Source organism: Lycorma delicatula, chromosome 7 (assembly GCF_047948215.1).
Source record: "Lycorma delicatula isolate Av1 chromosome 7, ASM4794821v1, whole genome shotgun sequence".
NCBI lineage: Eukaryota > Metazoa > Arthropoda > Insecta > Hemiptera > Fulgoridae > Lycorma > Lycorma delicatula.
This window is the reverse complement of record NC_134461.1, coordinates 78,388,063-78,509,958: the sequence shown is the minus strand read 5'-3', so window position 1 is coordinate 78,509,958 and position 121,896 is coordinate 78,388,063. Positions and strand designations below refer to the sequence as shown.

Sequence of the window (121,896 nt, the reverse complement as noted above, 5' to 3'; positions counted from 1 at the left end):
ATTGTGAATTCAAGAATTATGATAGATATATTACAAATAAAATTTTTATTTATTTAGAGATTTAATTATTATATTGGAAATATACCTTTTTGCTTTATTAGCATGAAACAAATTTCAATTAACATTACTACACTAGTCATAACTTTGAAATTCTGAAAATACAATGTCATCTCTCCCTATGTTCTCTGATAATTTATTCACCACTTAAATTTTCATTTCTTTTTGTAATAAACTAAAAATTGATGTTCCATTATAATTTTAATATTATATTTAAACAAAAACCTGTAATGCTTCATCTTCGTGCCATATCATAATTCAAGAATAACATATTTTAAACAAAGGAAAATAACAATGATTTAAAAAGTTTTACTAACTATAAAAATTGTGAAATTATATGTAAAAGATAAGAAACATTTATCTACAGTTATATCTCAACCTATAAGAAGTAAAACCTTTTATACTAGACTTCTAAATTGAAAATAATAAAAAAAGTATGTTAACTGAATTACCTATGTTTCAATTGTGAATTTACTCATAAAAAAAAATAAAAAAATAACATTAACATAAACAAAGTTATTTGAGATTCTTGTGTTACAATATAGTTTGATTAGTTATTATTTTGTACTTATTGCAAAATAATATAATATTTACTGTAACAAATTATGCATTAAATGCTTAATACAATTCAGATTGTTTAGAAAAAAAGATCCACAGTAAATAAGAATAATCAATTGTTTATATAACATAATAACTATTAGAAACATGAAAGAAGTACATGTCACTTTCAAGTCTAACATTACAAACATGCTTACCTCATCATGAATGGACTCAACATTTTCATATTAGCTTTACACTTCACATAAATTTAAATATTAAGACTTACAAAACAATGAGTTTGTAGTGAATTTTTTAAGAACTAAAATAAACATTTATGTTTGTTTAATAATGTCAAAATTGGCAATTAAAAATTATTAGATTAGAAATATTACAATATAAAAAAAAATATACAATATTACAATATAAAAATTATATTACAATATAAAAATAGTCATTCAAATTATATTCAACAAGTGCAGTGGTTGTAAAAACATAGACCTGAAAGTGATATATAAAATAATAATAAAATATATAATTTAAATTATTATATATAGAAATTGTGTTTCAGAAAGAAATAATCATGGTACCATAATAATATACCAACATAATATTTCTTCAAATTGCTTATTCTAAGACTAGGAGAATTTTTAATTTTAATATTTAAAAAATAAATGCAATTATGGAAGATTCTGTTTCTAATAAATAAAAATAAGACATAAATTTGACAATATAAATTATAAACATATTATTTCAATAAATTAAGATATTACATCTATACTTGATGGTTACAGTCAAAAGTACTCGACTATTATTGGGAGTATAGTAATTTATTAAAGAATACTTCATACCAGCCACCTTATTCATATTAAAAAATACTTCATACCAGCCACCTTATTCATATTAAAAAATTTAGAAAACTTTCCTAAGGTCCACTATTTTGGGTGACCAGAAAAAATTATAATTTTATAATAAAGAAATTAAAGGTTAAATATCCATACAAAAACTTGAAATTTATTGTAAATTTCACCTCTAGACACATGTAAATTAGTCTTTGCAAAATCTTTTAATAAAATCTCTCAAATTCAGAAGAATTATGGACATATATAAAATTTAAAAATACAGTCAACTAACAAAATATTCTGGAGAAGCTATGAAACTTGGAAGTTACAATATTTATTTATATTAAGTACAGTAAAGTAGTTGTATAAAAGATTCAATACTGATTCTAATTTTACTTCTTCATTAAAAAAAAATAAAAAGTAAAGTGGCAGTGATAATCTTCTTAAAAACCTTAAAACAGTAATAATTGCTGTTTCAATAAATTTAAATACATCAAAATAACTTCCTTAAAAAAATATGTTATGAGAATCACACTCCACTTATTAAATATAAAACATTACTTATAACATATTTATAAATAATAAAATATATATATTAACTCCTTGACAAAAATAACTTTTTACAAAATACCAATACCTCAAGTAGTAGCTGTTTCGTAAAACTTTACATAATTTATGAAACTCACGTTTCTTACCTCATTAAAAATATCTGATTGTAAATGAAAATATCAATTTTATTTCTTAATGTTATCAAAAACTTAACAAACACAGGGCACTTTCTAATTAACTCAGGCAAAAGAAGAAAAAATTTCTCTTAGCATTGTAATTTTTCCTAAATATAACACATCACAATAAAGAATGATAAATATTGAATTAAAATAATATTTTACAACCATTTATTACATATGATAAAACTTTAATACCCACCAGTACACAAGCGTAGACCAGAAAAGTGTTGTTACAGCATGAATAAATACACAAAAAAACATGTCAATTTTACACATAAGTATAAGTGGTCTAGATAATACATAAACTCGCCATTAGCTGCAGATAGTCAAAAAAGGTACTACTAAAATGTAAGAAAAATACTGATGTCATAACACGAGTTCTGTGATTTTTTTCTATCACAGCGAGCATCAATATGATGTAATGTACTTGTCTGCAATGGTAAAGGGGTTAATGATATTTTTAACAAGAGTAATTCAAATAAAAAATTATTACCATTTATAAATATTAAAAAAAGTATCATCCAACAGACTGTGAAAATGCTTTTACAATGCAGCAAGAAAAATAATACTCAGTTTAAAATGTAAGAATTAATAAAAATTTCATTATAAAATTTCCCAGGTTCAAATCCCAAACAGGGATAGCATTTTTCATACGCTACAAAAATTACATTTCATATTCCTACACACAAGCTTCAAGTTTCTGTAATGAATTTCATCAAGCCAATATATATATATATATATATATATATATATATATATATACATTTTCATTTATAACTTATAAAAATATATATATGTGTCAACTTTTTTTCTAAATTTTTAGAAATTTTTTTTTTTAAATCAGTGAATCAATCTGAGGACGATCTGAACAATTTAAAAATTGTACTATTAAAACATTATAAAAATTACCTAACTATCATTGGTTTTAAATGAATTCACATAAAACACATATGTGTGTGACGTATAACATTCATAAGTTAATCAAAAGTTACAGTAATAATAATAACATCAACTTTTGTCTGTACATAAAACACTAAAGATATTCTATGATTATAAAATATATATTATGCATATTGACAATGATTTGAAAGATAATGTAAGTTCCTTTGAAAGTACTGTTTATTACTGCGTTAAGCTTTGTAACGATCTTGTTGCTGGAATCCACAACATAATATAAGAGAGAAGATTAATCCCAGTATCTGACAAATAGAAATAAACACTCCAACACCAATAAAAACACCAGATGAATTTTTAAGCTGAACCAATAATTTTTCACTGCATCCCTAAAAATAAGCAAAAAAATTTTTATTTTTTAATATAAAGCTAATTAGCTAAAAAAAAAAAAATTAATTACACTAGCAACAAATTCATGAAAAATAAATTAAGCCCACTCACTAACTATATATTGACAATCATTTTTAAAGCTGTTAACTCTCTGCAACAGAATGAGTAATGGACTAATCAACTATGGAATATAATTACAATTGGCACATTAATTATCAAAACACAGACCAATAATAAATACAAACCATTTATTATTCTCCTTTTTTAGACACTATTGAAACATTCCCTTTTAAATAACCGATTAAAGGAGAACCAACTCCAAGTTAGGTTAAAAAGAATTAAAAAAGGGAACTTTTCTGTAGTTTTTTCAGATTCTTAAAGAAAAATGTCAGTAATGAAATTAAATAACTAAATAGAAAAGTAATTGCAGCTTCAATTAAGACCACCCTTGGCATTTTACAGTTATTATTCAAACTTACTGATCAAATCACGGTGAGCTAAATTAAGAACAAGAGTAATAACCAATTTCTTTTGAAATAATCAGTTTTCTAATACAAAAACTATCAGAAATATGAATAAATAATAGTTTCTTATAATTATTTACAAAAATTGTCTCAAAAGTAATGGACTATGCATTTGCGCAACTAAACAGACACGCAATGTCTTGTGGCAACCAGCAGTGTGTAGCATCAAGTGTCATGAAGCAGACCATACAAGTTGTTTGGGATTTATTACGTGTGTAACGACTTAGTACAGTCTGCAGATGAAGCAGAAATGAATCTGGGTCAAATAATAAAATTTGAGCAATGCACATTCTCAAAAACAACTCTGGCTAACCATCTACTGCTAAAGACAACAAAACACAAGCATTGCTATTGTTGCCACGGTGACTTCATCAGTCACCATGGCATGACAGCGAGAAATTAAAAATAAAACCAAAAACTACAGTACACTGCATTTTAATGGAACATTTGAACAAAAAAAAAAAACAGGTTGCAGTGCAATAGCAAAAAGTGACGCTTCTTGCAATTGCAAAAGAACTGCTTACATGTTATAAAAGGGTAGGGTGAGCAGTTTTTGAATTGAATAATTTCTGTTGATATAAAATGACTGCGATTCTAAACCTAAACTGAAGTCACAAAGCAGTGTTTGCAAGAGTGTTTATTGTTAGAGACCAAAGAAATGTCATTGTATGCAGTCAAAAGAGAAGCAAGTGATGATTTTCGCTTATGATAAAGGTGTTATTGGTATCGATAGTGTGCCAAATGATGTTAGTGTGACTGTTACTTACTATAAAAACTTCATTCAGAAGGTTTTGCGACCGAAAGAGTTATCAACTTATGTGATCCAGAAAATTCAACACCTCAACAAAAGTAGTCTCCTGACAGGAACCCAGAAACTGCCAGACTGTTGGGAAGCATGCATTACAAATAGGGGGATTATACTGAAAGGCTCTAAATTTAATTAATGTACAAATAAATTTTCTTTGTCTCCTGAAGAACTGTGCATTATTTTTGGGATGACCTTCGTATAATGATAGGTCAGCAAAGCCAAAAGTCAATAACAATGACGAGGTGAAAAAAGTGGCCTAATAAAGTAAACTGAAGAGAGTATTAGGGTGTGCAAAACTGTAGTATAGGTTCATAAGTATATAGATATATCATGAAAATTTTATTATATACATATATATATATATATATAAAATAATAATAGTTTTTCAGCTTCCACATACTTTTTCATTATGACAACAAATATTTGTTCTGAAATTTTTAAAATCTTAAATTTTTGTTAAATTTTATTAACAAACAATTTTTACAAAATAAAATGTAAAAGCTAAAATTATTGTGTAAATGTAAACAAAGAAGAATTTATTCAAATAAAAAATATCACTAAAGATGGGTGTGGGCTCAAAAATGTTTTGATGAACATAAAAAATAAAGGTAAGAGTGTTCTCTAGTTCTGTACTTTGTGGAGGCTGAAAAAATATTTATTATATTATATATAGTTACTTAATGTACAGAGGGGAAAAAATGGACTATAAAAAATTTAATCTAAATATATATATATAATAAACACACAAAAAACTACTCCAGCATATTTGAGAATGAACTTGCATATATAAAAAACGCATAATACTGGATATGACTTTGTATAACTCTAAAAATATATTGGTGTATCCATACACATTTAAGTAATTTGATAATACAGAATGGAATAAAATATTTAAAACTTCATGAAAATTTGGACTTTAATACAGAGAAAAAGTTTACTTATAACTGCATAATAACCAAGGGACAGTAGAACAGTATTAGAAGTTGGTAAGCACCGATTCTCAAAATGAAGTAACATATAGCAGTCTATCCATCTTGATTTGAACTTGTTGAAAAATAGGAATTGAAGATAAATTTTGAGAGCGGGGTATCTATCCAAGGAAAGAGATAAGATATGCTGATGACAATATCTTTTGATGGAAACAAATTAATGAAGGGGTTTTCAGGTGTAAACAGAGGAGAGATTTTTTGGCAGAATATTATGGAGACTGTTCATTGAAGAAATCCAGGTTTAGTTAATTTGGTAAGAGAAGAGCGAGAAGGTTAAATCTATAGAGAACGGAAAAGACTGGAATAAAACCAAATAATTGAGGAAGTAGGATATGTAAATAAAGTAATGAGACTGGTTCAGAAAAACTTTTTATATACAATCCAATTATACATGGACATCTTCAAAATAGTTCCCTTGGGAAGCCATGCAATGCTTCAAACAGTTTTCCACTCTTCATAGCAGTTATGGAACTCAGAAACTGGAACATCCTTCAGATCATTGGTTACATTTGTTTTTGTTTTCTACTGTTACAAAATGGTGTCCTTTGAGGTGTTTTTTTAAAAGTAGGGAACAGGAAAAAGTCACAGGGATTCAAGACATGTGAATAGATAGTTGAGAAACTACAGGAATGTTTTTCTTTGTCAAAAACTCATTAATTGAGAGTGCAGTGTGACAAGGTACATTATCATGATACAGCATCCAGTTGTCTTTGATGGCTGCTCTCACACAGGCAATTCTTTTCCAGTCTTCCAAAAATCTCTCGGTAAACATATTGATTTATAGTCTGTCCTGTAGGCAAGAATTCATTATGGACAATGCCCTTACTATCGAAGAAACAAATTAGCATGTTTTGATTTGTTCATTTTTGCTTTTTTGGGACATGTTAAGTTCAAAGTGTGCCACTCCTTGCTCCGTTGTTTTGTTTCTGGATTGTACTCAAATATCCAAGATTCATCACCAGTAATTACATTTTTTTAGAAAATCAGGATCAGTTTCAATTCGCCCTGGAAGGCACACTTCCACCCTGCTGTCTTTCTGCTCAACAGTGAGGTTTTTTGGGACCAATTTTGCACACTTTTTTATGTCCAATTTGATGGATTGGGGTATGGTTCAAATTCAATTGTTCTGCAATTATTCTGACAGTTAATTGCCGGTCACATTGTACAAAGTCTATGATTCACTCAACACTGTCGTAAATTTTTGATGTTAACGGTCTTCCAGAGTGTGAATCTCTGCAAATTATTTCCGACCATCTGAAAATGCTTTAAACCACCTAAAAACTTGGGCTCATGACAGAGTATTATCTCTATACATCCTTTTAAATTTTGATAGTTTCAGTAGCATTCTCACAAGTTTAACACAAAACTTGATTGCACAACGCTGCTCTTAATTACTATCACTCATTTTTGTTACACGCAACAAAAATTTGTTTCACGAAAAGTTTGTTTATGTCTCACATGGCAACAACAGACAAAAATATTAATTTTTGATATAAACCAGCTATTCATATAACCATATATTTACTAGTAACTTTACAGTGTTGCCACTTTAGCTGCCAAAAAACTAGTCTCATTATTTTATTTACAAACCACGTATGTATACAACTTTATGATCATAAAAAAATATGATTGATAGATCTAGAAAGTCTATAGGATCTAGAAATCTTGATTGTCTTGAAATCTTAAAATTTGAATCATAATCTGTCAACACAAATTTTAACCTTAGCTACTGGATGAAGTTCAAATTATGCATGCACAAATAACCTAAAAACTGATACTTCTATCTGGAAACCTTCCCACGCTGATCTAAAATATCACAATACAGAAAATGGAATTTTCATACACACTTCTATAAAAAAAACCCTTGTCTTTGTCAAGTATTTGAAAGAACTTTTTATAATTTTACATATGAAATTAACTGATTGCTAAATCAGCCTATTTAATGCTTTAATCCTAGAACTAATGTACCTGTCTATTATTTATTAATAAAATTATAGACCTGTAAATGATAACCTATCACTTTATTATTTATATCACCTACTGTTTATAAGGTAATTCTAAAGCTGATAATACTGGTAATAATATTACAATCCTTCTCACATGTCATAATTTTTATTTGGTAATAGTTTTTGTAGTTATATCTTGTCAAAATATATTTTCTGAGGAGGTGTAAACAATTAAGTTTACACTTATAGCATGTGAGTAAAACTTAGCAGTTATATTCAAAGCATTACTGGTTTGAACTTTGTTATTGAAACAATATTGACAAAAAAATATTTGAATGAAAAACAACATTATACAATTAAAGTTATCATTTTTTTTCAATGTAACATGTATTAAATAATATCTATGATAGTGTTCTTATATTTTTTTAATGGCTTAAAATGGAAAGCGCATTATCTTTATTCATATCTCTGAAAAAAAAAAAAACTTTGAATTACAAAATTATAACTGGACTATATATAAAACTGCAAAGATGTAAGGATTAACAAAGCAGTGAGTTAAAATGCTGTAAGTAAATTACGACTTTGGTTTTACACAGAAGTTATTATGTTAAACAATTTATAAAGACGTAGCTGAATGATTGTTTTCATGAACAAAAGCTATTTACCAATCTTCTGAACATAACATTTCAGTCCACTTAATAAGATAAGATTCTATTGTATGATGTAGAAGGAAATGAATAAAATATGACATACATTCATTAACATCACAGACTGTACACTTCTATCCTTATAAAGAAAACAGTATAATATGTTAAAAATGTATCCATTTTTTCAGCTTTTGTAATGGAAGTGCTGATTGTTCAATGCATATAAACTGTTTAAGTCTGTATCCAGAATATTGTAACAAAAAAATTTGTTTGAAATAGTGCTTTAGTAGCGATGGAATATGTTATCAGCTGTCATTTCTATAACTACACTGAGACTATACTACAAAACTACTAACACTCCTCAATGTAGCATTCATTTATCAATTACTTATAATGTTATATAATAATATTCAATTTTAACATGAAATGTACAATGAGACTTTGTAATATCTTCTAGAAATAAAAGCACTAATCTTGTTTTTCAAGAAATATCCATTACAAATGCCAAATTTATATGAACAATAGCACAAGCTAAATGAGCCTTCAGTAAGAAATATAAGTTGTTTACATCAAAAATGAATTTAAATGTCAGGAAAAGATTTTTGAAAGTGTATGTTTGGAGTGTCGCTTTATATGGAAGTGAAACTTGGACAATCGGAGTATCTGAGAAGAAAAGGTTAGAAGCTTTTGTAATGTGGTGCTATAGGAGAATGTTAAAAATCAGATGGGTGGATAAAGTGACAAATGAGGAGGTATTGCGGCAAATAGATGAAGAAAGAAGCATTTGGAAAAATATAGTTAAAAGAAGAGACAGACTTATAGGCCACATACTAAGGCATCCTGGAATAGTCGCTTTAATTTTGGAAGGACAGGTAGAAGGGAAATATTGTGTAGGCAGGCCACGTTTGGAATATGTAAAACAAATTGTTAGGGATGTAGGATGTAGAGGGTATACTGAAATGAAACGACTAGCACTAGATAGGGAATCTTGGAGAGCTGCATCAAACCAGTCAAATGACTGAAGACAAAAAAAAAAAAAAAAAAATATGAACAATCTGAAGTTTATTAGGCAAAATAAAAAATAACAATAAAACAGCACTATGTTGTATTACTTCAAGAATCAAGTTACATAGTTATAAAATATTAATAAATAAACTTACTTCGGTATAAATTTTATCAGAAAAATGTCCAACAATATCGTAAACTTGAGTCTTTGTACATTTATCTGGTTTACAACAAGAAGCAGGAATTTTGTAAGTCTGATGAGATGCAGAGATTGCCAAATCAACACGTTGTTTTTCTACCTTGTTAAAACTGCTACTCAACCAATCTGTAGGTCCTTTAGCCCCACAACAATTCAACTGAAAAAATTAAATACAGTTGTCACAAACATATACATAAAGCATTAACTGAGCATCCTTTATTTAATTCTATATATTAATTATCAATATTTTATTTAATAAAGTTAAAGGTAACATTTATTATTAATTTCCTTCCTTGTTTCTGATAACAGAATGTTATTTTAATACAAATTCTTTTTATATCAGTTATTTACAACATAAAAAAACGAGTATTATTTAAATACAGACATTACCTATTCATTATAATGTAAAAGCATATGGAATTTTGTCACACTAAAAAATATTTAAGATTCAAAAGTCATCAATTAAGAATCAAAAATTACTCTAGGGAAAAATGTGATAGTTTTTCCAGTTATACAACTAACACTGTAAAGAAATGAACATGTTAAATGATTTTTAAAATCATATGTGGATAATAAAAAACATCTGTATATAACCATGTGCTGCCAAGTCGTATAATTAAGTTTGATACCCAATGTAATGTAACAACATGTAATTACTACACAACTTTTACATTTAAATCAAATTTAAAACAAAACAAAAGTTTTATTACAAATTCAATTCCCACAGCATCATATCTAGTTATGAATATATTAAATCATTTATAACTATTAAATTGTGACTGTTTAACTATTACATATATTTCAAATGGCTTGCTATAAATAAATAAGTCACTTTTGACATTTCCTGCCACATCAAGTCTTTTCAGATTTGTTTGGTTAACAGTAATATTTATCCTTAATATGATAAATTATTTATTATATTTAAAATGAATCCAATTCAAATAAAATTTTAATCAATGTAGTTCAAATAATGAAGCATTATTTCAATGGATCGGTTAATGGCCAAAACAAGAAAGAATTTTTCTTACATTCTTGTTTCACAAATATAATTATGGATATTAATATCGGAAAGAAAAAAAAATTGTTTATATGAAGGTAATTATTTTAATTTTCAGATTCTATGTACCAAAATGAAAAAAAATTAGCATCTCCACTAGTTAGCTTTTTAAAGAAAAATTCATATCTCAAGATTGGTTTGAAGAATCATTATATTTATTATATGTTTGCATGTGTGCACGCACACACACTTTCTCTAATAAATAAAAAATTCTTTAGCAAACACATCAGTTTTATAAATCTTTTATCTCAGTAATTATTTGTTTAATCAAAATGCATTTTATTAGCTAAAATGTTAGGCCTTTTATTGTAAAAAAAATGACACTATATACTGAAAACTGATCGACAAACAAATGAGTAATTAATTAATGACAATTTTCAGCTGGACTTCATCTCCATCACCATTACGTTAAATAATTTGAACTTTAGTTTCTTTCACTTTCAACACAAAATAATGGCTAATTAAACTTACTTCAAACTTTGAGCGTGACTTATTATTTTGACTTTTCCTTTTGGGGAGAGGATTTTGTAGATGGTGATGGTATAATAGTATGCCTTTTTCATATTTTACATTTACTTAATATTGTTTTTTTAATTAAATAGCCTAAATTAATTAAATTTATTTCTGGCAAGTAAAAAAATACTATTTTAAGCACATTAAGGGTATTAGTATTATCTTGACAGATAACTTCAACCATTTAAATCCTATTTCCAAAAGTTACATCAACATGTACATAAGTATCTCAACTGTTAAAATCCTACATGGAAATAATCAGTGCTAAAATTCACTCATGCTGTTTATATAATAAATAAAAATTACTTCTCTCTGGATGACATCAAATGTTTCAGTACGAGATGTAATATTTCCATATTCTTTTAGAACAGTTTCCTCAACATTTTGTTTAACAAGCTTTTCAAGATCATCACTGTTGGAATATGCCCATGCAGCAGCTGAAATTTCAGCAACCAATATTACCAAAAGGAAGCAGAAAAACTGTAAAATAAGAATTTACATAGAGATTATATACAATTAAAATAAAATGCATATAATACTTAATTGTATTTAAATTATTACAGTTCTAACATACACAAGATGAAACTGTAAAGCCACATTACATACAGTGCTTATACTTTTATAAAATAATAAAAATTATGACACACTTACTAAATAATTAGTAAAATGATCAAAAAATGTTTCCAAGACTATGATAAGTATTTTTCCTATGTAGTAATGATGATGAGGCTCAACTTGAAGTTGTCAGCAAAGTCACTTAATCCTAGATTCATAAGCCTATTACTTACACACACACACTATTCATAAGTATTTGTCTCTCAGACTACTACAGGTGGAAAAATGAACACTTAATACACAGAGAAACTAAAAAATACATAAGTGAACAGTTGACCATGTGTGTTTTTTCTTGAACAAGACACTAATTACAGTTCACACAGACTTTCCCCTGATCCTGAAGACACATGAATTGTTAACATTTGAAGCATTTGTACTGTGTCATTCTTCACTGCTCCGAGGGGCAGTATGCCCATACTTTCCTCTATAGTGCTTCTTGAGGTTCTTCTTCAACAGTTGGAACTTTTTCATCAATTTTGTGTTCCATTTTTATCTTAAGATATCTCTGTAAAATTGGGAGTTGAAGTCTTGTAATCATGGAAGCATGTCCTTCGCTTATTATTTTTGCAAACTCTCGTCATGAAACTGGTTTCCTTTTCTGTGACACCATGTTATGTACATAAATAACATATGAGTTCACCAGAGTACTATTAACCATACCATAAAAGAAGCAGAGGTGCCATCTTTGTGTTTTTCTACTGCAGCTCATGTTACTGGTCATTTCATCAAACGCATCAACTGTGCCTTTGGTTGTGTTACAAACACCACAATGTCTGGCTTTCCAGATTCTTCTTCAATGGTACCTCTTTCATGTGTGTTGGAAAGTAGGTAAAACTAGTTTGTTTGGCTCGGCCTTGTAGGAAACCAACAAGGCCTTGGTTGTAACAAAACAAGGATGAGTTCAACTTCCTTGATTTTTTTATCTGAGCATCATGTCTGATAATTGTTAATTTATGATTCTTCAAAATGTCATTAGCTAAAGAGGCTGATCTGAACCAATTACCCTGTTTACATTCCTATTAGTACCATGGGTACTTTTGGTTACATTTTTCACAAAGCATGCACCTAGAGGAAGTACCGATGTATTAGTATTTTTTCCCAGGTAAGACATTGTGTTGATGATATTTTTATTCTTACATCACATAACAGAACTATTTTTAATCCCATATTTATTGAGCTTTGAGGATAAATAAATCCTAAAAGGACAGCATCCTCGAAAACCGAGCAGTTGTTTGTCAATTGTGACGTAGGAGCCAGGTATGTAGTTACTGCTGCACGATTCTACAAATTTTTCCCAAATATCAGTGATACGTACTAATTTGTATATGAGCAAGCTGTGTAGCTTTGTTATCAAATCTCAATGAATTCAGCAAGAAGTCAAAATGGTCTCTACTTATTACAGATACATACCTTGTACTACTAAACAAAGGATCAAATAACTCTTTAGATGTCAAATGGTTGTCTTTCATGGTAGCAGACATAACCAAAAGACCTAACAATGCATTTCAAAGTAGTAGGTTTTACTGTTGCAAAAGTTGGATCTGAATAGTTTAAACTTTTATGTGAGATCTCCACATTTATATGAGTTACAATTTGGTTTGCTATTGAGGATTTAATGAATAAGCCAAAAGCTTCTAAGGGAGTTTCAAAATTCTTGGCATTATTGTTAAACTTTTGTCTGTAATGAATAATATTTTGCAATGTAATCCAAAATTTAGAATGTAATCCTTATCATTACTACTATCACCTACATCAACTGTCATAATTGTTTCTAATAGAAGGTTACTATCACTGACCTGAGGTTGAAAGCTAGAATCCTCCTGACTGGAATTTGCAATATCAGTTATTATTATAGGCCTATTATTAATGTTCTCTCGACTGGTAAAAGGTAAAGATACATCATCACCTCTAATTCTGCCAGAAGTAGACTCGTTTAGATGTACTGGAAAAACCTCTTCAGAATCAGTTTCAATATCTTTTTCAACTCTTGCTTCATCAAATTTGTAATCCAAAGGGTAATAGTCAGGATTTGAATCTGTGTCATTGACAATGACATCAGTTCCGTAGTAAGATTCTACTTCCACTTTGCTATCTCGCCTACAGCACTGTCTACAGTTTCAGGATCAAATTTTTTTTTTTTTTTTTTTTTTTTTTTAGGGCGAAAAACGAGCGGTCGTTATCATCGCCCGGAAAATAAATAAATAAATAAAAATAAAAGTGAAAGTAAAAGTAATTAAAACTTAAAACTACTATCACAGTAAGCAAAATCCGGAATGGGTGTAAAAGGCCCATTCTCGGATAACAAAAACACTAACATGTAACTTAAAACTACGTTAAAAACTATCATATTAAAACTAAATAAAACTTAAAACTAAAAAAAGAGGTAAAACTTAAAACTAATATCACAGTCAGTCTTTAAAATATTAAAAAAAATAACTTATAAAATTTAACAAATTCCGATAAGGAGTGTAAAAGGCTCCTAATCGGATAAAAAAAACAAACATTCTGGAAAAAAAAAAAATAAATAAACTTATTTAAAAAAACTAAAAGTATTAAAAAATATAAGCAACAATATTAAATTTTTTGTATTAACCCTATACTACGCAAAAACAGAATCATCCGGTTTAAAACCTCTTTATCATTACACAAGATACCACGGATGTTTCTGGGTAGTTTAAATTTACGACGCAATGCCGCATAACATATGTAGTCCACGAGTATGTGGCGCACAGTCACGCGGCAGTTGCATCGTGCGCATAGAGGTGGTTGTCCTCTTGTAAACAAGTACTCGTGTGTCCTATCTGCAATCGACAGAGAACTACTTCCTCACGCCGGGGTTTTCTGTATGATGAGTCCCATGGTAACACAGAATCTTTAATCTGACGGAGTTTATTATCAATGGTAGCCGTCCAATCACCTTGCCCTTAATAATTGTTTTACATAATTAATGAAATCAGAAGTAGCAACTCGGGTGGTGAAAGGAGGCTGGTTACATGCTTCTTTGGCAGCGGAATCTGCATGTTCATTACCTGGAATCCCTACGTGGCTAGGGACCCAGCAAAAACTTAATTCTGTGTTGCGATTATTCAACTCAGCGATTTGTAAATCGCCGAGTTGAAAATTTTATCGCGTCATTGTAAATTTCAATGACGATAGGATGTTTAGAATAAAAGTTTTTTAAGGCTTGGAGAGCATTACACGAGTCACTGCAAATAAGAATTTTTCTATATTTAGGGTTAATGATGTTTAGAGCCTTATTTATAGCGTATAGTTCAGCGGTAAACACACTCGTAATACCGGGGAGACCAAACATATAAGTTCTCTCATTAACAACAAATGCACACCCAACTGTATCGTTTTGTTCCGTGTTTGGTTTCATCTTGGAGAGAACACACTGAAACATTTGCTGAAAGATAATAGATGGTGTTGATTGTTTATTGTATGTAGTCAGGTCAAAATTAAAATTTATGAGGTTTATTCTCCATGGAGGATATGAGCAAGGATACATAGGAAAAAATGACGGTGTGTCAACATTTATATGCTGCAGCAGACGCCAGGTACGGACACCTACAGGTGCAGTACGACGTGGATGGTCCTCATACTTTCCTAGATTAGGATTTCTAAATACCGTGTCAAGAACCGGGTGATTTGACTGTCCTCTGAGACGAGCAAAATAAGATAATAAGAGCTGGCCTCGTCTATCCCAAAGTGATGGTTCACCACAGTCTACAAGTAAGCTTGCGACAGGACTTGATCTAAACGCGCCTGTGGCAAGCCGAAGGAAAGCATGATGTACACTATCCAGCATTTTAAGCACGGTTTGACGAGCTGAAGAGTAGGCGACACAACCATAATCTAAACGGGAGCGAACAAAGGAATAGTAAAAACGTATCATACATGATCTATCGGCTCCCCAGTTGGTGTTAGTAAGGACTCGCATCATATCTAGAAGTTTGGAACATTTTGTTTTCAATTCTTTTAAATGTTTGACCCAAGTAAGACGGTTATCAAAAAATAAACCTAAAAACTTGACGTAAGTAGAGATAGCAATAGTCTCTCCGTTCAGAAATATTTGCGGAATAGAAGGGTTTCGTAGCCGAGAAAAAACTACACATTTTGTTTTTTCGGATGAAAATGTGAAACCAGTAATCCTGGACCAAGCTTCAAGGTGAGATATAGTGTTCTGCAGTAGTCTCTCTGCTATAGGTGCCGAACGGCTTGCAATGTAGATAGCAAAGTCGTCAGCAAATAGAGAGCATGAGACAGGAGCCTGAACACATTTGGTAATATCGTTTATGGCTACAGAAAATAAGGTGGCACTTAATACACTACCTTGGGGCACTCCACTCTCCAAGATGACACTATCTGAGAGCGAATCATCCACGCGAACACGAGCCGTTCGGTGATTTAAGAATCCCCGGATAAAAGCAAGCATATTGCCCTTGATTCCCCATGCTTTGAGAGTGTTAAGAATACCACGTCGCCAGGCTGTGTCATTCGCCTATTTTATATCGAAGAAGATAGCGACGAGGTGCTGCCGATTTAGGAAAGGTTTTGTATGGCTGTTTTTAGTGACACTAAATGGTCAATAGAAGATCGTCCTTGTCGAAAACCACACTGTTCTGAAGATAGAAAGCCATGTTTCTCCAAGTACCATGTAAGTCTGCGGTTTACCATTCTCTCCATTATTTTACACAAAACGCTTGTCAACGAAAAAGGGCGGTAGCTTGAGGGGTTCGTTTGGTCTTTACCAGGTTTTAGTACTGGTATAATAAATGCTTCTGACCAGCAGGGTGGGAAGACTTGTTCGGAGAATAAACCGTTGAAAATATTCAAAAGTTGTTGTAGTGCCGAATTAGGAAGGTGTGAAAGCATGGAAAGGCGAATGTTGTCCGGTCCAGGGGAAGTGTCCCGTGAGTTTTTAAGTGCATGTAACAATTCTTTAAATACGAATGGAGTGTTTAATTCACCAACCAAATCACCAATGTTTAACGATAATACTTCTATTTGTATCTTGTACCGTTGAAAATCGTTATTATATGATGAGGTGAGAGACACCGAGCGGACAGATTTTGCTAGACTATTTGCCACTTCCGAGGATGATGAAAGGAGTTCTCCTTCATCAATAAGACCGAGAATAGATTGTTTCGGTGATCCGAAAATTGCACGAATTTTCTTCCATACGTAGACGTGGGAGTAGTGCGTGAGATAGTGCTCATGTATTTCGTCCATGAATTCCTCTTAGCGTCCAAGAATACCCGACGGCACACCGCTCTAGCCCTGCGATATAAATTTAGATGTTCTGTTGTAGGCCTACGATTAAATTTACGTAGTGCTTGTCGTCGATTCCTAATAGCATTTTTGCAATCATCATTCCACCATGGAACGAAAGGACGTCTAGGATTACCCGATGTTTGTGGGATATATCTGTTGGCATTCTCAAGTATCATGGACGTAAAAGAAGAATGTTGGTTGAGGATGTTCGCTCCATCGTCATATCGAGATTGGAATGCTTTATGGTATCCGTTCCAATCTGCCTTTTCAATAATCCATCTCCGTGGCCTTCTTTTAATCTCGCAGTCTACACCGAAACCAATAATAATTGGTCTATGATCACTGCCGTGAAAGTCTCACAAACCGACCAATAAAAATGAGGGAGCACAATCGGTGAGCATATGGAAAGATCAAGGTTAGATACAGTACCAGTTGATAAGGACATGAATGTATGTGATCCATTATTCAGTAGGCAATGGTCAAAATCTTGGTTCAATCTGTTTATCATATTTCCTCGAGTGGAGCAGAAGGTTGAGCCTCAGGAAATATGATGGGCATTGAAGTCTCCTACTATTAACGATGGAGATGGTATTTGCGTGAGGAGATTTGAGACATCTAAAGCACTGAACTCAGTGTTCGGTGAGAGATACAGATTGCAGATATGCAATTTGAAGGGAATAGAAACCTTTACTGCAATAGCAGGAATGACAGTAGTTAGTTGAATTCTTGTAGCTGACACCCCGTTCTTCATGAAAATCGCTACTCTACCACTCTCCCTACTGTCTATTATGCAGTCGTATCTCTCACAGAAGTATCCTCTGAGTGTAATTCGGTGGTTGTAAAAGGTGAGTTTCTTGGAAACAAATGATTAGTGGATCATGTGTGTGAGCTAGTACTCTAATATCTTCAATGCGGGACCGAATACCTCTAACATTCCACTGAATAATGTTCATAAGTGTAAAAAAAAAATAAATTTCGGAAATTATATAAAAATTAGTTGTACGTGATTCGGTTTTTCTTTTTTGTATTTTTTATTTTAAAGAACTCCGATGCCCTAGGGTCGGGTGGTTCTTCAACCATATCCTCCAGAATATGAGGTGATGGTGGAGGAGATTTATTTGAATGGGATGCTGTAGTTGACATCCCAGAGGAGATAGTTATGTGTGTTCCCTTTATGGGGAGCTTATTAGGTGGCTTACTGCCAGCTGTGATAGTCGCTATTCGTGGCGGTACGACTTTGGGAATAGGAACTTTAATATGTATCATACTGTTTGATTCACTAACTGCGACGGAGGACTTTTTATTCATTTTTGTCAGCTCTGAGATAGTGGCTGTAGATGAAGCTACTTGATCAGATAGCATCTGAACAAGTTTTTTAAGCTCATTGCAGGATCCGCACTGCTGATTATTAACATTTGTAGGAATTTGTTTAGAAGTAGCGGTGGCAAAAGATACGTCTGGTTTAACCAGGTTCCGTGAATTGTTTATCTTTTTATATTCTCTACGTGCAGCCGGAAAAGATAGTTTTTGCTCCGTACAGATTTTGAGAATTGCCTTTTCTTCTTTAAAAGTTGGGCAATCCCGGGAGCGGGCTGTATGTGGACCACTGCAGTTTGCACATTTTTCACTTTCTTCGCAGTTAGTGTCGTTGTGACCTTCTTTACCACATCGAGCACAGATCTCAGTTTTCGTGCAAGATCTTGTAGTGTGACCAAAACCTTGGCATCTGAAACATCGCCGTGGATTGGGTATGAATGATCGTACCCGAACCGAGAGGTAACCCACTTTAATCTTTTCTGGTGGCACAGGGAGATTGAATGTTAATATAAGAGACGGTGTCGGTTATTCTGTTCCGTTCTGCCGTTTCATTTCAACAACGTCTTGGTGGCAAAGCTCATCATTTCCGAGATATCTATATCTAGAAGATCTCTACAAAAAATTACACCCCGGCTCGTATTTAACGTTTTGTGGCATTCTGCACTTATATTTATACCACCCATATTACGGAGACGTAAGATAGATCGACTCTGTTCATCGTTGAATGTTTCAACCAGAATCGATCCGTCGCGTAACTTCCTGATATTCTTCGGGGAGCCACTTGCACCTGTTATCGTTTTGTTAATTAAGAAAGGTGAAACCTTTTGAAGGGAGCCACCTTCCTGACCATTTCTGAGAACAACGAATCTAATATTTTTATATTTGGATTCTAACAATTGTGGTTCTCTTCAGTAGGACTTTTATCCTCGTCAGACAAAGCTGACCGAGGTCTCTTCACAAGACTGTATTTGGTGGTTTTTTCAGATGGACCACCAACCATCATTGTGTTTGTTGTTGGAACTGAAATTTTGGTCCCACGAGTACCGGCGAAAAATGGACCACTCCAGCAGAGTGCACACGTACTGGAGCTAGAGCTAAATACAACTGGGTTCGCCCTGGTGCCAAGAGGACATCGTTCGAGACTCACTACGTAGAGCCATTCACCCATCGGCACGATTTGTTTCCACCTTGGGTTACGGTTGCGTTTCGTAAGATGTCGCAACACCACCGAGTGTAAATGTAAGAAATATCAGTGTAGGTTGTTGTTGTGTAATTGTGTACGTTGTAATTTATGTAGTGTTCTTGGTGTAGTATATGTGTAAAATGTAAAGTGTTCCGCAGCTCATTGTATAGTGGGAAGGAAAGCTGCGGAGGCTAGGCCCGTGGGGACGCCAACCCCCAAAGTCTTAAAGAATAAGACTCCCCGTCGGGGATCAGGATCAAAATACAGCTATTGTCAGCTTCATAACTGATTTTGTCCAATTCACTAAGAATTTGAGTGATTTCATCATCATTTTTGCACAAATCTGCCATTATGAAAAACATAAAATATGTTCTGACAATAAAAATATTTATATTATAAAATATGTTTTTTTTTGTTTTTTTTAAAATTAATATATGATCAAGTTTTTCAATTATAATAAAATAAATTTAAGCACAAACACAACTCATAAACTTTTGTCTAATAGGCAATGCAATATATTCAAACTCTACCGTTGTTCATAAACTTTCATCAGCTAGACGATGCAATATAACTGGACATTAGCACTATTCATAAGCTTTTGTCTCACAGGCGATGGAACTTACAAAAAGTGGTTAAAATCTGATACTACACGTGACGCCTAACTGAAATCTTTGACAATACTGAAGGGACGACTGAGTACAGGATTGGAGGGATGGCCGGCTGGGTAATTCACAACAAATTCCTGGAAACTCGCATATGCTTTTCTCCCTCAAAAAAGCACATAATTACACATAGGACTTTATGAGTTAGATTTTATGGAACTGAGCAATTTTTTCATTAAAGGTTTCTAAATTATACAGCATCTGATATAGGACATTTTTGCTTTATAATAACATTCTAGATTGAGATTTACATTTTAAAATAATTGTGTTGTAGTAAAATTCAGATTAATCAGAATAAACTAATCACACCCTATTTCTGTAACTTTAAAAATAAATCACCATAACAGATAGGCAATTTACAGTACAAACTGATAACTCCTTAAAAATGATTAAAAAAAAAAAACTTGTGTAAAACTTGTATCTGTAATCTTCTAATTATATAACCCTTACTTATCACGATAGTGTCACTTATTAGAGAAAACTTTGCTGAACAGGTATGTTCATAAGAATCTCTATACCAGTTAACTTGAAAATTAGCATGATACTCCAATACCTGATTCTAATTTCCTTCCACTAATTTACAAAAACCATTTAGTGTTTTCCAAACACTACATTTTAAAATTCAATAGAATGACCATAATATAGAATATTTCAAAAAAGAGAATAATGGAGACTACTCTTCCCAATAATTTGTCCAGATCAATGTGGTGTACTGCCAACACACACACTAATCTTCTTCAATTTAAGAATTAGGGAAATATTTTTTGAAGGTGAACAGGAAATTCCTGTCTGATTATATCAGATCTGCACTCAATAGCTCTATGCTGTGACTGATTCCAACGTGCACTACTATGAATATAATAGCAGATGTGATAATTGGCATTGAGACATGCAAGCTCACTATTATTTATATGATTGCTGTGACATCCTTTTAATAAATTATATGTAACTTTTTTAAATACATTGGTCATTTCTCATAATTCTTTTATTTCTTGTATTGCAATTTTTCTTTTGCATTACTTATTTTACAATGTTAACAAAAAAATAAAAAATATTGTTTATAGACATATGAAACACTTTATTACTGATAAAATAAAAATTACTTTTATTATTTACAATAAATTCCAAATATAATGAAATCTCTAACAAAATCAGCTTCATTATTCATTTACGGATAAAATCTTATTTAAAAAAAAAAAGACGAACCTTAATTCATAGTTATTACTTTGATGTCTGACAAGAAATCTTATTTCAATTATAAAACCCAATTTTGAAATACTCAGACAATTCAGTATATAATGGATTTTACTGTCTGATACTGCGTACAAGACAGTAAGCCAACCATAATAAGGGGAGAAAATAGTACTATTTTTATATGAATATTGGTTAAATATATTGTACAGTCTACTATTGTTCAAAATAAAGCTACGATAAAAATCAGTCAATTAAAAGTCATCTTGTCATCCTTGCAAAAAGAATCCAGAGAAAATGAATGTCTCATCAATTCAATCAATCTGAGCTACAAATTGTATTATTATATAAATAATTTTTTCTACAGTATTTAAAATTAATTTCCTTTCTACTTAAAAACATATTGTTATATTTAAACCCACAATTAATCCACAGGTATTCATGAGTTTTCAGTTTGGGTAACATCTGAAATCTATTTTACACATGACTAAAGAATAAAGTTCATGACACCACACTTACATTACCTAGTAAGCGCAGACATAATTTGTATAGTTCAACAAACTGAAACCCAGGACTCAGGTATGATATTTAGCAAATTTAAACACTGTAACAAGGCAAAATAGACTATTCCATGTTGAATCTTAAATCCCCTACTGAAAATTATTATTTCAACTGATGTGATATTACGAATAAAAAGGATGGATGTAAACCAATATACAGTTTGTAAATTTTATTTTCTTGAACACTGGGACTTATAATTTGAGGTGGACATAAAGGGCAGTTAGTAGAGAAACCGGCAATTTAATGCAATAAAAGCATAATATATAACAAAACTTAAATTAAAATGCAGATTCAATGATTATCCAATAAATCTATAGGTACAATAATAATATAACTGCAGTATTTATAAATAAAAATATTAAAAAAATAAATAGAAATAACACATACCAAAACAAGCAAACACTGTGACTTTTTAATGGTACCAAAACAACCTAGAAGTCCAACAACGAACATTAATATACCAATTGTAAGAAATAGATAAAGACCACTATAATAATTACTTTCATCTTGCGTCATACTGAAATAAGATGTATTTGTCATCATCCATAATGACAGTACTATGATTACCAAACCACATATCTGAAAAATATAAAAGTTGTCACTAATATATATAATATAATTAAAAACATTTATATACAGCAGACACATCTTTAAGTAAGTCAGAATTATATAAATTATGACTCGCCTCTGATTTTGATGAAATTTGTTATATACATTATTTAGAATCTAAGTTACGTTAACAACTGAAATTATTCATTGGACATCCTTTCACCCAAGTTGCATATTACAATCATAAAAAATTTGAGCAAATGTTAGGTTATGTTGTTATGGTACAAAACATTCAAAACAATGACAATTAAAGAAGAAACATAAATAATTGCTGATTTTAAGAGTAAAATTACATTACACAATTAAAAACTCTGAAAACCAATAAAATGGGAAACAAAACAACATTTTTTTTGGATGGCCTTTTAAACAAAGTTAATTAAGCAATGCAAAGATTAATTGTATTTGAATGAGTAATTCATACTGATATTGACTATGGATCATAAAAAAGATACACTGAATGCAATGTATGATTAATATGTTACATTCTCTTGCTTACTTAACTGGATGTACCAACATCACTAAATGAAATCGATGGCAATAATTTTTATTCAAATCATAATTCCTATACAAGAATATCATTTATTAAATTTTTACCAGGCAGAAGTTTCTATAAATTACCTACTTAAATTTTCTGTAAATTATTTATTACTTCAAATAATCTGATGAAAATACAGCACGAAAACATATGTGTAATTTAATTGAAATAATTCACTAATACTAATTGATAACAAACTTCTATCATTCGTGTATATATCAAACTAACCAAAATCTGATAACGAAACGCTAATTCTTTCATGTTTTCAAAGCAATAAATGTACAGCACAGAAACTAAAATTGGAATAACGCTTTCCCGTAACTAATAACACGGCATGAAAGATTATTTTAAAATTTTATTTAAAATACACTTACCCAAAATATCAAATTGACAATAAATATAAGATACTTTAAAATTGCATAACAACCTGCTAAGCCCATTCTTGAAAATTATATTAAAAAACGATCGGTTCTAAAATTATCTTTTATTTATTAAACGTCAATAAAAAACAAAAAAAGTATATAGTAACCGCCCACCAACTTCCTAGCCCTTGAACTGAGTCATTAGTATTACTGTATCGTAATGGGGAATGAAGGATTGTCCATGTATGGATGTCAAATGTTAATAATCTTATTTAAAAATTTTTGCAATCTAAAACATAAAATAATGAAGAGAAACTTAAAATTTGTTTAAAATTACTAGTAATAATAAAAAAAGAAAACGTAAAATTACTTTACAAAATATAAAACTGGCGATTTATTTACTTAAGAATACGTTTTAGGAATTCAACCATTACTAAAACATATCTCTATAAAGATTAATAAAATAAAGTTCAAATTAATAAGAATTTCTGTTAACATAATTTAAATCTTAACTGCATTCAACTTTTTAAAAATTTCCGTTAAAATTTCGATCTTAATTTTGACATAATCGTGCTGTCAACGAATATTATGGTAGCTGTGGCTGTTAAAAATTGAAAATGGTGGCAAAAGGTTTCCAACGGTCAAAATTATGTTTTTTGTTTTTAATGTAGCTACTTGTTCATGATGAAGTATTTTGTGTTGCATTTAAAAACTGTTAGTTGTTTTTACATGTTTTAACGTTTTGTTGTGTTTTAGGTAATATATTTTTATGGATGTATATTGTAATACTAAAATATTAAGTCACCTAATGTTGTTTGGTTAAGGCTGTTAGCATTTGAAATTTAATTTCAGTTAGGATTTTTTTTTATAAAATAATTTTAATTTTAAGTATATCCTTTCTTAAATGAGTGTGTACATATTAATATTGTATAATATGTTTTGAAGATTTTTGAACTGTAACTTCCTTATATATTGTTTTTTAAGAGGTCACAGTAATTAAGTACTGGAATTTTGGGATATGGCGCCATGATTTGTTTGTATGTTATTTTTATTTTATGTAATAAATTAATGTCTAATATGGTATTTACTAATTTTCGTTATCTGAAATCGCTTAATAATTTGTGATGAGTAGCTTGTTTAAGTTATGGTTAGGTTTGCAACAAAATTAGATCTGGTCGTACCGATTTATAAAAATGTATTTGTCCACATATTGCTTTATTTGTCCCCATGTTTAGATATTTTGCAGAAAGTAATTTCTAATTTTTTTTATTTATAGAATTTGTTTCATAGGATACAGATCACTGTTTTCTAGGTATTCACGTTAAAACTTATTTATATTTTACCCTTCAGAGTTTCGAAAAATTAAATATAGATGCTCAGTAGTTCTACTTGGTGTATCTGAAGTAGTGTTGGTGGTGCTAGTAGTACAGTGGAGGGGATTGTGTACAGTGACCAAATGTAGGTAGCAAGAAATCTATTTGCCAGACCACCATACATCCCCATCCTGGATTGCAACAGCTTAACTGCATGACAGCTGAGTAATAATTTTCTTTAATAATAAATGGTGGTAGTAACTCCAGGTAGCACAGTAGCAGTTGATATCTGCACCATAAGAGAAACTATTATATTTATTTTTATGAATGTACAACTAATTCAGCCCATTTTTGATTCCTAAAACTTTTGTTGATTTGATTTTTTTGTTGTCTTTGATCCATAGCTATGTGTACATGTTCATGTCAACCCTTTCCTTGGCAGTCCTCTACATATTCAGTAAATTATTTATTTTTAGAGTTAAGTTTAAAAATTATTATGTGTGCTACCAACTACTTATTCAGTCCAGGAGTTGTAATTTGTAGCAGTCACAAGGCCTACAGTTTGTATACCTCCGGAATTGATTTAAAGCTTTTGCCTTTTTGCTTGATTGTAAAAAATTAATTGAAATGCATAAAAATTAAACTTTATTTGTGTATTAAAAGCATCAACCACAACAAACCCCAGTATTTGTTGATTCATGTGATAGTAAAGCAGTCTGATATCTAGTAATTGTTATTATGATGGATAATAATGAATTTTTATAGTATTTGAAAAATGCAGACCTGACAGATTCAATCCTGGAACATTCAGATCAAAGGCAGACATTGCTTTTTTTGTCATGGAGATTGTTGATTATTATGATAAATCCCTTTAAAATGATATTTTTTAATTTCTGACAAATTTTACAACAAATTAACATTAAATTCTCCGTCACATTGACTATGTAGTATAACAGTAAACAGTCTAACACAAAAATTTAATTTAAGCAGGCTGTAAAAAATTTACCCTTTATTTGAATATATTTCACAAAAAAAATAAATTAATTTTTTGGTGATCTAATTTGTAAAGTGAAATATTTGGTCGTCATAATTGTAGTAGACCTTTATTCATTCCATTGCTTAATTTTCTACTGGATGCTGGATTGTCTGTATTTGAGACTAAATAAATATTATTATGTTGTAGAAATTAAATACAGTCTTGTCCATGACTTTGCCTGCTTTCTTGTCCCCATCCACCTGTATTTGAAAGCAAAAATATGCAAATTGCTTTCTAACTTTGTCAATGAGTTTACCCTTAAAACTTGATCCATAGTAATGGTAAAAATTACAAGTGGTGTTTTTTGGTTTATCTCAGCAATTTCATTTCAATATTGAAATTTTTTTACAAAAAAAAACTAAAATAAATGAGCCTAAAGCAAACTAAAATTAAAGAAACCTTGGTATTTAAAACAACTAATAATACAGATGTAGGAGGCTTTTTAAATTTTTGAATATTTTAAACTTGATCATTAATTTAAAAGTAACTTTTTCAAAAAATCTTTTCATTCGTTTCTCACAAATCACAATACGGGTAAACTCAAACAACGGTGAACAACTGAATTATAAATCTACCTGACTGAAGCTTTGTATATGTTCCTAGTGGAGATATGAGGAACTAAGGATGACCTCCACAGTGAACTATTAGTGCTTCTCTTCATTTTGCATGAACTTATCAAACACCCTTCATAAATAATGAAAAATTGAATTTTATAATTATATGAAGAGTTTTTTATTAAAGGCTTGTAATATTAAAGATTTATTTCAAGTTAAAAACTATTGTCTCATTGGTTAGTATATAATATAATGTACCAAAAGCCAAGTCTTATCTGGTACATGTCATTCAATAAATGAGGTAATGAAAAGAGTTGAACATTATTGTTCAACTTTAAAAATAACAACTTTTATCATCTAGAATAGTATTACTACTTATGTCCACATTCATATTCATCTATGGCCATATTCATACAAAACAATAATTAATGAAAAAGTATACAAAAGACAACGTAAATGTTTTTTCATACAGTGCATTTTTTCTAGGACAAGAGAAGATCCTCTATCTATTTTTCTTCTCCATGACTCTCTTGATCTAATTTTTTAAAAAAAATCTGATGACACCACATGACTTCCTTGTACACCTATTAAAATTACATACACACATTTTTTCTAAAATGAAACGTACATAAAATCTTATTTTATTAATAACTTCTGATATTTTTTCTTTCTTTCTTTTTTTTATTATACTGAATTATTATTTATTGTAATTTTTTTTAACAATCTGAGGTTAATAATTATTAATAAATCAATATATTTAATTTTTAAAAAAATAAGTTACAAAAATATATGAATTCGAACTGATGTGCTTTCCCTTTGTAATTTCCAAATATTTCATTAATTAAAATTACACATGGCTCTAACTCTGGAACCAATGAAAATAAGTACCACTTATCATATATCATTAAAAAGCTCTTAACAAGGGCTTATTACTGCAGTTAAGAAAAAGTCTCTTTTGGACACTTTTGGTCGAGTCGATTGCAATAAAAAGGGGAGGTGCATAACTAGATGTTATAACAGTCCTAAATCCAAAATTTCAACATCCTACTGCTAATCATTTTTGAGTTATGCGAGATACAGACGTCATGCCGAAACTAATCAAAATGGATATTTCCGTTGAAATTTGAAAACCGAAATTTTTCGCCATCACAATACTTCGTACAAGGAAGTAAAAAAATAAAAATTAATCTGTTTTCACATCCATAATCTCTACTTTTAGGGTTGTAGATAATAAAATGAAGGTGGAGTTCTTTTAGGATGTTGGAAACTTATTTTAATGTTTTGTCTTGAATTTTTATAAAAATACAAGCCACTTATAATCATCAAAGTTAACTAAATAAATCCAAATTCAACTCTGACCCTGTTATTGAATTATATGATAATATTAGTTCTTTGGATTTTTCCGAAGCTGGGAGATAATTTTTTGTAATTTGTGTGAGTGAACACTGAATGGAAGAGAACCAAGCTAAATAAATAATAGTGTACAGACATATTTCCAAGTTTAGTAAAAGAAAATATATTCATATAAACCTATCAAGTCATTTACAGTACATGTCTTGTAGTCATAATATAGCATGCACACATAACACCTGGCTTGGGTTCATTATTTATCTTTTGAGTGGACATTTTTTTTATATACTTGTCACTTAAAAGAAATTAAGTTCTTGTTAATCAGTCTTTTTATTTTTCATGTTTGAATTGTTATACCTGTAACCAATGTATGAGTAATACTGAAAAAGGAGTGTTTGAGATTATTAAAAAATTAATTTTTGTAACCAAGCTAGAAAATTTAATGTCTTAATTGAATTATGTATTAAATTTAGCCAATGAAAATTGATTTAAAAATAAGTTGAACCCTACAGATTTTAGCTTAGTGTTCTCCATTTAATCTTCCTTCATTTCTAATTCATTTCAGCTGGTTACCCTATTATTATGTCTATTAATATCAGTGTATCGATTGTTGGTTGTTTTGTAAAAAAATAAAATAATTTTGTGGGAAACTCTTTCAGATGGGTTAATAATTTATTAAAAATGGTAGTGGAATTAAACAATAAGATTTTTATCATTGGCCAAAATGATTTTTTTTTTGTCTTCAGTCATTTGACTGGTTTGATGCAGCTCTCAAAGATTCCCTATCTAGTGCTAGTCGTTTCATTTCAGTATACCCTCTACATCCTACATCCCTAACAAAATGATTATGCAAAAAATAGTCTGGTTTTATATACATGTTATATTTTTGTGTGTGAATATAAATTTTTATAAATAATTTATTTTGTGAAGGTATATATACATAACTGTAAATGCATAGAAATTTTAGAATGTTTAATTAAATACATATTTGTCTGCAGACATAAAAATATTAATTTGGTGTGTTTAAAATGTGATATTTTTCATTTTGCTTTTTCTTAGTTACCTACTTAATGATAAAGATTATTGTCATCATAATTGTTTGTTTTAATTATTGTTATTCGGGTTACTTATTAATTATTATACATCTCTAGTATGAAGAATGTTACCGTCATAAAGAATTTTGATGTTAGTCATTTGTTTTGGCTATCTGTTCTGTTTTGTCAGCCACTGATTATTACTGTTGGAAATGAATAATTATCATTTTCACTTTTAACTGTTTGTTTATTAATTATATATAATAAATTTAAAAAAAATATTAACCTCCTTTTTTCACAATAAGGAAGTGAAATAAGTTTATGTGGGGTTTTGTTATTTATTTAAAAAAAAAAATATGTTTAAAGAAATTCTAATAGATTCTCTTTAATAATAAATATTTGTCGTTACGTCTTCCATTTACCATTAGTTATGTTGGATAAGGACCATCTTTTATTCATTATAATTATTTTAATTTTTAGTAATCAGTGTTGTTACTCCAAATCTGAATGAATTGTAATCAGGAAAATAATTTGTATTTTTTAATACTGTAATTCCTAAATAGCACTTGGTAGGTGAAGGAAGTATATTTTAGCCATTATATTGGAAATTAAGCTGCTTTCTCTTTGCTTATGGGTGATTATTGAACCAATAAGGAATGTGTAATATACTACAAAATAACTCTCTTGTGTGCTTTGGTCTAAGTGGCCTGATTGATTAGGAAAGGAGTAGAGGGTTTGGCCTTACTCAAGAGGGCATCTCAGCTTCGGTTTGGTTTTTTATATACTTCTCTTCCTCCCACATAATAAAATGATTTGTTGGGTAGTTTGATATGTGAAAATGGAGCTGCCACCACTAAACTCCACTAGACTCAGTTCATGTCCAATGAAGAAGGAGTAGAGTACTAAAAAAGGAGAGATAATAGGTATGGGATGTTCAACCCACAGAGTGTTTGGTTGTGGTCTTGCCTATGCTCCATCTGTCTTGCCTAGGATTAAATTGCTAACTTAGTGGAGCATGTCCAGTATGCTCTAGATTTCATAACAGTGTTTTTAGTCTAAGTTTCTAATTGCATCATTATTTGAACTTATTCGAGGCTCAAGTACGTGCGTTTGATTTCATTCAGTTGGAAGTAAACATTATGTCACAGATAGATGCTACAAGAAAAATAACAGGTAAAGATTGCAGTGTGGCAGTTGGTTATGCTAAACTAAATGCATACAATTCCAGTACCATTGGTAGAATAATAAAAATTTGTCTTTTTAATTGCTAATTATGATTGTTCTTCCAGAAATATTGATAATCTAATTATTTTGAGTATTTTACTATAATCAGGTAAATTATTTTTTAACAAAGTTTTATGGTGTGATTGATTTGCAATTATCGTAAAGCCAAAATGATATATGATGTACGCTAAAAACCAAAACCTGTAATAATATATTATTAAAAGTTTGTATTAAAAAACTGGCTTTTACTTCATAAGCATGTACAAGAAAAGTAAAGTATGAATAAAGGGTCCAAAATTATAACTGATCAAAGATTAGAAGTTAGTTTCCACAAGTTGTAGATGTAATGAGTTATATTTAATAATCATGCAAGATTGTGATACGACAAAATAAATCTAGCTATCTTATTGAAATCGTTTCAGAACAGCAAATGTAAAATGAAAAAGTTAAGAAAAATCCTTATTTCAAATCAACGAAGACTTCCAACTACAACAGTAAGGTAAAACTGTTTTAAGACAACTACAATCTTGCATTGTTTATTTGTATTTTCTATCAGCATATAGAATATCCTGTTTTTAAAAGTGAAAGTTGTTCTTAAAACAGTAAGTAAAATTACTTTGAAATGACATATTATTATAATTTAAAAGTTTATAAACATTTTGAGTATAGAAGAAAGCTATTTATATGTGATTGGAATAAAGTGATATAAAAGCTGTTCATAGTCTTTTGAAAAACCTACAATTAATTGTTATTTTTAGATTAAACTTATTCTAAATATAAGTTAATATATTTATGTTCTAATTTTCGTTGAGTGTAATATTTAAGTATGCCATATTTTATTGAATTTTTTTCTAGATGTCATATTTTAAAAGCTGAATTTTATCCGAATGTAAATTGTTATTGTGCACATGAGTTAAAAACAAAAAAACAGAATCATGCCACTTATTAATGAGAGAGAAGGGTTTGAAGCTCTTCTGAAACCTATACAGGATATCACTAGAGTAGATATTGATTTGTGTCAGGTATGTTGAAATTTTTATGTTTCTTTTCACCCTAATTCTAATTTTAAACTATTCTGTTTCTTTTTCATGTAGAAGTTATTTATGTATTAAATATTTCATGATTATAAAATTTTAATTATGTTGCTGTTTCATTATTTATGTAATTCAGTTTTAAAATTAGAGTTCAGTAAATTATGCTATTTAAAATTATTTGCTTATTGTAAATGCAGGTGAATCTAGTGAATCTATTAACATTTATATCTTGTATAGCTCTGAGTCATTCTTTTGAGTGTCATATTATTTTTTCTTCTATATTGTATCAAATTCCTTTGTGTTAAAAATTTACTGATAAGCAGTAATGTTTTATACAAATTGTTGTTTATCATTAAATTACGCGTATACTGTATAATAATTATAATATTTATTTAAATTTTATGTAGTTTATTGCATTCATTTTGATACATACAAAGAACCATTTATGTTTTTATGGATGTGCCAGTTGCTTGGTGCAATGGTATAACGTGGCTTTTAGATTAGCTGGTGTGATTCCCAGCAATTGTCTTGATTGTTTTTACCTCCTCTCATTTCTTGCATCCAGTCTTTGTCATTAAAATGTGTGGAACATGGTATGGTTGTAATAGAAAAAAAAACTAGTAGTTTGTTTAAGAGCCTTTACGTTTAGCTCACGTAAGAGCACAAAAAACCAGATTCAGCATATAAAGAACCTTGGAGATGGTTAATCCATATTTGGTAGGGAACAATTTGATTTAACTTTTGGAATTTATGAACAACTGTACAAAGATATGGATAATACTTATAGAAATAAAACAAACAAAAAAATTAAAACTATATGACATATATTTTCATTTTGGTTATCCAAAATTCATGGTTGGTGATCCAAAATTTATGCTTAGCTGATAAAGAACATGTGAAAATTCAGAAAAGAATTTTTCTTCTCAGATATTTAATTTGAACATTTTTACATTTTTGATATTTTAATGATTAAAAATAAAAAACCCACTTACCCATATTTAGATTTTATCTGATATAATCTTTCCTTCCTCTTACTACAACAACCAAGGATTTTTGTAATAGGGAAAAAATTTAAAGCTTGATACTCCTAGAGCAAATTGTGTAATATTGGTCTTAAAGATGTTTAAGTGATATTAATTTTTTCCCGTTAGTCATTTTTGGTAATAATGGTTGCTGTGGCTTGAATTTTTCTTACCCACTTGAAGTAAGTTGAAGTAATAAATCTTTTCAGTGTAGACCATCATGTTGTTCATGTATCTGTGCGGAAACATCGGGGGTTGTAATTTCTAAATTCTAGTGCCATGTGATTGACCCTCTTCAATCTACCCAATCAGATATTGAATGACAGCATAACCTTGTATATGTGATGTCAAAAACCTTATTACGTTTCACTTTTTGAATAGTATATTCATGAAATCCAACTGTAAACTGCGTCATACTCTTTTTTTTGATTACAAATTTAAGAAGTATACATTTTTTCATTTTTTTTCTAAACACATCAATGAAATGAAATAAATTGACAAAATGAAAATAATTTTCTGAATTTTGATTCAGAAATTCTGTTAGGTTTTTTAAAGATCTATCAGTTACGAAGTTAATTTTCTTTACATCTTTGTATTTAGTTAAGTTTAACTGTCTTAGGAGAAACATTTTTATACTTAAAAATCAAGGTTTGGAAGAAGTATGAGCAGAATTTTTATCTACTTCTTTTAAGGATTAAAAAACCTTTGAAAGTATTAAGTATATGTTGACTTACAGCTTATACAAATTCCAGAACCTTAGTTCTGGAATAGTTTTGAAAAAATATGGATGTAAAGTAAGTCGATTTAATATTATAAAATAATAATATCAACCCTGTAAAATGTACTTTTATTTAAATATTGTCCAATCTCTATAATCCGTACTTTGATTGTTCAAATCTCTGATTAATCTCATGAAAATTTGAAGAAAAAGCTAGTAATAAGAAATTGTTGTACTTGGTTAAGATATTAATATTTAATTTTATTTATTTATGTATGATTAATGTCATCTCATGAACGCACTTGTGTACAGGAATGTGGTGTAGATTTTATATTATAATGAAGATGTCTAGCCTAGCTTATTCAAGTTCAGAACCTTCTGAATGAAAGTTTGAGATGTTACCACTCCATAATAGAAGTTGAAAAAGTTAAAATAGGGACCAAATATGATATTGAATAGCTCTGATAGTGAAGTTATTATAATGTTTGTAAAAAATTTGAAATTAGGAGATGCACTGATAAAAATTTAAAAGTTTTTTGAAATGAAACATTTTAATTGTGATGCAGCCTTGACATCATAGAGTTTCCGCCCAGTACTTTTTTAAATACCTCATTTTTTATTGAGGGGTAGTGGAAGCTTACAATTTTCTTAAAAATTTACTTTGTTTTAACAGTTATTTAATTAAAATGCTTGACCTTTTTCATAAATGCTTTTATTTATATATTTAAGATGATAAGATGCTTTAGTAATTTAAAGTAATTAAGATATTCTAGTAATTATTTCGTTTTCATTTTTAGAGTCTGGAAGAATATCTTTCCCATATATTAAGCATTGAAGTTAGTCCAGTAACTTTTGCACAGGCAGCATTACTTGTTCAAAATTCAGCGGCTATCTATTCTAAAAAAGTGGATTTCCTGTGGACTGTTGTTTTACAACTATTAGAAGCACTTAGCAAAAGCAAGTTAGTATACATAGATAATTTATTGTTATGTCATATTTAAAAAATTTAAGTTATTTAATATTTTTTATATCGATGTCTATTTTTGTACAGTGAAACTTCTTAAAAATAATTATCAATAATTCTTCTGGAAATTTGTTATTTTGAAAGGTGACCATCGTGTGTTATACAGTAATGTATTTAAAAGTACAGTATCATGCTATTTTTAATGATTTATATATAAAATTAGTAAAGCAGATTCATTCTGTGTAGAATAACTAAGGAAATTCTTCTTAAATTAATTTTAGAATGAATAGAATACTACTTGTAAAAGAAACATTCCTTGTTTGTTTATATTTTAAAATTAAAATAATATATTTTTTTAAATTTATTTAAAAATGTTTGAGAATAATTGTTTTGTTTATGTTAATAAGTAGACTGAAAATAAAATAAATATTGATTTGAATTAACAATTGTGTATTAACATGTTCATGATTTAATTTATTTGTATTAAATTGTTGAAAAATATATATAATTTAGTGTGTATACACGTCTACGGTATGATGTGTGAATTTTGACTGAACAGTATGAGTTTTCAAATGATAGATCGAGACTAGACTAGACTGGGCTGACAAGACAAGACTGACTGATTCTAGGGTGAGCCGGCATATATAGTGTAAATGTAGCTGAATCGCCAGGAGCTGTGTGCAATTGGAGCCCAGTGAGAACCTCCAGGAGCTGTGTGTATCGTCAACAGCTGTGTATCAACATACTGCCCGCCATAATTTAACACATCTTACGATAATATAATAAAGTTTAAATCCAACAATTTTGGCGACTAGGCCATATTGCATGGTTGCGTGTTATGCATTAACAATTAATGAATAAAAACACACGTTAATAAAATACAAACAAATTATGTTGAAAAGAAGGGAAAACTAATATTTAATATCACATAGTGCCAGACAGCAGTGCTGCCTGAACAAAATTTTTTTCTGCTGTAACATACTGAAGTTTGCCACATTAAAGTTATTTTATTAATTATTTGAATTGTGGTATATTATATATTTTTTCAAGATTTTTATTCTACCTCAGTTTTATTTATTTTCCAAAAAATATTTGCAGTAACTGTTTAAAAAACAACTTGTGGTTATTTCCAGAATTAAAGCTGATTTTTTTTGACATTTTTATTATTTTTATCTGCAGAGTAACTAGCACTGAATTAACAGAATAGTATCACAACATGCAGTATCTAGTTAAATACAAATTGAACTTGTTGTGTTATCTACTAGGTGAGAATCCAGAGACAACTACTGCAGATAATTAGTGTAACATAACAACAACAATTAAAAGTATATAGAGAGGAAATCATTTTTTTTTTACTTCTTTCTTGGTAGAAAATCTCGTAAATGAACGCAAGAAATTTTATAACATTAAGTTTAATAGATGTCAACATACGTTTCCCAATTTTGGTCTTACAGATCTTTAAATGGTATTAATGTTTGCTTGTTAGTCATTTTTGTGTATAATGATTGCTGTGGCCTGAATTTTTTTTACCCTTTGATAGTTGAAGTAGTAAATCTTTTCAGTGTAGACCACATGTTTATGTAGCCATATAAAAGCATCAGCGGGTTGTAATTTCTGGACTCTGTAGAGCCATGTGATTGACTCTCTTCAATCTACCCAATCAGAAATTGAATGACTGCACAACCTTGTACATGCGATGTTAAAAACCTTTTTACATCTCACTCTTTAATAGTATATTCATGAATTTCAGCCGTAAACTACATCATACTCTTCTTTTTTTTTTTATAACAAATTTAAGAAGTATAGATTCCTCCATTCCCCCCTCCCTTTAATTTAGCCTTCCAAGTGACATCCTAACTGAAGTTTTAGCACAAGACAACAAGTTCCACAAATTACAGCTTATTTTCATATGTTGTGGAATGATATGCAAATGTTGAAAACAAGGAAACGCCTTGTTTTTCGTGTGTTTTCATCAGTTTAACTGGTTAATTTTTTTTCAATTTATAATTTATGCTCATATGAAGAGGAAGAAATCTTTTCAGAATAAGTGTATGTGTGATTTACATAACAATAAAATATGTACTGTAAGTCGTCGTCTAAAATTATTTGTGAAACAGTATAATACATCACGTCTTGGTCCAAGTTAGATTGTTAGTTCTAAAAATGTTAATGTACTGTACAGTACGTAACAATGAAAGCAAAATTTTGTTTGCATGAGGCACACATTTGCTGTGCAGGGAACTATATTACTTTTTTCTTGTAACATTAGTCTTACTCAGAAACCAAGTATTTTGCAGTACAGTGTATTTAACTACTTCTAAGAATAGCAAAAGTTCTCTCCACAATTAAAATTTATTATCATTTTGTTTCAAGATTATAATTTCTTTAAAAATATTTAGCTTATTTATAATATTTCTTACTCTGTACAGTACAAAAATGATTAGTTTATACTAGTATTAAAACATTATTATTACACTCCCTCCATCAAGTGTATTTGTATGCATTTGTAATGGGTATTAGTATTTTTGAGGATGTTTATAGTAATAAACATCATCATTAAATAAGAGGCTTTTTCCTTACAAATTATAGTAATTTATTAATAGCTAAGTCATTTCATAGATATTCATAGAATAGCTAAAAAATAATCTTCTTTCACATTGTTGACTAATATAATATTCATTACTAATGTTTATGTTTCATTTTCAATAAACTGATTAGTTCAATTCTTGGCGTGTCATGATATGAATGATATAGTTATTTTCTTCTGTAATGTATTAGTTAAAGTTTTGTGTGTATTAATGAATTTGATATGTTTTTTGCATTTTTTGTTAGTGAATATTTTTGCAGTGACAGAATTCAAATCATTAATTAAGAATAAAAAGCTCTGTAGTCAAACTTGTGAATATACGATTTTATGAAAAAAGAAACTATAAAGTTAGGAAAATTAGAATACAAGAAACAATTAATATGTATTCAAAAATGTGAGGAAAGAACCATTGCAGCTTGTGGGATTTCAAGATCACAAGTTCAAAAACTCCAAAATGAAAAGCAGGATCTTTTTAAATACAAACCGCAGTCGTGCTCATTTATCACACCAAAAAAGTGTAAACGGCGTTCAAAACCAGTTAATGAAGTAGACAGTTTTGATCAAGGCGTTGTAAGAAGAATTTTAATGAGTTTCATGCAAAACATAATGAATTGCCTACATTAAATATATTACGTGAAGAACTTCAAAAGTGTTAAAGGATCTAAAACTACACTAGCAGCTATTATGAAAGAGTTAGGATTTAAGTGGTGTAAAATTGATAATGTAGGAAATGTTTGATTGAAAAATAAGACATCCAGTGGAAGAGTATAAAATATTTAAGAAAAATGACCGATTACAGAATAGAAAATTCTTCGATTGTATTTGACAACAAAAAATAATCATCGGATGACAGTGGTGCTAGTGTAAAAAGTGCCGATTAATAAAGGTGATTAATCATAATCCATGCTTGAGGAGAAATGGGGTTCATTCCAAACATGATGTTAATTTGGAAAACGAGTTCACAAAGTGGTGACTCTCATGACTGTCAACAACAATTTTATTAAGAGGTCATCTGAAAAATTAATTCCTGGTCTTCTCCCTGAGTCAGTGGTTGTTATCGATAATGTGCCATACCACAGTTCGCTTCTAGAAAAGCTTTCAAATTCAAATGATAGAAAAAGTGGCATGATTAATTGGTTAGAAAAGAACAATATTCCTTATAATAAAGCAATTTTAAAACCGCAGTTGTATGACATAATTAAATAACATAAATATTCAAAAATAAAGTACCATTTTGATGAATTATTAAAAAATCTGGCATCTGGTTCTCTGATTTCCATTTTACCATACTGATTTAAATCCGATTGAGATGGTATGGTCGGCTGCGAAAAGATGTTGGTAGTAATAACAACATTCGTAATCTCAGATATTAAAAATATAGCTGAGGAAAAATGAATAAGGGTGATTGGAAACCATATTGCAAACATGTAAAAAAAGTTGAAATTGAGTATAAGATGGTATTGCTAATTGACGAAATGATAGATAAATTTTTTATACATCACTGTTCCGAAAAAGAAAGATAAGTTGGTGAACTTGCACAGGAACTGGACATATGATGCAAATTTCAAGTAAGTGTTAATAATAATAATAATAGTACAATCAAAAATGAAAACAACTGTACAAAAAAAAGAAAAAGAGCTTGAAATTCTATATAATTTAAAAATATACCTAAATTAAAATTCTTATTTTTGCAATCTTTATTTATTGAATTATTAATACTAATTATGTAATAATGAATTATAACTAATAAAACATGAAAACTGTAATAAATTAAACGTTCATAAATAAAAGTACAATTATTATTGTTGTACTATATTTATGAGTAAATGTTTTCAGATTCAGTAATAATACAGTCAAAACCTTCAACACAAGCTTTTATTTTCGTTGTATGTACTATATGTGCTTGACTAAACAGAGTGCTTGTGAAAGATACAGAGAGTATCTGTGGAAGTTAAATCTGACTATGTATGATGTGGAATTATGTATTTGATTTTTTACATAGTACATGCTTAATTGTTTGAGAATGGTTAATCTTTTTGACATACATACACATACTTGTGCACAAAACTCCACTTACCCCATATATTTCTTGTTTACTTGCTTATACAAAAGTTTTATATAGTTTGAAAAGTTCAGTTTTATTTTTATTGTCTATACAATAAACTCTTTCAAAATTAAACTATACAACTTTTTCATTAGTTGTGATTGTTACTTTATAGAATGTTTTTTGGAGATTGTAGTTGAGCGTGTCTGGTTTTTTTTATAATTGATGTTGACCGTCTTTCTTTAAATAGTAAATTTATGACTAAATTATATAATAATAGGTAGTCTAAAAAGTAATGAGCCTTTTGTGGATGAGATAGTGATCATGAATTAGCATATTCTGGCAAAAATCAAGGAAAACTGGTATGTAAGCAGTTATGACATCACCAATGACCTAAATATTCATCACTAAACAGTGTTAAATCATTTTGAGAAAGTTGGCTACAAAAAGCTCGATGGATGCTGCATGATCTTGACTCAGAAAATTTACTCGAATTGAATTTCTCTCTACGAATTTACTGAAATGTAACAAAATTAAGCCATTTCTGAAGCTTTTGGTCATGAGTGATGAAAAGTGGATAACCTATGACAACAATGTGTGAAAAAAAACCCTGTTTGAAGTGAGGAGAAGCTCCACAATCTGTGGCAAAGCCCACACTATTGCTCAGGAAGGTTATGCTGTGTGTTTGGGTTGGCTTGGAAGGGCATCGTGCATCATGAACTGCTGCTGCCAGGCAGAACGATAGACTCAGACCTGTGCTGTTGACAATTAGCATGATTGAACCTAGCAATTCAAAAGAAACGGGTCTGAACTGGTCTACAGAAAGGGTGTCATACTATGCTGACGTCAGACCCGCATACACCTTTAACGACCCATCAGAGATTGAGAGAACTTGACGGGGAGGTTTTAATGAATCTGTTGTATAGCCCAGACCTGGAACCATCAAATTCATTTTTTTCAGTCTCTGCAGAACTCCCTGAATGGTATTAAGTTGGTTTCAAAATAGGCCTGTGAAAACCATGTGTCAATTTTTTGACCAGAAACCACAGAAGTTCTATAGCGACAGGATTGTGGTATTACTAGAAAAATGGCAGAAGGTCATTGAAAAAATGGTGCATATGTGGTCTCATAATGTTATTTTCTAATAACAATAAATGTATTCTCAATTTTGGCTCCAAAGGCTCAATACCTTTTAGGTAACCCGATATATTGCAGCATTATACTTTTTTCGAATAATATGTTATTAGATAAATATTTAATGTATGTAAATAAGTGATAGGTAAATATTTTAAAATTATGTTATTAAGTTTTTTGTTGGGAAGTAATTGTTCTAGTTATGATGAAAAACTGTACATCAGATGGCTGTTTTTTTTTTTTAATATTTATTGATTTTGTAGTTTTTATAAGGATTTATGGTAGGATTGGCAGGATTAAGCATATTTTATTAAGAAATATATTATTATTTTATTGAAATTAATTTTTTTAACATTTATATTATTCCACTGTACTGTTAAATTATATTAATATTAATTACCTAGAACAGAATATTGTGATGACATATCTATGTTAATTTTATCATGAAAGTACTTTTGCAGGATCCTTAATCATGATTGAATTCATTTAATTAAACTGCATATTAAATAAAAATATTATAAAATGTTATGTTGTAGTATTTTTAATTTTTACATCTTTAATATGCAGTTTAATTAAATGAATTCAATCATGACTGAGGATGCAGGATCTCACGAAAGTACTTTCATGATAAAATTATGTCGTGTCTCAATATTATGTTCTAGGTGGTTTATATTAATAGAATTAAATATATATATATATTATTTTATATGTTGAATTTTGCAATGCTCATTTTGTGTATTGACTGAAATATTGAGCTTACTTTGAACGTCATTGGTGAAAAAAGAGGTGGATTATGACTTAAAAATAGATGGAGTATATCTTAGTGCTTAAAATAATAAATTTTACAAAATGTTATGAACTACTGTTCTTTTTTTTTTACCTGCAAAACACCAAGATTGCTCTCAAGAAAATTAATGCAAAATAAGAATTTATGTTTGCATATGCTACTGGAATGTCTTTTTTATTACATTAATTTCATATTATATTGGCCCAACTACAAGCAGCTGCATACATTAACTGTAGGAAATTTACATTTGTGAGAAAGCTAAGTATACTGTTTTGTAGAAAGTTATTAAGTTAGTTTATAAATTTTTTGGTCTGGATGATTGCTACAGGTGCTGCTGTAATAGTTTTCTCATTCTGCAGATGCTAAGCCTTGCTTACTTAACATTAATTCCTTCTATTTGGTCTGTATATTTTCTTAACTAATCGTATGTAAGACTGAAATAACTGAAAATGTAAGACTGATGCAGTAAAATAAATTGATAGTGTACTTAATTATTGTATAACAATTTAGAAACTTAAGATCATAAAATGACTTCAGGTACCTTTTCGAAAAAAAAAGTCAGAAAAGGGGTTGAAAATAATATCCATAAACATAAAAATAAAATAATTATGTGTTGTACTGTTATTTAAAATATTCCTAAATTTATAACAGAGGATGAAGAGGAGGGTCCATTTCTAGTTTGCCAATTTTAGAAAACTGAAATGTTTTATTTTTTTCCTTTTGTCATTATAAGATTAGAAATCCAAAATGTATTTCATTTTTGAAGAAGAATCTTCTGAAATGGAAATTATTATTGAAAATTTTCATAAAAATAAATTATTTCAAGAAAATTTTGTTGCATTATTAACAAAATAATACAATAAATTCGCAGTTGCAGTCGGAGCAGAAGAGGCTGGGAGATTAAACTTTAAATATAATTTTGAATGCTTTAAGTTACCAACTGTACCGCCACAACTATCACAGTGTGATGTTATCTAGAGGATATTCATTTTATTTATGAAATGTACATTACAAATAATAACAAGCTGTAAGGAAAAATCTATTTATTTAAAAAAAAAAATTGATTGTGCTTTTTGTTACGTTTATTTTAGTGTTTGTGCAGTAATTGTTAAATAGTGTCAGTGTTAACAGTAACAATCTTTGTTGTGTTATTTGTGATTATTAGTTTCTTAAAATTCATTGGTGTTTTTAGTTGTTTTTTTTTTGTTTTTTTTTAAATCTTAAAATTATTTTTAATAATTTTTATCTATAAAGCGAGTGTATCAAGAAATCAGTTAAGTGATAGAAAAAAAATCAAGGCTGGAATTTTTTGTAATATTTTTGAAGTGCAAACGTACATGTTATTATTGTGATTAAATCATTATTTTATTAGTGGGAGAAAATTGAACTAATAAAAGTAACCTTATAGTGAAGTTTTCTCTTACCTGTAAGAATCGGTGCTTTTTTACATTAACCTTTGATTTATATTGGATGCATTTAAATTAAAAAAACATGAAGCATAATTTTTTGTTACTGTAAATTGATTGGGAGTCTGTATAGATTTATATTTTTTTGTTTTGCTTTAATAAGAATGTTTATCGGACTCATGTCGAAAGTTTTATTAGAACAGTTTGTGTGTATCATTTTTATTCACTAAAAGTGACATATGTGAGACATGTTTTTGTAAGTTTTTCTTATGCTGAAACCAAATTAGAACAGGAGGTACTTCTTGTTCTGTTATGATAAAATAATAGTGTAATAGCATTAAGGCTTTCATTTAATTCTTTCTCTACCAGTTTTCTGCTTGTGTTCTTTTTTTCTGAAATATTACATCAAGAAACAGCTTATTTCTACGAATGTGACATGACAGTTTTTAACAATATAATTGTCATAAAACAGTTTTTGCAAATTAAACAAGTGATGTTTGAGATATCTGCAGATTGAAAGAAAATAAAAACAATGAAATGTAGCTGATTTATTTTCATAAATCTGTGTTGTGGATCTGTTATCCACATACAGAAGGAGAAGTGTATCTTTCTATATAAATAATACTTATGAAAGGTCAGAGGAGGAGCAAAGTTGTCAGATTCTTTTTAATCAATAATGTTGAATAAATATCAGGAATGTGTTTACTTTTATACCTGAAAGGAATCTGACAATCTTGTGTTTCCTTCCATATGTAACAGTAAATAAATAAAATTGTAATAAAAAATCTTCTGATTATTGGATAACCTTGACATTTGTATTGCTGAATTCATAATGGTGCCAATTTTATTTTTAAAAGTTGCAGTTATGGCAGAATCATATCTATTTATAAAGCATAAAAATGGAACAGTATAAAAGTGAGTAATTAAGATTTATCATATATATTAATAATACTGATTGATAACAGTTCAAAATATGACAAGATATAAATTTCATGAATATATTGGTCAACATAAATCAAGAGATCTATAATTGGGTTCATGTTTTTTAATTAGCCTTTCGTATTTAAATTCCCACATAATTATTGATTTCTATTAATAATTTATTGTTACCCAATAATACGTTATTGTTATTCTGGGATATATGTGCTTGATGAATTTTTTTTATACATATGACTTAACTTTTGTTTTTTACATTAATAAAACTTATATTTTCATTTTTTACAAATATTTTTATTGGATTTAAACGTGATTCACATGAATATAAAGTTTTGATTTTAAACTTGATAAAGAAGAAAGAAGATGTAATATATATTTTCGTTCTTGCTGTGGAAAATCTACTTGCTCAAAGTTTATTATAACTATTGGTTTCCAAAATTGCTATTTTTATAAGCATTATTGTGTTGTGTTTTTTATTTTGTGTGTCTTAACTTTTAGAACCATTATTTTTGCTTAAGAAAATTAAATGTCTAGTGAAGATGCATAAGTGATTGAGCATTGTGAAATGTCAGTGTATTTGAAGAGTTTAGTGTAATACTAGTAGTATCTGGGTTTTTTTATTTGGTTGTGTTAATTTTTAATTTGGTAATGTTAAGTTCTGTTTACTGTATTGTAGTGATGGAAAAGATTTTATACCAGTGAGAAAGATTTTTTTTATGAATAATAATTTTTGAGTGAAATGTTCAAAGTTTAGTAAATCTTGTTCTTCAATTTTATTTTATTATAATTGATAATAATTTAAAATATTATTATGAAAGGTGTTATCACTGTTATGAAACTTTTTATTAAAAATTTATTGAAGTACTTTAATTTAGTTGTTTCATAAAATTTATTTACTTTAATTTTGTTAGCCGAAATAAGGAAATAATTTTTAATCCTTAAATTTTGATCATTTTAAAAAAATTTTGATTATTGTTCATGTTCAGACCATGCAACTCATGTGGTGGCCTAGATTGCTTGAAACCATGTCAGAAGAGGAAAAGAAGACAATCTCGGTAAATATACCGACTTATAAATGGAAAAATGTTCATTAATTTGTTGCTTTTTGGGCTTGTGTTTGTCACTTTTTTCCAGCACTACTAATTTTGTTTAAATTGACTTGCAAATACTCAATGATGTGTAACCATGTATGTTTTAACAGATGATTAATTAAAATTTTTTACAATTCTTGAAAATGGATTTGATTTTATGAATCTGTTTATTTTTAGTTGGCCTTGATGGTGCATAACTTTTAATGGAAAAATGTTTGTTATTTCTCTTATTTTATCTTTAAAAAGAAAACATTTTAGTTAATCTGTGTATTTATTTTCTGAAAAATGTTACTTATGCTACATCAGTTACAAACCAGATTAGACAATAACCATTTTGGATTATACCATTGTCTTATAATTCTAGTAATGGCACTGGTATATTTTACTTAGTGTTTAGCTGCTACTTAGTTCAAATTGGTTATTTAGTTTAATTTTTTTCAATTTGAAATAAGTTTTGGTTGAGAGATGTTTAGAAAACTTCTCATGTTAACTCATTAATAAAATCATTATTTTTAATCTTTCATGGGGTAATTATGAGGATATATCTCATCTTGTATTCATTTTCACCAATGTATGGGGAATGGAAATGTCATTTTTGACTATTGTAGGTATTTTGCAGCTATTTAGTAGTTATAGCAACTATTTAACAAATATATTTCTTACCATATTATTTCTTGACTAATTTAGCGTAGTTTTAAAATAATTTAATATTACTTTTATTTATTTTGATATTTTCATTCCAATTTTTTTTTTTTGTATTTATAAGTAATTTTGATTTTTGATTTAGCTGTTAATGAAACTGTTTCTTAAAAAAATTATTTATTCTTGTTAATATTTCCTGTAATATTTTTATATTTATAAAATTCATTACCCAGTTTGAACTCTTAAACAATGATTAGTATAACAAAAAGACCACCCACACATGCAGTTTTCATCCATAATTTCTGATTATTTTATAGTACATATTGAAAGTTTGCTAACTGTCTTTAAAATCAGAGCTATTTATTGTTATTATTTTAAGGAGATAAAATGCATGTTATAGGAATTTAAAATGAATGTAACTCACGTGTAATATTATAGAATTAATTTAGTTAGAATAGTGTTTTTAACATTAAATCATAATAACATTTATTCAAATTTATTGAGCTTTCGAGTTGTTCAATACATGTTGTTGATTTTTGTAACATTACACTAAAATAATAAAAATATGTTAAAACTACAGTCATTTCAAGACACATTATTTACTGAAAAAATCTCTTTCTTGAATCTGAATGAAATAAATGCATTTGAAAAAGAATCTTGACTTTCAAGAAAAATAAACATTTAGATGCTAAAAAACAAGTCTTTCGAAAAATATAGCACATTCAAAAAAATTATTACAATAAACATACAGGTACATTAGCAATAAAAGAATGTCACCAGGATCTTTGTCATTCACTTAGAAAGGGTTAATAATAATTAAATATGCTTAAGAAAAGATTTTGACAGCCAGTCTGTATAAAGGTTAATGTGCTGGCTTGTAGATCAACTAATCTTGTGTTTGATTCCTGACAAGACAATTACTTATCATTTCATTCATCTCATCTTTCTTGTTAAAATATGCATTAAGATATGTCCAAGGTTATAACAAAAAAAATGTATGTAGTTGGGTTAAAGTTTTAATTTTATAAAAATAAAATTAAATTGAAATTAAGAAAATCATAATTTTATTATAATACGTTATATATATTTTTAGCTTTTGTTACTGATATGTATGTTTTTAAGCTGTTATTATTTTTTAATTGATGAATATTAGCAATTTTTCTTGTATATTTAAATATTCTCTTATTTAGAATCTTTAAGACGTATGAGAAATATATTTTTAATTTATTATTTCAACTTGGTTATCACTAAGTTTTTGGCAAAACTTAACGTATTGTGTCATTGTGCAGAAAATAGCGTAAGAAAAATGTTGAATGTGGTTATACAAAGTGGAGCAATAACTGATTTTACTGACAGTACTAGGGAAAAATTATTAGTGCACATATTTTTTTTTTAACTGACTGATATTTATGATGGTTTTATACATACTTACAAGAATTAAACTTTTTGTAGGAAATAGTAATATTTTTCAGCTAATTTTTAGATAAATGTGCAGCTGAACAGTTAAGAATAATTAAAACTAGATTAATCTACATACAAAAAATTGGTTTATTTTTATTAACCATTAAATATTGATAGGATGATATAGTTTGTTTTTACATTAATCTTTTTGTATATAAAATTTGTTGTAATGTTTAAATGAGGTTTATAATATAAGAATTTAGATATTAATTATGTGTAGTATGAGATATTACTGTTTTAATTTTTCCTTTTTTTTGTCATGTTAATTTTTATTATTTTATAAATAATAGTGCAATTGTTTATGATACTTGGCTGTTGGATAAGTGGTTAGAATTATTTTTGTCATTATTCAGCTGTAATAAACTTTTGTACATGTTGCTGGACCGTTGTTACAAACTAAAAGTATACATTTATGTGGTTTACATAAATGCTTTGAATATTCTTTTATTTGTGTAGAATCATTATTGGGTTTTTGTAACCTGTTGTCATTCTTATGTTCAAAGTAATTTCAGGCAGAACTTGAGCATTGATTAAAAAAGGTACATTAGTGTGCAGTAAACATAAAAAGTGAATTTAATAATGATTTGGGTGTTCTCTTGAATGTACAGTTCATTTAAAAATATCATGTTATTAGTGCACTTTGGCTGTTGGAAATGTAAGTTTCAATTTGTCAGGAAGTGCTAAAGACAATTCTCATGAAATAAATTGTTAAGACTGATAAAAATTATGATAAGATGTTAAAAATGACATTAATACTTTTCTTGCGTATTAAAACAGAATTAATGAATTAAAAATTAAATAACTAAACATTTTTTTTTATTGCTTAGCAATTTTTAATTATCTCATAAAGAAGACACTTTTTTATTGATGAATGTTTATTGTAATAGATATATGCTGGGATCATTTATTTGATGTGTACTAAAAAAAATTGAATTTGAAGTAGTTCTGACTAATTCAGTGGTACCCTTCCAGTGACAAAAAATCAGAAACACTAAGTACTTGTATACTTAAAATCTGAAAAAGATTTTAAAATACAGTAACATCTAGAATAATTAAAAAAATATTTTAAATTATTTGTGAGTTCTGCTAGAGTCACCAATATTTTAAATATCAGGGTTGATTCTCAACTCATACTTGGAATTTTTCTGTTCAACAATTCATTTTACTACCCATCTCAAGCAAAGCAGGTTTATAAATCATCCAATAAAAAAAAAGTTAAGAATTTGTTATTCAATAATCTAAGTAATTGAAGTGCAATCAATAGTTGATATTATTTATAACACATTAAAAAGTGGTGATGTTTTAATTTATAAATCATTAAATATAAAAACATAAAAAACATTGGAAGTGTAATGAAATATGCACTAAAGATTTGCCTGAACATTACAGGTGTACATTTACACAGAATAACTTTTAATTACAAAAAATTAATCATTTACTGATGTGTCCAAAACAAATATATATACAGAATATCTCCCAAAAAATTCTACCATTATTATCAATACACCTACAGCAACGGTTTAATGCAGTGAGCATGCTGCTCACTGTAGTGCAGTTAAAGGTATCATGTTAACTTCATTTTCAGTTTGCTGTCTGCTGCAGTGTTCTTGATTTTGTAGTGTACTCAGTGTCTTTTTAAAATACCCCAGAGGTTGAAGTCTATGGGTGTTAAGTCTGGTGATCAAGCTGGGAACTCCAAAATATTTCCTCTTCATCCTATCCATTACTCAAGAAAAGTGTTGCCAAGAAATCCCATCATATCACAATGATAGTGGGGTGCAGCCCGGTCTTCTTGAAAGTAATACACTTCTTCAACAAAAAGGTTATGTATAGTAGGAATAATGTTGTTTTGTATTATTTGTCAGGGATGCTGGTAACTGTCCCCCTCAAAAAAGAATGGTCCAATAATCTCCTCTAGTAGATAAACCACACATACTGTTGAGCCTAGTAAATTAACAGGTTTTTGTTCAATTATGATTGGATTTGCGTAATAAGCATAACACTGTTTTGCCTATTATTTGTTCCATTAAGCTTAAAAGTGATTTCATCCAACCAAACAATAAAATCTTCAAACCCTTCACTTGCTCACACTTGTCCTGATACCTTCACAGAACTGTTCTCGCTTGTGTAGATCATCATTTAGTACATGTAGAAGTTTTTGGATGTATGGTCTGTACTTATAAGCTCATAAAATTGCATAAACACTGTGTTTTTTAATACCAATCTGATGAAAACATTGGCTGAGATTTCTTTGAGGATTGTGTAAAGATTTGCATTATCTGTAGAGATTTTTCTTTGCCCAGACTGCCCCTTGTTTACATTTTCCATTGTTCCATTAACTTCAAACTTGTCACGAATGCTTGCAATTATTATTCCCATTGGGTGATGGTGTTCCAAATTCCATTGTTCAGCATTTTTGAACCTCTATAATATTAATTTTCCAATAACACTTCAAAAACCAATTACGTTGATAAAAAGACAACTTCTTTTTTTGTTTGTTTTCTGGCTGTAACTATTCAAATAGTGTATACATTTGTTTGAGACACTGTATGTATTTACTTTCAAAGATTTGAAATTAAGTTAACTTGTATGACTAATATTGAAAAACAGAATTAAATTTGGACATTTTATTATATGCGATAACAGTTTTGAGCAAATTTTTGGTTTTATGCATACATTTAAAACAGGAAGATGAATTTTGTTAATATTGTTTAATAGTTCTGCTTCATTTCATGTATTGATTAATATTGTATATTTGTCATTAGTATCGATTTTTATAATTTTCTGCCTCTTTTATTCATTAAAAGGAACTCTTTATGTAATTAATCTGTATTTAGTAGATGTCCATTTTTGACAGGATTTCATTTCTTAGGTAAATTAATTTTGTGTTTAAGTAATTCCCATTTTAAGTGAAAACATGATGTAAGTTCAACTCAGATTAATACATAAAAGCCATTTTGCATACTGTTTTAATGTGGAAAACTCATTTAAGCTTTGTTTTTGTAAAATCTATATTATCATGTTAGGCTTCAGATATCTGTAAGTTAAGAGTTTTTATTTAAAAAAATATATATAATGGGTTGAATGTAAAATAATAATTAGCTAGTTGTGGGGAACAATGTAATAATGTTTACAAACTTTGAAGCTTTATTTAACTAAAGTTATAACATTGATGATGAATGTATCTTTCACCAGTCACCCTCATTGTATGTTAAGACTGTAAATATTTTCCGATAGAATCCACATCAAGTTTTAGCTTTTATTAGTTGCATTATTAAGAGAACAATAGTGGCCAACATGACCATTCTGAAAATTGGGTGACAATTATCCTGAATGGGATGCTCATCATTTGATACTAGGTACAAAAAATTTTTATATATTCTCCTATTTACAAATTGAAAAATTATGCTTCAAAGATCAGTCAATAAATAATTTGAATACATAAATTAGTTTTGAGTCTACACATTCTATTATCTTAGAATGTTGCTCTGAAGACATGTTGTTCCTCTGCCATATTGCAATTGCTATGTTGTAATTTCTCAGAATTGGATGCGAGTTATATTTGTTCTTCTAGGACAATCTTACAAGTCTGCTATCCTATCAATATAATAATTATTCTCTTAACATTCCAATTATTCATGACCCTTTTTTGCTGCAGTGGAGTTTTCAGATTGTCTGTTTTGGATTATTGAGTATTGCATAAAGTTCCATTATTTTCCAAATTATTGACATAAATCTATTTAACATAATTTTGTCACTATAATTCACACTGCTAACCATCCTTCACTGAAACCTCTAATGTAACCATTATTCTTAAGTCCTTATTGTAAAATATATCAGAATGATTGTAATCAGTTACAATTCATTTTATTACCTATACACAAACAAAAATGATTATTCACATATTACCAAAAAAATCTATTAAGTTAAAACATTTAAGAAAACATTAACCTGTAGATTACTATTTTAATATTTAAATAATTATATCCACCAGATACAGTCAGAATAAAAAGTTACCTAACTGTAGCACTTTCAGAGTCTCACTCCATCTTCAGCAGCCAAAAATATAAATTACACATTAATTAGAATAAAAAATAGTTTAATAAATTTCATCAGTATGTCTACTTGTGTGAATAAATTAAAACCTCTAACATCTACCATGGTAAGATGAGTGATATTTTATACTTGAGTGTATTACACTCAGTTCTACAAATAAACATTATATTATTGTATTCAATTTGCTTATTTATAAATTTCTATTTACTAATATAATATTTTTCCAGTACATAAATTTCTTTATTATTATTGTTAATTTCTAATATTTCTAAATTTTTAGAAACAGTAATTATTAGATCAGTAATTTTATGTTTATTCTTTAAAAGGTGTTCAGTAAAATATGAAAATTTAATATTTCCTTTTTAATAATTGTTAAAGTAACACAATGAATATTTATTATTACTCAGTTGAAATTAAATTAAGATTGCTATAATGTTTTCTTGATGTTTTTATTTATTAATTCTCTTAACTAAAACTCTTGGGTGGGGATGTATTAAGAATCTTGTATCAAGTTAAAATTGTCAAGCATAATTTAGATATATATATATATATATATATTTTGCACATACAAAAATTTTTTTCTTTTGTTAGCACCTTCAGGGCCAATTAATTTTTTTTGTGAGTAGAAATGTTCATAACATTCATTTGTTGTGAAATTGAAACTATAACAAATTATATTTTTTGATTCTAAATTAAAGTGGTATTAAATACATTTTTTGCCATTTCAAAATGTTTAATAAACATGATTTATTTGTTAAATTTTTTTCTGTTTTTTTGATTTTTTTAATGAATAAATTATATTTAATATGATGATTATAAGAAAATTCATTGATTTGTGTGTAGATCCTCTCTTTTCTTTTGCTATTGTTTTTATTAAGGCATCAGAATATGGATTATATTATGGTAAGTTCTTTGTTTTTAGAATTATGGAGTTTAGAAAACACCTGATTACTCATGTTAATTAGAATTTATAATGCTCTGTTATTGAATAATGTATGCTACATTAAATTCTAAGTAGAAGAATATTCATGTACAATATTTGTATTTTCATCTGTGGACAATATTCAGTGCTAAAAATTAATCCCTTAATATTAGGTTTATGAATCTCAACACTACTGTAATTTTGGCACTAGTATGAATTACCTTGGAAATTAATTGGCTGAAAATTATAGCGATGAATATTAAACTTCACCCTCCTGAATAGTAGTTAAGACAAGCATTATATATTATATTATTAATACAAATGTAAGAAGGTTATAGTAATGAACAACGCTAAAACATTAAAACAAAAAAGATGGGTGATAATTGTATACATGATTTTAAAGAATGTAACTGCTTTTTATTGGAAACATTGCAGAATAATGATGCTTGAGTGTGTACTTTTCTAATACAATAAATTGATCATACTCAATTCCTGGTAACTTATGAAAATAATAGCATGAAATGAGTCTACACATAGTAGTTATTGAGTTATACTACAATTGAATCGTATTAAATATAATTGAAAAAATTATATTTGTTAATTCAGTTTTATAACATGGTTAAACATGTATTAGTGGCTTTTGTTTTATACTTTAATGGTTAATCTACTTTTAATTGTTCAATTTATATCATTGGTGTGCATTATATTTTCATTGCATTCATTAAATATTAATTATTCAATTTTAATATTTATTCTTAAAATTATATAATCATATAAATTTATCATTTTGTAGCTGGCAATGAATCATATACGTGGGTAAGTCAAAAAGTAAAGAGAAATTTTGATTTCCCTCCCTATCACGTGTATGGCAGCAGTGATTGTTCTGCTACAACTCACAACCTCTATCAGCTGTTCATTGAAAGTATTGTTTCACTGATAGTTATTTGTGATTGTGTTCCTTTGTCTGATTGCACCAAGGAAGAAATGCGAGCAGTGATAGTTTCCTCAGTTCAGAAGGGGTGAAACCAGCAGAGATTATTTGTCGAATGCAGCAGCAATATGTTGTTTAAGTGGAAGAAGCAAGATCTACGAATAGATTGATCCCTTTAAAAATGGTAGGATTTCTCTCTGCGATGAACAGCGGTAAGGTAAGCCTTCCACTTCAAAGACTAACGACAATATTGAAGTGAATAAACAAATGATTTTCAGTAACTTGACAAATTTCAGTTGATGATATTGCAAGTGAGTTGAATATAAGCCTTGGCTCAGCATTTTTAATCATCCCTGATTCTTTAAACTTTCGAAAAGTGTGCTCGCTGGGTTCCACATCAGTTGACCAGCATCCACGAAGAGAATCGTTTGAAAATTTCCCAGAAGCTTTTGAAACATTACGAAGATGAAGACTCATTTCTTAAGCGAATAATAACCGTTGATGAGACATGGGTCCTTCACTTTGAACCTGAGAGTAAGTGACCAAGTTTAGTATGGAAACATTCTTCACCTGCCACAGCAAAAAAGTTCAAAACTCAGATGTCTGCAGGAAAGGTGATGATGATATTCTGGGATATGGAAGGTTCATTTTGGTTTTACTTCGTACATAAAGGTCAATCAGTAAGCTACAGATGTGCTACTGCATTTACTGAAGCAAAAAATCAAATCCAAAAGACGTAGTAAACTTACTAAAGGCGTGATTTTGCTTCATGATAACACTCGACCTCATACAGCTAATAATACAGTCTGCCTTTAAGATCTCGGTTTTGAGCTGCTGGACCAACCTCCATACAGTCCGAACCTGGTTCCAAGCAATTTTTATCTTTTTGGTCCATTAAAATAAGAGTTGTGAGGGAATCATTGATCTGATGAAGAGGCCATAGAAATGGTGAAAGATTTTCTGCACACCAGACCGAAAATTTTCTTCCAGGAAGGAATTCAAAAGCTCGTTAAAATCGGACTAAGTGATTAGAAGTAGGAGGGGGGGGGGATTATGTTGAAAAATAATGCATTTATCATGTATGTAAATACAAATAAATATATTGATTTTTTGAATCTCACTTTACTTTTTGACTTGCCCTCATATGATATCAATTAATTTTTAGTTTTATTACATTAAATTGCTTGCAGACTATATTCATATTAAATTTATTTTTTATATTAAATACAAATTTAATTGATTGTGTATAATTTATATTCTGTTGTTTATGTTTGAAGCTATTTCAGTAATACTCTATTTAACTAATCTGTATAATTTTATTGCTTTGTCATGTTTATTGTGTTTGATATTTTAAAGTAGGGAATGCGTGATAATATTATTTTTATTGTATTTTGATTTAAAACATTATCCATTATTTATGAAGACATTTTAATATTTTTTTCCATACCTTATTTATAATATTATTTAAATTTATGTTTTGTAAAATAACATTTAAAGGATTCATTTGAGTTTATTAAGGAACTCGTGAAATTAAGTTAGGAAGTATAGTAGGTGTGTAATACAGATAAACTGTGGGTTCACCTAAGCTGTTAAAACTTTGCTTAAAGTAATCCAGTGTTTGATGGTTTTTCGCTCAGAATTCTTTTGGACAAAACTGATTGACATGAAATTTGGATAGTAATTAGGGAATAGCTCAAGGAGCAAAAGTTGTATAGTTCTGATGTGTGCTTTTACTCCAGGGATGGATGCCCTTCTCGGACCTGGAAATTATTACATTCAAAATAACCGCAGAAAATGATGGAGGAATAAATTCTAAGCAAAAAATTTTGTATAAAGTTTTTTGTAAATTCAATACTTTTTGAGTTATTTGTGATTGAAAATATTGATTTTTCATGAATTAGCAAGTTACTATTAGCAAAAAGCTTATAAAATAGTGAAAAGATTGTTTTTTCTTTTATTTCTATAGATGCAATATGAACCGAAAGATAACTTTTTGTTCACCGACCAAAGTACTTGAGAAGTCCTTTAATGTTAGCTTTGGTAAAAATCATTAGCATGAAAAGTAACGAAGTTATGATGAAAGTAAATTGGTTGTCTCACTTTTTCAGAGAAAAAGTCAACAATAAAACAAAATGACTTTTCTGCAAGAATTGGAATTGAACATAATTCTTTTACAATTTTATTTATTTAAGTACTAACAATATGTTCTTGAAGTTTGACTAGATTTGAAAAAAAGGTTGATTCAAATTTGAAAAATGTTTTGAAATTTTTTTTAAATTTTATTTTTTTCACAATAATTCAAAAACTAAAGAAAATATGTAAATAAAATGCTAGATTACAAAAATTCAGTTTTTTTTATTATTTTATTTCTGTAGAATAAAAATTGATTGAGATATCACCATTAGAAGTTTGCATTTGGGTGTGAGGACCACCTTCCCCAAGCCCTTTAAACTCAAAAATTTCAAAAACGAAGGGTTCAAGTAATCTGTACTTTACATGCCTTGAGCTCGAAATTCCCTGCAAAGTGATATTTTGAGCGATTATATATAGCTTAAAAATTAAGGACGTTATCGTTGAAAAACCAATTGCATTTTTTCTGTGAAATTTTCAGAGCATGTAAATTTTTATATTCTCAACAGTTTTGGAGCATTTATGAATACGTGCCTTGAGCTCGAAATTCCCTGCAAAGTGATTTTTTGAGCGATTATATATAGCTTAAAAATTAAGGACGTTATCGTTGAAAAACCAATTGCATTTTTTCTGTGAAATTTTCAGAGCATGTAAATTTTTATATTCTCAACAGTTTTGGAGCATTTATGAATACGTGTGTACATACGTATAAAATCCTCATACACTTGTGTGTGTGTTTACATATAACATACATATATATACACATATTTTATATAGAACGTATAGGTAGGAGAAGAAATGTAATGGATCACACCATAGGCAAACTTTTGCTTTCTAACTAATTTGGAACTAATGGTTTCTAAGGGTTGAAATGTAGTAAAATATCATAAATTATATTCCACAACATAAAAGAATGTTTATTCTACATATATAAACATGATTTCAATCTTTGAAACATTTAAATTATGGTTTTTGAATTTTTTTAACAAGGGGTAGTTTTCACCCCCCAAAAAACAAAAAGCAAAGATCACGAACATTTAACTTTTGAAGCAGAGGGTTAGATAAGCCTAATTACAAATTTTCATGAAAATCTATGTCTGAAAGAATTCTGAGGTAATATTCTATTTTTACCGTCAGACACAACTAAAACAGTGTCTCCAGATTTAGAATTTAAGTTGTATTCAGTAAGTACTAAAATATTAGTTACCCTCTGAAGCTAGATTCTATTCCTTCCATAAAAATTCTTTACATAAAAATGGGAGGTGGTTTCTAATTCATATTTAATTAGATATTTAATTATTGTGTCCTGTTGCTACTAAACTTGCAGTCGTGTACGCTTTTATTAGCCAGTATATAACATGTTACTTTAGTGATTGTTATCTTTTCATGGATTAAATGACCAGTTTCTATTACTATTATTTTATTTATTCTTCTTTGGCTAAATGAAAACCAAGACTGTTATAATGATTTGCAAATAATTTATGTATGTTTTATTTTTTCATCACTGTGCGATTACCTGCTTTAAGGCAAATCCTTTGCAACGAGTCCAACTCCGTTTTCCTCTATTATTTGGTAAAATTTTAAGTTCCTGATTGCTTCTATTTCCCTATTACCTACAATTTTTACACTGTCTGGCATTATTTTGTACCTTCTACTAATTCTAGAATTTTCTAAATCAATCCTTTTCCATCCACTATATATGTTCCAGTTTTCCTATTCTGAATTCTGATTAAATTTCCATTTGTTCACTCTTATTACATTTTCATTTTTCACTGTGCTCATTAATCTTTTAAAATAATTTCTATGTCAGCGAATCAGATGCTTCCAACCTTTCTTTTTCTCTTTTCTTAGTATGTGTATTTCACATTAAAGTACACTCTGAACATAACACTTTAAGCAGATGATTTTTCAAGTCAAACTTCAACGTACTACATAATAATGATTTCTTGATGCTTCACTAGCCATTTTTACTCTTGTTTTTATTTCATTTTCACTTTTTCATTCTTGTTAACTTGATATTTAAGTTCTTGTATTATTATATTGCTTGGCTTACTGTCTTCTCTACTCATTATTTTTGTTTTTCTAACTTTCATTTTCAAATCATATTTTACAGTGTCTTGTAATTTTTAAATAATCTATTGAATATCCTGTGCTCCATCTCCTAAAAACTGAACCATCTTGTCTGCAAACCATATGCTATCTATTTCCCTTCCTCCAAAGTAATTCTTATCTATTTCTTCCAACATATATATTAAATCAGACTGTGGTTTGAGATAGGCAGGATAGACAATATTATATATTCAGAGAATAAAAACATGTGATTATTTTAACTGTAGTGTTAAATTGTTTGAGATTAGTTTAGGTCAAAAAGTCATTAGCAAATTTGCATCTTCAGTTGTCAATATCTGATCACATTGTTTGGTAGGAAACAATTTGAAGAAATGAGGAAATAGCTTAAGTGGAACAGTTTTTATTGTGAACTTTATGTAAAACATACCTAACCCAATACTATGGTATTGATAACTTTATGTAAAACATACCGAACCGAATACTATGGTATTGATTGTGTAAGTTATTAAGATTGTTGTGTTAAGTTATGAGTGTTTTAATAATAAAAAAAGTGTGTGTGTGTTTCATTTGTATTACATTCTCCATAAGCACAAGCAGACATGAACCAACTGCTAATGTGATACTTAGCAAACAACATTGTGTTATTATTTGTCTTATATTAATTATATTATTAACTTCTTATACTCTAGTGGCATCATTTATCTTCCAAGTATAACTAACTTTCAATATTTTATTATTATTAGTAATAAAAAAAGGGTTTGTTACCTATTTTATATTTATATGTCTTCATAAATATTATGTGGAATTTTTGTGTCATTTTGTTTGGTTAAATATGTATTTTGTATGCGGGTTTTTTTGGGGATGTGGCTTTTTGAAGGTTTTTTGGAATTTTTTATTTTCATGTGATAGCCGTGAAAAAGTATTAGCAGCATTAGAAAAAGTCGCCACTTTTGTAGTGTAACTGATTGTATAATATTCAGCCGTGCCAAATTTTTGCGTGTGCAAATTTTTTATTTTAAAATTTCCAGAGCAAGAAGTTAATCAGAAGTCAACCTCTCCCAATAAATCCTCCTGAGAAAATATATATTTAATGTGCATCATAAGGCTTCCTAAAAAAAAATGTTGTTAACACAAAATCAACTTCTGAATCTGTTATCAAGCAGATTATATTAGCTGTACTAAAATTGTATCAGACCTGTACAATATGATGAAGAAATTTTGTGTTACTTGAAGTAGTTGGAACGTATAAGATTGAATACAAACTGATTTAAAAAGTGATGGCTTAGAAAAAAGTTTTTTTTACATGCTGCTGATATTAAAAATTTGTTTGGTGTAACAGGTTTGTTCTGAGGTTGAGGCTGTGAAGAATTTTTTTTTAGCGGGTGATTTTACTTAAAAAAACCTGATTGGCACTTCTGTAATTACTTTAAGGAATTGAAATATTTTAATTACGTATTTTGTTGGTGATAATAAAGGGGTAACCTACATAGTTGCAGTGGTAATAATTTTGAAATAAAATTTATGATATGACTTAGGTTCATTCATAGAGGTCCAACAGGCTTAGTTGTTTTGAAATATTAATACAACTGTGCATTATTTAAAATATTATTTTATAATATTGCAGATCACTCACTCAGCGGAAAATATAAAAAGCGATTTATTCATATTTTAGGTTATTTGAAATCCACTGAAAATAGGAAAAAATTATGAAAAGTTAACTTGAGAGTTAGACAGGTCTGGATTCAGAAATATCTTTGTCTGATGGAACAAGTTTAATGAAAAAAATTAATTTTAATACAATTAATTTCCAACATCCTATTAATTTTACATCTTACAGAGAATCTGTTTGAATTTAATTTCATATTAATAATACACATTTTTTAATGATTTATTATAGTTGCTTGTATTAAAAAAAAAAACTTGCGTTATTGACAGTTAATGTACTTGAAAATAATAGTAAAAAATGTTAAAAGGGAAAGTTGTCCTAAGATGTGTGAAATAGAAACTATAATCTATTGACTGCGGGTAGCACGTCAGATATTTGGTACTGTTTTCTTTTGTGTAGCTGACTATATACAGAGGATAGTATTGTTGAATTATGAAGTTAAGCATTTACTTGTAAATGACCTGGGAGATCATTAAGTTATACAGTGTTCAGGAAATTTTTTGCTACCTCTCATAAATAAAGTGAGTAAAGAGAACAGTTATTCTAGTAGTATGAGCAACTCCTTATTACAAATAATCAGAAATTTGTAACTCACGCCCATCATTTAAAAATATTTGTTTTCTTCATCAGTTGGTTTTTTACTGGAACTTCCTATTAGGGTGTGTAAGTAATCAGTATAATTTATTTTTACTATATAATTTAGCTTTGATCAAGTTATTACATTAAAAACTAATATGCCAAAAAGTTATCAAGATTTTTTTTTCTTTAATTTATCATTTAATTGTATACAATTATCATTAATTGTATTCTTTAGTTGTACCAGGATTAATACAACTGTCATATGTGTGTGTGTATACCCATATACACTGTTTATATATATATATTTTTTTTTTGCCAAATGATTGTTATAGCTGTTCATATTTTATGATTGTTGACAAATAAAAAAATTCATTGGGCAAAGTATAATAAATATTATCAAAATTCTATACTTTGTAAAAATGTTCATATTTTTTTACTATTAGTATATGGAAAACATATTATTTGGTAACACATTTATAATTCTGTTTTTTAATTGTATTATTTTTTTAGACAGAGTGAATCAAATGATGGCGGAGAGGGGGCTGCCGCTGAAGGTGGAAGTAACAGAAGAAAAAGAGCTCATACTGCAACTATTTCAACCGAGGATTTGCAACCTATTGACGCTATTTGTTCAGGTATTTGACTATTATCTTTTTACCAAAAGAAAAGTTCAATGATAAATTAATGAAAACTAAACTTCTAACATAAATAACAAAAATATATATTCTCTCTCTGTGCATGTGTGTGTATGTGTGTGTGCATGTGCATTGTTAATAAAGAACATTAAAATTAACAATCAATTTTATTTTGATGTATGATTACTTTTAATAACCTATTAAACAAAAACTCTTAACTCTTTTATGACCTTTCTAACAGCATTTAATCAGTTAAAAAATTTTGGTTGACAGTTATAAAAAAAAAATGTTTACACCTAATTTTTTTAATATTTTAATAATTATGTTTTTTTTTTGACGTGACAACGTCTTATAAATCGATGAAAGCTGGCAGCACGCACAAAAAAGCATGACTCATTGTCCCGTTCCGCCTGAGCCAAGCGTGCAAGAGAGAGGCACGATCGGCCTAAGCGTTCAGTTTGTGCCGCATCCATCTCTCTTCCACTCGATTGGCCCATGCGTCCGAATAGAAGAGAGACAGCAGCAGCACACAACTTACACCTACACGTGAACTGTTTTCGTCAACTGTTAATAAAGTAAAGTGAAAAGTTAATGTGGTTTTCATTGTTTATTACACAACAATTGCGGCAATAAAGGTCGACGAATATCTTAAATAAATATCTTAAATTACGGCAATAAAGGTCGACATTGTCTGTCTTTGCAAGACGTTGTCACGCTCAAATCTCGTGCGAAACGTAGTTCCACACAAACCAATTTTTTTTTTTACTAAGATGCTTTTCAAAAGAAGGAAAATGTAATACAAAGCTAATTAAATATAACAGCATGTAGAAGTATTTGCTCTTTACAATTAGTTTATTGTTAATGTCTTGCAAATAAGATTTTAAACATTATATATAATATAATATAAACATTATATATTGTTTATCCAACCAGTTTAACAGTTACTGCAGGGTCTGGTTATATGTAAATAGGTAAGTGCATGTACTGCTACCAGCTTGCCAGGCCTAATGTAGCTGCAGATATAGTGCAATGTAAGTGTAAAATACCAGTAAACACTTAGTCTGCAACAGACTCAGTTCAACCACTTCTGAGATCTGTGGTTAATTGAAACCCAATTACCAAAGAACACCAGTATTAGCAGTCTAGCATTAAAATCCATACAAAAGCAATTCTTTCTACAAGGAGTTCAACCTTACAACTCTTGATTTCAAAAATCAGTTGATTTTGTAATGACGAGTTTAACCACTAGACTAACCCAGTAGGTTTTTAAACAAAAGCAGGTTTTTATAAATATATATATTTCAAATTCTATTGACATTAACCACCTAGTACAGAATATTGAGATTAAAGTAAGTTAATAAGTAAGGTATGTCTTATAAGACATACCTTATTTTATTAAGACAGTAATTTTGCAGGATTTCTTATTCTCAGTCATAATTGAATTCGTTTTATTAAATTACACATTAAATAAAGATAAAATATACCATGCACATGGTGTAATATTCATTACAGTACTGTAGTATTATAATGAAAATTACATTAATTTGTTATATGAGTGCTGCTATCGCTCTTTTTATAAGAATGTTTCTTAATGTCTCTCACATACTGTCTGAAGGTATTACTCCATCACTACACCATGTGCATGTTTTATTTTAGTAACATAGTATATTGTTAATTTTTTAATATCTTTATTTAATATGCAATTTAATAAAATGAATTCAATCATGACAGGATGTAGGATCCTATGGAAGTATTATGATAAAAATTTAGTATATGTCTTATCTCAATGTTCTGTACTAGGTGGTTTATTTTAATAGAGTTTAAAATATAATTTAACAGTACAGAGAAATAATATGAATCTTAAAAAAAGATTAATTTCAATAAAAAATATATATATTTTGTTTTATATATAAACTGATGAATCACCAAGGAATTGCTGGTCAAGCTCACATATAAACAGCACTAGCAACCACATTTTTTTATAATAACCTGTTTTTATACTAAAAAAAAGTTCAAGAATTTTTAAATAGCTGATATGCTTTGATATCTGAAATTTAATCAATATTATTATTTTTGACAATCAGGAATTAGATCAAATGTGAAATTTTTAATATTTGTCATTGTAATGTTTAATATTTATTTATAAATTGCTTTTTTCTTTCTTTTTTTTAGATCGTTTATTAAATATTAAAGATAAAAAATTAAATAAAAATAATTCGGACAAGGAAAAAAGAGTAGTTCTTAATGCAAGTATTAAAGTTAAAACGGACCATAATGTAACATGTACAGTGTACGATTCATCTGGTGAAATAATGGGGAAAAAAGATGAATTCAAGTAAGTCGCCTACAAAATGCAAATTATGAATAATAATGTACCTGCTTTAATAAATATTATAAATAACATTAGTTGTAAGTATGTAATGCTTTCAAAATATAATTAATGTTCACATTTAGAACATCACATTTTCTTCTTTTTAATCTTTTAGAAGTAGATGAATTTTTTTTTTAATAAAGCAAGAACCACCTGCATTTTACCTCTGTAAAAGAAAACTATTATAAAAGGTTTTATTATTTTTCTAATAAAAGGTTGTATTAAAAAAAAATATTTAGTTAACAGGTGTTAACATGAACTTTCACCCTCATCAAATATCAGGTTACTTCATCCACTTCAGCAATGGATAAAATGTATATTGAAACAAATTATATTACTTATTTCCACAAATGATATATAAATTTACAATATTATGCTGAAATACGATGTGCAAAAAAACATTTTTAGTACCAAGTATACTTATTTCAAACACTGAACAAATATAATTAAAATTAAGTTATGTAAATTTTTATCTTAACTGTAGTAGATCAAGTAAATAGAATAATATTCTATTAATATAAAAATTTTATATGAAAAATATGTATCCTCTGTAGTAAAACAAAATTGTGCAACCATTTATAAACTACTGCATTTTTGGGTCAAATTTATAAACTGGATAAATAGATTTATTTTAAAATGTTAAAACAAAGGAGCACATTTTTTGTTGTAGTATAATCACTACCCAATGTTTCAACTTATTAGGGATTGGATTTAAAAATGAATTAGTTGTGTATAAGTAGTTTATCTACAGATGTTAAACTTAAAACAGAGCCTTTAATACTTTATTGGCAAACACATAATAATTTATAGAAGGCTTTAAAAATGATGTCCATCCACTTCTATCCACTTGTCAAATCATTTGACCATATTCTTGGATACTCTTGTTACTGTACCCTGTCGTATTTCCTGAATGGCATTGGCAATGTTTGTCTTCACTTCCTGCAGTGTGTGTAGATTGCTCTTGTAAGCAATCTGTTTTAAATAAGGCCATAGAAAGAAGTCTGGACTTGGGAATCTTGGTGTCCACAATCCTTTAGAAATGATTCTTCCATTGAAAAAATCATGCAGCATCTCCGTAGTAGAGCAGTGTGGTGGCAAGCTGTGCTGTCCTGAGTGTGTAGAGTGTGTGGCTAGTGGTGCTGTCCTGTTGCAACCAGCAGTCACTATCATCTTCTTGCAGTGAGGCTATGAACTGTTGTATAATTTCTTAGTAGACAGTGCCGCCACAATTTTTTCAATAAACAAAGGTCATTTTTCATCGCCTTGAAACCGCACACCATACGTTTATTTTTTGTTGGGTGATGGGGAGATTCTTGTGTGGGTTTTCAGTACAACAGGTCCAGTAGTTCTAACTGTTAATATACTTACCAAGAAGGAACCATACTTCATCTGTGAAAAACATTTGATCTCAAATGCCAATATCGCTTCTAAATTCTTGAACCATTGATAGTAGTGAACTCTATTAAGCATAATCAGCTTTAGTTAACTTATGGAAAATCTGCATTCAGTATGAATAAAATTTCAACTTTCTCCTCACTAGAGTGTAGGTTGAACCTTTCTTTTTCCTGTTTAGCCTCTGGGAATTACCGTTCAGGTATTGCATCAGAGGATGATATGTATGAGTGTAAATGAAGTGCAGTCTTGTACAGTCTCAATTCAACCATTCCCGAGATGTGTGGTTAATTGAAACCCAACCATCAAAGAACACCCGGTATCCACAATCTAGTATTCAAATCCATATAAAAGTAACTGCCTTTACTAGGAGTGTGGGCTGAACCTAGTGAAATGTTCCTTTCCTGACTTAGGCCGATCTCTCACCAGGATTATGATATGATGACAATACCTAGATGCAACATTGCTTCTGAGTCATAGCATATTGTTATAAATGTACACCCTCTCACCAGTACAATGGCTATGCTACTGCGACACAACCTGGTAGTAACCAGTAGTGGGAAACTAAACTTGTTCGACCTCTGTACGACTAGTAACGCAATAACCACGGCGGAAGAAGCTGAAAATGTTGCCTTCGTTTTGGAAGTTGAGAAATATCCTTGGCTGTGTAATTACAACCTGGCTGAGCACTTGCGAAGAGACATAACAGAAAAAGCATGGGCTGCAATTGCACAAGTAAACAAAAACAGTACAGGTAATCAATATAATAATATATACTAATATAAATTTTTATATAATAATATGATCGCAAGAAACATAGTTTCCTTCATTTCAAACAATACTTCCATTGCCAAGTAAGGGATCCTACTTCTGAAATTAAATAATTAGCTATGTGAGTACGTAAAGCCTGTGCAGGTTGTCGCGTATCCTGGGTGTGCGAACGTGTACAATGTAACTAATTATTCAGTCGCTTTCAGTATTCTACATTCAAATTGCTTCAAGGTATCGTAGCAGTAGCATTGCATTGGAGGGAGATCGGCCTTAGACTCTGAAAATATTTATGAGATCTTGTAACTGGCACTTTAATGTTCTGAACGATCTGTGTCATTAAAATTGACCTTTGGCTAGCACGTTTCTAGTTTAACACCGAACCTGTTTCTGAAAAAATTTTTTAACTAACTTCTGAATAACACTTTTCACTGGTATTTCCTTTTCAAATTTCTCCTTGAACTTTCGCTGACAAACAACATGAGATTTCATCTCTAAATAAGTCTCCATCATGAATTCATGTTTTTCAACAGTTAACCACATTTCAACAACACACAATTACACAACCTTGTTCAAAAGCTAATGATCGATAGACCCATATGTTGATAGTCAAATGTGCAGGCAATAAACAGTCCTCCCCACTCCAACGACAGCCATACCAACATCTTTCACTTTTGTTTTACCCATCTCACACCAATATATGCATTTTAATAAAAATATGTGTTTAATTTAAACTATTGAGAGTAGTAGGTCTCTGTAAAGTTTTTATACCTTATATGTTGACGCTGTCTTAATTTGTATATGATTTTAACCTCCACAAACAAACCTAAAATTATATATCTCATAAATTTGCAAGATTCTCATTGTATCTTTTCTATAAATATAATTATAAATTTACTAGCGATTACATATATGAAATTCTGTTGTAATAGTGAGAGAATATATTTGTTATAGTAAATATATTGAAGTAAAGATATCAATTTACTTTATTATGCCTACTGTTGCCAACCCTGCGCTATGGATTTTAGGTTTGCTGCTGCCAATGGGCAATAGGGGGTTCCTGGGTTGTGGGTAGAGTAAAGACAATTTACTTGTTAAGTAAATTTTAAGGAACTACTATAAATAGTAGTCATAGACTGATAGCAGCATCGTGAGTTATGGTGGAATACCATATAAAGGGGAGACTGTACATTTAAAATATCTCTTGCACAGAAGATCACAAGCCTTTGAGGAACAAACAACCACACTGTACTTGCCATAATAACTGGTGGGTATCTGTGGATAAATCATAAAGAAATAATTCCTGAAAGGGAGCAGCAGCCTTTTTAGTAGTTGAGGGTGCTGAACAGATAAGTTTTGATATTTTTTTTTTTTGTCTTCAGTCACTTGACTGGTTTGATGCAGCTCTCCAAGATTCCCTATCTAGTGCTAGTCGTTTCATTTCAGTATACCCTCTACATCCTACATCCCTAACAATTTGTTTTACATATGGCCTGAACAAAAAATTCATCAACATATTTTAGGCTTTATGTACTATACAGCTGTATTTTCCTAGGAAATGTTTGTATCAATTCCTGTGCATTCATTTCCACAATGTTCAGAGAATTTATAAGGTGTATCACATTGTTCAGATATGATGCGGGTCCTTAGTAACACCAATTGGGGAGCCGATCGGTCATATATGTTACGTTATTACTATTCCCTTATTCGTTCCTGTTTAGATTATGGTTGTGTCGCCTACCTTTCAGCTCGTCAAACCGTGCTTAAAATGTTGAATGGTGTACATCATGCTTTTCTTCGGCTTGCCACAGATGTGTTTAGATCAAGCCCTATTGAAAGCTTACTTGTAGACTGTGGAGAGCTTGTACATATCTTGTACATATATATATGGATATCCTTGTACATATCCTAAGTAGCTCCTAGAGCTTACCTAACAGCATGAGTGGACTAAGCGCAGTGTCATACACCACCGGCTTACATGTCCCAACTGCTCACTTGTCATATATTTACTAAATTGAGATAGGTGCACCGTATCAACTACTAAAAATATATATGACATCCATAAATTATACTTAATTCATCTAGAATTCGCTGCTACGCCTAGGTCGCTGAATGCCAACAAGTACCTGTCCACCATATTAAAACACTTGAAGCATTAATTGGCTGGTGGTCAGCCACATATCTCTAGGTTAGCTTCCCACAGCAGTGCAGTAGGAGCCTTTCCCTTAAGTAAACTACTGATATCGGTTGAACAAAGCAACTGCATCAAAGAACTTCCTCATGGTCTGACAATGCAGTTCTCACCATATTGACTCGCCGCTTGTGAGTGGCCAATTTTCCCCTTGACCTCTTAAGTTTTAGGATAGTCCAGTCTCTGTCCCCCCCCTCGCAAGAGCAGGACAGTCAAACATCAGGTGTTCGTTTGACTGGACCTCCCCGCAGATGCACAGCTCATCAGCTGTCAGACAGAACCGAAACAGATATTGGTTCAAATTATGGTTGGTGAACACCTGGGTACCCGTTCCCCTTAAAAATGAACTCGAAGCTTACCATCCCTCCAGATCCCCTATAAACTTGTACAGGGATCTTTCCTTAGTTGTGGTGTCCCATTCCAGCTGCCATGCTTCCATTGCGAGGCTCTGCAGCCTCTTCCACAAGTGGGAGATGGACAACTGAATGAAATTTAGATCTGGTGCATTGTGTTCACCGTTCCGTTCTGGTACTGGCCCGGCCTGAAACCGAATTCCAAATACCTTGGCCTCCCGGCCTCTTCGCAATCTTCACATGGCTGCCTGAACTTTCACCACTAAATCAATTGGGAGAGCCTTTCCCAATATGGTGGTAGCCTCTTTGAAGGTTGTTTTAAAAATATCAGTGCATACAATTAAGGCTTGCACTGGGCACTCCTTAAATTCTGAAGAAGTGCTCTGTTCATATCCAACCTATGCGCCCAAATGGGTGCCGCATAAGAGGTTATGCTTTCGAAGACACTTCGGTACACCATATACATTTGATGGCCAGACAACCAATAGTCCTTCCGAGCAATCCTCCTAAGTCTGTGCATCACTGAGATGGCGTCCGCCAATGTGCAAGTATAATTAAAATAGACAGAGCAGCAACTCAGCACTTGTAAGTTGGTAAAATTAGTTTAGTGTTTATTGTTACATACCCTAAATCCCAGAGCAGTTGTTAAAGACAGCTGCTCTTTATCTGCTGCAGTTACTCTTGATTGTTATGTAAATATTTTCAGATTACATTGGAGAGTGTCCGCTGATGGTACCTTACATGAAGAATTTGTCAATAATCATTCCAAAAGAAGAAGAAAAGAAGGTGGCATATTAGAAGATATGTGTGAGTTATTTAAAATTACACCACTGAACAGAATTCTTTTTCTAATGTACAATTTATGAATGTAATTTTTCTAATGAAAAAAATAAACTGAAGTTGGATTTTGTCAACATCCTTCATTTTTGGAAAATTTCAAAATTCTATCTTCTGAAAAATGTTGGTGTAATAAGAGATATTTGTGTATTACATTTTATGTTTTTATATTATCGTTTTAAACTTTAATGTGGCATTATGAGTATATTTTTTATGGCAATTTAAACGTCACACACTATGAGATTATATCTTTTCAATAAAACATCCAGTAACAAATTTGAACATTTTTGTACTTTAAAATATACTGAAGTGTGTGCATTTTACTCATTTTCATAATATTTCTTTAATTACTAAAACTAGTAATTGCAGTAAAGTGAAATTCAGATAAAGAAATGTAAAAAAAGATAGAGATTTTATTATACCTCTTAAATCTAAATGACGTGGCTAGTTTTTGATGTGTGGGTATGTGTGTGTATGTGCACGTGTATGTGGGTATGGTGAGTTTACTAAAAAAAATTATTTAAGATAATTATACCTTTAATTAAAAAAGCTTATCCATTTTACTTCAGCTAAGATAGGTGACCAAGATAAGACATAGGCTTTTCATATACACAAGCTGTGGAGTTTTAAGAGAAAGGTTAGAAATCACATAAAAAGTCTTTTGTGAGATTTCACGTGAACCTAAAAATCATATTCCTATTTGTTATTTTTGTCTAACCAGATTGACTGAAATTCCTTATAAAATTTAGCATACAGTATTATATCATCCCTCTTTGCCATTAATAATTAAACCTTTACCTCATAGTGAAGTCCTGCACGAGATTCTAGAAAAATTTTCATTTGAAAATATGGATGAGGAAGTAGGGATTATGGAAGATGATAGTTTTTAAAATACAATGCAATGAATGATATCTTGTATATTTCATTTAATTGGAATTCTTTTAGACGATTTTTTTTTTTTGTCTTCAGTCATTTGACTGGTTTGATGCAGCTCTCCAAGATTCCCTATCTAGTGCTAGTCGTTTCATTTCAGTATACCCTCTACATCCTACATCCCCAACAATTTGTTTTACATACTCCAAACGTGGCCTGCCTACACAATTTTTCCCTTCTACCTGTCCTTCCAATATTAAAGCGACTATTCCAGGATGCCTTAGTATGTGGCCTATAAGTCTGTCTCTTCTTTTAACTATATTTTTCCAAATGCTTCTTTCTTCATCTATTTGCCGCAATACCTCTTCATTTGTCACTTTATCCACCCATCTGATTTTTAACATTCTCCTATAGCACCACATTTCAAAAGCTTCTAATCTTTTCTTCTCAGATACTCCGATTGTCCAAGTTTCACTTCCATATAAAGCGACACTCCAAACATACACTTTCAAAAACCTTTTCCTGACATTTAAATTAATTTTTGATGTAAACAAATTATATTTCTTACTGAAGGCTCGTGTAGCTTGTGCTATTCGGCATTTTATATCGCTCCTGCTTCGTCCATCTTTAGTAATTTTACTTCCCAAATAACAAAATTCTTCTACCTCCATAATCTTTTCTCCTCCTATTTTCACATTCAGCGGTCCATCTTTGTTATTTCTACTACATTTCATTACTTTTGTTTTGTTCTTGTTTATTTTCATGCGATAGTTCTTGCGTAGGACTTCATCTATGCCGTTCATTGTTTCTTCTAAATCCTTTTTACTCTCGGCTAGAATTACTATATCATCAGCAAATCGTAGCATCTTTATCTTTTCACCTTGTACTGTTACTCTGAATCTAAATTGTTCTTTAACATCATTAACTGCTAGTTCCATGTAAAGATTAAAAAGTAACGGAGATAGGGAACATCCTTGTCGGACTCCCTTTCTTATTAGGGCTTCTTTCTTATGTTCTTCAATTGTTATTGTTGCTGTTTGGTTCCTGTACATGTTAGCAATTGTTCTTCTATCTCTGTATTTGAACCCTAATTTTTTTAAAATGCCGAACATTTTATTCCAGTCTACGTTATCGAATGCCTTTTCTAGCTCTATAAACGCCAAGTATGTTGGTTTGTTTTTCTTTAATCTTCCTTCTACTATTAATCTGAGGCCTTAAATTGCTTCCCTTGTCCCTATACTTATCCTGAAACCAAATTGGTCTTCTCCTAACACTTCTTCCACTCTCCTCTCAATTCTTCTGTATAAAATTCTAGTTAAGATTTTTGATGCATGACTAGTTAAACTAATTGTTCTGTATTCTTCACATTTATCTGCCCCTGCTTTCTTTGGTATCATAACTATAACACTTTTTTTGAAGTCTGATGGAAATTCCCCATTTTCATAAATATTACACACCAGTTTGTATAATCTATCAATCGCTTCCTCACCTGCACTGCGCAGTAATTCTACAGGTATTCCGTCTATTCCAGGAGCCTTTCTGCCATTTAAATCTTTTAATGCTCTCTTAAATTCAGATCTCAGTATTGTTTCTCCCATTTCATCCTCCTCAACTTCCTCTTCTTCCTCTATAACACCATTTTCTAATTCATTTCCTCCGTATAACTCTTCAATATATTCCACCCATCTATCGACTTTACCTTTCGTATTATATATTGGTGTACCATCTTTCTTTAACACATTATTAGATTTTAATTTATGTACCCCAAAATTTTCCTTAACTTTCCTGTATGCTCCGTCTATTTTACCAGTGTTCATTTCTCTTTCCACTTCTGAACACTTTTCTTTAATCCACTCTTCTTTCACCAGTTTGCACTTCCTGTTTATAGCATTTCTTAATTTCCGATAGTTCCTTTTACTTTCTTCATCACTAGCACTTTTATATTTTCTACGTTCATCCATCAGCTGCAATATATCGTCTGAAACCCAAGGTTTTCTACCGGTTCTCTTTATTCCGCCTAAGTTTGCTTCTGCTGATTTAAGAATTTCCTTTTTAACATTCTCCCATTCTTCTTCTACATTTTCTACCTTATCTTTTTTACTCAGACCTCTTGCGATGTCCTCCTCAAAAATCTTCTTTACCTCCTCTTCCTCAAGCTTCTCTAAATTTCACCGATTCATCTGACACCTTTTCTTCAGGTTTTTAAACCCCAATCTACATTTCATTATCACCAAATTATGGTCGCTATCAATGTCTGCTCCAGGGTAAGTTTTGCAGTCAACGAGTTGATTTCTAAATCTTTGCTTAACCATGATATAATCTATCTGATACCTTCCAGTATCACCTGGCTTTTTCCAAGTGTATATTCTTCTATTATGATTTTTAAATTGGGTGTTGGCAATTACTAAATTATACTTTGTGCAAAATTCTATAAGTCGGTCCCCTCTTTCATTCCTTTTGCCCAGCCCGTATTCACCCACTATATTTCCTTCCTTGCCCTTTCCAATGCTTGCATTCCAATCTCCAACTATTATTAAATTTTCATCTCCTTTTACGTGTTTAATTGCTTCATCAATCTCTTCGTATAAACACTCTACCTCATCATCATCATGGGCGCTTGTAGGCATATAGACGTTAACAATCGTTGTCGGTTTAGGTTTTGATTTTATCCTTATTACAATGATTCTATCGCTGTGCGTTTTGAAATACTCCACTCTCCTCCCTATCTTCTTGTTCATCACGAAACCTACTCCTGTCTGCCCATTATTTGACGCTGAGTTAATTACTCTAAAATCACCTGACCAAAAGTCGCCTTCCTCTTCCCATCGAACCTCACTAATTCCTACTATATCCACATTTGTCCTACCCATTTCCCTTTTTAAATTTTCTAGCCTACCAACCTTTTTCAAGCTTCTAACATTCCACGCTCCGACTCGTAGAATGTTATTTTTTAATTTTCTGGTGACCCCTTCCTTAGTAGTCCCCACCCGGAGATCCAAACGGGGGACTATTTTACCTCCGGAATATTTTACCAAGGAAGGCGCCTCCATTATTGCTATGTGAAAATGCAGAGAGCCACATTTTCTTGGAAAAAAAGCAGCTGTAGTTTTCCATTGCTCTCAGCTGCGCAGTACTCAGAGGACTGAGTGATGTTGATACGGCTGTTTATGTCGTCCTGACTCATGCCCCTAACAACTACTGAAAGAGCTGCTGCCCTCTTTCAGGAATCATTCCTTAGTCTGGCTCTCAACAGATACCTCTCCGATATGGTTGCACCTTCGGTCCAGCTACTCTGTATCCCTGAGCACTCAAGCCCCCTCACCAACGGCAAGGTCTCATGATTCATAGAGGAGGTTTTAGACGATATCACCACATAAGCTTGAAGCTTGTGTGTGGGTTATGCAAATTGAATTTTGTAGGGTATGAAAAATACCATGCCTGACCAGGATTTGAACCTGGGACCTCCGTGTGAAAGGCTGAGACGCTACTACTCTGCCACAGAGATCAGTTTGATTACAAATTTAAACACAAAAATCAAGCTCAACTATTTGAATCAAGATGCAAGACTGGAATATACTAAAGTATTTAAAAAATTTCAGTATTTTGTAACCAACAGAAAGAGTTTTCTTAGCATCAATGATCTTATTCTGCAATTCGGGCAAGCTGATAAAACTTAGTGGAGGCATCTTTTTTGTAGGTTTGTCTAATTGCAGTTTGAAAGTGGTTGTGTTTCAGGATGGAAATATATTATCCCTCTACACCAGTCAGTTTGGCTATGAATCTGAAACGAGACTTACAGTGTCATAAAAGCAGTTATTGAAACAATAAATTATAGAAAGTATGTATGGAGAGTGTGTGTGTGTGTGTGTGTGTGAGAATTTAAAAGTAATAGCTCTTTTGTTAGCTACTTAGTTAGAATGCACTAAGAACTGTTACTTTATTTAAGATTGGAATAAATTGGCTCAGGATCAATATTATGTTGAGAAGTAGTGGAAGAAGTGAGATGATCTAACTGGATAAAAAATGTTACCCATGAGCTCCTACTTAAAACTGAAAGAATATATTTTTCTGACCCTTCACATCAAATTGAGATTAATTAAAATTATTTATCATCGTGAAGGACAGTCATGTTTTCCATAAACTAAAATTTGCAAACATGAGCGAAAGAAAGCATAAAAAAGATCTAATCAGGAACTGATCAAAAAAGATTGATTAAATGATGCAGAGCTTGCTGATTGGACAGTACTTAAACAATCAAAGGTTTTCTAGTTGTTAATAACAAAAAACTTTTCAGGAAGTTGTGAATAAGTTTATTAATTCACACAGAGCAGTGGATGTAATACTTTACAGAAACCCTCATTTCTTTCATTCAAATCTGGATATCTTTCCATCAAACTTTGAAACTGTGAGTGATGAACATTTCCACGCTATAGTATTTCAGTGATAAAAAACCACTACAAAGATAAATTGATTGATAATATGTCAGCATTATTACTGTTAGATATTAATTCATGATTTATGTGAAGCTATTAAAAGTATCTATTAGGATGTTTTACTGTAAGTATAAGCCATTATTTAATAATTGTCAGCGTATCATTTCTTTTAATCAGAGATATTATGATTACAGATCTGCAATCTGGCTGAAAAAGCACTGTAGAAAAAGCTCTATTTATATATTAATATTAGTATTATTTATAAAGATTAATTTAGTTGTGATAGTGTTTTCTTTATTTCAAACAGCATTTATATATTTATTTTTGTCATTTGAATTTATTAATTTTTTTTTTATAAATAGGTGAGATGGAAGCAGATATATCAGATAGTCCTGCTGATGTTGATCTCACTTGTGGCATCGATAATGATTTTCATATAAGTAATGAAAACATTTTCCCAACACCTCCTGAAAATAGTGAAGATGTGCCTATTTCTGAATGTATTGCTGAAAATGAATTTGAAGCTGGTGCTCAAAGAATGTAAGGATTTTCAATTATAATCCATAGTGTTGTATAATACATATATTTTTATGCTGTATTTTATTATAACCGTGTATATATATATATATAAATGAATGTTTGTTTGTCCTGTATGCATTCCTATACCATTCATCCGAATGTGATGAAACTTTTCTGAGTTGTTGTGCGCACGCCCGTGAAGGTTTCTGAATAGTTTAGACCCGCTACGTGGCACAGGAGTCAAGATATTTCAAAAAAATTTATTTATGGTCCAATTTGGTTTCTATTCAGAATATCTATTAAATACATGAAAATAAATATTTTTTCAAAAAAGGGATCTACTAGGTGGGACTGGGGTTGAGATATTTCAGAAAATTGTATTTATGGTCCGATTAGGCTCATATTCAGAATATATATATATTAATTACATGAAAAGAAATATTTTTGCAAAAAATGGACTTGCTTGGTAGCACCGGGATCATGATATTTCAAAAAATTGTATTTATGGTCCGATTAGGCTCATATTCAGAATATATATATATTAATTACATGAAAAGAAATATTTTTGCAAAAAATGGACTTGCTTGGTAGCACCGGGATCATGATATTTCAAAAAATTGAATTTATGGTCTGATTTGGCTCATACTCTGAATATACAACAGTTAGGTAAAAAGAAATATTTTTGTGAAAAAGGGAAGAATTGAAAAAAGGGAAGGTTAAATAAATTTTGTGATGTTCTGTAATGTTCAGTTTTTTAATGTTTTATCAAACCTTCATTGTGTTTGTTTAATATATATATATATATATATATACTCAACTCTAGCAATAATGAAGCATTACCAGGCCAGCTAGTTTAGAATAAAATTATATTTTCTATAGTAAAATTACTTGTTCACCATGGTGTGTTACACTGCATAAATATATTTTTTTTAATGTTTATATAATGAAATCATAATCCTTAGATTGAGTGACTAAAATCAGTTGACATTGATTCAATTCTAATACAATAAAAAATTCTTGTTTTCTAATACATCATTTTGTAGCCACCACTAATGTTTTTATGGTAACCTCTTGGTTTGAAAAACTAATGCTTATGCTAAATCCAGTATAATCACACTTAATTTTACTTCTTCACCGAACGGCCATAAATCATTGATTCTAATAGCTGAGAGCGTTATAAAAACATAATTCAAATAGTGGCTGATATCCATATGTTTCTTTGTCTTGTTTATAATAAATTCCTTTTTCTGCAAAACGTTAGTAATAAAGTAACTTCATCATGTTAGTCCATTACGTACTGAAAGAATCTCATGAAAACATGAAATTTTATGATTGTTATGGCTACTTGTATCATGTTTTGCTCAGTAATTCTGAACAAAATCATTGCTTTGCCATAGCATCCATGTGTTACTGGTAGTGATGCTCAGTAATCTCATGAAATATTTTCCATCTCTGTCCGTTAAGGAATTTGGATACTTTTTCCATATTTTTATATCTTGAGTGTTACTTTTTTAAGGCTTCTCTTCTTATAAAAAAAAAAGTCTTATAAAAAATTACAGTAATTATTTCTTATTGTAAAAATATTTTATCAGTTTATTTTATTCTAAAATCAGACATTACTTTAGTAGGTAATAGTAAATATAACAATCAAAAAAGTATACATTCAAATTGGTAACTTCTGAACATAAATATTGCTATAAAATCAATTTTTATTGCATTTTATCATCATAAAATTAATTTATACAGCTATAATTAAGAACTATGACTTGATATTATACTAATGGATTTTTATTATAATATTTAAAGGGCACGTAAAGAAAATATAGTTAATTTAGAAGATATCAAGAAAAAAGCATGGGAACCTGTTGCATTTGATGTAAATATGCCTGAAAAAGTTGCAAGAAAAAAAAATGTAGTTAAAGTTCCTGAGGCACTTCAAGAATCTGCAAAAACAGGAAGAGAGGTAATCATTCATTTCAGTTTGTAAGTTTTAATTTTAATTTTGGTTCGTTAAATGGTCTTTATTTTAAAATTAGTTGCAATGAAGAATTAAAGCAGTGAAAGTGTTGTTTTTATGATGTAAAGTTGAGAAAATTTATATGTGAGATGCTGTCTAAAATTTCCAAGAAATTTCACAGTAAAATTAATCTGTTTTAGAATTGCAGTGAAACCTTAATTTGAAATTCAGTCTGACCTTTCTCTTTGAAAAATCATCCTTAATTTGAATTAAATTAGGAGAATAATTCAAAACATTTCAAATGCTTGTGAAAAAAATGTTTACTTTCAACTGAACATTTTTATGTGTTAGTATTTTTAGAAATATGTGAACAAGTAGTTATGCGTATGCATTTGATTTGAAGTATAGTTAAGTATACTGCTGTTCATGTCTCATGTGCTTGCTTGCAATTTGTTTATTCTTAAAGTGTTTATTCATTTTAACTTTAGTTTTCTACAAAAGCTTACTCTTTCTAGGATAAATCTAATTCTCTACAAAATCAGAAGCAGTTTTTATTTTAATGCTTCATGACATGCACATCTTTTCATGATTTAAAACGTCTTCTTTTCAACAAGATGTTCACGGTGTTGCACAGATTTCCCTGTACTGTCTAGTCCTTGTCTATCTTTATCATACTTCTCTTGACAGTTCAAAATTTGATATTTGTTTTTCAGACTGTCAGTTCATGTTTTTAACAGATTGAACATATCTTCCTCGCATTGTTGTCAGTCATTATTACCATTTTGCTCTCCATTTTTATATTATCCAACAGCTGAAATATTTGATTGTCATTTTTCTCAATTTTCCACAGCCGTTTATTAAAATCGATTGATCTGGTATAATTGGTATTTTTCACTGTTCACCCAGTCTTAACATTTTTATGTATCTGGTTAACTTGGAATTATTTATTAGTCTATACAATCCACTTTTATGTGGTTTGCAGTATGATTGAATTTTGAAACCATCTTTCATAGAGATGTTCCAAAATCTGATGTAACGTTTTCTAAATTCTCTATTGTTTTTTTTTTTTTTTTTTTTATTGGTTTATCATGAATTTTTATATTCAAGAATATTCCTAAGTCATGCCAAAATTCTTCACAATTCTCTTTCTCTATAATATAAACATCCAGTATTCAAATTTTATACCATTGGATAATGAAAATGTTTGTTTGCCTAAGATATGTTTGTTCCCTTATACGTTATTAAAAATTGATCCTCTTAATTAAAAAGAAATCTCGGATGAGGAAATTAATTTGACATATTTTTACTTCCTTGTACAAATTAAAGGAAGTATTGTAATGGTGAAAAACTTTGGTTTTTAGATTCCAATGGAAATATCCATGAATCCATTTTGACTAGTTTTGGTGTGATGTCTATATATATATGTATGTATGCATAACTCAAAAACAGTTAGGATGTTGAAATTTTGGATTTAGGACTGTTGTAACATCTAGTTGCACCTCTCCTTTTGATTGCAATCAACTGAACCAAAAGTGTTTAAAAAAGCCGAAAAAATTTGGATTTTTTGGACTTTTAACTTCAGTATTAAGCCTTCATTGAGAGCTTTTCAACAATATATCATAAGTGATACTTATTTTCATTGGTTCCTGAGTTACAGCCGAATAAAATTTTAATTAATGAAATATTTTGATCTTACAAGGGCACATCGGTTTGAATCAGACTTCATCTCTTTTTTAACTTTTTTTTTAATTTAAGTATATTGATTTATTAAATTATTAACCTTCGATTGTAAAAAAAAGTTTCGCGATAAATAATAATTCAATAATAACAATAAAAAAAAAGAAAAATATTAGAAGTTGTTAATGAAATAAAAGTTTATCAATTTTTATTTTTTTTAAATGTGTATATGTAATTTTATTTTTTTAATTTCTAAGGGTTTGGCATGACTGTTTCAGATCCGTTGCCACAAAGTGCATTTCATTTTATGAGTTTTTCTTTCTTGACATGTTCAAGTAATAATAAGATCCAAGTAGATAGATAAGACTAAGTTAATTTAATTTGTTTATAAGTAATTAATTTTATTTCTAGTAATTACCTATACTTTATTTTATGTAGTAATGCATTATTTTTTACTTTGATATTTTTTCTGCTGTTATGTCCTTTGTACTTTAAGAATGGTTTTGAATTTTTAATTATGTACTATACTATCGTATCTTTATATGCATCATTTTGTGTAGCTCTTGTACATTATGAACTTTAAAGTGCTCTGCGAACTTGTTTTTCAAAATTTTTTTATTATATTTGTACAATACGTATAAAACTTGTTAGCAGAAAAAATATACAATTCAGTATTTTATAAATTTCAGTAAATTCATTACCAGTTTTTCATTCAACTTTTGGTTTATTCAACCTCTAAAATTGAAACTTTGCTAATTAAAAAAAATTGTTCATTTGATTTTGAGAGGTTTGAATAGTTATTCTGGCATTGGCAGAACCATAAATATAACATGGAAGGGCCAAATTTATTAGATGTGCAATTAGAAAATTATATATTTCATGTTGATTCATAATACATCTTTTCACATCTGTTCTCTGACCAGTTTAGAGACAAATATGAACGTCATAATAAAATTGAAAAGCAAGCTTATGTAAAATTGATATAATTGGGCAGGTTCGATAAAATTTATTCTATTTTCTACTTTCTTATAATATTTAAGGAATAATTTTACAAAGCTTTATTATAATTATTTATTTATTTTGAGTTAAGCAAGTATAAAATATAAATGACATTTAATTTTTTTTTTATCTGTTAAACTTTATTTGTTAAGGTATGTACTGTAGTGTAATACATTTAAAAAGTATGTGGTTTGATGCCAAAGCCGTTATATAACCATGGTTAAATATCAAACCATAAACTGTAATATATACTTGCTTATCTTGGCTGTAATCTATCATGAACCTCCAGTTTTCTATCTAACAACCCTCCCGTCCTCTTTCTATAACTTTTTAAATCCTCAACAACCGTACCCGACCAGGCCATCTCCTTGGCCTTCCTCTTCTTATCCTAATCATCTCCAGTAAAGATCTGCTTGAATCCAACTAATTTACGAGGAATATTTAAAGTAAAAACCGCTGGGAGATTTCTGTCCTAAGGTTGGTGAGTTTGTGTCATTCATGGCAATGCTAGTAATGTACACACAGCATTGTTGTCTGTAAGTTGTCACGTTACAGTACCTTTGATTATGTATAAGTTATTACATTATAAAATGAATAGGAAAATCAATGTCGCCGCTGACTGAAATACGTGGAGTCATTTGTTTTTTAAACCATCAAAATGTTAAGCCAGCTGAAATCCATAGGCAGTTGGTTGCCATGTACAGTGATAATGTAATGAGTGAAAGAAACATTTGAAAAGTGTGTGAAAGGTTTAGAAATAACAGAATTAATGTGCATGATGAAGAATGTTTGGGGAGGCTCTCGATAATGACCGAGGACTTATTGAAATGCGTTGATAAAGTCAGACAAGATCGTTGCTCAGCAATTTCCGACCTAGCCCTTCTTTTTCCTGATGTTTCAAGAGCTGTTATTGGTCGCATTATTCATGACCATTTAGGCTTAAGAAAGGTTTGTGCACATTGGGTGCTGCATGTCTTAACAGAACATCACAAAAAAATCCGAATGGGATCTGGTTTGGAATTTTTGATGCGCTACACAGAAAAAAGTGATGAGTTCCTTAATTCAATTATTACTTGCGATGAAACATGGATTTCATATTACATGCCAGGTAGGAAATGGCAGTCAAGTGAATGGCATCATCCTCAATCAGCTACCAGAATTTGTCTGAAATTTTGCGTTAAAAATGGAATTAAGTGCAGCGAAGCGTTTAAAACATTAAGGCATTTGGCAATGACATTATGTTACAATTGCTAATTTATGAGTGGTTGGTACAAACACTTTCAAGAAGACATTAAACATGTTGCAAGGTGCGGGCATCCTAGCAGATCAGTCACTGATGAAAATGTCAAAAAGTTAGAGGTTTTGCCTGCTAATCACAAACTCACCTTTAGAGAGGTTGCTGAAGAAATAAGAATTTCATACAGCTCATGCGAAGTGATTTTTACTAATGTTTTGAACATGAAATGGGTGGCAGCCATATTTGTTCTGACAATGCTAAATTTTCAACAAAAATAGCATCATGTAATCTCGCTGATCAAATGCTTACTGATGTTGCTAATGACCTAGACTTGCTCAAACACATCATAAATAGTTGCAAAATGTGGATGTATGGCTATTAAGTCAAGACAAAGGCTCAACTGTCTGAGGAGCCAAAAGTAAAAATGCATGTCAAGTCTGGTCAAATATGTAGGTCCTTCTTACTTTTCTTCGAACTACAATTACATTGTAGTTGAATCATAAATTCCTATCGCAAGGTTACACTGTCTGCAAGGAAAAATTGACAAACTTGATTTTGCACCACAATGTACTGGCGCTTACTACTTTACTTATCCAACAGTTCTTGGTGAATCATAACACTGTTGTAATGCCGCAACCACTGTATTCTCTAGACATGACTCTCTGTGACTTTTTCTTATTTCCCAAACTTAAAAGGACACTAAAGGGGCAATGTTTTTCAACAATAAATGTGATAAAGGCAATACTTAAAGATGCGTTTCACCAGTGTTTTACAAACTGGAAGCTTTGTTGGCAAGTGTCAAGTACATCACTGTGGGACTACTTTAAAGGGGATAAGATAAACATTGAAGATTGAGTAAATACAGGATAAACATTGAAGAAGATTGACAAAATACTTTCTAAGAAAATGAAAGATTCTTGTTACTTTTTGATCAAGCCTCATATACTCATTACATTTGTGAGTATGTGTGTACTATGCACGAAAAGCATTTGTATAAAAATTTACTCTGTACTGGGTTGTTTGTACTATAAATATCAGAAAAATGTAAATTTTTAAAAGTATTAATGTATTTCTTGTATTTTTACTTAATTACATTCATATTGTGTAACTTAATTGATTTCATATTGTGTAATGTATCATAATGTAATTGTGAAGAAATAATTATTTAGCACTTTTCATCAGTATCTTAAGTACACCTAGTTGGTCCTTATTTACAGGTGATGGTGTTCCATGATCTGTTCAAGATTGTGAGCAAATTGTGTTTTCTGTGTTGTAACAGAAATGTCTCTGTTAAATGGATCTTTAAAAAAAATTATATCATTATTTCTGTTTATCTGAATTTCAGAACAGGAAACGCAAAAGAACAGAATTAGAAATAGAAGTTAATTCATATTTAACAATTAATCTACTTATTGACAAACATTTAAAAGCTGACAGATCAAATAAATATCTTCAAGCATATGAATTATTAAAAATCATATTTAATGAAAACCAACTAAAAAGACAAGTTCTTCTTAGACGAAATAAAGCATATCAGGGTATGTTTTTTTTTCTTATTTGTATTATGTAAAAAATAAAATAATGAACATTACTGATTGTAAAATATGAATATTTATTGAAATTTTAAGTTATATTTTGATTTCTCTAAATTCTTTTCAAACAGTTACATAAAAATTTTTGAGTATTTATATTCCCAATAACTCTCAAAATTTTACAATGCATTTTCTTTTTAAAATTTTTTACGTTTATCTATCATTTTAAGTACACTATTAAACAGCACATAGTGATATTGTATTTCACATTATCCTTATTTTATGTTTTTAATGGTAATCATGTATTTTTTTTGTATTAGCTATTGATTATCTACTCTACTGTATCTTATGTCAGTGCTTCCTAAACTTTTCCAAGCCACGACACCCTTTTTCAATTAAAAGTTTTCATAGTGCCCTACCCTAAATAAAAGTATGACTACTCATAAGTAAGATATAAAAATAAATAAAACTATTGTATCTTCATTTTTATTTTTTTATTTTTATTTTATTAACATTAAATTAATAATTATAAATGTCTTGGTTCAATTAATTATGAAGCTACAATATTTCACGGCACCCCTGTGAAGAGGCTTCAGTTCTCTGGGGCCCCACAGCACACAGTTTGGGAATCACTATCTTAGATAATAATCATTATAATACTCATGAAATTCTATTAATTAATTTTAACATTTAGATGTTATTATAAGTGCAATATAAATTAACTGATGGATTTGCTATATTGCTATGCTGTCAAAAAAAAAAAAAATTGTAAATAATCATCAATTTTTTCTACATAAAATATATAAAACAATACTTGTATATCATTTTCTGTAAAATAAAGATTTTATAGCTATTAAAGAATCAGTTGATGGTAATAAAGATATAATATTTTAACATATTTTCATCTAACCCTTATTAATCGCTCTGTGAGAACCATTTCAATTAAATAATCTTGAAAATGACCGAGACTTCTATATTTGCAAAAAAGTGCATTCTAGGATGTGATGGGTGTTTTATAATAAATTTTGTATCATCTATACAAAATATTTATAATTTAACTACAATAGTCGAAATTGAAATATAAAGATAAATAGTTTATTATCTGCCATAGATTGCAGTAGCAATAGAATAGTTTATATTTTATTTATATCAGTGACCAAGTTGGTAAACATACCTCTTTATAACATTGTAAATTACTCCTATATTTTTAATTTGATTCCACATTAAAACTTTTGATGAAGGAGAGCTGCAAAATAACTAAATGTGAAATAAAAAATAAAATATTAAGTGAATAAAGTTAATTTAATAATATTATTTTCTGCTAGGATGTAATTTGCTAAATTATTTTTTCTTATTGCTTAAGTACTTGCTTTATCCATTTCTAGACCATACAGGTAGGGAATATGTATATCATTTGTTGTGTGTAAACGTTTTTCCTTCTTACATCTTTAATGATTTTGGTGTTTTTGAAAAAGAAAATTAATGTGAATATTAGAATGTTGAGAATAGTCTGTAGGGTAACAAACAAAAAACAGCTTGTAGAGTAAATCTTATCAAAAGCAGGTGAAACTTTAATAAACCATATTTAGATTTTGTACTATACCACTATTGTATAAACTTTTAACAGGAACTATAATTTCAAGTAGACAATAATCTCAAGCATAATGCAAGGGTCATACAATAATTAAAAATACAAGATTTTTTGAAGGTAAAGTGGTTTATTCAATCAATGTCACTTTATTCCTCTTTTCCACATAATCTCTAGCAAAATTAATATACTTGTCTAATCTCTAAATCAGCTTATTTATGCTTGTTAAAAAGAAATCTTTCTTGATGTTACAGCCAGTTTAGCACACTTTCTTTTATGTTGTCATTGCCATTAAACATCTTACCATGTAGCGCCTCTGGATCAAATAAGCCAAAATTCAATAGAGCCAATTAAGGATTGTATTGAGGGTGAAGTAGTACTTCTCATTGCAGTTTGTCAATAGTTTTTCGAGTTACCTTAGCTACATGAGAGGCCAGCTGTTATGAAGCAGAATGATATCTTTGGACTGAGATCCAGGGTGTTTTTTCAGCATTGCTGGCTTTACTTTGTTGAAAAGCATATCACATTGTATACACTTCTTATTGACTGCTGATCTTTTAGAAAATCAACAAAAATTGGGCCTTTTGCATTCCAGAAGATTGTCATCTTGATTTTTCCTGGTGATGTTTGGGTTCAACATTTTTTCTTGATAGGTGAACTCTTGTGCTTCAACTCCATGTTCTGTGTTTTTGATTCTGAGTCATAATGGTAAATCCATGTTTCATCACAGATTAGAATACTGTACAAAAAAATCATCACCTTCCTGCTGATACTATTGTTTCAGCTCTGTGCACATGCTAAGTCTTATCTTCTTATGCTGATCTGTCAACTCTCTTGGAACCCATCTTGTGCTTGTTTTACAGTACTTGAGCTTGTTGGTGATAATTTTATGAACTGTATGCACAAGTACTTATAATTATTCAGCTATAATTTCTGTTGTAATCCGTTGGTCTTCTTGGATGAGAGAATCTATGCGAGTTTGGATGTCCAGAACTGTGCTCATCCGTCACTGTAGTTCAGCTGTTTTAAAATTTTTCTATCTGCTTGTAAAATTTTCTGCAGTTTCGTACAAATTTGTCCATGTTGTTAGGTCATGAGTAAATGTTAACTGGTTTTTCACTTTCAGAAAGAAAAAAATGTATCACTGCACGCAGTTCAACTAATTTGCTCAAGAAAGCTCACTGTGATAAAATGAGATGTTGAGGTTATAAGCAAAACACAATTACTTAAACAATTGGTCAAAAGTCATAACACAGTTACCAACTCTTATTCTGTTGAAAGTATCATAACCCTCTTAAGTAGTTTTTCCTCCACAGCTATTTGCCTTTAATTATTAAATGACCCTCTGTGGTATACAAGAAACTGGTATAACATTACTTTACCTGTATGGCACACAAAGTACATGTTTTAGACACCATTTATTTAAATATTCATTTTATTTTGTTTTTAAATAAATAATTTTTAATACAAACTATTATATTTTTATACATATGAAACTCAATAAACACTAAAATCAACTTCTAAATTCAATATGTAAATAAAACTACAATTTTATTTTTAATTGATAAATAAAATATAAATTTTTAATTTGATTGATGATTGTAGAACTGTATACCAGCTGATGCAAAACCAATTTTGGTGTTAGTTTTTTGAGTTTATCTGTTACTGTATTTTGGTGGTTGGATTTTCAATTAATTTTTAATATATATATATATATTTTACTTTATTGAAATTAATCTTTTTTAAGATTTATATTATTCCTCTGTACTGTTAAATTCTATTAAGTAAACCACCCAGTACAGAATGTTGAGATAAAACATATCTTACCTTAATATTCGTAAGAGTGTTTTCGTGAGATCCCACATCCTCAGAAATGATTAAAATAATTCCGTTATTGCATTATAAAAATAAAAATTCTAAAATAATGATAATTGTATATTAATTTACATGAATGCAGTAATTTACATCTGTGCAGTTTTTATAAGAACATCTCTCTCAAACACTGTCAATTTTTTAAAATATTTATATATGTAATATTTTTCTAATATTTAATTTTGTCATCTTTATGACAAAAATTAGAAGTATTCGTTTCTAATAGTTCTAAATTTGTGTTAATATCAGAAATGTTTATTGTTTATATCAGTTAATTTAGGACCAATCAGTTCAGAAGGATATAATTTAGAATGATATTTTAAATTATTATAATTAAAAATTAATCAGATTTTTTTATTAAACTTTTTGTTACTTGTAGAAAAGATTATATAATTTTGAAGTGATTGCCCTAAATTAACTGGACTACCAAAAATTCATAAATTAAACATCCCAATGCAACCTTTAATAAGTTTTAAATCTGTCCCCTGTTATATTATATCCAAAATAATAGACAACATTCTTAGGAATAAAATGAATTTACCTAATATATGTAATATAAAAAATGGTTATAAACTAATAAATAAATTAAATAGCTTAAATATAAATTAAGACACTAGAATGATTAGTTATAACAGAATTAACATATATCCTGTCATACTTGTAGAACATATCATAAAAATAATAAATAAATTAAAAAGTAACCAAGAAGATTAAAAATTTATTAAAGGTATCACTATCATAAGAAATACATGTCAACAGAACTATTTTGAATTTAATAAATATTATACACAAAAAATACCTATCTATGGGATTTCAGTTACCAGTTATTATGTCAGAAATATATTATAGGATTTTACTGTTTACTGTTTTCAGGTCAGACAACAGTTCATTAGCAAGTTTCGGCTCACAAAATATTTAGCCCTGCTTTCTGCTCCCTCTGTGAAATTAAACTGTACTAAAATTCTTAGGTTACAATTCTAGGAGTAAATTTGGTGCTTTCTTATGGTTTTTGATCTAAGAAATTGAATTAAAGTGGTTCAAGACCTCTATCTCACTTAGCTTTTAAGAAAAACAGGGTAAAATACAAAGGTTTGTCGGAAAACACGCTTATGTCGTGGAATTTGGAATCACTCTGTATATTATACACATACACACACAAATTATATATATATAAGAATATGTGTGTGTGTGTGTGTGTGTGTGTGTGTGTGTACTTTATGATTTTTATTTTGTTTTTATTAAAATGAGGCTACCCTCATATTTTTAGGCCATATTTTTAGATCTAAAATGAGAATACCGTAATGAAATCTGTAGTGGCAGGAAAGAAGAAATAATTATTTCTTCCTTTCTGTCACTCAAAATTTTATTTATTATATGTTAATATAATATAGTTTTATGATTAATTAATAAAAATTTTAATTTTTTAGTCTTTATTAATTATTTTTAGAGTATAGCCCAGCAACATTCTCCTTATATAATGAATGCTTTCCAGATTTTAAAGTTTTGTTGAGGACATCATAATTAATTATTGAATATGCATAAACTAAATTAATTACAATTAAGGATTTTATAATTTTTTTTCACACATTCATCAAAGAAAATATCCTTTCCATTAGCTCAAGGTATACAGAAGACAATCTCAGACTTATTTTATATCACTTGGGGTTTTTTAAATAGAATTAAAAACTTTGCTCATTTCTGCAACAATACATTTTTTTAAATTTATCTTCATATGAATACTAGTTTCATTGTTTATAGAAAATTTACTAGTTAAGAAATACAGCTGAATTTCAGCATCACTATGTTAATCTTTTCCCAGTAATCTAACCTATTTAAATTTAGTGTGCTATTGAGTGTATTTTTGTAACCATTTTTCATTATACAGTTTGCCTTATTATAAAACAAGATATGATGCCTAAATATATTTTCTTTATAGTACAATTTATTTAAGTTATATAATTTTACCTACTATTTCTGTGGTAAAATCTTTATTTATTTCTACATTCAAAATTGTTGTAAATTTTCTTTTGAATGTTGCATCCAGAAATCATATTTATATTAAAGAGGTTACACCTTGAATATAGAAAGATTTTTTGAATCTGGTATTTCATTGTTAACTTTTTTTCAGAATTGGTCATTAATGAAGCATCAAAGGAATTTGAAGGAGGTATGTAAACAATTTTATTAATTCCCTTTTTTTGCAGTATTCATTTGCTTTTTGATAGAGAGTGGTACTTTCAGTTGAACAATTTGATACATTCCAGTTCAAGAATATTTCATTTATTGGGATTATTGGGTTGAATAATTTTTTGAATGATTTTTTTTATATATAGGTATATGTTAGTAGTTTTACCATAAATAATATTAAAGGTGATATACTTACCCCTAAAATTTTATGAATTTTTGAAAACTAATTTTTTTTAAAAATTCAAATTTTGGCTTCAAATAACTTGTGATGGGGCTGGTGATAAAAACCTCAAATTTGCACAACTTGCAGTGTTTTTGTAGATGTTTATGGCAAATAAAAATGTTTCTTGTGTATTGTACTAATAAAAAAGTTATAACCTCACAAAAATCATGAAAAACCTGTTAAAAGCGATACCATTTTGACTCGTGAAATAAGTGCTCCATGATGGTTTCTTGGCACTTTAATATTTTAATGTCTATTACTATAGTTGAAATAGACTTGTTTGAACCATTCAACTGCAGTGTTCATGTTACAACAGGCGCTTGAAGTCATTTCCAGTCAGGAAATTCATGTTGCAACATGCTCATTTATCCTTGTTTCATCATTTAGCCTTGCAGTTACAGACTGGTCAGTCTGTAACTTTTACATTATTTATCAAGTAATTTAACATAAAAGAATGGAAGAACAATGTTTTATAGGAATTAATGTGAATGAAGATTGTCATAAAACAGTGCCAAAAGAACTCATTAAAATTTGTGAATTTAGTGATGAAAACCAACAACTTATTTTTTTACTTGTTAATTCTGAAGCCACTAGTGTTTTTTTTTTTCAACACATTTTTTTTTCAATTTTAAATTTAGTTCCTGGATAGTCTCAACAAGACAAAGTGTGGGTACTGATCTGCAAAATACTGAGAAAGATGTCATCACTTGAACTAACTACAGTGATAAGTTGTTCTCACACAATTTCAAGAGAATTATCAGAAGAGATATATGTCACAGCTGTTGGTTAACCACCCTAAATAATAAACTGTTGTGGCTACAAAAACAGGCTATTTCATTGAAGAATAATTAAAATTTTGCTACAATTTATTTTTTCTTTGATAGTGTTCACAAAAATAAACCAATATAAGAATAAAAATGAATTTTTGAAAAAAGATGTAGGCTATTCATTTAGATTTCAGTTTGTGTAAGTTTTACAAGCATTTTTGAATCAAAATTGTATTAGGTTGCTGGTATTGGTTAAGTTATCATTAAATTATGACCTATCATTAACAATTAAAAAAAAAACTTATTTTAAAAATATAGAAAACATCAGCTTCAATAACATAGGGGCTAATTGTAAAACATATATAAAAAATGTAAAGTGCAAAGAAGACAAGAAAGCACCTTGGAGCACTTATTTAGTGTCAAAAAATGGTATCGCTTTTAACAGGTTCTTCATGATTTTTGAGGGGTTATAACTTTTTTATTAACACCGTAACAAAAATGGCTGCCACAGGTAAACTGCTTAAATAAAAAATCTAAAAAAAATAGTAACAAGTGGGTAAGTTTCAGTTTTTTTTTAATTGGTCAAGCAACCAGCTTTTTTTTTGTGCCACTTCAAATGGATTGATCCATTTATTTATTTTTTTTTTGTTAAAACTTTTGATTTGCCCATCTTTTAAAGGTAGTTTTTTGTGTCGATTCAAATCATAAGTACAGAATTGTTCATCCATAAATCCATAAAATGGAATTATACTCTTCAAGAAAGTTTTACTTTTAACTTGTTGAAGTTTTAATCTGTTTTTCAAGTTACAGTTTTTTTTATAGCATTATCATATTTGTTGTTCATTTAAATTATTATTATCTGTATTGCTTTTTTTAAAGTATTGGGTTTGTAAAAAAGTAATTTTAGTTTTGTAGTGTGAAATAAAACTCAAATTTTTTATACAAAGAATGAACTTTAATCAGTTATATATTTTCAGTTTTGTCTGATATCTTTTCATTATATCCTTTTGCTATCTTTTTCATGATTACTTTTTATAGATCTTCTATTCCTTATCAGCAAAAAACTGAACCAAGTGCAATTTGAGGTCATAATCATTAGTGAACGTTTTACTATTCAGACACCTTTTGAATCGCTCCAAACTGGCAGCATGATTTTTTTATGCAATTCAACATTCGGTCTGGCTTGTGCTGATTTATCATGCTTGGACAATGATCGTTTCATTGGGGTTATTGTAGACAATCGACTGGTGATGATTCATTTAAAAAAGGATCTACTTCATTGTGTTTGAGATGCATATTGCAAACATTGATTTGTTCCATTAAGTTAGTCTCTTTCAAATCATGAGGAACCCAAATATCAGGCTTCTTCATGAATCCAAGACATTTGATGTGAATTTCAGTTGGCTGTGATACATTTAACCTCTCTCTCCTATCTTGCATAGTTATATGGCGATTCAGTTAGGGTTTTGATTTAGACATTAGGTACACCAGAACATTAGTGATCTTTGAGTGAAAAATCTCCAGAACAGAATTTTTTAAACCAATTCTGACATATCTGTTCTGTTATGCAATCAATTCCATAAACTTCAAATATCTCTTTGTGAGCCTCAGAAGTTTTTTCCTTTACAGAAATAAAAAGTAAAATGTGTCAAAAATGTTTGTTATTGCAACTCCTTGTTAAAATTGACCTTAAACTAACATGAGCAAACTAAATTGTGCGCCTTTGCTTCTAAGGTATGCTAAAAGTGAATGCTCTCAAATGCCAAAAGAGAAAATATATATCATTGACAGAAGTCCTACAAAATAAACATAAAGTTATCTATTTGTGAAAATTGAAATTACTTTCTGGCCAACCGAAATATAATAAAATTAATATAAAATAGCATTTCCTCATACTTATATAATCAGTATGTTAAATTAACATAAAAGTATTTATAACAATAAAAATTAATCTCACTCACTATAAATATATAATGTAGTTTGAGCTCTTTCAGTGTCAATACTATTATCAGGGCATCTATAAAAAAAGTTATTTAAATTATAATACGAGGGCTATTCAGAAATTAACTTCCAGTCCTCTGTATTGTGTGAAGGAGTGCGGGTAGCAATTTTATCTTTGCACAGTTAAATAGCCTGGTTTAGTGCGGTTGTAGCAGTGTTATTGTAAATATTGCTGGCTTGTTTGTTCGTATAAGACTCATTCAAAATAACGCCTGTTATAGAAAATCCTGCAGACTGTGAAGTACGTGCCATCATCTGTTTCCTTCTCACAAAAAACTTGTTAGCTGCTGAAATTTATCTTGAATGAGTTTTTTGCAATATATGGAGGAAATATCATGAGGGACATTGCAGTAAGACAGAGGTGGTTTATGTTTCAGGAAGGTCGAACAAATATTCATGATAGTGAAAGATATGGTTGACCCTCAATTGTCACAGATGAACGTATTGCAAGTGTCAATGTGAAAATTTGAGAAAATTTTTGATACATAACAGAATTATCCAAATTCTTTCCTTACATATTGCGAACAGTGCTGTTTGATAATTGATAGGTTAAGCTTCCACAAATTTTGTGCTTGTCGGGTAAAAGGAAGATAGGGTTAGCACTAACCTTCCTTTACCATTACCATAATGTGTAGGATGAATTCTTTGACTTCATTGTTACAAACGAGACATGGGTTAAATTTGTTAACATGATAACAAAAGCTCAATCAATGTGGTGGGGGTACACTAGTTCTTGAAAACCTGTGAAGGCCTCTCAAACACTATTCAAAAAAACTGATGACTGTAAATTGTGATTGTGATTGATTATATGGAAAGAGGCTTAATAATTAACTGACACTTATTGTGAGATTTTGAAGAAATTGAGACGGGTCATAAAAATCAAATGACGTGGCATGCTGAGTTCAGGCATTGTTTTTCTTCATGAAAACACTCATTTGCATACTGCGGTATACATTCACCGCCAGTAGACAGTTTCAAATAGGAGTTGTTTAACCATCCTCCTTACACTCCTGATTTGGCTCCCAGTAATTATTCTTTTTTCTTGGAAATGGAGAAATGCTTAGTGACTCAGTGTTTTGAAAATGATGAGGAGTTGAAAAATGGTTTTACTACCTAGTTTAAGTCACAGGTGGCAGAGTTTTATGACGAGGGTATTCAAAAACGTGTTTGCAGATATGACAAGTGTCTTAATTTGGACGGCGGTTATGTAGAAAATTAGGTATAAGATGTATACAATAAATTGTTTTTTTAGTAATGAATTGGAAGTTACTTTTCGAATAGCCTCCGCAATTATCAAACAATTTTCCAATTTTGTAGAAAACTTTTAATTTGTATTTTGACAACCTATAACAAAAATTAATTTTTAATTTTTTTTTATATGATATATCCCCTGATGATGATAATGTAAGAGCCAAACAGGCTTGAAATATATTTTATAATTTGTTTTGTAAAAGGTTGATAGAAATAAAATAATTTATTAAGTAAACAAAAATTGACAAAATTAAAATGCTCATTATATTTTATATTATCATGTTGTAATATTACTTTATTTACAATCAACATCATAGTACTTTATATAGAATGCTTATTTCTTTTTAGTAATTATTTAATTAACAAATATAAAAATACGAGGTGTGTGAGAAAAGTAATGAGATTGGTAACACTGCGAGCGATCTGGCAACGCTGTGTCTACCAGTCTGTGCTAGACCGGTTTGTTCATCCCTTCCACATGCTCAGTACGAGTTTCAACTCCATTCAGCCAACACATTATTTTTGACAACACCATTAGTGAAGTTGTGTTTTTATTGTGTGTTATGAAAATGGAGCATCAGAATTTAGACCAATGTTGTGCAATCACGTTTTGTGTTAAACCTTGGGAATTCGCAAGTGTGACGTTTGAAAAGTTGAAACAGGCCTATAGGGAACATTGCTCATCAAGAGCACAAGTTTTCCACTGGCACAAATCAATTTTGGAAGGCCGAGAACACATTGAAGATCAACCTTGCTCAGGGAGACCTTCAACTTCAAAACGTTGAGCGTGTCAGGGTTCTTGTGAGATCAGAACGTCGTTTAACAATAAGGATGATGAGTGAACAGTTAACAGTTTAATCTAAACACTTTCACTGTACGTAAAATTTTGACAAGACAATTTGGACATGCGAAAGGTTTGTGTGAAATTGTTGTCGAAAAACCTCACAACGGAACAGAAGGACAATCGAAGAAATGTGTGCGTTGATCTTCTTGAGAGGATTGACAATGACCAAGAATTCTTCAATCGTGTGATCACAGATGATGAATCCTGGATATTTGAGTACGATCTTGAAACAAAACGGCAAATCGAAGAGTGGCACGCTCTGTCATCTCTTCGACCAAAAAAAGTTGAATGCGCAAATCAAAGATCAAAACCATGCTGATTTGCTTTTTTGACGGGTAGGGGTATCGTGCATAAAGAATTTGTTCCTCCAGGACAAACTATCAACTAAGTGTTTTACAAAGGTGTCCTTGTCATCCAGACAAGTGGATGCTTCATCATGACAATGCCCTTTGTCACACGGCCATTTCCATCAGGGAAATTTTGACCTCAAAACGCATTCTACGGCTCCTCAAGCCCCCCCCCCCCCCCATTCACCTGATTTGAGTCCTTGTGACTTTTTCCTTTCCCTGAAATGAAACATGTCTTAAAAGGACATCATCTTAGAACTCTGGTGAACATTCAAAAGACTGTAATTGACAAGTTAAAAGCCCTACCAGTTGAAGTCTTCCAGCGCTGCTACCAGGAGTGGGAACAACTCTGCCGGTTTATAGCTGCCCATGGGAACTACTTTGAAGGGGATGATATTGTTGTTTGAAAAAATAAAAACTTTGGTAAGTAAAAAGTCAGTCTCATTAATTTTCTCACACACTTCGTATGTAATGTTTTACTGTTACCCAGCAATCAGTCTTGAAAGATTTTTGTAGAGGCATGATATTGGCGTAACTTTATTTTCCTAACAGTCTGTGACCCAGAAAGATTCTTTATCCTACCCTACTAAATGGCATTTGTCTGTGTGTACATCCCCTTAGCTTAGTGGAAACCCTTAACCAGTGGAAATTCCTCATTGATTAGTACGTTTCGTGGTTGTTAGGTGTATACTTATTATATATCGATATAACGTCTGTGTATATATATATTTGCGTATCTATAGATAAATATGCGAAATATGTATCAAAGTTTTGGAAAAATTTAGTACTTTTTAATTCTATCCTAATTTTCAGATGAGAATCACAAATATCTCGAAAATGGCCAGTCCTAGCGCTCTGAAATAATTTTTTAACCCCTCCTGACAATATCCTTTCTACTCCCAGTGGTACTCGTCGCAAGATAATATTTTCAAGTGCTCTGGGGCACTGTTCAGTAATTGAGGAGGGGGTTCAATGGAGTGCCACATAATATCTCAGCAGCTGCTCGTCCGATTTTCACGATTCAAACTGTGTATGTATCAGCAGGCGAGCGCTAACTGTTTAATGCATCAGATACACTCTTGATCGACCGGATCTTGGTTATCCAGAAATTAAATAGTTTAGCCCTATGTTTTGATTGCATTCACCCACTGTAAAATGTATCAATCCGATCTTTCATTAAATACACTCAAACCTATGCACTAGCGCAGCTGTAAAGTATAAAATTATGAAGACTAAAAAGTAGAAAATGAAAAACCTATATATAAAAAAATAATTAAAACACCACTCTTAAATTAAATGCACTAAAAGGTTAAAAATAATTTTAGGACGGTATCAGAATGGATTTGACAACAAGCTTTGTTGGTGATATGTAAAAGTTATAGCTTCAAATTAAAAATTTGATGCTTTTGCAAATTATTTCATTTGGATGATGAATGGCCTAATGAGTGGGGTGCTCCAGCACCCCGCTGTATAAAGCTATGACTGTCACATAATCTTACATATCACCATCAAAACTTGTCAAATCCATTCTGGGATACTGTCCTAAAATTATTTTTTACCTTTTAGTGCATTTAATTTAAGAGTGGTGTTTTAATGATTTTTTAATATATTTTTTATTTATTTGTGTGATTGGTTTTCTTCATAAAATAGTGAACTATAACCAAAAAGTAGGCATCGGTATGTACCAATCACTAGCGGAGAATCCAAATTCGTTAGTATGAATTTCTAGAGTTAAATTTCTATTTTAACTTTCATTATATAAATTTTCATCATTCAAAAAAAAATGTTTTTACACAAGAGGTAATCAGTTTTGGACATCCAATAATCCCATTCTGAGACACCGCCCGCCAAGGCCTAGCTGTAGATAGTCAATTAATAAATTTTTTACATGTATTGTTTAATAACTTATTCGTTTTAAACAGCAGAGCATATTCAATCATGATTTAATATTCTGTTTGTTTAGTTCAAAATTGAAGTTATACATTGTTTAACTCTTTGTTCTAATTTAATCATAAGAAAAGGTGCAGGACATTGGCTCTTTAATAATTTTATTCAAATATATGTTTGAAAATAAATTATACTGCACAGGCCGTACAATTAATTGCGTGGCAAGATTTGTACACTACTATTATAACTTTTTATTCTTAAAAAAAACAATCCGTTTTAGAGAATATTCTTGGAAAAAAGTCAATATAAAGAACTTTATGATTATAAAGTTTAAAAGTATACATTTGAATTCTATAACTTTCACGATTAAAAAAATAATATTAAAGAATACAATTTTTTTTTATTAGTGTGATAAATTTCATTTTTCTCCTAAATTATTTGTAACTTATTAAACTAAGAATTAAACTTGTCAATGTGTTGTACTTTTAAAAAACTAAAATTATTTTTTGCCAACTCCAATATTTTTTATTAAAAATTATTTTTTATAACAATGCTTATTGCAGTTTTTTTTTCATTATTATTTTATTCATATTTGTTAATTTTTTATAGTATATTATCAGTATAATAATTGACTTATGTTTGATTGCGGAAGTTAAATGTGCATTCTCTTAATTGTTAACTTAAAAGAAAAATATTCTACCATTGTCTATATTATGGAAGAAATGTAATGTTATTTTTTGCATTAAGATAAGGATTAATTTTAATATAGAAATTATAAAGATGCTAGTAAAAATTGAAATTAGACAGATTGTTAAGGTGCAGAAATTTTCCTTCTGAAAGGCATTTATTTGCTGCTTTTGCTCTTATTAATAACAACTACATTCATACTAACCATACTTGTAAAAAGTATTTTTTCAATGTCTTTACTGATGAGTAAGTAAGTATTCAATGTTATTAAATCATTCAAGGTATTTTTATTAAAATGTTCGATTTTTGATGACATGATACAATCATCAGAATGATTGTATCATATTCATTTGTAGTATTTTTATTACTGGTTTAAACGATTGACATTAAATGATTTTTGGTATATTTCACATTATATTTATTTTTTCTTCTAACTTCTAGTTGGGTTTATCTTCATTAAACCTTGTTTACATAGGTTTCCAATTTCTTTTTGTAATTCCTCCTTCATTTTTCATTGAATAATTTAGGATTTCAGTGTGGGTTAATAACCGTAAAACCAAGATGTCTTGGGGATGGGCTTAGCCCGTAATTGCAGGTCAAAATTTTAGGTGTATCATGGCACATTTTGTGACTCATGTATAACTGTTTACTTATGACAGATTACTTTCTGATTTGTCACAGATGCTACATGATCTTCAGGTTATGAAGATATCACTAAGGTCAACTGCCTACCAAATTCATATCAGTTTATCAATCTGAATGGAAACTTTGCACTTGGTTACTGCACCTTCCACTGGATTGTTTAGCTTAACAAGGATGCCATACGTAAGCTAAAATTTGGAGTAGAGAGTCTAAGAGGAATCTCTTATTGATTCCTTATTATATGATGTTATGGAATGCATCAACACTTCATATTCTTTTAGCTATAGCCTTAGTTCTCCTAAGTAGACTCCTAGGCCCACATAATGAAATTTTTTATTGTATATAACTTGTTTTAATTGTTTGTTTAGTGTTTACCAATATAGACATATAAGCACATTTCTGCTCTCAAATTATATTTTTGTGAATTCTGCACTTGCATTATATGATGAAAGAATGTTTTTTATTTTCAGAATTTGAAGGATTTCCAGATATGGACCCGGAAAGTGATGAAGAAGGAGGTAAGAATTTTTTTATCGCTATTTGTCGTACAACTTATTAATGAAGTCCTGTTAATTGAATACAATGATAGACAAAAAAATTTAATGTTTCTCTAAGTGTAATACCAAAAAAAATTTGTTGAATTGCTTTTACAGATTTTGACATACATTACAGATCTGTAAATACCATTTTTCTACCGCCCTTAGTTTTAAATAAATTATGCTTAAAAAAAAAAAATGAAGGGAAAATATAGTTAAAATCTGTAAAATTTATAATTTTGCATGGCCATACCTATTTAGAATGATTTTGCTGATGCTTTTCTTTTATAAATAGCCTCAGGCACATCCTGAATTAATGTCCAGTAGTAATTGGGTAGCACGTTAGTATTCCATTTCCTTTTATAGTGGCTTTCCATCACTGAAATGTCTTGGTGGAAACGTTCCTCATGTTCGTCAGTAACATCTCCAAGGTTGTCCAGGAAAAAATCCAGATGTAAGTGGAGGAAATATATTTTCAGACATATTACATCCTACAGCTCTGTATGAAGTAAGAAGTTGATTAACAGTATTGTGGTAATAGTCGGATTTTTGTTTAAACTTCTTTAAATGAAGCCCAAGCTGCACTTTCTACATTATTTAACATTGAGTTAAATACATCATCTTTGACCAACGCTCGTATTTGAGAAACAACAAATATTCCTTCTTTAATTTTCCTTCACTTACATTTGGAAATTTCTGCCTGATGTACAAAATTCCAGGACTATCCATCCTTCTTCATTGCTTTTACAAAATTTTTCATTAGTTCTAGCTTGATATGGAGAGGGGGTAAAAATATTTTTTTGGGTTCAACTAAGGACTCATAAATAATATTTTTCCCATTTGGAGTTCTCGTTTCTTCCACTCTTTGGTAACGTAATGTTTATCTCTAGCTCGGCTGTCCCATTCGCAAAGAAAACACATGTACTTAGTATAGCCTACCTGCTGCCTAACAAAATAGCTTTAACTTTCAAATCACCACATATGTTCCAGCTATGTTTTTATAATTTATTTTTTCAAGAATGTCTTTCATCACATTGTATGTCTCTTTCAAATTAATACCTTAAGCAATTGGTATAGAAGGATATTTGTTACCATTGTCTAGTAGAATCACTTTTAAACTATACTTGGATGAATCTGTGAAAAGGTGCCAGTCCTCAGGTTTGTGAACTTGTCCTGTGTGCAACATAAGTTCATCAATATTTGTGCAATAAACTAAATTATTTTCTTCAATAAAGCACTGAGAAAGTTCTTTTTGTTGGCTTCAAAAGACTAAAATTTTTGTTTTTTTTTTAAGTAAATTCCAACCTTGCTCTCTTAAGCCTAACAGTTTAGCTTGATTTTTTGATAAATTTAAATATCTAACCAAGTCATTTAATTCACCTTGTAATATAAGATGTGGCTTATTTGAAGATAATTTAAAATCAAAATCATTGTTGTCTTGTTCAGTATTGCCTGATTATTCACTGCTTTTGATACATATATTCACAGGTGGCTCAAGAACTGAAATAATTTCACTGTGAGGTACAGACCTGATTGCAGATTGCAATGAAGGATATTCTACAATATATTTAGATTTTTTAGAAATTCCAGACACATTTGTTAAACAAAAGTAACAATCGGTTCATGATCCTTTAGTTCACGCCAAACTATAGGTACACCAAATGGGTGTACACCCAAGGATACACAAGAAAGGTACACAGAAGGATGCCTTCTGTGTACCTTTCAGCCATCCTCTTAAATATACAGAACAATTAGTGCATACAGTATGAGGAGCCCACGTCTTATCCTGATCACTAGTTTTACATTGAAAGTACAAATGATATACTTTTTTAATTAAAAGTGTAATGTTTTTTCTATTTGATTTTACAATAAACTCACTACATACATAACAAAAGAGATCCACATCTACAAAATTTCGAGGCATTATGACACTGCACTGTTAACAAACTTAAGACAGCAATAAGACTGAACAAAATTAATTCATTCTTAAATCCAATGCTTAATACAAACAACACAGCTGTGTTTTCAGCTACATGTTTTGACCTACACAGACGTGATTAATCTTGTCCATGAAGACTCACTCTTCAGTATTAGATACGATGTCATAATATGTGATTATATGATTTAACTCTTTGTCTAGTATTGTTTATTTATAGCTTACAAATTATGTTAACAAAGTTAAACAATAAAAATTGAGCCAACAAAGTACAATATAGGAGCTTAAAATGCTATACATTGAAAGATGAAAAAATCCTTTAATTAAAATTAAAAAATTTTTCAGAAATGGTGCGTGATAGAAAGATTCTGAGTTCATATTCGTTTTCAGCACCAAAAAACAGATTAAAATCATGTATTGCATATTAGGAAACAAAAATTATGTTTATCAGTGATACTGATCCTAATAATTTCTGACCAATGTAAATTTGGCCTTGCTAGAAATTTGTCATATTTATGAGTTTTTGGAATATATATGTTTTAGTTTGTGTGAAAATTGAGAGTAGTTTTAGAGATGCTTATAATTTCAGTTGACCATTGTGTGGATGATAAAGTTAAGTATAATGATCATTAGCCACAAATTTCTAATTGTGCGTTGTATGAGTAACTACACCTCGAATTGTTGAAAAGTAATTATGAGGACTGATTTATTAAAAATGCCTTCCACTGTTGGCATTTATTAATTCTTCCTGTACTTTTATTTTCAAGGTCCTACTTAGAAGTTTTGTGTATTTTAAAATTACTTGCTTGTAATAGTTTACTAAGAAGTAATTTTTAAATACAATCCACTTTAAATCCAATTTCCAAATGCATTTAAGTCCACAAAGTTAATTCCTTCAGTGGCATAGTATAATTTAATAATAAAGAAGTATTAATAATTACTATTATAATACTTGTTTCTTTAGTTTTCATTGCTGAATTTTGTTACTAGTTTTGGTTAAGTATTATAATAAAATTGTATTCTGTTACATCATTATATATACTGATACTTTATGAAAGTCTTATTTATTTTAGTTTGATTTTTTGGTTAATTTATACTATTATATAAATATGGACTCTTGTGTCCATATAGCTTAAGAACAGCTGGTCAGATTTGCTGAAACTAGAAGCAGCTCTTTTCTTATTCTTGTATGTGGCTGGAGTATTGGTTATGCATGTCTTGTATGAGCATTTACAGTGAGGCTTTCCACTCAGATTTTTCTTCTGTTCAGTATGGGGAGGGGGATTTTTATTACCAATTTAATGCCATATCAGATGAATATTCTGGTATGGCATTAATAATAAAGTGGTGCCTAATAATGGCATACTTTTCATAAATTTGATTGCATGTTTATCCATAAAAATTCTGTAATTTTTTGTATCTGTTACATTTTTATCTAAAGACCTGGTTTCTTTACTACTAAAATTTGGATCTGATTTTTATTTAAAAGTATTTCTAATTTTTTTTATTTGTCAATTTATGAAATTGACATTTAATGTACTAAAAAAGTATTCCTTTTTAAATGTTAATCTTGAAGAATTCCAAGGCTGCCTCCGACTCATCCTGATGCAGTTGTTGGATCCCCAGAAACTAGGTCCCGATGCATTGCATGAAGCAATGGTGAATTCCTACCTTGAGTTATCACCTGGGGTAGTGCTTTCTTTTAGCGTACTTTACATTCTGCAATTGAAATTGTAACTTGTGAAAAATAGGAATAAATTCGTAGTTAAGATCAGATAGTTAATACAAAATTGCTACCTTATTATTTTTTTAACTTATATAAAATGTTTATGGTAAAATTACAATAATTTTATCACATAAAATGTTTATGCAATTTTATTTGATAATTAATATTTTTCTTGAAAAATCATTGTGAAAATATTAGTATATGATATTTACGAACTACGAAGAGGCGTACAAATCTGAACTGCTTTGCTCTCTCACAATAAATTGTGATTATTATTCTACTTGTAATCAATAAAAAGAAATATCATATAGTAATAGTAATAATAATTTCTTCTTTTTTTTTGCACTAGCAAGAAGTTAAATAATTAAGTGATTTTCTAACATAATTTTTGTTTATTTAAATCCATACCAGCAAAAGTCAATAATTTGTGATACATGTTTGGCATCAATTTCATTAACGTGAAGATTTACATCTTAATGCATTTTAAATTGATGAAATAAAAACTTTTAATAATTTATAAATTTTAGTAATCCATGAAGCCTGTACATAAATATCTTAAATTTAAATACAGCAATAACAAAATTGCTGTTTTTTTTTTAAGGTGATATACTCTTATAGTGTGTAATTATTTTTAATCCGCATAATATATTTCTGTTTCAGGTTTTAATGGGTTTGTTGATCCTGCCGATGACCATGAGTTTGTTGACAATGATTTAAATGTACCTTTACCTGAAGCTGTAAATAATGATTTTGATCATAATAAAGAAATAGATGTGAATACATATGAATCGGAAGCTTTAAAAACATTACATGAATATCAAATGAAAAATCGAGATGACCAACGTTTATCAGGATTAAGTGAAAGAGTAGCAGTTTGGCATAAATTAATCCGACCTAAACTGGAGGAAGCAGAAAAGAAATCCCATTTTGATATTCATGAATATGGTTCAAGGATTCTTGAAAAATTTCCAGTTGATTGTAAAAGACCGGAAGATAATGTTATAATGTTTTCTGAAATTGTTGCTGGACTTCCCCCAGGAGAAGTAGCTAGAAATTTTCTGTCTTCCTTATGCTTAGTAAGTTAATCTATTGATATTCAAATTTCCTATTTTTTTTCCTACTTGCTTGTAAAAGGTTCTTATGAGAAAAGAGTCTGTTTGCAAGTGTATGTTAACTATTGAAAAAATTCTCTTTCCTATTGATTTATATACAGACTATCTCACAAAAAATGGAAAAGTATTTTTTTGCTTGTAAAGATTTTTAAATGGCTCCTGGAACTGTATATTGTTGTTTTCAATAAAATTGTTGTAAAAGCCAAAAAAAAACTATGTTAGATTTTGTATAAATTTACTTTGTTAAATTTCCAATAAATAAAATTTTGTATTAAGCTGGAAATTACAACAAACAGTTAAGGAATTACTGAAAATAGTTTATAACCATCCTTTAATTGATAGGTTGTAACAAATATAGTTCTAACATTTCTTTAAGTTACTAAATATGCATTTAAAGATTATTTTGTAGTTGCTTAATTTATTGCTGTTTGTAAAACAATTGTTTTTCTGTGGAAAATGCCATTGTAATCTCTATTTCTAATTTTTAGTTTTTATTGTTTTCTAGTTAATCTAATTTTCTAGCATGTTTAGCATTGTTTAGTTGTGATATTTCTTTAAACCTAGTATATTATTTCTGTTGCTGTTGTAGCTTTCGTACTTGGAAAATTGATCTGTGATCTTTCATGACAACTTTGTTGTATACTTTCTGAAGTTTTACATAAAGTATCCTATGTCAGCAGTTCTTGTTAGTACAGTGTTGGGGTGTTTATGGCATAGATAATTATTTATGCGGTTATTTGCAATTAAAAAAAAAAAAAATTATAAAAATAAATATTTTTTTTAAATTATTTTTACTTAGCTTTCTTTTGGATTTTTCACTGATTAGGCATTTTGAGAACTTCATTTTATGACTTTTAAAGAATTTTTTAGATAAAATAGCATCACATTCTTAATTTTTTTTTTTTTTCATAAAGTCCAATATCATCTAGCATTAGTCAGTTTCTTCACATTCCCTTTTAAATCATAGAATGTTCTCTATCTCTAGTAACTGTTATTTCAGCATGCTTAATATCAACAGTGAAACCTGTCCACGAAAATCTGCTGTTACTCGAGCCTAATCACTAAGCCAAAAACTAAGTAAAGGCTGATTGCTTGTATATTAATACAAAATAGATCATTTAAAGCATAGTTCTATTTATTTAGAAAGTGACCTTATTAGATAAGCTTTTATTAAATAATAAGAAATATATGTTACATGTTTTTCTTAATTTCTGTTAAACTTATCCTGTTAGACTAAGGCTTAAATTTTTTTCAGGCTAATACTTACAATCTTGAGTTGAGAAAGATGGACCCAGCTGACATTGCAATGGATTGCCTTCAATTGAGATTATTAAGTAGAGTGCGTCACCATGAAGAAATGCATGACAACATGAAACAAAATACTGATTCATGAGAAATACTTATTTTAGTTATAAAAATTAAGTACAAAGTGTTAGCTTTCTTTTTTCTTCTTTTTTACAAAACACTTTGTATTTTTTTAATGTAGTGGAGTTTCTTGCGTATAATATTTTAACTGTAATTAATTTATGTATAATTTGGAAGATTATTTTCTATGACTCCACTATAAATATAATTTTATTTTATGGTGGAAAGTATACAATAATCTGTACTTTCTCACTATGAGATCAACATCAGTCTTGTAGCGTCCATTACAAGAGTAAATTAGATTATATATATTTGTTAACTTAAAAAGGGTGGTAGGTTTAGTTTTCATATTTTCAAGTATATGTAGTTTATGTACATTTGCATTAACTATGAATGAGGTTATTATGGTAACTGTTATACAGGTACAGGTAGCAGATATTGATCAGATGATGAGAAAGTAACGTGATATAAGAAACAGCAGGTGTTAACTTTTCATAGTTAACAGAATATTTTTATTTATTAAAAAAAAAAAAATTATATATAATATATATATATTTTTACTGAAATTATTTTTTTTTTAAGATTCATATTATTCCTCTACTGTTAATATTTTTAATTTTTTTAATATGAACCACCTAGTACAGAATTATGAATATTCTGTACTAGGTGGTTCATTAACACAATTTTAAATATATATAGTTTTATTCATTTACTTCATACAGTATTACTGGTGATTCAAAAATGTTATTTGTTCAAAATGTACAAATTCTGTATAAGATGTGCTGAAATGTATCCTTAAGTATATTATGTATTTTTTTAAAAAAAGTAAATTTTTACTAAACTTCAAATCTTCTTTACTTAAACTTTTAATCTTCTTTACTTGTCATAGCACATAAACAAATATTCCTCTGCTTCTCATAGTAAGCGTTCTTTGTTGCAGCAACAATCCTTCTTTTAATCTTATTTTAAACATAATACTTGATGCATTGGCTTTTCTTTTTCGGAGACTGCTTTCTTTGGCTGTGGGCAAACAGCCTTGTGTTATTATTATCCAGATATAAGTTTATCCATCTACATTTATTTTCTATTTCAGTTTAACTTACATTGGATTTCTTAACTAAGATTAACTGATCTGTTTCCTTTAGTAAGATCTTGCCACAGAATGCCTTTAATCTTTTTTCTTAACAGATTCATTTTAAAGACTGTTTAGCTCATTTATTTTTAAAACTCTGTATACTTTTATTGGTTTTTTCAATCTCCATGATGTATTAGCTACTCTTCTGGAAATTTATTTATAATTTTTTTTTATGATCTGTTTTATATCTTAAATAATCTATGCACTGTTTCAAAAATAAAATTATTCATTATAAGAGTTTAATGGTACCATGATTACACAAAATTACCACGCTGCACTATTGTGTAATTTTTAATTTTTTTTGTGATATTAATCAAAACCCATGTATCTGAGACAATAATTTCTTGCTGGAAGTTCAAACAGCTATGTTCAGGGAGAGAAAGCATTGTTTCATTCATATGAAAATAATACCCAGATTTCTGGTCTCGGTCATTAACATTCTATGCTCACATAATTTATTTCTTAGGTTGTTATTCTTGTTGATATTTTAAAATTGTTAGTTTATAACAAAACACTTTTTATAATATTGTCAAGACCCTTAAAAAGTGTTTTATTAATTTTAATTAAAAAATAATTTTTTTTTTTTTTTTTTAAATCAAAGATTAATTTTGAATAATTAGTATATATAATGTAGTTTGGAAGATTTTTTTTTTTTGTAACAGAATAAATTGTTTAAGAAATAAAACAAAAATTTATTTGCATACAAGGAAAGAGGCCAGTCTTTGTGCAATTTCCAGATAGACAATAGGAATCCTGGGAGAGTTATTCACTACAGCTATTCGATACGAATTGATTTAAGGAATCTGTTTTGAAGCAGCAAGAGAATGGGAAAAGGAATGTGATACGTGTCTTTGATGTTAACAAAAGTTGAAGGGACAGACCTACTGGGATTAATAAGCATAACTTATTTCAGGGAAGCAAAGAATAGTAGAGTCCTGACCAACCAATTACCTGATCTTTGTTATAAGTAGTTATTTTTTATATGCAACTTGAATCAAAGAGTAATTGATTGTTTGTATGGTATTTCTGTACTTTTCAGCTGTGTAATTAATGCAAATGTATTGATTTGAGGCTTATGGGGAACTGCATTGCTTTTTCATATCGAGTTACCTATAGTTTACATTGATGGGTTGTAGTCCATGATCAAGGAATTATTATATTGAAATGAAATTGGTTTAGCTAGGTCTCAAACTATCAACTCCCCAAATGGGAATTCTAATCATAATTTACACGTACTATCTCCACCACTCTCAACACTGCTTGCTTTTTGTATTGTACATTAATTGCCTTGCTATAGAATTTTTAATGGTTATAGTTTGTCTCCTGGCTATGAATTTGTTGTTGGACTACTTACAAATTATCAAAAAATACAAGAAATGTTTTCTCATATTCCTCTTCCTAAATGAACATGCTTATTGTTAAACACAAGGTTGTAATTTTGAAAACTTTGATGAAAAGGTGGAGTGAAGTTCAATTGGGAAAGTTTTAATTACATATCTTGGTGTGGCATATCTAAAGTGTAACTCAGCTTCACGTACTTTCAGCTTATAACTAAATAGTTAGGTATAGACTAAACCTAACTAAATAAAACTGCTCTTGAAATCAAGAAATTTTGGATTTTCATTGACAGTAAATTGAGGAGGTACTTATGTTGATTAAAGGTATATTCTGGGTTAGAGCAGAAAATGAGGAAAATTTACATGTAGAAGAGATCAGAATCTTGAGGTGGTAATGGCCATAACTGAACAATAATTTGCGTGATTTTTTGCAAATTTTAGGCTATTAACATAAGCTTTCACCAAGCAAAATGATACTATATCATATGTTTTTATTATAGAAGCCACAACTACTTTGCTCAGCAGTTAACTACTACAGTTTTTCAGGGAGTACAGTACTGATGAACCTACAGTCCTGTAATGAATTATCTCTTAAAATGACCTCTTTTTGTTGTATAGAAAATATTAAGAGTGGTGTACCTTTCCTATTCCTAGTGTAGGAAGGAGCTTTTTTCATTTTTTGTCAATAGTCATTTTTAGACAAACTGTGAAAATAAAAAAGAATTGAGTTACCCCTTTGGGGTCTTGGCTTCTTACTGGCTCATAAATAAAATATTTTGGCCTATTTATTTTTTAAATTATACTTTAAAATTTTTAAATCAAACTTTCCAAAAATATACAACATATATTTTTCCCAATCCTTTTCCCAAAAATTGTCTTCATTACTCTGAAACTTGTATTGGAATTTAAAAAATTGCAGATTAAATACAGCCAAAAAAAATTAACCATGTTGCAGTATTTTCCAAGCTTTGTACCTTATTTTAAAGCTTATCTGATGTCTTTTTATTTCATTCTGAGATTTTAGATCCGTATAACACCATACTTTCAATGAAACACTTGGTTGGTAAACTCCATTCTTTGAAAAAATAAAACATTATTTTATCTGGTGTTTTTAATAGAACACAGTATTTTATATAGTAAATAAACATACACTCTTTTTTTTCCTGTTTAGCCTCCAGGAATTACCACTCAGTATTACTTCAGAGGATGATATGTGTGAGTGTAAATGAAGTGTAGTCTTGTACAGTCTCAAATAAACATACACTAGAGTTAGAAAAGTTAAAATTCAAAGTTCATAACTGTAAATATAACAAATAAAATTGTTGAATCTTACCTGTAATGTGATATATATGATGGCTGTCCAGAAAGTAACTTAAGTTTTGAAATAAAAAACCAACCAAATAAAAAAAGAAATTTTTGCATTGGAAAGAAGGAACAATCTTAAACTATTTTTCTACATAGTTGCCATTTAAATTGAGGCACTTATCATGATGCACAGTTTTCCAATTCCTTCTCTGTAGAAATCTGCCACCTTAGATTTTTGGCACCCATCTTGCACAAAACGTGTGATAACCAAGCTTCTCAGATACAATTTCATGCAGTAAACTTTGTGAAATTTGGGGGAAATGAAGCGAGAGTTCCATAATCGTAATGCGACGATTTTCACAAATTTCTTTGTTGATTTTCATCGTCAGTTCATCAGTCACAAGGCTAGACCAACCACTGTGGTCTTCATCATGAACCTTGGTGATGCCATTTTTAAATTGAATGCACCACTGACTCACTTCACTTTCACTCATTATTCCATCTCCATACACCTCACAAAGTTGCAGATGAAGTTCAATTTGTTTGAGGTTTTTTGCTAGTAAAGCCTAAACACTGAATGCACCTCACAACTCGCAGGATTTTCAATTGAAGCGCACATCTCAATAATTCATAATGAACAAAGTAGAAAACTCACAGTCCACGTGCTAAGACAGCTTGATGCATACTGAGTGTAGATACGTTTTGACGCCAAGATGGTGGCTCTGGGCCACCCATTTCCACGTTAGGCACAAACGTAACTTACTTTTTGGACCGCTCTTGTAGTATTCAGCAATTACGTTGTATATTTAAAAATATATTTGTAGTAATTGTAATATTTTAAAGCAGTTAAAATATTAATGTGTAGTATTAATACACAAGTCTAGTAATTATTTGTACTTATATTTCACTTTTTTCTCTCTTTCTTTTAATTTATGTATTTTTATACCAAAGTTTTATTGTACGAGTTTATTTTACTCTACTTTGTATAATATTTATTTTAATTTAATTTCTTAAATTTTTATTGTCTGGAAAATAATTTTTTGTAGATGGATGACTTATAATTTGTATAATGGTTGTAGATAAACTTTATTATCAGATATTTTATAATTAAAAAAAGTTAAAATTTTAATTTCTATGAAATAAAATCCTTGTTAAACAGGTTGTTTGCTGCTACTAGTGAATTATTTTCTATGTTGATTGTTGCACTGCAAAGTAGAATTATTTAAAATTCTAAAATACAAGAAGGACCCTTTTTAATTGATTATAATTTAATTTGAAAAGTTAATCGCACTAGTGATTAATTTAAAAAAAAAAAAACTGTAAAATGTAATTCACGCAATTAAATTTACTCGCACATTTAACCTTCCAGACCAGACTGACCTGAAAAACATGAATAAGTTGTTGACTGCTTCTTATCTTGCTTGTAAACATCAATAAATTCAGTGTGCTTAACTGGTTAGAACTGATGGTTTATTTGGAAAATTACTGATGTCCTACATCTTTTTGAAAAATTAACTAACCAAAGTTGTAAGCATCTAATTACTTCTTCAAAAGCGTACAGTTTACATAATGAATAATCTTCATGTATTCAATAAAGATGTCAAAATTTCTAAGTGATAGAGGAATAACTTTAATTCTTAGGTACATGATTTAGTTTTTATACCAAACAGTAAAAATTTATATGATTACTGATTAGTCTTCTTTCACCTCAATTATACTGAATTCTTATCCTTGATCTTTAAGCAAGTTAGAGATAGTTGCTAGACAAAGAATTCAGTTCTAAATTTTCTTGTTAAGATGTTGAATGTCACGAATATCAGGGGCTGTTTGTGCCATTTGGCAGCCTATGCATAAGTCATATGGAATGCATTCTATTTATGCTGGCCTTTCAGTTGTGAACTTTTGTGGCCTTTCATCTTTATGTGACCAGTTAATTGAATACTAGTGTTATAAAGTTGTTTGTGGTAGGTTATAAAATTTATTTTCATAATGGCTGTTGGTGAAATCCTCAGTCCGCCTCTATCAAAGAGACAACGATTTAATGTTAAAAAGAAATTATTCGCGGAAGAACTAAAACATATTTTGGAAAATAAGAGTAGTAACAGTGAATTTAGTGCTGAAAGTGACTGAATAAAATATTTAGATGTGAAATCTATTTAGATGTCAAATCGGGTAGTGAAACTGATTTGAGTGAAGATGAAAATCTCAACTGTGCAAACTATGCAGAGAGAAACTGAAATCAATAACGATGGTATTCAAATATCTGAAAATAACATTGATACAATTATAACAGACTAATCACGATTATATTCAAATAACTGAAAATGACATTGATATAATATACATGTACTCGACATACCAACAAATATGAAAGTGGTGTGGGTGACCTGTCCACCAGAATTAAAAAAAAAATTGATTTTGTTGAAAATCCTGGTCTTCGTATTCCTGTTCCAACTGATGGTAAGCCAATTGACTATTTTCAACTATTAGCTGATGATAAGTTTTTTAATATGACGGTGAATGAAACGAATAATTACACAGAAGTCTTGGAACAAAAATTAATCACTCTAAATTTCATTTATCATGGAAATCTGTAACAAAAGATGAATTTTACATGTTTCTAGGCTTGTTTTACAAATGGGAAACATTAAATTAAATGGAATAAAAGATTATTGGTGTAACTATCATTTATTTAATGTATTGGCTTACCATAATTATATGGGCTAGAATAAATTTATGGTAATTATGAGAGATTTTTTTTTGTAATAATGAACAAGCAGCTGGTATCGCATACATAAGATATACAACCTTTAATTGATTTTTTTTTTTTTTTTTTATAAAAAAATTGCTAAATTGTACTACCCAAAAAGGAATTATGTATAGACAAGTGGTTTTGTGGCATGGTCACCTAATTTCTCAATAGTGTATTAAGAATAAAAAGCATAAATTCAGGATTAAAAATTGATTAGATAAGTAGTATTTTAAAACCAATAATAATTTTCTTATTAAGTAATTATATTCCACATAAACTTAACATTAATTACTATGACAAGCCATATAATCCAGTCAGCACCAAATGGCATATATGGCCTATAGAACCTGCATTCATTCAGGAGGGCAATGGTGCTAAGAGGTGTTGTATACATATATGGCTTTATAGGTGATATTAGTGTAAAAATATTAATAAAACCCTGTTTTATCCATATTATTACTACTAAAAAAAATGAAAGTTGGGTTTTCAGAAAAATTTTGTCCAATCGAATAGCAATCAATGTGTTAAATTATGTAGATTGCCACAATTAAATTTTTATTATAAAGACATTAATGAAGAGTTCTTTAAGGATTTCATTGAATTGAAAATTGGGAACTCCTTTGAATCTTAAATTTTGAAAAAGTATTTTCTGATAAGTATTGGGATGTACAAAACAGCGGTCACCAGATCTTTTGAAACTATCATGGTCATTTATTTTTACTCAAACTTTGAGGTACCTGAGTCTGGAAAGTATCTTAAAACTGACGTGCAGTTTTAAATAAATAAATAAATTAAACATAAGCTACTTACAATATCTATTTATGTTGTGAGTGGCTTATTCAGAAAGCATGAGCAGTCAGCCTGTATACTGTTTTAATTTAGAATTGTATTAGTTATTAAAAGTTGTGTATATCTGAGTATTCATTAGTTTTTATGTTTAGTTAACTGTTTAGGAGTGACTTGATTTATGATTGGTGCACTTAAAGTGAACTAGTTAAAAAAAAAAAGAATCCTCTATATGTCTGTTCGGGGTTAGCTTAAGGGGATTATATGTCTGTTCGGGGTTAGCTTAAGGGGATTATATATTATAAGTTTAGAAAATATGTACACTCAAATTTGAACCTTTATATTGGAAAGACAATAAGATAATTTTAATATAATATGATTATTGTGTTAATTTTTCCATTTTCTTTAAGTTAATTTTAATTTGTTTTAAACAGTTTTAATTTAATTGAGGACGAAAAAACTTTTAGTAAGAATGTAAAAAGTACCTGTGTTTTACTTTCAGAGCGTTATGTCATTTTGATTGCTTAAATAAATGTATTTAAAAAAATAATTAGGCATCCTTTTCCTAGTTATTTTGATATTAGTTAATCTTATCTATATTAAATTAAATTGCAAGATGAGACAAGTCCAGAACTCAGTCTTTTTTGACAGCAAGAGTGGTTTATCTAGGATAAGCATAAATGATAGTCACCCGGTATTTTATACATTCCCCTTGCTTATATTTTAATAAATTTTCAAAATTATTCTATTATATATTTTGTAAAAGTAAATAATATTTACCATCATACTACATTGTCAGTTTATTTTACTGAATAGACAGTGTTACAAAACAGATTGACAGGTTCATAAATGACAAGTAAACAACAAATAATTTTCACAAAAAAAGGAACCAAGTATATTTATTAATTTACATGGCATTCTGTTAAAATGTATACGTTAACATCAATTTTACAATGATCTCACCAAAAAAAATATAAAAAATTGAAATCTTATGGCTCATATAATTACAAAAATGAATTAAGAGTATTATATGTAGACTACTGCACTAATACATATGCAGCGGCAATCAATCAATTATCAATAATATTTTTTGTAAATAATAATATTTATTATTTTATCAATTTATCTTGATTTTTATTGAATTTTTCAATATGCATAATTATTTTTATAGAAATATTTATTTGTCTTAGGATATGTTATGGTGCTGTGGTAGCCATAAAGAATATTTTTATAAATTTTCATTATATGATGTTGCTTGCATTCTTTCCAATATAAAACCTCATACTTAAGTTTACGTAGTTTCTGTACACAACATCAACTAGTGTTCTGTCTGACAAAGTCCCTTGCACCACTGCTGTCTGCATATATTTCTGTCCTAAACATTTTCCTCAGTCCCCTTGCAGTTTCCAATCTTTAATTTATTTAGTCCTTTTTTTTCTTATATATTCCTTTATCATATCTTCAATGTTAGTACTGAACAGTGACATTAACACATTGACCTTGGACTAGACCCACTCAGTAAGTTATTTTCTCACTTTCAGTACAGCTGTTTGTCTCATTTATAATTTTTAATTAATAATCTGTCTTTCCATTCTACCTTTTTCTTTTTAAGAATCTCCATTATTTTCACTCATTTCTCTTACTCTCTTAATATTTCTTTCCAACTTTCTTTAGTAGCCCAGTGATATTTCCCTGGTTCCTTTCCCTTTCCTGAAGCCAAACTGTTCCCCTCCTGCATTTCTTCCATTATTTTCAGCATGGGCTACTAAAGTTATTGTTCTGTGCATTCTCTGTTCCCAATTTTCTTTGGAATTGTTATCATTACCGTTTTCACAAAATCTTCAGGCCCTTTTCTTGTGCAGTATATCCTATTACCACAGTTTGACTATTTTTTCGAATCCTTTTCATTTAAGCATTTATAAAATACTATGCTAAGTTCATCTACTCCAATTGATTTTTTGTATTCTTTATTTGATTATATTTAGTTTCTCAGGAATCTCTCATGTTATATACAGGCCTTCCATTCCATCTTCCTCCTCATTTATCATTTTACCATCCCTATCCTCAATTCTCTCATTTTACCATTCCCTTTTCATTTATCCCATGTGCTTCATTTTCCTGTATATCATATCATACTGCCTTTTCTTTTCTTGATCCTCAATGTCATTGCATTCTTCTTCAGCCACCTTTCCGTAGGTTTTTGTTTCCCCTTCTTATCTTATTAATTTGTGATACATTACTCTTTCATTTTCTCTTGTCTTATTCTTGTTTCCCCTTCTTATCTTATTAATTTGTGATACATTGCTCTTTCATTTTCTCTTGTCTTATTCTTATACCACCTTCTTTCTTCCTTTTTTTTTATCATTCCTGTTCCCCAGGGTTAGCTCTATTTTCCACAAACAGCCTGTTCTTAGTATGACATGTTTTATTTTCATCCAAGTCTTCTCACTGTTCTCATTTTCCTTTTTTTCTTTGTTTCTTAATTGCCTTAGGTAGTCTTTCTACCATTGCTTCCTTGTTCAATTTCTTCAACTTTTATAAACTCCATTTGTTAACTACCTTTGCTTTTTCTACTTAAGAGTTATTTTCATTTCCATCATAAATAGCACATGATCAGTATTGGTACCTGCACCTGACAATACACACCGGTTTTCTCAATAGCATTCCTGCACCTTTCATCTACCAAGATATGGTGTTTTGATAGTATGCTTTGTCCCCAGGAGACACCCATGTATATCACCTTGTTTCACAGTTTTTAAGAGTTGTGGATTATGATCTGAAAGATAGTAGTTCTTATATTAAATTTACCTGCATGTTTTATTTTTATGGTGTATTATATTTATACAATCATATTGTTTTATTCTTAGAGATATAGTAGTGTGAGTTTATAACTTTTATATGAAATTTTTAATATTTTTGTATTGAATTGTATATAAACTGTGTAGAATTCCTTTTTTTATTTAAAAACAACAAAAAATAATTTTTGTAAACTTTAAATTATTTAATTAATTTTATTTTTAATTATTCATTAAGTTTACTGTAATAAAAAAAATAAAGTATGTTTCTTATTTCTTATAAGTTTTCATTATGTATTTTTTGTGTGTATGCATGCATGTATATGTGTCTGTCTATATTATAAATATTCCTAAAAAATGGAAATTATATGCTGAAGTAGTGCACTTGACTGTGCGTCACATCGTGGGCAATAGTAAAGAAGTTTTGGACCAAATATTTTTATTTCTCCAATGTAAATGTTGTACATACTTTTTAATGGTGTTTTTGAAATTTTCTTTTTTGTATGGTAGTTGTATATTTTTGTGTTAAATGTTTTAGTTTAAGTTTTTTATTTTGTCTTTGTTTTCTGTATTAGTAGTTTTTTGCACTAAATAGATCCTGAGCAGTGTGCTGCTTAAAGAAATATCACAAGGGAATCTTGTGATATTAAGGAAGTAGCTCCTGCTAAGAAAGTTATGAAATAGTACTGAGACATCTGAAATAATTTTATTCCTATTTATAACTTTTTTTTATAGCTATACTCCCTCTTTTATTAAAAATTCAAGAAATAATACCAGGTTGAAAAGTTACGGAAACAGTATAATTACCATTCAAGTTAAAGAACAGAATCACCTAAAATTTTCATGTAATTTTGAAAGATATATTAAATTAAAATTCAAAAAATAATCTTTTTGTCAGTGTAAAAACTATTATGTTTTTTAAACAAACATTTCTATATATAGAAATATGCTGTAGAACTTTAGGTGACAATATTAAAATAAAAATAGGTCTAGTGGTTTGCTTTTTGCAAATCAGTTGTTTTTTGAAGTCAAAACAGCTGATTTTTGAAGTCATACCCAAAATGTATGCTGCTGATTGATTTTCTGCTTGAACACTTTTGTTCAAGCAGAAACTTTTGTTCTGGCAGAAGTAAGCTGCATTTACACTCAGTGTAAATGCAGCTTACTTCTGCCAGTTGTTGGATGACATCAGGACTGCTTATTGCAACAAATGATGCCGTAACAGATTCGCAAGTCCTCCATACAACACACAGCCGCATGTAGCAGCTCAAACTCACGAAGTCCATTGGACACTTCTTGAACACCCACTACTCTGACCCACAGAAGAAGACACTTACCTGCCTTGTGATGATCCCGATAGCCACACAACCCCCTCCATTCCTAGCCCTGATGGTCTTTACCAGAGGTCATCTTTCAGACCCTCTATACCTGATTACATATTTCAGTCATCCATATGGACTCTTTATCAGGAAGGCACCAATGCAAATGCCTTGAAAGACATTTCCATCAGTGCTAAAACCCATCAACTAACGAAAAATGTTTTCCAAACTCGCTTAAACCGAATCAAAAAATTGATAACCAATAAAAATGGTTAAGGAGCAAAACCATTAACCAATACCATTTTGTGTTGTGGAGCAATCAACACTAAATGGTATTTAATCCTGAGAAGAACATCATGATGCTGCTGAAGGGCCACTACGCAGTGAGCCTGTGTTTTGATGACTTGCCATCCTATTTGTTATGACTCATTGCAACAGTATTTGTTGGGTGCACTTCTTGATGAGAATTTCAAATTCAGGGAGCATTTTCAAGTGTTGCTAAGAAGGCGTGTGATGCCTTCTTTGACATTCATACTATGGTCCACTCCCATTGTGGTCTAAATTTTGAAATGATGAAAATTTTGTAAAAAGGTATATGTGCGATTATGCTTTATGCAGCACCTGTTTAGTACACAGAATGAGGTATAAAAGCTACCGTGGTATTCTGTTGATTCAGCCTCTCCTGTTACTGTAACGGAAGGCTATAGGATTATTTCACCTGAGGCAGTTCCAGTTATCGTGACTGTTAAACCAATTTACAACCGTATGTTGGAACATCAGTTACATTACGATGCGAAGAAGTCCAGTGAAGTGACTGCACAGCGTATCCGGTAAATAGAGGAAGAAGGTTTTGTTATTTAGCAGGACAGGTGGGATAAGGCAGTAGATGCACCATCTAACCAGACAAAAGGCGTTGAGAGTTGCCTCGTAGATCTCACCGAACTGGTATGCGACTCAGTTTCTTTTGGTACAGGCTGGCTTGACTGACTCTGGTCAGTGCCCTAAATGCTTAATATCAGATGGCTTATATCTGCTCAAAATATAAGGTGGTCGGGGAGCTTGAGGATATTGGTTCGAGTCTAGATCTGTGGGTTAACTGGAAAGTTAGAGATGAGTAGTCATTGTTGAAAGATTTTTAAGGTTTTTACACTCGAAAGGACTGCAGAGGATGTTTATTGTAGAATACTAGCCAGGATGGCTAGGTACTCATTTGGGTGCTTTTCCATCAGAGTAGATGCATTCAGCAATTGTACCTGGTTGTTTGGTATGTTCTTGGGTTGATTGAGCAATTAAAATCGCTAATAGTGTTGAATACCCACTATACAGTCCAGACTTGTTACTGTATGACTTCCACATATTTGAATGCTGAAAGAATCTTTAGGAGGGGAAAATTTCAAAGATGATGCTGCAGTCGCGCCATTGGTTGTTGAAGCAGCCGTCTTGATTTTTTTTATAAGGAGATTAAGAAATTTCCTATCTGGTAAAAAAATATATTTCTGTTGAAGGAAACTTTGTAGAAAAATAAGGTACCTAATTTTATCCAATATCAATAAAGCTATGTAAATAAATTACAGATTATATTTGAATGATCCTAATATAAAGAAACCCAGTTTTAAGTGAATTGTATTTTTGTACTGCTTATACCTCAAAACAAAGAAAATTCATTTTCATCCACCATGTGACTGAAAGTAATACTACTTTTCTTCAAAAAATCTGAAATAAAATAGATTTGTTAGTGGTTTTGTGTTAAAAATCATCGACTGGATGCATGATTCAAGTCAATGTTTAAATACCAAAAAGAAATTGCTGAAACTGTAACATACCTAATTTTAACAGCATTATCAAATCCTTTATTGCTTCAAAGTTGTGTTTCAATTGCAAATGGGTCTTTGAATTTTATAGTGGTGCTGGATATGGACACTACTATTAGAAACTGAAGTACATCAAAATTAATTTCATGTTACAGAAATAAAAAAGCCATCCTGAAGATTCGAAGAAAATGAGGGCGCAATATGAAAGGAAATAGAGTATGTACTAATTCAGGTTCAAAACACAATTGGCACATGTAAACATGCTGTTAAGATCATATCAGTCTTTTCATCTACTTGTGATATTTACTTAAGGGAATGAGACACTAGAGTAATAAATTATTATTATAACTTCCTGTAAGAGTTGAGTGTCAGGTTCCTTATACCACTGTGATATTGTTCCTGTCCATACCTGTTGGTTTTTATAATACCATCCATTTTTGATTTCAATTTATCATTCATCTTCCTCTCAGATAATGTTTTTCACACGCTTTTAATTTGTTGTTAATGTTAAAACATAGTTTTAAACAATGTGTTGCAATAATTTATCTCTTGTTTTCATTAATTTTAAATGCTTTTTTTTTAATTCTGTCCTTAGTATAGTAAATAAATTTTTTATTTTGTATTATTATTTTTTTTTTACTTTGTAGACATTAACATGCAAGGAAATGAAATGTTATTTAAAAATTAAATTTCATCACTGGTGGGGCAGCAAATGTAGAATTTCCTATATAGCTGAAAAAATATATATATATTTCAACAGGTTCAAAAAAGAAGTGATCAGCAAATTAAAAATCGTGTAATCTAAAAAAAAAGTTTGTTTCATATTTTGCTCCAAACAAGTGAAATGTACAAGTCATGATGACAAATCCAGATAGTTTTGACTATAACCATACACTTTGAAGTATTGCATTTATTTTTATCTGGGGTTGCATGCTTTCTTTAAGAACTAAATCTTAAATTAAAAAATGATGGTCTATATTTTATAAACCAAATGTATCTTTTAAAAATAAGAGAATTTGATTTAGGATAGTTCTCATGGAAAAACATATTTAATTTAAGACAGATTGTATACCATTACTGAAAAGAAATTTAACTTTTAAGCTAACAGAGTAACAAAAGACTTGGCAGTCTTCAGAACCATGAAGCGAAGTTCCAATTTCTAAAGGAGATAGAATTTATTCATGCAGGTAATAAAGTGGGCTTCATCCTGAACCATACCAAGTTAAGGTTTTGAAAACAAGTTAAATTTCTACTGATTATTATTCATAAATTAATTATAACATGTTTTTTTACGTGGAAACTTATAACAGAAAACTTATGTGATTTTGCTGAAAAGTACATGGGATAAGCTCAGGAAAATAAAGTACCAAAGCTATAATAGAAGTGTGCAAATAAAAAAATAATAAATTTAACTGAAAATGTACTAGAGTTGTACAACATTGTAAAGCTTAACCAGAAAAAAACAATAACTTCAGAATGGATGAAAAACATGTGCACTGTGTTACATTTAATTCTGTACCATCCAAAGTTGAACCACATCAAACAATGTACGCTGAAGCAAAAAAACGGTGCAGATAATAATGTTCTACTGAACAAGTTAGTGACCATTATAGAATCGTGTAGAGAAAAACAAACAGGAATTGGTGTTGCTATTTGTAATGAAAATTCAGTGTATGCAAGTGCTGTGGAGGACTACGTTGAACATTTTATTGATTTAAATGGTGATAATATGGTCAAAAGAAACTATGTAGAAACAGTACATAAATGAATGGTTTTTGGATTATACAATAATTCTGCAAGTATCATGTTTTAGCATATAAGGAGATTTTACTTTGCTCTATCATTCAAATTGTAGAATAAGATCTCATAATATTATTTTTTAAATTTAAACTATCTAAAAATAAATTAAATTGAAAAAAAAAACTTGTGAATAAAATCTACAAAATAAATCCTCTAAATATGATAAACCTCTTAAGGAACTCTGGGTAGCTGTACTAGACAGTTACACTGCACAATTCCCATGATATTTTTGTTTTTATTATAAACATTAGTATAAGGTAAGCATAAGAAATAATAGATTTGTTTACTCTTGAGATAATGCAAAAATTTATTAAAATATAGAATATTTCAAGATATATAAAAGAAAGAAATGTGAACCATTTATAGGTAGTAGTATTTTTTTAAATTAATTATCTTAATCGCACCATAATGTAAATTTAAGAAGATAGACAATATATTGACCCTTGTTTAACCTCTAGGACCACCGTTAGGTAATGCTACAGAGGATGAGATGAGTGATTTGTAGCATGTATGAAAATGCCATGCCTGACCGGGATTCAAACCTGGGACTACCAGATGAAATGCTACCACCTGCACCACAGAGGCCGACACTGTAATATATGTAGGCTATTATGTTAACTTTGAATATACGCACTGGTTCTGTTTGTACAAACTTTCACCAGACACACTGATAATCATCAGAACTTATGGAAATTAATAGAAACGTATAAAAATTTGCTTGATCATATATATAAATTTTAAACAAAGATAAAAAAGGATTATGAAGATGTAAAAAATTATCCTTATAAAAAGAAAAAATAATTTCATTATACTACATCAATCTTTTTAACATGTGAGAGGTCAGAATTAACTCTGAAAGCTTCTTTTCCGATACCATATCAAGTGAGAATTTCAACGGGAAAAATTAATGCCAAGATTGCACTCTCCTTGTTTATATAATTCTTCAGTAATGCATTAGTATGTCATGATTATTGTTAGAATTTACAAAAGGTTTTAAAGTTAATAAGACATTCAAAATTATGAATGCCTTATCAACCAACAACCCAGAGAAATGATTAACTTGTATTTTATCCAGTTAAGCAGCACAGATTTAATTTGTCTTAATCCACAAGTATTAAAACATTTAAAGCTTGATCTCTTCCGCTGTTGGAAAAAGGATTATTAAAATTTTCAAATTTTATATTTCAGTATAAACCAGTATCGTAAAATATGAACACTGCATGTTTAATATTAAAAAATAAGCTAAAACCACAGGAATCTTTTTTAATAATTCATTTTTTATTAGCTCACTACTCAAGTGGCAATTATGAAAATATAAATATTTGGTGAAATTAACAATTTTATTTCATTTTACACTCAAATTTAGTGAGAAAACTGAAAAAGTTTCTAGTTTTTTTTTAATTTTAAGAATAAAAAAAATTATGAACTTTTTATATGGAAAATCAAAAGTTACTTATCCAGTATTTATAATCGAAATCGCCAGTTATCTGGAAAGCAATTGTATATAATGAAATATTGAATAGTTCTTTTAGCTCTGGATTTCATAGATTCTTTCATTTTGTGAAATTGGCGAGATTGTAGAGTGGATTTAGAGAGAAATATGATAAGGTGTATATCATATGTTCATTTATTACACTTTTACAGATAAATCCTACTAACTTAATGCATTCTATCGCATACAGAAAGAATAGATATAATACACATATTATACCCTTTTGTATTAATACCCTAGATATTGTGCCCTTTTAGTCAACCACCAATTGACTGGACCCTGATTGGGAGTCTTACTCTTATTTAAGACTGGGGGTTGGCATCTCCACATCCCTAGCCCCTGCAGCTTTTCTTCTGACTACACTACACAAATTAGAATATATACCCTCACACAACTACTTTCTACACTGTTTCTTTTTATTTGTCCTTGGTGGTGTTACAACATCTTGCGCAATAGTAACCCTAGGTGGAAACTATCATGACTATGGGTGAATGGCTCTATGTAGTGAGCCCAGTTGTATTTAGCTCTGGCTGCAGTATGTGTATGCTCTGCTGGCATGACCAACCCAGCACCCAATACTGGGACCAAAATTTCAAGACTACAAATAAATTCTATGATGTTGGTGATCCATCTGAAAAAACCATCACATTTTGTCTAGTGAAAAGGCCTCTGTCATCTTTGTCTGAGGAGAATAGCCCTGCAGAAGAGAGTACATTAAATTCTAAAGCATCAGATGTAAAATATAAAAATATTAATTTTGTTGTTCTCTGGAATAATCAGGAAGGTGGCTGGCTCCCTCCATAAAGTCTTGCCTTTCCTGATTAACAAAGTTTAACAGGTTCAAGTGGTTCTTTGAAGAACAACAGAAAATTTTGAGACTGAACAGTTCTGATGGAAACTTATAATGATTAATGATAAGCAAAGTCGCTCTCTGTTATGTCTTAACAATATGAGTAGCATAAACATAAATGTGGTATGCCACTAAATACCAGCCAGCGAGCTGGTGTTTAGCTGATGAGCTTCATTACCAAAACATTGTGGAGGTGAAATGACAGAACAGAGTGGAGGAACCTACACTGTCTCTTATATTAAAATTTAATCTTCCTGTACCATCAGAGAAGATTAATGTGGGTTACCTTTTGGTTCGGGTACGACCTTTAATTCCCAACCCATGATGATGTTTCCAGTGCCAAGGGTATGGCCATACCACAATATCTTGTTCAAAAACTTTAATTTGTGCTCAATGTGCCAAAGAAGATCACAACAACATTGCCAGGAAGAAGAAAAATGTGCTAACTGTGGGAGAATACAATCAGCTCGATCTCAAGATTGCCTAACTTTTAAAGAAGAGATGGCAATTCTACAAATCTGTACCAAGCAAAAGCTTTCTTTTCCAGCAAAGAGAATACAAAAAGACACTTACCTCTCTAAACCTGGTTAAATTGGATGTCTCTTTTGCTGCTGTGATATCAAGTAGAGCTCCTGTACATGCAAGCAACCAACAGTGTGGATCCCACAGTGAGCTGAAAAAGCTTGTTCAGATGTTATATGATCAGGTTGCTTCACTTACTGCAAATATTTCTTAGTTAGCGAAGATGAATAAGAAGTTGGTAGATACAGCTAGTGAAACTAACACTAGTGGGATCCCTTTGAAAGTTCCCTAAAGTTTTGTCTTTGTGGACAGGAGTAAATATAGCAGATGGTTAGCCACCAAATAAGCTCCCTGTTATGAAGCCCACACAATCACCTTTTCTGGGATGTCAGCAATTTCTCATTTTTTAAATCTCCCCCTCCAACACCACATATACTGGAGGATATGATAGAGGAACTGCCTGACACCAGGGCATCAGAGTTTTTTAAACAAAAAATTTGAAAAAGAAAAACCGGATTACCTATAACTAATTTTTTCATATATTTATCTGTATTTCTGTATCTAACTACCTTTATTTATGACATTATTGGAACATTAGAGTTCTTCAGTCCTGCATCAAAGATGTTAGAGTGTTGATGCATGCACATGAATCATTAATAATGTGCTTCCAAGAAACGCATCTATTACAAGATGCGGTAACACTCAGCAGCTATTTCTGTGAGAAATTCGACTGTGTCATAGACAGTAGAGAAAGTAGTGGTGTTGCTATTTTCATGCAGAATAAGGTGTCGGCTACAAGGGTACCCTCATTCTTTCTGTTGCTGTAAAAATCTCGGTCTCCTTTAAATTCTGCAATTTGTATTTCTCACTGAACTCTGAGTTCAATGCTCTAGAAATGTCAAATCTCCATATGCAAATCCCATCACCATCATTAATAATAGGAGACTTCAAGGCCTACCATATTTCCTGGGGCTTATTGTTCTGCTCCTGTCGAGGAAATATGATAAAAAGAGTGAGACAAGACTTGGACCTTTGTCTACTGAATGATGGGTCATACACAATCATGTGGTACACTGTCCAACATCGACCTCTCCTTATGTTCACTGCATTTACTCCCTCATCTTAATTGCTTGTGATGACCTTCACAGCAGTGGCCACAGGCCAATTATTATTGCTTCTGGTGTCGATTGCAAGGTGAACAAAAGGCCACAGAGATGATTGTTGAAAAGGCAGATTGGAACAGTTACCATAAAGCCGTCCCATCACAGTATGATGATGGTGCAGACGCCCTTGCTGAAATACCTCTTTTACGTCCCTGATACTTGAGAATGCTAATATATATATCCCACAAACATCGGGAAACCCTAGATGTCCTTTTGTTCCTTGGTGGAATGATGATTGCCAAAACACTATTAGCAAACGACAACAGGCACTGTGCAAATTTAACTGCGGCCTACAAATGAACATCTAGATTTGTACCATAAGGCTAGAGCAGTATATCATCAGGTGTTCTTAGACGCTAGGAGGAAATACGTGGACACTATCTCATGCACTATTACCAAATTTACTGTGTGGAAAAAGATGCATGGAATTTGCGGATCAGCAAAACAATCCATTCTTGCACTCATTCATGAAGAACTCCTTACATCATCTTTTGCAGTGGCAAGTAACTTGGCAGATTGTTTCTGTTCGGTGTCCCTCACCTCATCATACAGTAATGAATTTCAGAGGTACAAATTATAGATGAAAGTATTATTGTTAAACATTGGTGAGTTAAATGCCCATTTTCATTAACGAGTTGTTACACACACTTAAAAACTCAAGTGACACCTACCTGAACTTGACAGTATGCATCTCAGTATACTCTCCTCATATCTTACTACTTTGGCGCTACAATACCTATTGTGTATTTATAATGGTTCATTTTCCTCACAAGTCTTCCTTCGGTCAGAAGCCATAATCGTACCAGTAAGAACTTAAACCTGGTAAAGACAAAGCAAGCCCCTCAAGCTACCACCCTAGCTCTTTAACAAGCATTTTATGTAAAGCGATGGAGAGAATGGTGAACCGCAGGCTTACTGTACTTAGAGAGATATGACCTTTACGTCCAGAACAGTGCGTTTTTCGCCAAGGATGTTCTTCCATTGACCATTTAGTCACTAGAAGCAGCTATTCAAAACGCTTTCCTACTCCACCAGCATCTCGTTGCCATCTTCTTTGTTATCAAGAAGGCGTGAGACATGGTCTGGTAATGTGGTATTGAAAGCACCCTTAAAGAAATTGGAGTCAGGGGCAATGCGCTTGCATTTATTATGGGTTTCTTAAATGACCGAACTTTCCGTGTTCATGATTCATTATCGAGTAGCATCACTTGGAGAATGGAGTGGCTCAAGTGTAATAAGTGCCATGTTTGCTATAGCCATCAACAGTATTAGTGAATGTGTGCAGCCACCTGTTTCATGTTCTTTATTTGTTGATGATTTTGCTATATATATAGTATGTCCCGTTCAACAGCCACAGCAAAGAGAATACTACAGAACACTACATCTCACCTTCAAGCTTGGTCCAAGATTACTGGTTTCACATTTTCACCAGAGAAAACAAAATGTGTAGTCTTTTCTCGCCTGCGGGACCCTTTTATACCACAAATCTTTCTAAACGGGGAGTTAACTGCTATCTCTCGTGATATTAAGTTTAGGTTTATTTTTTGACAGCCGTCTTACGTGGGTCAGTTAAAAAAAAAACAATTAAGAACTAAATATTCAAACTGCTAAATATGCTGCAAGTTCTTAGCAGCACCAATTGGAGAGCTAATAGGTCATGTATGTTGCGATTTTATTATTCCTTAGTTCATTCCCATTTAGATTATGGTTGTGTTGCTTACTCTTCAGCGTGTCATACTGCGCTGAAGATGTTAGATGCTGTACATCATGCTTTTCTTGCTCTAGGTGCTTTTAGATCAAGCCCTGCCACTAGCATACTTGTTGAATGCGGTGAACCATCACTTTGGGTAGACTTGATCAACTTCTAGCAACTTACTCTGCCCATCTTAAAGACAACCGAATCACCCAGCTTTTACCACAGTTCTTGCGAATCCCAATTTGCAAAGGT

The 121,896-nt window shown here is 29.9% G+C and overlaps 2 protein-coding genes across 4 annotated transcripts; one reads left to right on the top strand and one right to left on the bottom strand.

Moving 5' to 3' along the window:
* Window positions 1-1,061: 1,061 nt before the first annotated feature.
* On the bottom strand, window positions 1,062-23,650 carry Tsp96F (Tetraspanin 96F). 2 transcript variants are annotated; one of them, XR_012757177.1, is made up of 6 exons: window positions 23,458-23,650; window positions 22,327-22,518; window positions 11,443-11,616; window positions 9,523-9,723; window positions 1,488-3,447; window positions 1,062-1,452 (listed from the first exon to the last, which is right to left on the bottom strand). XR_012757177.1 is itself a non-coding variant. In XM_075371521.1 (5 exons), the coding sequence occupies exons 1-5, from the start codon at window positions 23,521-23,523 to the stop codon at window positions 3,295-3,297; spliced, it is 786 nt and encodes a 261-aa protein (XP_075227636.1). In that variant the 5' UTR covers window positions 23,524-23,650; the 3' UTR covers window positions 1,062-3,294. The 2 variants fall into 2 exon arrangements, 1 of the variants encoding a protein (XP_075227636.1); XM_075371521.1 differs by having other exon boundaries at window positions 1,062-3,447.
* Window positions 23,651-24,064: 414 nt separating this feature from the next.
* On the top strand, window positions 24,065-101,031 carry LOC142328018 (condensin-2 complex subunit H2-like). Of its 2 annotated transcripts, XM_075371458.1 has the most exons (14): window positions 24,065-24,201; window positions 30,812-30,978; window positions 33,528-33,691; window positions 43,575-43,643; window positions 58,647-58,771; window positions 60,944-61,106; window positions 66,553-66,653; window positions 72,352-72,529; window positions 74,315-74,471; window positions 79,724-79,916; window positions 85,499-85,537; window positions 94,677-94,724; window positions 99,065-99,480; window positions 100,772-101,031. In XM_075371458.1, exons 2-14 carry the CDS (start codon window positions 30,892-30,894, stop codon window positions 100,907-100,909), a joined length of 1,878 nt encoding a protein of 625 aa, XP_075227573.1. In that variant the 5' UTR covers window positions 24,065-24,201; window positions 30,812-30,891; the 3' UTR covers window positions 100,910-101,031. The 2 variants fall into 2 exon arrangements, with proteins under 2 accessions (XP_075227573.1, XP_075227574.1); XM_075371459.1 differs by lacking the exon at window positions 43,575-43,643.
* The last annotated feature ends 20,865 nt before the right edge of the window (window positions 101,032-121,896 follow it).

Bases quoted from the DNA above. Each gene is read 5' to 3' on its own strand.
- Tsp96F (XM_075371521.1), bottom strand. From the start codon at position 23,523: ATGGGCTTAGCAGGTTGTTATGCAATTTTAAAGTATCTTATATTTATT. The intron at 11,617-22,326 runs GTATGTGTTATT...CTTATTTTACAG, and splicing joins CACAGTGTTTGCTTGTTTTG to TTTTTCTGCTTCCTTTTGGT. The intron at 9,724-11,442 runs GTAATTTTTATT...TAATTTTTTCAG, and splicing joins TTGATGTCATCCAGAGAGAA to TTGAATTGTTGTGGGGCTAA.
- LOC142328018 (XM_075371458.1), top strand. From the start codon at position 30,892: ATGCCACTTATTAATGAGAGAGAAGGGTTTGAAGCTCTTCTGAAACCT. The intron at 43,644-58,646 runs GTAAATATACCG...TTATTTTTTTAG, and splicing joins AGGAAAAGAAGACAATCTCG to ACAGAGTGAATCAAATGATG. The intron at 94,725-99,064 runs GTAAGAATTTTT...TTTCTGTTTCAG, and splicing joins GGAAAGTGATGAAGAAGGAG to GTTTTAATGGGTTTGTTGAT.